The sequence below is a fragment of the Acipenser ruthenus genome, chromosome 1 (genome assembly GCF_902713425.1).
Source record: "Acipenser ruthenus chromosome 1, fAciRut3.2 maternal haplotype, whole genome shotgun sequence".
Lineage (NCBI taxonomy): Eukaryota > Metazoa > Chordata > Actinopteri > Acipenseriformes > Acipenseridae > Acipenser > Acipenser ruthenus.
The window spans coordinates 9,116,136-9,238,031 of NC_081189.1; the positions used below are offsets into that span (position 1 = coordinate 9,116,136).

The 121,896-nt window shown below is 39.9% G+C and overlaps 3 protein-coding genes across 9 annotated transcripts in view; 1 reads left to right on the forward strand and 2 right to left on the reverse strand.

Moving 5' to 3' along the window:
* LOC117404058 (AP-3 complex subunit beta-1-like) overlaps positions 1-14,656 on the reverse strand; it is a 106,202-nt gene extending 91,546 nt beyond the window's left edge. The window contains exons 1-4 of one of the 3 annotated variants that reach the window (XM_058994403.1): positions 14,338-14,656; positions 6,970-7,045; positions 6,493-6,567; positions 1,924-2,019 (exon numbers count right to left, since the gene is read on the reverse strand). In XM_058994403.1, coding sequence (XP_058850386.1) covers positions 1,924-2,019; positions 6,493-6,567; positions 6,970-7,045; positions 14,338-14,480 — 390 coding nt within the window. In that variant the 5' untranslated portion in view covers positions 14,481-14,656. Of the gene's footprint in view, positions 1-1,791; positions 1,822-1,923; positions 2,020-6,492; positions 6,568-6,969; positions 7,046-8,111; positions 8,294-14,337 lie in introns of those variants that run through there. The other 2 variants (XM_058994345.1, XM_058994469.1) reach the window with 2 other exon arrangements.
* Positions 14,657-19,341: 4,685 nt separating this feature from the next.
* LOC117404034 (secretory carrier-associated membrane protein 1-like) lies at positions 19,342-46,696 on the forward strand. Of its 2 annotated transcripts, none has more exons than XM_058994651.1 (9): positions 19,342-19,362; positions 30,289-30,366; positions 34,376-34,483; positions 35,538-35,649; positions 38,193-38,321; positions 41,107-41,266; positions 41,687-41,788; positions 42,100-42,217; positions 43,037-46,696. In XM_058994651.1, the coding sequence occupies exons 1-9, from the start codon at positions 19,357-19,359 to the stop codon at positions 43,187-43,189; spliced, it is 966 nt and encodes a 321-aa protein (XP_058850634.1). In that variant the 5' UTR covers positions 19,342-19,356; the 3' UTR covers positions 43,190-46,696. The 2 variants fall into 2 exon arrangements, with proteins under 2 accessions (XP_058850634.1, XP_058850563.1); XM_058994580.1 differs by lacking the exon at positions 19,342-19,362 and adding an exon at positions 19,827-20,080.
* A 3,222-nt stretch (positions 46,697-49,918) lies between these two features.
* Positions 49,919-121,437, reverse strand: LOC117403497 (LHFPL tetraspan subfamily member 2 protein-like). 4 transcript variants are annotated; one of them, XR_009308028.1, is made up of 5 exons: positions 121,122-121,437; positions 98,386-98,448; positions 67,969-68,761; positions 51,547-54,303; positions 49,919-51,511 (listed from the first exon to the last, which is right to left on the reverse strand). XR_009308028.1 is itself a non-coding variant. In XM_058994850.1 (4 exons), the coding sequence occupies exons 3-4, from the start codon at positions 68,372-68,374 to the stop codon at positions 54,047-54,049; spliced, it is 663 nt and encodes a 220-aa protein (XP_058850833.1). In that variant the 5' UTR covers positions 68,375-68,761; positions 71,223-71,354; positions 121,122-121,437; the 3' UTR covers positions 49,919-54,046. The 4 variants fall into 4 exon arrangements, 3 of the variants coding, with proteins under 3 accessions (XP_058850833.1, XP_058850720.1, XP_058850781.1); XM_058994850.1 differs by lacking the exon at positions 98,386-98,448 and adding an exon at positions 71,223-71,354 and having other exon boundaries at positions 49,919-54,303; XM_058994737.1 differs by having other exon boundaries at positions 49,919-54,303.
* Between the last annotated feature and the right edge of the window lie 459 nt (positions 121,438-121,896).

The window sequence follows — 121,896 nt, forward strand, 5'->3', positions numbered from 1 at the left end:
AAATGGCATCAGGTAAGCCAGAACACAATGTTATGTATTTAAAATGTTCATCATAGCTGTTTTAAAATACAGTGACAATGAAAAATACATCAGATACACTGGAAAACAGAGAACTGCAATCATACCTATTTGACGTAAGAAATGCCATTTTAAAGATGTTTAAACTGTAAATTGAAATCAACATATTCTTATATGGTTTTTTTATGGTTCAAATCAACCTAAAGGCAGTATCAGAAGTCATGTTTTCTTTCCCAAGTAGTGTATAGGTGTTGTATGTGAAGCATTCCACGCTTTGTTGTTTTTACGGGCAGCATACCACATTCTTCTCTAAGTTTGCACTATGACTACACTATGTTGAAAAACAAAAGCAAAACACAAAAAAAAAAACTGTGCATCTCAATGCTGTAGCTTTAAAGTCCAATCTGGGATACATGGTTTTCTAAACTCGCTCATAGCACAGCGGACTATCTAGCTGTATTAAGTGCTGTGCTAGCAGTCTGTTTCAGACTGAAAGTAGCTTTTTCCCCCCCAAGCCTGACGGCAAGATAAATTGAAGCGTGATTGAGAACTAGCAGGGGTTGAAATAGGTTTTCTGTACAGGGGGCTGTGCCACAGCAGCAGCTATTGGAACGTCAATGTCTCAGTCAGGATGTCTGCTACAAGTTTTGTGGTTGTGTTGTAGTAACAGCTCAGTATGCACTGAATTACCACAAAATCTGCTACCAAAGCATGCCTTTATAATATAAACATACAAGAGCCAACTTCCCAACATTGCTGTATGTTTAACACATCTTTGTCAAAGGAAAGTGTGTTTGAATAAAAAAAAGAAAAAACAGTGGAGGTACTTCTAGGCTTTTGTTGCCATGGTAACTACACTCAACTTATTTCTATTTAAATCTATTAAATGTGTTTGTGGCGTCATTTACTACATAGTTCATGATGTAACGATGTAATGATCATTATATAATTTTATATCTTCTAAAACTACAAATTGTACGTCATTCATGTTTTTATGTTCATGTTTTCTAAAGTGTCGAACCATTGGTTCATTTACTTTTTTATTTCTTATGTTTGATAGGTGATTCTGTATTATTTTATATAATGATGTACCTGTCCTACATATTTTATTGTTACATTTTTGGCAAAAAATACCACAAACAAGGTTGCTAGTTTTGCATGAAGGGTTTCTTAAGACTAAATATTTATTTTCTCTGTTTGCTATGTCACTTTTATCTTTACAAATATATATGCATACTTTACATGTGCTCTTACAGGTTTTAATGTCCTTTAATGTGTCAATGATCTATTTATTTACTGTGGCCCAAAATGTCAGCTAAATTTTCACCCCTTCTAAAAGCCACTACTGGCATTTTGGAAATATTTTTCATTTTTTCTGAATTATGAAGTATTCGTAAATGCTTCCAAACTATTTTTGAAACGTTGGAGATTATATATAGAGATACACACACACAATAAAAGCTTCGTTATCCTGTTTCAAAACACCTTCTGACCTTAAAGACCATTTCCACTAAATACATTTTTTTTTTATAAATAAGGGCTGTTATTGATGCAGATCTCCGTTTAAACATTGTTTTTTGTAGTCCTGTACTATATAAATGTAAAAATATATACATATATATATTTAAAGTTGTTGTTTTCTTTGTTGTTTATTTTGGTTAGTCATGTGTATTGTTTGTCCAAATAAAGCTGTTCTTGCTCCCGTCTCTGCAAACGACTTTTTGTCATACCTGTATGTACCTGCAGGAATACTTTACACTGACTAACACTGACCTTCAGTGCACGCTGGAATGTGCTGATGGAGAGAAGCAGGAATACTTTACACTGACTAACACTGACCTTCAGTGCACGCTGGAATGTGCTGATGGAGAGAAGCAGGAATACTTTACACTGACTAACACTGACCTTCAGTGCACGCTGGAATGTGCTGATGGAGAGAAGAGCCACATCTTGCTGCTCTTCTGCATAGCGAACCAGGTACACGTACACCAGCTTCTTCAGCTGAAACCAAACGGCAGCAAATAAAGAAACATTGAGAAAAAGCAACAAAAAAATACAATGGTACATAAAACTTAACAAGCCTGTGTAGAAAAATATTATCTTCATCAATATACAAAAGCAACAAAAACGTAAACAAGGCAATAGGACATCTCCTTCTGGGCGCTTCGGTTCACAGAAGACTTCGAGGGGAGAGCCTGTACTTACCATTGTTACTTGCTGTGATGTCTGTATTCCCACATTATAGTTTTGAACATATTGTAATGTTTGGGTCCTTGTCACTAAAATGTCTTGATGCATCACAACATCTCTCGTCCTTGCAGACATTTTCACACAGAACACTATCACATACCGACCGAGGAGGGGGCATCAAAAAAACTGCACAATGTTGGCAAAGATATTTCCAAAACGGTAAGTTACAGCAGGGTTCCCCAATCCTGGTCCTGGGGACCCACTGTGTCTGCTGGTTTTCATTCCTTTTTATTTGTTTTCAGCTCTTAAACAGTTGCACAGTTCAAGTTACTTACAAAATGTTATAGCTAACTTGAAATCTGCAACTGTTTAAGAGCTGAAAACAATTAAAAAGGTCTAATTAATTACATTTTCAGTTCAATCAAGGGTCTAGTTAAGTAATTGAGAGCTCAGTTGGAATGAAAACCAGTCTTCACAGTGGGTCCCCAGGGCCAGGATTGGAACACCCCGAGTTTCAGGATGCGTTGTGAACCCTACAGCCAGTTCAGTAACACTGCTTTCATTTATTCTTCAGACATGCAAACTGGCTGCGACTCTTGTTTGGTTTGGTTTTGTTAATTCCAATAGAATCATGCATTCCGTGTGGGCAGCCATTGTGTTCATCATCATAGGTCTTCTCTGTGCCCTTTGGAGGGCATGAGCTACTTCTGTGGTGGAGTGCAATGCACACAGGTTGTTTTTTTGACATTTTAGCAAGGGGACAATTTATTTGTTTACAGTGTGTGTCCCCCTCCCCCTCCATCAGCGGTATTGCTTGGCAATTTGGTGCATTTAGTGTTATTCATGTTGTGTAATGAACAACATGTTCAGGGAGGCACAATTTTGGCTAAGCCTGCATTTGACAAAAACATAAAAGGAAAAGATGGGAGAAATTATATATATACACTATATATATATATATATATATATATATATATATATATATATATATATATATATATATATATATATATAGTTATATTTCAATTGATATTTCTATACATAATAATATATATTTCCAATTGTCTTGGTATTGCTTTGTTTTTAAAGTTATTAAAAGGTATGGTTCCTGATTATCTTAGTACTTTGGTCAGAACGGTCAGTACTGGCTAAAGTTTGCGATCTCATGATTCTGGTAGTTTGGTAGTCCCAAGGATACGATCAGGAGACGATCAGGAGACCTGGCTTTTTCTTATCGACTCCCAAAAACCTGGAACACTTTTTCACATGGTTTAAGAATGGAATTTGATAACCTCTCATTTTTTGGTTATAAAGAGCGTATTGGGGATTTGCTTAAAACTCTTTGCCACTGCTGTTCTTTTAGTCCACATTGAAAAGAAAAAAAAAAGGCGCTGTATTACTGCTCCTTTGTTTATTTGTTGTTACTGTCTAAGACTGGACCACACAAATATTAATTGTGTTGTTTTATGTATGATTGTGTCTGTGTATGACAGGACCCCCTTGTAAATGAGGCCTTGGCCTCAATGGGTTAATTTCCTGTATAAATAAAAAAATAAAAAAATAAATAAATAAATAAATAAATAAATAAATAAATAAATAAATAAATAATCTTGACTAATTAGGCCAATAATTGGTTAAATTAAGTAACAGAGATTGGTTGAAATGAAAACCAGCAGCCACAGTAGCTCTCCAGGACCAGGGTTGGAGATCCCTGTATTACATTAATTTAATTTGCATTGTTTTGGTATATTACTATGCCACACTTTGCATGGCTACAGATAATGCATGGCAGCATTGTCTTTATCAGCTCCCAACAGCACTGTTCTGTATTGTTTTGAAAAGGAAAGGGTGTTCAGACAAGTCTTGATGAGCTGATGTGTTTCTTCTCTGAAGTTCACAGTGCAGGCATTTATAATTAATTTTGATTTCTGTGTTTAAGCAACTTGAACTTAGTGGGCAGCATGATTTCAATCATAACTGTTTGGAAAACAAAGGATATTCAATAAATACTCAGAATGTATGCACTAGACTTTGAATTGAGTAGCTACAGAAATGAATGCCACGGACAGACTTTCAAAGTGACAGAACGCAATAGGATAATATGTGTGTATCCGTTACATAATCAAGCCCCATACAATAGCATATAAAAGTCTGTGAACTACAACAGATGTTTATTCAAGCGTGTCAATGCTAACAAGAGGACAGCAGAAGCACATCCTTGTAAGAACATCATCATTGCTGTTGTATTGTATCACCTACAATGAAACGGGCAATCAGCAAACTGATTGATACATGGCTGGGTTTTTCCATTTTTCTTCTGCACTACATATTCAGCAGTCAAACAAAACATTCCCCCGGTTCAGCATTTAAAGAAATGTTTGGTAACATCGACAATTTGATCAAAGTCCTTTAAGCTTGCACGTCATCACCAAATTCCCCAATCTTGTGATTCTAAAGGGTAGTACGAGGGGTCACAAACCCATGGCTGCTTTGCGCCGCAATCCAGTGAAGCAAGCCAAACACTATTTATCACTTACTTTGCATCATTTTGATTGTATAAAGTATAATATTGCTCAATATACATGCAATGTTTATTTGTAGACAGTATACGGTACACAATGTAAAATAACAGACAGAAAAACATTTTCTTCTTCCATTGTTCTTTGAAGACAGTGTAAAAAAAAAAACAAAAAAAAAAAAACAAAAAAAAAACCCTTTATTCTTTCCAAAATTGAATTAAAGATTCAATATTGAAGGGGAAAATCAGCTCACAAAGAATGGCTTGTCTGGCAATCCCTGAATCCTGTACAGTAAACACATTGCTTTCTAAAACATTGTAGGGGCCTTTAGTGGATCCTGGGGTGAATCACAATTAAATCAGAGACTAAAATCACAACCTCAGGTGCCTCTGGGCAGCAATGCTTTTCACCCAGAGGACCCCATGGAGTCCTGATAGCGTAGAAAATGTTCAACGCTACCGTAACCTTGCAATCTAACCCAATAAATGACTTGATGGGTTCTGTAATACTTTCTCTTGGAGAAAATCATCTTGAGGTCGCTGTTCCAAAACCATTTTTGTACTAGTTTAGGAACACAGCATCCCAGTATTAAATCACAGAAGGCAGCAAAACAGTCGATCTGTTCCTGTGCTGGTTTTGATTAAATCCGATCAATGCCGGCCACAAGAGGCCTGCAAACTGTCTGACTGCAGGTGTGCAGTGAAATCTTCTTTTCCACCAAGCCTCTGTGTGAGCAGTAACGGGAGCGCTTGGAACAACGTGACTGCAGCTCTTTGCCACCAGTTACCTCTATTCTGTGTTACAATGGTCCCTGCAGAGAAGCTAATTACAACAGTACCATATTAGGCTTCAAGAACACAGGCAGATCTCCTGTTGCCAGCTGTTTAACTCATTAATCAATACTCACGAATGAGACTTCATGACTTATTGGCTAAACCTTTGATTATTTGTATTCCACACTGCTGACACATTACTGGGTCACAGAAGACACCAGTTTCCACCCCATGACAAACAACGCATCCCGAGACCCCAATTTAACCAGGACAGGAACATAAATTAAAATTGCAATTTCATAACACCTGAACAGCCTGTACTTCTTAGCCAAAGCACCACTTCAGAAAATGTATTTCTAATACAACATGCAGAGAACCGTTCGTAAAAGTATGGATAGCTAGGTTTTAGTCAAAAACAATCTGTCAATAACAGCAACAGACCTGTTTTAGGTGAAGATATATTTTCCCACCATCTCTTGTAAACCAAAAAACATTGAGAACAATTCAGTAAAAAGCGCAAGGTCATAAAAAGCATCCTTTACTTGCTGTTCTACATAAAGGCAAACGAGATCATCAAGATGAAAATAAGAACAAGATTTTCCCCTTTTAATGACTACCACTTACTCCAGTTAAGCTCACTTTACAAATTATTAATGTTTATGATCTTGTTATTTTACTTTTCTAGAACATCTGAGAAATCCAGCATGTATGAATGCATCTCACGTTATAGTAATGAAATTCAATGTACAGCAACCAGTCGACAGACCGGTCGACTGCAAACCCCCCCCCCCCCCCCCTCAATAAATCATTTAGAAACTATACCAAAGAATATCAGTTCAGGACTTCCCAAAGGATATGGTTCAGATTTAGTAAGTGCCTTTCACTGTAACTTTACAGCTCTTGCCTTTTACATTATAAGATTCATTACTTTTGCAGCACAACATTTGCCTAGGTCTGCATCAATGTTCATGGACCAGGTTTTTATACAGTACCTCGATGTTTTTACTTGCCACATTCTTCACCACTGCGGGGAATAATTCAGATGCATTCTTTCCTTTAGCAATCAGCTGCAAACACATAAATAGATACATATGAGTTCATAACTTTTAAATGTACACTTGACAAAATATAACAGCATCAAGTAATCCACTTCATGTTTAGTGCATGCTGTAAATAGTAATTGTACACACAGTCAATTTGGAGTTATGGCCACAGTGGAGTGAATTAAAATCACTGATTAGTTGTTTGACAAAAGACAGCTTGATAACCAAAACTGTGGAACAATTTCAATGTATTTATCAAAAGGATCTTGAAAAATGCAGTTAAGACATACATTAGTGTGACATGAAGGGTCAATATAATTTAGAAATATGGGTTCTCATGCCAAATATACAGTAGCCATATATTAGATTACACACTAAATGCAAAATGTAGTTAAACAAAACTTTATACGACATAGCCATACTTACCCCGACAATTCTTTTCATTGCCTCCAGCTTTGAGGAATCCTTGCTGCTCTCCAACATTGCTTTAAGGTCATCATTTCTTTAAAAACAATGTAAACACACACACAGAAAATAGGCATGAATACAGGCTTCATCAGGTACAGTATAACAGACATGAATAGAGGCTTCATCAGGAACAGTATAACAGACATGAATAGAGGTTTCATCAGGTACAGTATAACAGACATGAATTGAGGTTTCATCAGGTACATCAGGGTAATGGTATTCATGCATCCAGAGTTACAGTATACAGTAGCCTACGAAAGCGGTTCTCTACAAGTCTCTACTGCAGTACTGTTTTTTCATTGTAAGCTTGGGTTATAAAGTTAATTCATTGTTATATTATTACGGGACAGTCTTGTTATCTCTACTCCACCTACATAACACATTTTCCTATGAGTCAGAACTGCTTCATTGTCTTAACCTATTTAAAGTCACTGACTGGTTCAGAGTCTATCCTGCTGGGCAAGTGCTTGTAGATGAGGTTAGGCTCAAGGAAACCATGGATTTACTGGAGCAAACTGCAAGTCCAGTAGTAGCCAAGATTATACTACTGTACAGCTGGTCACAAGGATCTGACAGTACAAGACTTGAAAATTTTGTTTTTCGTGGCGTTTGTAACATTTTCTGTAGCTCTATAAATTGCTGTTCGTTTTCAGTTCATTAACAAGATAATCCATCAAGTAGATTCTGAGGACAAAGGCAGTGCACAATGTAAAAACATTCGCACACAATACTATAGCAGGTAAAAAAAAAAAAAGACATACACATACAAAGCTAATGAACAGTTTGTTGCAATACAATCATTAGGCCTTATGTAAATCACAGAGAATAAAACTTGAGAGAATACATTACAGACTATACTCTATCACAATTACAGCAGCTTTTTCAATGGTAAGGGTCCATACAGTATTACACAACTTACTTTCAAGAGTTACATTATTGTGTAATTAATTAAAAGTGCCTTAATCAACAAACATATAGCCATACAGCATGGTGGACTTTAAGCAGAATGTGTTCACCGACAATTAAAAGATACTCAATAACGCGGGAGGGGTGTGGAACCCCAGCCCATTAGCCATTAGCTGAATGTGTCCTGTACATACCCAGCAAAGCTCTCTAGCTCCACATTGTTCTCTGAACGAGTCAGTCCTCGCTCCTCCACAGATGGCTCTGGTTTGAATGTTAGCTGCAGGCTTTCAGCTGTCACTAGTACGGTTTTAACAGCACACATTGCATCCACTCTGCGCAGCAACGAAAAATCACATTCCATTGTTCCTTTGCAATAAACCTGATTTGTGAGATCCTAAGAAAGTACAGCAGCAGGATTTAATTTACAGTCCCGTCAGTCTAAAAATTAATGAACTGCGAGTCCTGAGAAAGTACAGCAACAGGATACTAACACCCTGGCTCTGTTTTGTAGCCACAGAAAAAAAATCATTCACACCAAACCTATAAAAAGCCACTTCCACCCAAAAGAAAAAAAAAACCCTTATCAGCTTTCCTTTGTAAACACTATTCAAATTATTTCATCAGCTTTCTCTATCAGAAACACACTTTTTGACCTCACCCAAACCGATTTGTATTTTAGACAAATACAAGAATAGGGTACATCAAGTTCAACAGCTAGAAACAGAATGTTACTTCTAACTCCATTGTTAACTCTCTAACATTCAGGGTGTCTCTATTCAGTGTCAGTGTCTTCAGCTAAGCAAAGAAAAGCCACCCTTCTTATGCTTTAAGGCAGGCTTTTGAGGCCTAGCCAAACTAGTTTTGCCCGAATGTTTCAGCTTATTTTTTTAAATAAAGCCTTATTTTGTATTTTGTATTATTTATTTGTTTTCCTGTAAAAGATGTTCAGGAGCTGCTCTTCAATTCTACAGACGTTGCCACAGATATAGTACTATGTATTGCCCGACAAACAAAAATGAAGCTCCCTATATGGCACTAGTTCTTACTCCTATAAAGCCACTTCTAGCCTAAGTTACATACATGTACTGTATCTATAGCAGACAACTAGAACTGAAGAGCAGGTCCTGAACTCAGGAGAAAACACCTGAGCACAGACTGACCGAAAAAGGAAAATCGCCAGAAAAGTACTCTGTAAGAATACATGAAACAACAAGTGAGCTCAGTTCTAACGGTACAACATTGTATAGCCTACACTGTATAGAAGCGCTGACAGTTCAATAAGCCATTGTAAGATAACTTACCACCGCTGTCATTTGAGGTATTCATTTGACATCTGTCGGTGAGATTTCATTTTTATTCTTTTCCATTCACTTCAAGGCTATCATCCTCAGCTGCACGGTTGTTAAGCTGCTGAGATATCCAAGCTGTAACCCTGACTAAAGGATCATCTACCATTTTCAACAGCTGTCACAAAAATACATTCCTCGCTCTCTTTCCTGATCTCTCACCACTTTCACTTTCAAATCAACAACAGGGTACTATGTCAAGTTTACCTTTACATACAGTATTAGATCCTACTCACTCATATTACAGTCTATTGAACTGGTATCCCTTAGTAATTGCCTACAGAAGTACATTACTTTATTTGTATATTACAGTATTCTCTTTCCCAACCAACCCATATCTGAACTTAAGGTTGAGTGAAAAGAGGATTCTCAAGTAGTTCCTGCACTCTTTTTTAAAGGTGGAAAACATTAAGAAATTGTCCAGTAGACAAACGTTTCATAGCGCCTTAATCAGTTTTGAAAAGGCCTTAAAATAGCAACACGAGACTCATACTGGATATTGTTTTGGCTACCACAGTATACTACAGTAGTTCTCCATTGTCTGGAGGACTGTCTAATGTGGAATACGTGAATAGTTAGACTGCTAATTACATTTCTTCATGCCTGGCAACATTGAAGTGTATTAATAATAATAATAATAATAATAATAATAATAATAATAATAATAATAATAATAATAATAATAATAATAATAAGGGCTATTGAGAACAAGAATGTGTTTTAGTGTTGGGCTTGTCATAGAATTTCTAATTTCAGATGGCATGGTAGAGTGAGCATCTAGCATTTGGGAAAATGTTAGCTAGTAAACAGATTGAAATTATAAATCAGGTATGGAAAACCATGTTATATTGTTTCTTGCGGTTGCAGTTATAAAATGAACTGACTGTCACCCCCCTCAATTGTCACATTATCAAAAAAAAAAAAAAGTGCTTGTCAAACTACTGCAGCTTGTACAGCAATTGCTGTCATTGGGGGAAGACACAAAGTTCACAAAGATGCTAATATAAAAGTGAAGATTCCATGTGTTTTCTGATGGGGCACACATCACTCAAAATTGCAACTGCTGAGTTTTCCAGCACAGACAGCATTGCAAAAAGACTATGCTGTGAAAACCCAGGACACTTGTCTTACATATGCAATTTTATTTTTATTTTTTATTGGTGCAATCAAGTTTATTAAACATGTTGTCTCCTAACATGGTAAGCTACTTTTTGCTATAACCAGCAGCACTTCAATACAAACAATATAGGGTTATGGGACTGCAAACGTCTGTGTATGGAGGAATACTGGCACGAGTGAACGGACTGAAGCTGAAAGCAGAGGTCTGTTTAAGCGCTAAGAGTATTGATATAACTACACACAAACGTGCACCATCCTATAACTTATTGCTTTATTATTGCTTTATTATTATTAGTATATTGCTTTATTAATACACAAATAAAAAATCCCGATATACGTTATTTGTTTTCTAATCATTACCAGCTTCAAGTAGTCCATTGTCAATTTGATTGAAGACAGAAAAGGTTAATAAAGAGAACACCATTAAGTGGCTGAGGTATGCTGCCAATTGTGATGTCACCGTTTTGACTGGACTTTGCAGTTGAATGGAATTGAGAGGTGCCTCAGGTCAGACTTTTTCAAAGCATGCGACATCAACCACGCTGTTATGGAGAATAAAGCCCAGTAAAAAATGAAAGCGGCATGGTCGATGTCATGAATAGGGTTTCTCCGTGATGTGTCGTGTAATAGAGTAGGCAAAACATGCGATTGGCTGAAAGATCCTGAGCAGTCTACAGTATCCCATACAGTACTGTTGTTTTATACTGGCAATACTGCCTCTAAAATGTTGTGTCTACTGCCATCTTGTGGATAACAACACATTCTTGGGTGCTGTGTGCTGTTTCTGTTCCACTAAAGCAGGGCTTTTCAAACTCAGTCCTGGGTCTGCTGGTTTTCATTCCAGCTGAGCTCTCAATTATTTAACTAAACCCTTAATTGAGCTGATCATTTGCTTAATTAGCCCTTTTTACTGTTTTCAGCTCTTAAACAGTTGCAGATTTCAAGTTAGCTGTAACATTTTACAAGTAACTTGATCTCTGCAACTGTCCGAGAAACTAAAGAATCACTGTATGACAGGGATTTCATTTTCAGCACGTGCACCCTGGCCCTTCAGATTCATTCCAGTCTGGCTTTTATTCCAATTACCTCTTAAATTAGCTAAGTGACCCTTTGTTGGTTAATTAACTAATGTAGGACCTACTTGGAATAATAAAGACCGGCACTGGAATGGATCTCAAGGACCAGAGTTGTGCACCATTGTAATATGTACCGTACCCCTAACAACAGTCTCAATATTTTTTGTTAACATTTAGTGTTGTTGGACAGTTAATGACATTTTATACTCTTTCAGAACAGCAATATTGATTTCCAACTCTGTGGTAGTCTGCTCAACCATTTACTGTCGTGGAAACGTGTTAAAAATTTTTACCAGAGCAGAGAGAAAAAGAAAAGAATGTTTACACAGCAAAATACCTAAATTGGATTTCCTAAATGGGTTTCTTCAACCGTGACAGCAAAGACTTTTACAGCCATGAGATACCTGTGGAAGTGTCTATTCTGGAAAGCAATTTGGTTTGATGCAGCTGACTTCTGGGGAAAAGGTGTTTACCGTGTCTGGACTCTCAGACATTTGGCTTTTGTCAAAAATAGGTCTCTAGTTTCAAATAAAATTAGAGAAATGCTACATTTCAACAAGAAATGCATTTTCAATGCCTTTCCTGTTACTCTATATACATTGATTTAAAAAAAAAACAAACAAACACAGAGCTAGTTTCAAACTGAGTTTCATAGTAGTTTGGGCTGAATAGAAAAAGAGTACATAAGGTACTTTATGATAATAATAGATCACTAACAAAGGGGCAGCAGTGTGGAGTAGTGGTTAGGGCTCTGGACTCTTGACCGGAGGGTCGTGGGTTCAATCCCAGGTGGGGGTCACTGCTGCTGTACCCTTGAGCAAGGTACTTTACCTAGATTACTCCAGTAAAAACCCAACTGTATAAATGGGTAATTGTATGTAATGTGATATCTTGTAACAATTGTAAGTCGCCCTGGATAAGGGTGTCTGCTAAGAAATAAATAATAATAATAATAATAATAATAAAGAACATAACCTTGTCCTCCAAACAGTAATGCAAACAGCCGGGATTGTAACACAGTACATCTGCATCAAACATCGAGCCCTATTCACAAAGCTTTAACTTTGATATCAGTGAAATTGTTCTAGACGACTGATGGTTTCTTTATTCGGGTCATTCCATCTCAAACTGGGTTCTGAATGTCTGACATGTCAAAGATTTCATTTGGTTAATTCATGAGAAATAAACAAACCCACAGTTTCAGCTTGTTCGTTGTTGCCCTTTCCCTCCCTCCTTGGTAATGCTGTGAACCGCCTGCTGTTAAACTGTTTAACTACAGCGTTGATCATGAGTTTCAATAAAAGCTATCACAGAATAGACAGAATCTCCTTGAACTTTACATCAATGTCATCGTGTTTTTTCAAAAACACCTGAAATGTCAACTTGATCATAACAGTGTATCATGATTCCTACAAGGAGAAAAGCAAGTTCAAAGGTGGGACACAAGAGACACCATATAAACTCCAAATACTAGAGTACTACTGTTCCTAGCTTTTCAGTGGGTGAAATAGGGGCAACAAACAAGATCACTAACAAAGAAAAAAAAACACAAAGAAATATGAAGTTTGTGTATATTTATGAAATTTCCTCTCATTACTACAGCAATCTGATGTACGTATCTAGCGCATGTGGCTCAGGAGACACAGCACTAACCATGAGGGAGGGAAAGGGCTAATCCCCAAAGCCCCTAAACACTAGGGACGTGTATTTCACAACAAGACATGTACTGTATGTCGGATATACATTTCTTCAATGAAAACCAGCAACCTCATTATCTCACTATAAAAAATCCAATCAAACATTGACTTAAAAATTAATTATAATTAGAAACTTCTCTTGTTTTTAATTTGTGAAAAAACACACCAAACTTTGTAGACATCTTTGGTAGGAAGCTGCCTACCAGCATTTGGCTGTTACCAAGACAACCAGGTGGTAACTTTTTTCTGTACATTTTGTACATTAAGGTGACTTTTTAAGCAATTCTACTGAAAAACAACAAATGGAAGTACAGCTAGCCCTGTATTTTGGTATATTTCAGGAAATGTTCGTAGAGAAGAATGCGTGTGTCAATTCATACTGTGCATAATTGTATAATAACTACACGGTACATGTTTATAGAACTGCCTATCCAACTGAGATGAAATTAGGTGAAGACATTCATTAGCGCATGCCTTTGAGGATCAGAATCTGGGACTATGCTGGGGTGCCTGTCGTTAGTATGGCATGCATATGTATATCACAGATACTGTGGATGTACAGTGGACATCATGGTGCTCCACTTTTTCATTAATAGTCACAGCCTCAGTTTTGTATAGTGGAGACGAAGAATACGATGGTACAGGCATATATGTTATTGCTGTATGACTATTAGCAGCACCATCCATACCTGGGCGCTGTGTACTGTATGCACAGCCTGAGGGAAACGTAATTTTTTTAATCGTGCCTGAATCAGACGTGTCACACAAGACTCCAATCAGAGTGGAAGTCATTTTTTCTTACATTCTGAAATGCTTCTGCTTTTGGTACGTTCAACAAAAAGTATGTCATACACACCTAATTACTCGCTCGCTGAATTCACGTTGAAATGATTAGTTCACGACTCACGGTCTCTGACAACACAGCAACAGGTGCTCACTATCAACCGCTATACCTAAACAACTGGCCATTGTGAATAAGTTACAACAAAATATATACAAAAATGGTACAACGCAATGTGTTACGCTTATAAAAAAAGATTTACTGATCTGAACTACTGAACTGCAACTACACTACCATACGACGATAGTTTCTCCTCTCTTAGGTAAGACCATGTTCAATACATTTACTATGTATTTACCAGAACCACGCAGCTAACGAATTGCAGATTTCGAATGTCTTACTTTTTGTAATCTGTGCTGAAGAGGCCGAACCCCGCTCCAGCTGAAGTGGTCGGAGTTGTCTCCAGCCCCGCTTCGGTAGCAGGCTCTGCTGCTCCTCCTTGGTCATTATAGGACATGCTGTTGTTATTCGACATACTCAGCATTCTGGCTTTCGTTTCTTAGATGTTTTGGGTGCTTGTTTATTTCCTTAAAAAAAATAAACATAAAACAAACAATTACTTTTTTCTCCTGAAACTTTTCCTACTGTTAGTACAATTTTTTCGTCCACGCAGTACCGGAAGTGAGAGTTGGAGATGGGTGAGTCACATGACAGAGGAATGCTAGCGCCAGATGGGTTGGACTTCGCTAGCACCTGACTGGCCGTTGCTGTGGAAACCGAGTACCAATCAAAAGCTGCCATTTATACTTAAGAATGTTAGGGCATAGTCAGTGAAAGACGCTGCGAACGGCTGCTCCATGGCAGGAACTAACTTATCTCGGGGAAATATCAAAATGTATGCTGTCAGTACTGCCACCAGGCAGTAGCATCATGTGGTTTTATTACTCTGTGCATGAGTATTTAACAGCCAAAAAGCTTATAGAAAAAGGAATGTAATTATACAGTCATCTAAATCAGGGTTTGCCAATACTGGTCCTGGGGGCCCACTTTGTGTTCTGGTATTCATTCCAACTGAGTTCTCAGTTACTTAATGAAACCCTCAACTGTTTAAAAGCTGAAAACAATTAAAAGGGTCTAAGTAAGCTAGTGAATAGTTCAATTTAAGGTTTAAATTATGTAATTGAGAACTCGGTTGGAATGAAAACCATTAGACACCGTGGGTCCCCAGCACCAGGATTGGGAAACTCTGATCTAAATTACTGTACATTGGCATTGAAACCTAACTAGAAGTTTTTGCTGTGTATTTTGCAGTCTCACAATTACGTCCAGTGTTACTTATAATTATTAAGTGCATTTTTTCATAGTTTGCTAAGTACATGTAGAAGCCTGCTAAGTGCTAGCAGTGCTTTGTGAAACTGTCCTTGGTCATTTTCTCATGCTGGAAGCACTGAACAGCTTTCCGCATTCCACTCAAATCATGTGACAATGTGCCCTTTCAACCAGCCCCACACACTCACTCTCTAGACAAGAAAGCAGCTCAAAGCCTGGTCAGGAGACTTGAGGAAATGATCATGACTCAATATTGTAGAAAAATAACCCAGAACCCAGGGAAGGAAACACTTAAAATACATTGCACATGTGAAGCAAGTTATTTTTTAACACTACCTTTACCGTTCTCTAGGACAAATATATATATATATATATATATATATATATATATATATATATATATATATATATATATATATATATATATACAGCTCTGGAAAAATTAAGAGACCACTGCAAAATTATCAGTTTCTCTGGTTTTACTATTTATTGGTATGTGTTTGGGTAAAATGAACATTTTTGTTTTATTCTATAAACTACTGACAACATTTCTCCCAAATTCCAAATAAAAATATTGTCATTTAGAGCATTTATTTGCAGAAAATGACAACTGGTCAAAATAACAAAAAAGATGCAGTGTTGTCAGACCTCGAATAATGCAAAGAAAATAAGTTCATATTCATTTTTAAACAACACAATACTAATGTTTTAATTTAGGAAGAGTTCAGAAATCAATATTTGGTGGAATAACCCTGATTTTCAAGCACAGCTTTCATGCGTCTTGGCATGCTCTCCACCAGTCTTTCACATTGATGTTGGGTGACTTTATGCCACTCCTGGCACAAAAATTCAAGCAGCTCGGCTTTGTTTGATGGCTTGTGACCATCTGTTCAGGTCTGGAGATTGGGCTGGCCATGACAGGCCATGACAGGGTCTTGATCTGGTGGTCCTCCATCCACACCTTGATTGACCTGGCTGTGTGGCATGGAGCATTGTCCTGCTGGAAAAACCAATCCTCAGAGTTGGGGAACATTGTCAGAGCAGAAGGAAGCAAGTTTTCTTCCAGGACAACCTTGTACTATGGCCCCCACAGAGCTCAACATCGAGTCTGTCTGGGATTACATGAAGAGAGAGAAGCAACTGAGGCTGCCTAAATCCACAGAAGAACTGTGGTTAGTTCTCCAAGATGTTTGGGCCAACCTACCTGCCGAGTTCCTTCAAAAACTGTGTGCAAGTGTACCTAGAAGAATTGATGCTGTTTTGAAGGCAAAGGGTGGTCACACCAAATATGGATTTGATTTAGATTTTTCTTCTGTTCACTCACTTTGCATTTAGTTAATTGATAAATATAATCTTTTAACATGTCTATTTTTGAAAGCATTCTTACTTTACAGCATTTTTTCACACCTGCCTAAAACTTTTGCACAGTACTGTATATATATATATATATATATATATATATATATATATATATATATATATATATATATATAAAACTGTAACCAAACTAGAAAAAAAAAATCTAATTTGTTTGGATCAAGCATGCCTATAACCCCACTTTCATGACGTTCTGTTTTTACAATACAAATAGTAAAAACAAGGACAATACTAACCCAAATCCCTTTATTAATCTAAACACTGATTTAGTGGGGCCAGATTATATGCAGTACAATGCTGTACACAGCGCACCCCCACAATGCATCTGAGGGGATGCAGTGGAATGGAATTAACACTCTGCATGGAGTGTGTGTTGCTTAGCAACCCCTGATGAGTCAAAAAACTAAAATGCTTTACCTTTAGATGTTTTCCTTAACTTTGATGGCTAGTTCCAAAACAGAGAACCTTGGTATGTCATGAGCTTAGACTAGAGAACCCTCATGAGCGTTCAATTGCTCCCAAACTGCTGCAAGCTCCTGGATGGTGCTGGGGGGTTAAGATTGAACATGTTTTGCAGTAGTCCCTGCACTGAGTCCTTGCTCAGAGCTGTATGTCCTGCAGTGCTGATGGTGCACCTGTCACACATGAAAAGCTGCCCATGTGACTTTCTCCCTCAACCTTCACAAGCTTTTAAATGCACTCTCTGTACAATTTTCATATCATTATTATTTTGTGGATGGAGTAAAAGCAGTCATTTGAACGAGACAGTTGGAACATGTGAGCACAGCAGGGACTGTGCTGTAAGAGATACAGACTGTCATAAATGTCCTGTCAACTTTACAGGCATTAAAGGGATGCTGCATCCTGGGACCGAGGTGCTTAGGACAGTGATGTCTGGCAACCCAGATGGAGCAAAGTGGAACTTGAATCCGCTGCTTCCTACCAACTGGAGCCCCCGGTGCAGAGAATGGGATCCCAAGGAACGACTATGGATCCCAAAATCAGCTGAGAACCTCCAAGCAGAATCTAGGATCCTGGCCCAGTAGCGTCAGTGGCAATCCTTCAGATGGTGACAGTGGAGGGGGGTCACAGAACCCATGCTCCATAGTCAGCACTATGACAGCTGGGCTGACGGTCTTCCAGGTTCCTCATCCATCTCCAGCTCCATGGTCCTTAATTTGTCAATTGGCGGTTAGTTAAACAATCATCTACAACCGTCGAATGCACAAAGATTTCTTTCCAACATTCTCATTGTTCGCCTCATACTCACAGCACCAGACACTTCTAACTCTCTCACACACACACACACACACACACGCAGCTTTAAACAACAATTACAACAATAATAAACACACACTATCTACATTTCAGCCCATGCTGCAACCAGTGGTGGCGCAGGCTCTCCCTGAGGGGGGCTGGGCAAAAATTTGAGTGTGCTACACTCTACTTTGTGTCAGCACGCATATAGTGTAAATGTTTCGATATGTCTCACAAAACTTAAGTGTTAGTGGTGGATGGTGGAATCTGATGCAGATTAAGTACCTGTTAATAATAATAATAATAATAATAATAATAATAATAATAATAATAATAATAATAATAATAATAATAATTAACAGGCACCTTTATCCATCACAGTTTACAAGGGTTACACAGAAAGCACCCAGCCTGTGAGTTCATGTTGAATGTCTGTACTGTATTGTTAGTCCCTGATTAAAGTCGCCTTGTTGAAGACGATACCTGGAATGGTTTTCGATTGTTGAAACCCACATGAAGTCTCCAAATAAATCTTACACAACTTTAAATCTCGTCGATAATTCAGAAATTTGACATATCCCCTTGTAATTTTTCAGTGGCAGGCCTACCGCTGCCCCTGGCTACAACTAATGCTGCACACAACAAAGGCTTGCCACAGCCATCACAAGCCTGTGCTGCCATAATATGCCACGACCATATACCCTGTTCACTATGTCAAGCACTCACATTGCTATGTGCTCTGGAGTGTATGTGAGTGACTGGTTAGCTGTATATTTGTGTTTACAGGTTTGGAAACACATCTGTGGCTCCTCTGCCCAAGAGATTGGATAAAAGCCGGGGGGATTCCTCATGCTTGTGTTTCATGCTGGTATTTGCTCAAATTAAACTGTCACGGTGGAACCCTGATGGGATTAGGTATGCTTAAAAGAGATTGTTACATAAGATCACATTCATTAACTTCATCTCAGCATGCATGAATTTAAGATGGTGTTCAATCACCGGACATTTTAAATACAGTAGTACTACCTATACAAGCAAATTAGAACAGTTAAGCAGACAAGTGTTACTAGCAAATTAGCATGCCTGTAGTTCAGTAGACAGTAGTGACATTAATGGAGTTTTAAGGGATACAACTGTATAGTGTTGATTATCCAGATGTATATTAACCTGACAACTATCTGGTGCCAATAGAATGTGTATTTTCAATGTGTTACTGTATAAGTTAATTGGGGTTTTGTAGGCTACAAAACTGGTAGCATTTTGCTTTTAAAGCAGATACAGCTGGGTGCTTGCAGTAGTTTTGAAATGTACATGGCATCCTTTTACTTTCAGGGTGTGGTCAATTATCCAGAATGTCAGCTAACCTGCCTGCTTACATACCTTAGGGTTATCATATGACTCCATCTTCACTAGGATAGTTTGGGACAGTTCAGGCTTTTCAGCTCACATCACAATGCATGATGGTATGTTTTACCAGTGTGGACTGTGTGGGGGCATGATAGTTTAAATAGAGCAGGGATTTTTTTTCCCTGTGTTATTATTGACAAAATAAGTTATTCTGACGACCACATCAACAGACAACCACATTCGAAGATGAGTAAACTTTTTTAAAAAACATGTTTATTTATGTTATTCAGTTTTACAATTAAATGTAATATATATGGAAGGGGGGCAACATGCGGCATGTACACAATATCCTTGAGTGTCAACGACATAAAAACAGAAAATAAAACAAAGGTAAAATAAAAGCTTTAAAAATTGCTAATAATATAAGCATTCTGGGTGACTAGAATCTATGTCTGTGAGGGTAGCCATGAGCGCGGTCTTTACACATTTTATATATATATATATATATATATATATATATATATATATATATATATATATATATATATATATAATTTAGATGAGTAAACATTCCCTTTGGTGTTGAACAGAGAGGTGACGTTCCCAGCTCTGCGTGACAACATCCCGACACCACTTCCGCTTCTGCCATTTTGTATGTGTGCGAGAGCGCTACCGCTGTCTCTGCAGCAGGGAAAGGGGATAGCGTACAATTTATAAAATACTGAAAACACAACAACAGCAGAACAAACAGCGACTCTACGACAGCATCGGCACAGGATGTCAGATTTTGACAGCAACCCGTTTGCAGATCCAGACATGAGTAATCCTTTTCAGGTAAAACGGCAGTGGGGGAATTCGTTACTTCAGTTGTGTCTCATCCTCACAGCTTGCACGGCCTCTGAATATATAGCCAGTGAGCAATATCATAAATCATATATGATAAATATAAACGGATAGCGCTCCTCAGATTAGGTGGCGATGCCTGGTGGCCTCAGGAACACAGTGGAGGAAATGGAGCTGTAGTCCTATATCATTTGTTATTGGACGCGCTGTAATGGTCTGTGTTGGTTCACAAGACAGTGGAACTACAGTCAGCAGGACTCCGGTTTTTTTTTTGTTTGTTTCGATTACTGTAGCTAAACCAACATCACACAGGCCCCGAGTGTAGAATGCAGTGTATCCTGTCAAAGCTTTGCAGTGTTGATCAAACTGACACAGGATAATGCAGTGAGTTGCTTCCTGTCAGTGCACATCGTATACATTTCATTACGAAAAGCCCTTTGTGTTTGTTTGTTTGTTTTAAAGCGATATATATATATTGTTTGAAAATTACTATAGTTTTAAATTTGGTTTATTTTTACAAATTTCCAGAGTTTAGCTGTCGCTAAAATAAAACGAAATTACAACACTTGAACAAGATCTGCCGTTCCGAAAAAAAAAACAAACAAAAAAAACACTTAAGATGTTATTGGATTATTGGATGCGCGTATAATTTGATAGGCTCCAGAACGGTTTCAGTCCTTAATGTTTTTGTATAAATCATTGCTGAGCTGTGCTAGCTACTGTGGGTGTTTGACCGGCGCTGGTCTCAGCTATTCTGCAGAAGAAAAGCACCAAGATCCGTTACACGTATTTTGAAACACAGAAGCAGCAACATCTTTTGTTTAATATATTAAATATGTGTGCTTCTGCATGTATGTGTTTCACTCAGAAGTAATAGTATGTTCTCCCTCTGTAATGGAGTATTTTTTATTCAAGATTGCCGTTTTGGTTTTTGTTTTAGACGGATGTGAAACGCCTTCTGCTTTGTTTCTGTCAGCTTTGGTCTTGTGCATTGTTGAAGGAAGAAATTAGAAAGTCGAAATGAGAAACGCATTATTGGTTGCCGTGGTCGTGTTTTCTTGTAAAGCATTACTCCAAAATTTGCAGTGGGAAGTTTTGTTTTTTTTGTGGAAAGATCCAAATTATAGGTTATGCTTTGAACATTCGTGTTTTAAGAGCTTCCCAAACTGTTTCCCAACTTAAGAAACAAAAAATGATAATGTCAGCTCTTACTCATGGGGCTGTGGAATGTGTTACCAATAAAACAAAATAATTACTGTTTAACATTTAGCTAGACAATGAAAAAAAGAAAGAAGAAACAACATGTATGGGTCATTTAAGTGAGCAGTCATGCTTTTTAGGTAAACTCTTTTGGCATGACAGTTTAATTTCATCCGTTGTATCTAAAAGGTAGTTGACGTGAGTTATTTCTAGTAAAATCAGCAAGCTACTGGAGATGGCAGCATACAGGTGTCGAGAGATCTAGAAAATGTGCCACATTTTATAGCTGTTACAATGAACCGTTATGGCATGGGGGAATTTTATGTTGAAATAGCCTCAGCTTTGGGGGCTCCCGAGTGGCGCATCCAGTAAAGGCGCTCTGCGTGGAGTGCAGGATGCGCTCTATAGCCTGGACGTCGCCGGTGCGAGTCCAGACTATTCCACTGCCGACCGTGGATGGGAGTTCCCAGGGGGAGGCGCACAGTTGGTCGAGCACTGTCCAGGGGGAGAGGGCTTAGGTCGGCCAGGGTGTCCTCAGCTGACCGCGCACCAGCGACCCCTGTAGTCGGGCCGGGTGCCTGCGGGCTTGCCTGTAAGCTGCATGAGAGCTGCGTTGTCCTCCCAACGTTTTTGGGTGGCTGCATGGTGAGACCGCAGTGTGAAAAAAAACGGTCGGCTGATGACACACACTTCGGAGGATAGACTTTTTGCTCGGAACCCGAAGCTGAATTACAAGGTAAACTGGTTTTTGTTTGCTAAGTAACTCAAAACAAAAACCTACAGCCTAAAGAGGTTCACTAATTTCAACTTAATTTCTCCCCCAGTGACTACAGAATTAAACACGTCACCCAGGCTGATTTACTTGGTAAATTCGGTTGGGTCCTCCCACAATGGGATGAGGACCACAGTACAGTTTGTAGGGAGGCTTCAGTGGGAGATATTGGGAAGGGCATCTGGTTCATACGTGAGATTTTGCAATGAATGTCAAAAGAGCCAGATAGGATGTTTTAACAGTGTGTGCCTCAAGATGTCGACCCTGTTACTGCAGAATAAAAATGCGGCCTCCAATGCGAGTATGCAATTGAAGTGCTTGTCCTGCAGCAGTTAAAAATCTTACAAACTGAAATGCTTCATTACCACGAACTTAAATTGTAAAACACTGTACAGTACATACTGTGTTAAACTGTGTTTGTTCTGTTTATAGGGAGTGACCAGGGGTAAGTGGTAATCAATCATTCAGTTACCACCTGGCCACATTCCACACTTTCCAATCAACCATCATTCACTCAATTAGTCACTTAACACAATTTCCATCACTACACCCCCTCCCCCTACTCTCGCACAATACCTGCCCTCACAGTTCATTCAAGGGGGAGGAGCCTGCTTAAAAGTAATTTAGGCTCAGGGTCAGAATTGGTTTTCACAGCAGTAGATTGTTGTTCTTGAACAACACAACTGTCCCCTGCTGATCACATGTTGCCCAGAATCACACAGATTGAATGGCTTGAATTGTAATCTACAGTGTAGCCTACAGTACCTGTGTGGTTTGACACGAGATTTCATTGTTGTGCAAACATTTCTAGTAAGCGAGTGGATGATGTGTGAGTGTTTTTAGTTTTTTTAAAGTGTATGCACCTTTGCAGTACAAGTCACCTGGCGCTCCTCCCAACTCCCCATAGAAATGTGTGTATGGTCTTGAAAATTGTACATGAAATGTAGACTTTGTTTATGGCGTTTGTTTTCCTTTAAAAGAGTTGTTTTCATCTCAAGGCAGATATTCTCTTTAGATAGGGTGACGCCTTGTTTTGATCCTTCAGCCCTGACAGCAGACAGGATGTCCTCCTTCCTTCATGTGGATTTGTTTGCTTATTTCTCAGTGCTGTTTTGTATTGTATTTCTTGCAGGAACCACTGTACAGTATGGGAATGATTTTAGACCATTGGTTCCACTTGACTTCTGCAGTCGCATTAGTTTACATCACAAACACAGACACTGGACTCAGTCAAGGGGTTATTCAGGCGAGGTTTGAGCTACAGGGAAGCTCTCTTGGTTCTTTGCCCAACTGTAGCTAAGGAATGCAAGGATTGAGATTAGAATCCTCATGTCCATGGTCATTTATTTTTCAAATTCAGTTTACCCAGAGACTGTTGTAACCCTGAATGGTGATTTTAATTGTGTATTAATGTGCATGTTTATTGTTGTGCCTAATTTCCAAGCTCTATTGAGCCTCTTTAGGCATAAATGTTGTCCTCTTTTTAAAAGTGTTCTGAAGGTGTCTGGACATTTTGTCACTCTAATTAATTCAACAACTAATGATGCAGGTAGTGTTTATCTGCTTCAATTACGAATATTCTAATGTTTTATTCCTTTTATATGCATTTTCCATCATACAGTATACTGTAAAGCAGCTTGCCGCCAGTTGCCAAAGCTTGGAAGGTCTGTTAGAAAGTGTGTTCCAGATCATTGATGGTCAATATTTACCCTCCGTTTCTTCACTGCAATAGATAGATCATTAGTACTTTATAGCAATTTCTAAAAGGATTGCCTTCGTCTTTGTCGAAATGCCTACAATGCTGCTTCTAATTTCCGGTGTGCTTTATATGAATTCTATATCTGCAACTACTACTGTACTGTTGCCATTATTACTGACTGTGGAGTTCATTGTTTTGCAAATGAAACACTGTTAATTTAGTGGTAATGTTGGGGAGTGTGTATGTATATGGTGAGGGTTGTGAGTGCCGCTTTCACAGAATATGCACACAGCGTTTACTGTACTGCTAATTCTGAGGCTCCTTCTGCAAATTCAAATCTTGTGACTTGTAGCCTAGTTGTCACCATCTTGCTTGTCAGTTTTGCCACCTGAATGTATGTTTTGGAGCGCACAGTTACCTTTCAATATATAAGAATAGCAAGTTGTATGTCTAATATTTATAAGAAGCTGTGTCCCATTAGAATCAGAATACTTGAATGTAGTTTTTTTTAAGACCCTAATGCTTAAAAACAAGGGACATATGTGTCCCACAAATCATATGATGCTAACTTTCTTATTTTTGCAATGAGGTGCAAAATGTACTGTCAGGTTGGATCTGGTCATCCAAATTGTCGGTTTCCGTGTGATACTTGAGTCACTCTCAAATGTGTTGTAAGAAGAAATGATCAGAGCAACCGCTCAATTCCTTGTGACCTTAAGGGGTTAATACATCTGAACAACTCATTTTAAAACGAGCAACTTTGGAAATCCTCATTCCATTGATTAAGATATAGACTCCTCCTGCCACAACACTGAGTGGGAGTGCAGGGTCACCATGGACAGTCAGGACTGTGCTCACTCAATCTGATGGCTCTCCAGCATTGTTCTGGAGAGATGCAGTACGGGATCTTTCCTAAATGAGTCATCTTTCCTGAAAAATCTATCCAGTATTGTATGGAAGCATATAATGAAGTTGTGCACTAGTAGTAATAATAACTTGCGTTGTTTATTTAGTGTGGTACCCCATTGTAATGTGTGCAGTCCACCTCCTCACAAACATGCACACGATAACCCTTACATATTATTGTACTGCACTTGTCATAATGCCCTGCTAATGACTTCCTGCCATTGTCAGGGTTTGCTTGCTTATTTCTTGTATTTTTATTTTTGCAAAACCTGACGATTGTATTTTTCATAGGTGTCTTAGCTGTTTGCTGTGCAAAGGAGACTGAATTCTGCAACTGTAGCAACAGAGCTAAAACTCCAGCAGAAACAACGTCAGTCTAATCTCAGAGAAAATGCAGTAGACTGTGTTTTTCTGCTTTCTCAAGAGTGCTGAGCAAAACATTCATTGAACAACTGAAAAATAACAAAAAAACAATTCTCTTCATTCTCACTGTGTTGGTGGTGTTGATGATAGTAATATAATAATAATAATAATCTTTATTTTGAATATAGCGCCTTTCACAATAAAAATTGACATAAAGCACTTCACATGAATAAAAAAACATTGACAAATATTAATAAAATAAAGCAAGAAAAACAAAAGAAAAAACACATAGAACAGTAAAACAAGGCAGAGAATAAAAGGAACACCATTTTAGCATAAAAACGCTACATTATAAAAGTGTGTTTTGAATTTTGTTTTAGAAGCAGTGACACTTGGTGCTTCCGTTACAGAGCTAGGCAGATCATTCCAGTATTGGGGCCCTATAACTGAATGCTCTACCACCTGTGTGTGTGTGTGTGTTTTTATTTTTTTTTAATTTGTGGGACAGTAAGCAACCTGGTGTCCTGTGATCTGAGTGGTGTCTAGGAATACATAGTATTAAAAGATCATTTAAAAATCTTTAATTCATGAAAAGCATCCTGGAAAAAAAACTATTGTGATACAGTACAGAAAGTACAGCTATAGAAATAGGAAAGAGCCCTTTTCTTGTGATTACTGAACAGCGTAAGTCTTCCCAGGATAGACAGATAGCTATAGTGACTATAAAGAAGAGTAAACCCTGAAGTCTCCTGAAGTTTGTTTTGTAACATCTTCCATTCATTACAGTTATGCCAATTTAAACTCTGACATAAACAGCTTTGCTGGCATACTGTATTACAAAAGTACACATAAACCGTACAGTTCCTTCACTGTAATTGCCCTAGATACCCTTAAGGAGGCTGTGTGGTCCAGTGGTTAAAGAAAAGGGCTTATAACCAGGAGGTCCCCGGTTCAAATCCCACCTCAGCCACTGACTCATTGTGTGACCCTGAGCAAGTCACTTAACCTCCTTGTGCTCCGTCTTTCGGGTGAGACGTAGTTGTAAGTGACTTTGCAGCTGATGCATAGTTCACACACCCGAGTCTCTGTAAGTCGCCTTGGATAAAGGCGTCTGCTAAATAAACTAATAATAATAATAATAACCCTAGCTGACATAAAGGCAGAAAGTGTTCTCCAGGATACAACCCCCTGCCCTCCTTGCACACACGCACATGCACGCGCCCACACACACACACACACACACACAAACAGGAGTTGGGGAGTGTGTCTTACTTGGAGTGTGCATACAGTGATACTCCAGTATAAGATATTTTGTTTACAGAATACCAGGGTTGGGTTAATTAATGTTTTTTAATTCCATTTCCAGTTCCTTTGAAAGCAAATGTAATTGACTAACAGTGACTTTAATTTGAAATAATTTGTTGCCAGCGTGAGTGTTGGATAAGCATATACTTTAGAGAAACTGGATAGTTTAAAATGAGCTAGGTTTCATAGACTGAGCTAGTATGAAGATCATTTGGGTTCAGTATTAGTGAAGCAACCAGATGGCAGGGCAGCTTTAAGAGCACCATATATTGTATGACAGCTTGAAAGGTGATTGCACTCTATTCTGTGTTTTAGGGAAGTGACACCTTGGCTAAACTTTCCTTTCCCTCAGGTAAAACTTCAAAGAACAATAGGCAAAAGGCTCACTCCTTCCTTCTGCTCTCTTCCTCCTTTTCAACTATAGTTTTATTGCCTTGTGAGTGAAACACCTAAGGATGTTTTGAGGTTGAGTTCACTTAGAGATAGAGAAGTGGGCCCCACATGATCAATAATATTATTGGTTGATAGGCTTGTAAAACTTAAATCGGTATGTGTCTTTTCTGATAGGTTAAGAAAAAAAGGGTAATTTCATAGGGGATGCCTATATTAATTCAAACATTGTATTGCCTTGTGAATTCTTAGTGTCGTGTGCTTGAGGGTAAAGGATTCCCAGAGACTCCACTATATTAAAAAAATATATATTTGTTGAACTGTGCAACTAAGACTTGGGCTACAATTCATTTTACTCAATGCTGAATGCTGCTAATTGCAGTTTTCATCAGTGGTGTGTTGGAATTGATTGAATGGGAATTGATTCTAAAATGGAATTGGAAATGGAATTAGAACTGAAGAACAGGAATTGACCCTGACCCTGCACTATACTGTATACTCACCTCTTAAAGAAGTGCAGAAATGCAAGCACACCTGAGCAACAGGTATACTTGAGAATAAAACCTGGGTATACTGTGCTTGACATCCATTACTGAACTGGCATTACTGGGGTCAGTTGTTTTCAGTAGCTGAAATAATAAAGAATATCTTTATGTGAATTTTGACTCTTATACAGTAAGCAATTAACTGTGTACTTCCTTCCAGTGCTGTTTATTAACAGAATAATAATAAACTAGTGAAAGGTTGACTGTTTAAATAGTAATGGTAGGTTAATGTGAAAGTCAGCCAAATGGTGAAAAGGTAAACCAGTTTTAATTAAATAATAAGTGCCTCTGGTATTGTACTGTGCCTAGCTGCTACTCAGCAGTGGGTTTTATAGGCTGAACAAATGATCCCTTTGCATGAGACCCTAGAAAACCTGAGGACTCTCTAACGGGTGGGTGATGCCTGTTTCACCATCGATGCATCGTTTCCCAAAAAAGAAGGTGCATCGATTCATCGACGTTAGGAAAAAATAATAAGTACCGCAGTAACACATGTGGAGCTGTGGATTACTGTGCAACATTGCTAGTAAAGGTTTAAAAACTATTATACTGATTTAAATGTGATCAGTTTGTACATAGTAATAATACATAAAAAGATGTAATAATGTTCTTACCTTATCCATGTTGATTTGTGCCGGTTGAGGGTCAAAGCAATATATATATATATATATATATATATATATATATATATATATATATATATATATATGTAAGTTGTTCAAATCCAGAACAAGCAGTTTAACAACCAATCCAGAGAACACCAGAACTAATTTATAAAAAAAACCACACTGTCCACAGCAGTTCAGTAACAGTATTGGCTATGGCTTGGATTTTATTTTTGTTAAGGAACACGATCTTAATTGTTTTTCTATCAAAGAAGCAGATCTTTGTTTATAGTTGAGGGTAGTTCAGATGAATAAATGGTGATCTCCCGTGTAATGTCACATTCCTTCGTGCAGACTGTGAGTTGTGTTTGCGTCCACGTCTCAACAACTCAAAAGCCATTTCTGTTTTTGACTTCTTTTTAAGTGGCAGGTAGCATGTGCTACCTACACTATTTTCACCAGAAAGGTGGTATGTGTTTATTTTTTATCACTGACAGATTTTGTTTGGCGTTTTGTAGGGTTCCATCTCATTAAACGGTCACACAAATTAATTGTGTTGCCGGAGTATCCCAGACATTTGTCACATAGGCTGCACTTTCTTGCCATCTTCTATTTTAGAAAATAATTGGCAAACGTCATGAGGCATTGCATGACGGGGGGTGAGCTCAATCGCACGCAGATTGTGAGTCAGCCCTGAGGGGAGAGGGGGAAGCTTTGTGCTAAAATCCAATAATTGAGTCCCGATTTACAAAAAAAAAAAAAAAAACTTACCTTTTGCTTAAAACCTTTACACAGAAACGATGCACAGGATTAACTATTGATAGTGTTCAGACGATATGAAGGATCGATGCATCGCCTCAGCCTCAGCCTCTCTTCTGCAGCAGCAGACACGCTTCACTAGCTGCTGCTGCTATCTTGCGTAATTGCATTCTAACAAACAGAGGAACACATGCAATATATTTTAACATCATTTGCATGAAAGGGTTATATAATTGTGTAGCCTATAATGCTGCAAAAAACAAATAGGAAGCCATATGCCTGATGACAGAATTCTCATCAAATCGATCATATTCTGAGACATTTCCACCTTACAACTACCAACTACCTCCTAGTAGGAAACACAAGTTGTTTTCTAAGCTGCTGTGCAGAGCCAGTGACTTAAACCGCCCCAAGCTGTGATATTTTTTGTGGTCCTGTGTGATGTGGGTGATGCATAAGAAGGAATGAAAATAAATGGTAAAAGCCTACAGTAACTATTCCTAGCTTTCCCACTGGGAGGAATGGAACATTTCAGGTGCTTTTAAAAAGCTGTATGTAAAAGCTTTGATTCGAGCAATGGAATAACTCCCATGTCTTAAATGATCCAAGAGATATAGTACAACATGGAAGCAGAAAACGGACTAGCTCTAGACATCAGGAGCGTGGATTTCTGCATCACTTTTTTTCAGTTAAGATTGGTTTTTATGATGGAGTGACCCGTATCCTTGTTAACAAACCATCTGCCGTGCCATTCTCTTTGCATGGTGCCGCACGGGGAGACACACTTTTCTAGTTTGTTGATGTAACCGATTTAAAGTCTGCCTAGTTGCTACAGTATCCTGTAAGCTATATGGTAGCTGATGGATTATGAATATTTGTCAATATGCTTCCAGTTTCCGTTACAGTGCTGTTACAGTGCAGTAGGTAAATCATTGCCTCTCAATCAGGCAGATAGATTTATTTATTTTTATATTTCTAATAACGTTGTAGCCAAGCCACTAAACAGTGTGCTGAATTGTGTTAAAATGTACAATACATCACAAACCATATATTAATGTCTTCATTTGGCACAGGAAGTATACGAGTCATACGAACTGGTTTCAATCCGTGCAGTTAGCCAGGCATTTATTTTCTTCCCTTTGATGACATTGAAGAGGCTATTATTAGGCTGCGTGCAGTGCAATCGGTGGCATCAGCCCAATGAGCATGTTCCAGATCACAGCCTTATCCATAGAATGAAGAAGAGGTGGGTGCAGCATGTCACAGCTGCAGCAGGGAGGCATTCACACTGATGTTTCATTTTATAAAGGAGAGTGGGGGGTCTCCGGTTGATCAGTGGCTGATATAAATAGTGCTGCTGGTTACATTATTAAGATAATGGATCAAGGTTCTGAAAAGCGAAAATCTAGCAGTGGACAGCTATGGCCAAAAGCTTTGCATCACCTAGAATGTAAGGACTGAGACATCATTAAAATAATAATTATATATATATACATATATATATATATATATGAAACATAATTTATCTGACATGATGTCATCAAAGAAGCTACAAAATGATATTGCAAAAGCCATAATAGTTAGATTTTGAAATGTCACATTTTTAAATTTTTGTAAAATAATTCCAATGAATCTTTTTTTTTTTTTCTTTCCAGGATCCCTCAGTGACACAGGTAACACGCAGTGCTCCCCCCGGACTGGAAGAATATAACCCTTTCACAGATGGAAGAACAGTGAGTAGAAAGATTGCCATTGATTTTACTTCAGCAGTTTGTACTTCAATGTATTTTCAGCATTCTTTCATTTACATCAGCTGTCCGGTAGGATATTGGACTCATGGATCAACCATCTTTTAAAACGCTTTGTACCAAAACACTGAGTTATACTGAGGATCTAGTCTGACCTGTAATATCTGCATCCTGTACAGTAATTTATCTGATGGTTATAATGAGGATCTAGTCCGACCTGTAATATCTGCATCCTGTACAGTAATTTATCTGATGGTTAAAAGAGCAGCTTGTAATGGATCTGCACTTTCTTAACTAACGTATTCTTCATTGTCAGTCAGCACTTTGTGGTGACTTTTTAAAATGTTTATATTACCCAGGGCTGCGACTCTAGAGAAGACATGTTTGAGAGGACCAAGTACAGCAAGCACCCTATGTAACCATGAACCTGTCCCCTGCGACACTCTGCCTCTAGTGGATGTAAGAAGCATCACAGTTATGTGATTTCTTGCCGATGTATTTCTTCCGGTACATCCAGTAGGGGGCAGTGTTGGTTACACCATGCTGTTCTGAATGTATGTTTGAAAGCTCTATTGATGCCACTGGGGTTCTTTAACCCTTTGCGGTCCATTTATTCAGCGCGTCTCAGGCGTGTCAGGTCCAATTTATTTTCACACGCGCAGTTTGTTTAAAAGTATTTTTTTTCACAATAAAACAGGTTTAAAAGGCACTGCTATCAACAGGACACTCGGCACTCCATCTCCAGCCCCGCCCCAGCCCTTGTTCGCTGTATTTTTCACATACCTCTTCATAGTCGTGCATACTGATAAATCATCTCCTGATCACTCGTTTTATCACCAAACTCCTCAATAATGCGATCCAAGTCGTTATTTTATTACTATAACATCTCAAAAAGCTCTGCAAATATCTGTGATATTCTTTGAGTGCTGGATGCAGAAGCAGCTATCTTGTTTGTTTATGGCCGTGTTATCTCTGTGGTGCTGGGGCCATGTGTATTGCTCAGATCCGCCCCTTTTTTTTTTTCAGCTTCTCTCGGCTCCTATCACTCTCACTCGGCTATTGAATAGTTTTCCCGGCTTTTTCCGGAGAAAAAACGATTAGAGACCTGTGCTTTACGTCTTGATGATGTTGGACAGGGTTGGACAGGGTCCGACATAGGACCGCAAAGGGTTACACTTCTGAGCTTTAAAATGTCACCACCATGTAATGATTAAAACAGAAAATCATATACAAAGTGATTCTAAAAAACAATAATACATCAGTTAAAATAACTGTGATATTTTAAACCTTCCCCAAGTTAATCTTTGAGATTACCATCAACAAGTAATGTTTTACCCTTTTTTTAATTTATTTTTTTATTGTAGACCCAAGCTGGATTAACCATTACCATTAATCTGGTAATGACACTTTAAGGTGTGCTGTCAAAATCTTCTGATTAAAGATGGTAGGCACAAGTCTGCCATAAAGCACAGTTCAAACAACTTGCCATTGTCAGAAGCATCAACTCTAACTATTGGTAAACAGTCAGAGAGGAGATTTAGTAGGAGCAATGTTGTTTTCTTTTTATTCTCAATGATGTACTGTACCCTGTGTGGTTTTTATCAAAGCCAATCAACTGATGGCTTAAGTATCCATAAAGTGCCTTTCCCCAGTAAACCCCCAGTTTGAACTGTGATACCTGTGGTCCTTTCCTCAACATACCCAGTATGTGCTTCAAAGTGCTGTCCAGTATATGCTATTATCTGCAGTAGAAATGTCTTATTGGATTCATAGGCAAGTGAGTGCTGTGGCATGCTAAGAATTCCCCTCTACCACAACAACCTGGAAACAAATTATTATTTAGAAAAAGTGCTCAGCTGCGCTGTGAACATCTTGATAAAGTCTGTGGCTTGGCTGTATTTCAATCCCCTGGGCGAATAATGTTGAGTACAGTATTTTCTTTGATGTAGCAAACCCATTAGAGCCCCTACTTTTTAAAAGAAGATGCAGTATATACATTCCATTGCTCTTTGTTAATGCTGGGTTAATATAAGGCATACAAAAAAACCCCGAACCACTTCAAGGACAATCGAAACATCCTTCGTTGTCTCTTGTTCAAATGTTTTAAGAGACATTACAGTGTAGCTGGTGCACAGGTAACAGGAAACCGGAGCTAGTTGGCTGCGTTATTCTTGTGGCCATGCAGCCCTTGTTCTTTTATTCAAGCCCTATTGTATTTCCTTCCTTGGCATCCTTCAGCTTTTCCATGTAGACATGCAGTTGAAAGGTGAAGCTATTTCTTTACACAGCCAGATAGATGCACAATAGAAAACACTCAAATTGGGGCACATGGTGGATAGACAAAATCAAGCAGTAAAAACTTTTTAAAAAGAAATGTAAAAGATTAATAAGCAAAAAAAAAAAACACATTAATTCTGCTACATGCGGTTTATGAATTTATACTGTCATGTAAATAGATTGAGCTTAGCTTTGTCTGCGCTCAGTTATTCACCCACAAGTACAGTGCTAAGATCTCTAGTTTAAAAGCAACGCACAGCAGTATATTAAACTGGCATGTCAAATCAGACGACTAGCTTCTTCTCCTCTTTATACTTGACTGTGAAGTGTTCACTTATGCGTTTAGCTAGCTGTTTGCTCACAAATAATATAAACTGTTTGTTTAGAACAGTGCTAATTACAGGTGCATCATTTTGAGCCGCTGTACATGAGATCATTTTAGAAAAAAATATGTATCCTTTATAATTTTACTGTAACTCCCTGATGATCTCTTCAGAAGTGATAACTTTGTTAAATGAAATCCCAGGTCTTTTTTTCAGTTTGGCTGTCGCAATATTCTAATGATCTGCATTGTGCACAGCGTGTGGAATTGGCACTGTGTGAACATCACAATATTCTAATGATCTGCATTGTGTCTGAACATCTCGTGCTGCAGTATGTACACACAATTTAAATTGAGATTCCACACGTTGTTCAATCATGGACTCCCATTTACACAAGCAGATCTGCATTGTTGGCGTTGAGATTAATTCATGGTTTACAATGATTACTTGCTGTTGGGATGAAGAGTTTGAGCTGAACAAAGACACTCAATACTGTTCCAGGGCAGCGCTACAGTAAATTATGCATGTCCAGGGTGTCGCTTAGAGGAGCGAGCAAGGGCAGATATACTGTGCTAGTAACCTGATTTGTTCAACTGACACATGACAAGTTTATGTATATAATGCACTAAATTGCTATAAACCGGGTTTGGGGATTTTAGTATATACTGTGGATGAATCATTGAGATTGCACGTATAAGTGCATCTCGTGTAAAATAGTGTTTAATATGCAGCTGTGTGGAAACAGCTGCCAGTTAACAGCTTGTGGAATATAAAATCATTCAGCAGAAGCACCCAGTTACACTGTCAGTCCCTGAGCAGCTTGTGGAATATAAAATCATTCAGCAGAAGCACCGAGTTACACTGTCAGTCCCTGAGCAGTTTGGCCTCTCCCTGTAATGTAATTGAAGTTTTAAATGTTTTTCCAGACATTACAGTAGATTTGCTTAACTGCCAAAACTGTCAAACAAAAGTGTTGCATTTCATCTTTACTCCGTTGATCCATTCTTTTTTAAATGTAGGCCTATTTGTTTTCGCAAACCATTTTAGTTCTCCAAGGGTGCCTATCACTTTACTTGCTGTACAGATTGACTGTGATATTAATTTCCTGCAAAATGAAATAGCACTGCACTATAAGGAGGTCTAAAGAACATATTTTTACATATAATTAATGAGCTGTACAAATAATGAAAATCAGGATTAAAGCAGCTAGTGGACCTAGAGTAGAGTCAGAGTTTATTCAATGTATTGTGAGCACTGACAGCTGCGTCAAGAGGATCTAGTGTGGTCACTAGCTGACACTTCTGAAATAGCAGTAGATACCATGCACATCCTAATGGTAATGTTTGAAGATGTTCTGCTTCTTCCCTGAGTGCTTTCTCTTGTTTTTCTCATAGGCGGCCCCAGTCCCCCCGGCTGCCTCAAAAGTGCCTCCAGCCACTAACACACAGCCGGCCATCATGAAGCCCACAGAAGAGCCTCCAGCCTACACACAGCATGCACAGGTACTGATCCAGCCTACACACAGCATGCACAGGTACTGACCCAGCCTACACACAGCATGCACAGGTACCGATCCAGCCTACACACAGCATGCACTGGTACCGATCCAGCCTATACACAGCATGCACAGGTACCGATCCAGCCTACACACAGCATGCACAGGTACTGATCCAGCCTACACACAGCATGCACAGGTACTGATCCAGCCTACACACAGCATGCACAGGTACTGATCCAGCCTACACACAGCATGCACAGGTACTGATCCAGCCTACACACAGCATGCACAGGTACTCATCCAGCATACACACAGCATGCACAGGTACTGATCCAGCCTACACACAGCATGCACAGGTACTGACCCAGCCTACACACAGCATGCACAGGTACTGATCCAGCATACAAACAGCATGCACAGGTACTGACCCAGCCTACACACAGCATGCACAGGTACTGATAGCGCTCTTCATTCTCCTGACTGGAGGAGGGGCTGCATTCCCAAGGATGCAACAGTGAACATCTTTAAGCCATGGACATTCATCCATAACTTCAAACAGGCATTCATAAGCCCTGTAATTTCTCTTTTGGTATCTCTGAAAACAATATGCAACTTTCCCTTAGGATAGAGCGTAAAAAGCTTATTAAAGTGCAAGAAGAAATTTCTCATCAGATAAAGTATTTTAGTACTGCTGTGTATTGAAGTAATGCGAAGGGTTTAGCGTGATTTGGTGAATGATGTTATACAAGCCAGTCAAGGAAAGTCTCCATTTAGGTCCGTCACGAGACCCTGTGAATTTACATTTCTGCTGTTCAGTTGGATATAAAGTCCACTACCTTTGGTGGTCATTATAACATGTTTGTTTTTATTAGCGATATTATATGCAGTGTATAGAAGTGATACCTGTAAACCTACATTTCAAATGATGTAGAAGCTCTCTTTTTTGCATGGTTATTCAGCAAGGTAATTTGCAGTGCTTTAATTAGCAGTGCTTCTGAGCTTCCTCTCCTGGCTGTGTTTGTTGCTTTGTTAATGAAGACAATGCTCCATGTTTCCAGGATCAAGCTCTGGCTCAGGCTGAGCTCCTGAAGCGCCAGGAGGAGCTGGAGAAGAAGGCAGCAGAGCTGGACCGGCGGGAGCGAGAGATGCAGAGCCTCAACCAGCAGGGTGGTGAGTCCTGCTTCTGTCCACCGGCACTGCACACGTGTGGGGTTGATTTTCCATGAGGAGCAAATTGCTCATGTAATAATTTACTATGGAGTAGGCAGTGTGCCTCAAATGGAAAATATAGTCCACGGTGTTCACATAATAATAATAATAATAATAATAATAATAATAATAATAATAATAATAATAATAATAATAATAATAATTTAGTCATTTAGCAGCCCCTTTTATCCGAAGCGACTTAGAGACTAGGGGGTCTCATCCAAAGGACGGCGGTTCAATGACTTGCTCAGGGTCACCCACAGTGTCAGTGGCTGAGCTGGGATTGAACCAGGAACCTCCTGGTAACAAGCCCCTTTCTTTAACCACTGGACCACCAAGCCACCTAGTTGGCTGTGTATGCCTTTATCCCTGTTGCTTTAAGCTGAGGGAACGTGAAGCCACTTTGTTGCTTGGAACTTGGTTTCAGGCCAGTGCATGGCACACCAGGGGAGATTTGGGGTTTGATCCAGCAAAGTTGTCTCAAACTAGGTCTCCTGGAACCAGGTTTCAAGCCACTGGCACTGCACTTGTGCCCAGTTATTGTATATCCTGTTATAGTCCAAACCCTGCAAACAGGACCATGAGGAATGATTTGTCATAGGTTTATACCCAGATGATTTCCCCCGGGGCAGAAGTAGAAAAGGGTGATTCTTCAGAGTGGTCCTAAACATGGTCTTAGAGAACTGTGGATAACACCACCTGCTTTCTCTCCAGCTGGAACTGTAGCCTGGTTTTGTGATAGAAGCGTAGGTGTATTATACCAGTGTATGGCACTGCGACAAGACCTTCCTCCGCAAGTCTATATTTGGAATCCTTCTTGGGTCTCATGTCCGGTGATGTAAGGTCTTGTGATTTGGGCCATTAGGAGCTCGATTTTATATTGGCCCTGAAGCCTGGTTTGATCTTGAGAACAGGACAAGAAACACAGCAGTGCCTTTTCTTTTAGTCCATCGACTTTGCTTTTTAAAGGCTTTAAAACGAAATGTCAATATCAGTTTGTTCTTTCATACTCCTACCAGACTAGATTTCTCTAGTGATCCTGTGCTGCATGCAGCAGCAAGCCAGAACTCCTTCAGAATCCCAAGACACTTTCACACTAATCCCAAGCATTGGAAAGCCAACTATCGTACCCAGCAAGTTATTCCCTTTGTCAAAAACCAACAAAATTGATAAAGTAATATCAAACATTGTGATTAGGGAATAGTGTTTGTTACCTTTGTGAATCAAGTCAAATCTATATTGTTTTTACCATATACAGTAGATGCCAGTTATTAGGAACCAATCCCATCCCATAGACTTTAATGTTAATGTTATTAGGAACCAATCCCATCCCATAGACTTTAATGTTAATGGAATTCTCATATTAGCAACTGCATGCTAGTTTATTACTAGGTGCCAGTGCTACAGAGTGCACTTGCATGATTTATGCACATACTTCATGCAGCTTTTATAATGCACTGACTTTGCAACTGTGTATTTCTGCCGGACTGAGGCAGAATCGTGGCTTTGAAACTGGCTATGATGGATTTACAGCGGGAGATGAAAGCAGACAACATTGGACAATTTCTTATTTTAAAAGTGTGTTCTTTAGAATTGATTGTAAGTACAACACATATTTGTTATGTTTTCTTTACTCATTGTAAGGACAATTGTAGTACATCGTTGTGTAGTACTATTTAAGCAAACACATGTGTGAAGTAAAACAGTTCTATGTTTGGATATTTCATGTTTCTCATGTTAATTTTTTAACACTGAAACATTTAAAATACATGTATTTCAGTGACATATTTGTACAACTACAGTATATTGTTGTTCCATATAAATACACTTGAAAACGGGGGCTTTTCGCTTATTGTCAACTTTCAGTTAATGACAACTTTTTGCTGGGAATCGAGAGGTTGTTAATAAGCAGCATCTACTGTATTCTATTTCTTTTTCTAATTTAAAGTGCCACCTCCATTAACCAGAGATTAGACATTTCTTTTAGTTTTTTCTTGTATCTCTATAGAGATTCCATTACCCTTATATTATTCCCCTGGGAGAGAGAAAATGAATTTTGTTCACAACAAAAAAGCAGCTGACTAGTTGACTTATCCAGTAGTATGTCATCCATTGGAGATGCAAAGGGGTGGGTTGGCTCTGGAGGCCTACTTTTACATCAATTATATGAACAGGGAGGCATGGTTGTTTGGGACAATGACTTTTTGTGTATATAAAGATAACTTTGATTTTTAATGCTGTTAAATGAATTAAAAGAAAATATGCATACATATTTAGAGAGCTGCCTTTTGATTTTGTTTATGATATATAGACACAAGATAGACTTGTACAGAGGGGTTGAAGCCCCGTTTCTGATCAGGTCTCACAAGATAGACTCGTACAGAAGGGTTGAAGCCCCGTTTCTAATCAGGTTTAGTACAGGAGTCAAGAATTCTACAACAACCGGAAGGGCCTGTACAGTGCAGGAATAACATCCTTTCTCTTGCTATTCTTTTTTCTTTCAGGCAGGAAAAACAACTGGCCACCTCTTCCAGAGAAGCTCCCTGTGGGCCCGTGCTTTTACCATGACATAGCGATAGATATACCTGTAGAGTTTCAGAAGACCGTGAAGATTATGTACTATCTATGGATGTGTGAGTATGAAAGCTTTTGAAAACAAGCCCTTTCTTTGAACCTTTGCCATTTTTCCTTTTAAATCCGGCCGTTCACAAACCTGGCTCAACATGACACGGTTCAGTTGCATGAAGGTAAAAATTGGCATCAGGTAAAGTTGAGCTGGGAACAATGTCGTGTGTGTGTGTGTCTGTGTCTGTGTCTGTGTCTGTGTGTGTGGCTTAGCTACACGCAAGTTGTTTGTGCGTGTAGCTAAGCCGTATTTTATATCACATCTTAAAAGTCCTCCTGACTTTATTTATTTTTTTTTTTTTTTGTTGACTGGGCCCCTATACTGGAGTATCAAATAACAACCTAATGCTTACAGTAGCTGTTAGTCATACTGCAGTCATATGATTGATTGTGCTATGCCTTTGGTTCATCACTGCACAATGCTATAACTTCCTGAGTATTGGAGATATTACAGCTCCATCTCAGCTCAATAAAACCCTGTGAACTTTCTCCTCACATCTACACGCTCGTTATTGGAAGCATTGGTCTGTGACTCTTGTGTTGGCTGATCTCGGGGGGAGTTTGCACACTTATCCTAGGAGAGCCCAGACTATTGCGCTTAGCTGTAAAAACATGAGAATAAACCAATGAAGGTTTCTTCCAACTTAAATTTCACTGAGCTGTAAACAGGAATGTTTCAGATTTGTGGGAACCTCAGAAGCAAGCTAATTCTGCACCTCAGGGATCTGAATGCAAAGGTACTGTCTAGGATTACTGTACTAGATTACTGTACTAGAACATCGTGGTGAGTCATTTCAGTAGCATTTTGTGCCGCACTTAATAATTGGCCTAACTTGGCAGTGGATTTTGTTGTTTCATCAAAAGATTTGGAAAGCTGTTGAAGCATTATTCCACTCCATGAAACAATGCATTTCTAAGGAGGTGGGCGAGAGTGTTTTAAATGTAGCATGTGTGTGCTTGGTAAATAAGGCTCAGAACAATAGCTTGTTAAATGTAAACCACTGTACAAAAGGAATGGCTCCTGCAGGAAAAACAAACAGCTGCTTGCTTCTCAATGAACGCTGGAAAATGTATCCCGATGGGTTTGCTACCTGGCAATATCAAAAGCCTTCAGTAAGGCTTTAGTAATGTGTGTGTCATCCACAAATACAGATTGTTTGTTGTGCCTTTAATCACACAGTTGTATATTTATTTAATAACATAAGAACAAAAATTATTTTGTCAGTAGTGTACAAACAGTGTGATACATTAACATTATTCAAACTGCATACATTTCGTTCTGCTCAAATATTACACAGGACCGGAGCAATACTGTAGTGTGTTTCATTTTTATTTTAATAAACTCATTATTTACTGGTACTTTGTCTATTTCATAGTTGAGGTGTGATGTAAAGCAAGATTAATGTGGCTGTAAGATTAATTTGTTTTATTTTTATGTATTAATATTTAAAAAATGTCAGTGCCAGAGTGTTACGGTTCTGTAGCAAATACTTCATGTGGCTTCTCAAGGACTGGAAAATATTTTTAAAGACAGAAATGTAGATATTTGATTTCCATAACCTTGATATATTATTATAACTGCCTAAACAGTGTTGACAACAACGGCCACTATTTAAATCAATTGAATAGATTGAAGTACCTGTGTGCCTCCCTGATATATTACTACAAGACATGTGTCTGCCTTCTGCTACTCCGTTTGAAGGGCTGAAGAATAACTGAGTCCATAACAATAACTGGTATATTCACTTCTGTAGCTGAAAGTTGTGAATTACCACAGATGTTGGCATCATGTTTTCCAAACTATTTCTGGTATCCGATGGGAAATTGCTCTTTAGCCAGCTCAGCTATTCCTGTGTGGGATTTGGGAGCAGAGATGTTCTGGTGTATCATTGTGAAACACAATCCACATCTAAATGATGACACCACAGTATAACTGATGGTGTGTTGCATGTGATTCTCACCATCTGCATGTATATAATCCAAGCCGTATCTAGAAACTACATGACACAAATACAGTCGGCGCTGCCTAATCGGTGTACTGATAATTGGGATTTCTACTTCAGTGGGATACAACTCTGGGAGACGGTTCTTCCCAATACTATTTTTGTTGTTTAATTGGGATGTCACTTTGTTTCAAATAATGAACAGAGATCGCTTTTCAGAGCAAGACAGGTTTGCGTAGCACAGTGCAGCGAGTATGTGATTACACTGTGACTTTCGTAAACCACGTGCCTCACCTTGTGATAAGATATGATTTCATTCTTTTTTTTATTTCATGTTGATTCAGTTTTGTTTAGGAATAAAGTGTGACTAAGGTTGTCTCAAATGCCTCTCGTTTAATTGGGACAGCCGCTTATTCAAGATATTTTGACTTGAGGCATCCTGATAAAGAAGCTCTGACTGTACAAGCCTCTCTAATGCAATACAGCTTCTTAGAAAAACCATGAGAAGCATGCTTTCTGTTCATGGCAGCTGTTTTGCTCACACGACCTGTCTGACTCTATCAAACAAGCTCTCCTTTATTCACCACATGCAATATATGCACACAGGAACAGTAACTGTATGGGCATTAAAATACAGTTTAATGATATTTTGCATGTGTTTTGTTAGTTTCTTCATTCATACATGAATCGATATTCCAGATACCACTTTTAGATGGAGAGGAAACAAAAGAAGGAAAATCGAGGGAGCTTGAGCTGGTTGGAGTGTGTTGAAAAGACTATTTATTATTTTTTTATTCACTGTTGCCCTGTTTTATTATAATATTTGTATTCTGTTTTTGTTTCCCTACAGTCCACACGGGGACGCTGTTTGTGAATGTTTTCGGGTGTCTGGCCTGGTTTTGTGTCGATGCTGCAAGAGGAGTTGACTTTGGATTGGCGATACTCTGGTTCATGCTCTTTACTCCATGCTCCTTCGTCTGCTGGTACAGACCCCTGTATGCGGCATTCAGGTAGGGACAAAGCTCTTCAATCTTAAAGGACAGGGTTACCGTGGTGGCCAGCAATATTACATAATTTTAATTCACACATATTATTACTTAATAACAGTTATCAATAAGGTTTTGTAGTGGTTGATATTTGATTACAGCACGTGTAGTTTTGAAAACCCATTTTCCAATTTAGCTTGGTTAGAATTACTATCCAGGCCAATATTCTACCAAGCAAATAATTAGGGTACCAGCAATTCATTTATAATCCCAGACACCCAGACACAGGCAAGCTTCAAAATAGCTGGCTAATTACTGTCGCCTCTCTGGCTGGATGGAGGCACACTCTTCCTGAATGTAAGAGCTCTTGTTAATGTTTCTCAAAGCTAGATGAAGGCGCACTCTCTCCCTGAATCTAAGAGCTCTTGTTATGTTTTCTTGCAGGAGTGACAGCTCTTTCAGGTTCTTTGTCTTCTTCTTTGTATATATCTGTCAGTTCGGTGTACATGTGCTACAGACTATTGGCATAACAGGATGGGGTAACTGGTAAGTGAGTCTCTGCTTCGATTTTAATAAAAAATCAGACTGGTAAAATAGGGATTTTAAACCAAAGACTGCCTCACATGGTGGGCAGTTTTACCTGTTGGCTTGTGAACTAAGTTAGACCTCAATATAGAGACACTTAAGTTGGCATATTACAGTCAGAATAATCAAAGTGTTTGGCTAGTGGCTATTCCTGTAGATCAGTGTCTAGTTTGTTGAAGTAATGCTGTTGTAATTCTAGTACTTGTATATGAATTTCAGTATTGGCAGCATAAATAGTTGCTCATATTGTTTCTGTTTTTGTTTTTCAACAGTGGCTGGATTTCTGCGCTCACAGGTCTTAACACCAGTGTTCCAGTTGGTATAATCATGCTCCTGATAGCAGCCCTGTTCACAGCCTCTGCGGTTATTTCATTAATCATGTTTAAAAAGGTAGGAAGCACAGGGAGCTGCTATTTCATCTCTATTCATAAATATCATTGTACCGCTTTTATCTTTTTACTGCTGAGGAAAAAGTGAGATATCTATTGCACTGATTTACGTTTTTGTCTTGATTCAGGAGTTCTGATAGGACAGTAGGGCTTTCTAAGTTATTCCAGCAATACACCATTCAAAAACAAATCTAGGATTTATTGAGAATGACTTTGCTGGAAGTAGGTTGCGATCCCACTGGATGACTGTTCGCACTTTATATTCACAAATGAGGGACCTATCTAGTAGTGAGCTGCTTCCCACATTGTTCTGTTTTAAATAAACAGCTGGATTTCTAGACTACTCTAGATCATTATTTCAGGTCTTTGATAAATATTAGGCACTCAAACAATCCTTAATTCAGTGTTTAGCAGCCATTTCTTCACTTAGTTTGTAAAGTAACTGGCAGAATGCAAGGCTAAGACCAGAAAGCATTGACAGCTAACTAGAACCAGTGAGAGATGGATTTAGCTGAAGAAGATACAGTTCAAGGCATGGCACTATTGTGTGAAAATAAAATAAAATAAAAACAATGCATGTTTGTACTGTAAAAGCAATGTCCGACAAGGTTGTTTTTCTATATTGTGTCACTTTCTGCTCATAATTTATTTGTACAAGCTTGTACTTGGATTTTAACAATACTTTCTTTTCATATTACAATTTTTTTTTTTTTTTTGTTCAGTTAGTTTTTCTGCTGGGGCCTATCTTGGGCTAATAAGGTACATGCGCAGCCTATTGTACGACGGTGCAGAAGTAAAATGAGCCCCTCCATTTTCACAGGTACACGGACTTTACCGAACCACAGGAGCCAGCTTTGAGAAAGCGCAGCAGGAGTTTGCTACTGGAGTCATGGCAAACAAAACTGTACAGACTGCAGCGGCAAATGCAGCCTCTGGAGCAGCACGCACCGCTTTCAAGGGAGAGCAGATCTGAGCAGACTGAATGCATTGCCCCACTAACCCCAGCCACCAGCCTGGTCCTCTGTGTAGCGAGACTTCACTCCCATTTATTTAATGCACTCCGGTAACTGACTGAACCCCTCCACCTCACACAGCATGCATGTGAACAGCCTCCCTGTTGCCCTGTCTAACTGATGAACTGACAGATTTTCTTAATTATTGTGGGGTGGGGGGGGGTCCTCTCCAATTTGGTCTCATAGGGAAAGAGCAAGAAAAGTTTACACAATATTGCTGAAACCAATAGCCACCCTGTGCTCCCTTACCTTTCTGAATAGCATTACTGTAGGAACATATAGCTTCCACACAGCTGCACAGTAACACTCCGAATGTCCAGTGCCAGCCTCTGTAGGTTTCCCTCGTGATGGTTCCTGCTCTTGTAGACCACAAGAGAGTGCTGTTCCACACAATGGAACGGGTTGCTCTTTGCTGAAAATGTTACATTAATACAACCTCCAATGAGTGATAGGATTCTGCTGCCCTTTCTTTTCTTATCATGTGCAACACATGCAGTCTTTCATTTTTAATTATATATACAGTCTCTCTCTCTCTCTCTCTCTCTCTCTCTCTCTCTCTCTCTCTCTCTCTCTCTCTCTCTCTCTCTCTCTCTCTCTCTCTCTCTAGGTAAATGTCCCACTTTTTTTATCTTTTAAACCCTAATGCCCTTAGGCAGTAGTGTAACCCAGTTACAGCTGTACAATATTATTGCTTGCAACATTTTAAAAACTTCCATTTTACTTTAAAGCTGCAAAAAACAAGCATCGACCTTTTACAGCAGCTTTAACAGGGAGGATTATATTGTGCCTAATAAATAAATAAATAAATAAATGCACCGTCAAGAAAAGAAAGAAATAAATCAGTTAAAAGGTGTGTCAGTTTATCCACATTGCATGCCTCTGATGAGAAGAGTCGACAATGCCGTACCAGTGAAAGCAGTGTTGTGTGTGCATCTAATAAAACTCCCATTGTATAGCAGTTTGGACCAAAACAGGTTTTTATTGTGTTAGGCAATTGGTGTTTTTCAATGTAATAGGAAGGAAAATAGGATCATGTAACTAACATGTGTTGCCTGTGCACATTTATTAGGCACAATAAGCAGATTTGTGACATGTTGCTTCTTGGTTGAAGACCGGTTTTGTTTTTAAAGCACATTCATTTTGACATAACGTTAGCCAATGCATACAGCAGAAGGATGTATTTGAAAGGTATCAATTGCATTCTAATATCTTGTGTCCTCGTGGCTTGGTCCGGACTTGCATATGTACAGTACATGCAAATTAAAGCTGACCTGTAGCAAATGATGCAGGATTTGAAAAGTAGACTCCTGTCTGTATCTCCTTTCTGTATTCTCTTACATTTCATTCTAGTGTAATGTTGCAGGGAAGAGATCTGAATATACATCAGGCTGGAGAGGCGAGGAGGTCACTTTAATGAGGTTCCCTTCCACAGTGTTTGTGCTGGTCTGTTTGTTTGCTTGCTCGTTTTGTTTGCTGGTGTTCACTGTTGTGTTCAGGGAAAATGCGTCTCTGTGTTGGTTGCCTCTTACCTTCCTTTTAAAAGTGCATTGCAACTTTATTCCTTCATGTGAAATAAATAAAAAAATTAAGAATGACTTTTCTAAAAAACAAAAAAAAGTCATACTGGAATCAACTTAACCCTTAATACACTTGTGTTTAAAAAGAATACATAAATGCTCAAGTGATTTTGAAGAATATTCCAGCCTTTCCACAATGAAAGCTCCCTCAAGAGGTACTTTAACCAGTAATACTCAGGATATATATATATATATATATATATATATATTCAGATGCATGAACAGGTACCTAATCTGCTTCAGGGGGCTTTGTGTTTTTATTTATTTGGGAGTACATGTGAGATTGACCCTTGAAGAACAAGCCCAGTGTACAAAAGGAAATACTACACTTGATCTAATATGCTCCTGTACTATTCAGCTTTTGTCTTACAATATCCCCTGTTCTACCAGGTAACCAATACAGCAGCTTTGCAATGGTGTGGAATCCAAGTCCTGTTTTATTTAGCTGGTTCTGTATTTCACCCCCCAGTGGCAGATTGGTGATATACTGAGATAAACTAAATGATGGAAACATCTCCAGTACTTTATTGGGAAGAAATCTGGCTATGTTGGAGTATTTACACATGTCTTAATCTTTTACAGATTATTATTATTATTTTTCTTTTAATAAATTCTACTAAACCATAATGTTTCGACTCTGGCCCCTGATTTTAGCACTAACCTTGGGCTGCCTTGCGTTACCATAAGAAAGGCAAAAATGAAACCAGCTGATATTCTTTAAATATTTATTAATGTACAGTCTGAATCCAGTCCAAAGTGAGTGCAAAGGCAAACTGTGAGAGTAATAGAATAATTAACAGTATAAAACGAGCAAGGAAATAACTTGAGAGCTGAGAGCAGGGGCATTTCCATTACTCTTCCGAGCAGTGCTTGCTGCTTTTATATTGTTATTTTACCCTTCTCTCAAAATGTAGTTATTTGTTTTCTAGTCCATTTATTAACTTTTTCATTCAATTTCTCTTTTTACATATGGTGGGTTTTTTCTTCAGTAAATGTACATGGTATGTGACTTCTGTCCTCCCAGGTTTTTTTAATCAGTCTTTGTTGGTTTTTTGCAATTCTAGTTCAGTATTCTGTTTATCTGGAGAGTTCTGTTATATTGAAATTCCACTAATCAAAGGGAGATCAATGTGGTCAGAAATGAACCTTTGTGAAGTGTGTGGTGGCACACTTACAGCTTGACATTTAAAGTGTGATTCATCAGAATAACTGATTAATACACATGTTTTTTGTTTTAAGCACAAACAGTGCAGCTAGGCTAAGGTAGCAGTTTCATCCATCCTTGCAACGGGGTTCACCAACACATGTTCATTATAAAAGGCTGCAAAATGTTTCAAGAATGTGGAGTGATTTTTGTTTTATTTCATGAAAGTGATTTCTAGTGGGTCATGATACCTTTTCTTCACTTGCTCTCAGTAGGTTTGTTTGTGTTTCTTTCCACTGCAAGAGATGTTATGGTCTTTTTTAATGAATGGCAACAAATTGTTTCTGTTCCAGCAGTATTTTTAAGTTTTATTGAAGTAATTTGGTTTAAATCAGTGATACAGATTTGAGAATCGAAATGTTGACGCAATGTGAATTAATTCTCTGTGTGTGCTGTGCATATAAACCTTTAATAAAAAAAGAAAGACGTGTGTAGTAATACTAATGAAAACAAAAATGGGTAGAGGTCGGTATGTGATAAAGGATTCAAATGTATTTAAAGATTTTAAGGGATATTTGTATATTTTGTAAAAATGACTAATGGTTTGTCATTGTTCTGCGTTTCATTGTACTGTACAAATGCATTCACTTTCTCTATCCCTCTAATGTCGCATGTGAAGTAGTTTGACTTTTGTATATTTATTGTATTAACACAAAGTCTCAAATAAAAATGAAAACCGCAAACTACTGGACTTGTACTCGGTGGCAGCTGTTTGTATTGCATGCCTCTAGCTTCCTTCTTATGTAACAGATAGTGAGTTCATGGTTTTCATTGGGTTGTCTGTCTGCTATGTTTTCAGGGATCCTTGCCGAGTCGTCCTGTGGATTATCTAAACTACATAATTTCCCCAAACCCCTATCTGCACACCTTTCTCAATGAGCACTGCTGTTCCCCTCCCTCATTCATTCAGGTCTCCACAAGAATGGTTACTCAAACATTCTCAGGGCAGGTTGAATGAGAAAAAATATATATACACTGTTATACTGCACACTTCATTTCTGATTGTGCACATTTCAAATTAATTTACAAGTCTGTGCTTTACTGTTCATTATAGTTACCTGCACTTTACTTGAATGCTGGTGCTAATCTTCTATGCCTTGGGTTAATCTACATCAAAAACCATGTCATGCTGAATAGCACTTTTTTTTGTCTGAAATGCAGCGACATCTCCAATAATCCTGTAGTGCTTGATAATTATGAGGATTTACATCATTAGTGCTGCACAGGCAAAGGTGTAAAATATTAGCATTTTGGAACAACACTTTTTTTAGGGATTGCATAAAATGAACTGTATTTGCTGTTAACCGTGGTTGAAGCTGACACACTGGAAGTGTGAGTGAACGGGCAGCTGCTATTCCTCTGTGACTCCAGCAGGTGTCGCTGTAAGACTGCTGGGGGGCTGGGAGTGAATCACAGGGAGCTCTGGTAACTTTCCCTTTGCTTCACACTGTCATTTACTCATTAGCACCAGACAGATCTGTTTTGTTTTTGTTGCGTGTTTTGAGTCACTGTCTAAATAAACAAAGTTGTATTCCTACAATGAAGTGTTTTCAGGGGCTAATCTGCTGGTCTCGGAGTGAACTTGGAATAAAGGTGAGCCCTGAAGAACATAGAAAGCTGCCTTTGGTTAGCACTGTGATGCATGAACTCTGTCGAGTAAACCCATGTGCTTCATGTATCTCTAGTATGTAGCAAGACATGGTGGTGATGGGCTTTGGTATGTAACGGTGGAGGGTTTTCATCAGCTTGTCCTGTACTTGGAGGCTCTACTCTTCAGCAGCCACTGATTGGGGCTGAGTGGCCCCCCACAAGGTAATAAGCACTGTGACCCTTGTAAGTGTATAGCTTCTGATTGCTAGTCTGTAGTAAGTAGTGGAGACATGCAGTACATATGAGTTTGTTGCACATTTTTAATAATACTGCTCTACTACCTCTAATTTCTCAAGCCATTACTGTGCATGTGCAGGGCATTAATGAGCCATGCAATAAGTGTACCAGGTGCACACAGCACTGACTGGATAAACTGACATGTTGACATGTGCCAATGGAAGCACTACATCCTCTGGTGTTTTAAGTAGTACTGGTACTGCAGATGTATATGTTTTAATTACAGGTTGATCAGTGCTTCAGACCTAAATGGAATTGGGGATGCACCAGTGAGATGTGGTGTATGAGAGAGCTGCACACTCCTAAATTAGGACTGACTTCCTCTTTGAACCTCTAGATTGGGGCTTCCCAACCCTGGTCCTGGGGACCCCATGTGTCTTCTGGTTTTCATTCAAACTGTGCTCCCATTAACTAAACTCTTAATTGAACTAATACTTTGCTTAATTAGACCTTTTTACTTGTTTTCAGCTCAAAACAGTTGCAGATTTCAAGTTGCTATTATATTTTAGAAGTAACGTGAACTTTTTAGGAGCTGAGAACAATTAAAAAGGTCTAATTAAGCAAATGATTAGTTCAACGAAGGGTCTAGTTAAGTAATTAAAGTTTTCATGAACTGAAGTATTTCATCTCTGCATCATTGCAGGCATTGCTTATTAAGGTTAGCACTAACATCTCTTGGGGTAATTGGGTTCATCTTCATAGCCTCCCTTATAATCAAGGGCTTGAATAAAATATCTCGTTTAGAGTCTTACAGAATTATACTCATTTTAAATGTCAGGGCACTTCATAACAGGATGTCAACCCCCATCACTTTAATCGAAAAACCTTAAGTTGTAATTTCCAAATGTTTGTGAAACAGTGCCTGAACCCTCACTTAGGATGTTATCTTCTTTTTCTTGAAGAGCAGGGTGGCACTAACACAGGAAAGTGAATGGGCTGTTCCTAAAGCAAACCCTTTAACAACCACCATGTCTACAGAGATCGTACACTGCACTCCAGGCAGCTGGAGGGGCAGAGGACTTTTGAAAACCTGCTGGATTATACGTTCTCAACTCCCCTTTGAAGCCAACTTTGCAGGCCAGTAGAAGTGCTTGGCTTTATTTAGTCCACTAGGTTTCCGATTTGTGTCCCATTGTCTGGCCAAAAATGTATTTAATAGTATGTATGTATTTATTTAATTCTATTTGTGTTTCAATTGTACATTGCTTGTCTGATATTGTGCAGCTGTGGAGTTGATCGTTGTATATCTTATTATATTTGGAGAGTTGAAGATATAGTCCATTCCACAATCTGCAACCATAACCAAGTCATGCTTTTGTATTCTGTGCATAATGTCACTATGAGGCACTGATTACAGTGTGGTTGAGGGGCAAGGCAACGCAGAAACACAATGTTCTATATTGCATTGCATTGCTACTCTCAAGACATGGTCCTGAAACTCTCATATCAAAGCAATAAGCAGACTTATGTAGTCTCAAATTTCATACCATAACAGATGCGGATTTGACCTTGAAGGTATGTTTCTTTTACACCACCCTTCATTTCCACTGCCTAGCATCACTGTGCTCTGATTAAATCTACTTCCAGCCTCGCTCTTCATTCCAAACATGTGTTACATGTAATATACTGAACCAGGCAAGCCTCTGAACTGGACTTAGTGCTGAATCTTTTAATTGTACACCTGCTGTGGAATGGCACACATGGCTGTAAATGCCTACCTCTGATATGTAACAAAACCACTCTGGACATCATAGTGCAAAAGCATCTAGTGTACAGAATACAGGAAACGACAACCATTCAGGGCTTTACTACATCAATAACTATAGTAATGCCATTTGAATGTCTGCGTAGAATAAACCTCAGAACATTATTGGCCAGCAAAGCCATTTAGTTTCCCCATTCTGACACACATTTCCATTTACTGCCACCATTTTTGAATGAGCTGTTTGCCATTTGTTTTGCCAACAGTGTAAAGAATAGCTCCCAAATGTACATTCAGTAAAGAAATGAAGACGAAGACATTTAAACAAGACCAGGTTTATTATTTCAAAGTAGCGTCGCTCATTTCAGTATCATGAGAGCACGGCATGCCTCGGTGCATTGCTGCTGAATTCCCTTGTTACAGAAGCCTACAAACAAATGGTCAACAGGAAGGAAACCCAGAGGCGTCTTCCTCTACAATACAACTCCAGCATTCCCCCAATAAGGCTCTCCGGTCACCTGATAAGCGGAACAGCAGAAATTCAATGATTTGACAAACAAAGGGAGGCTGACAATGGAAACGACATATTGCCCTACGAAATCATTGCTGCTTACAAGTTGACATCACCCTCAGCAATGCTTTTACTACAAGTGTCTTAAATCTCAGGAGGCTGTTTGCTGTCACAGTATTATGATATTCTTGCCCTTTTCATTTTTGATACAGTGATGAGCATGTGGGTTTGAAAAAGGGGTGGGATTTTTTTGTATTTTTTTTAAGACATCACTGGCTGAATAATAATTTCTATAAAAGGCACATGGAATGGAATGGGAGAGCTGGGAACAGGAAAAGGAAGTGTGAAGAGATAGCACTACAGCTGTCATGCAGAATGACCTGGTTATGGATGAAGAGGGAGACTTCAGAAAGCATAGGACTCCTGCTGTAATACAGTAGGTAGCCCCATTGCTGCAATCACACGCACACCGTGCTTGTATACGCAGAGCTGAATGAGGGGTGATAAGAGACAGCACTGCCAGCATCTTTCTTACCAGGGCATCCATCCAAACATCACATTTATCACAGAGCTCCCGCAGAAGGGAATTCTCCCAGAAAGAAACCACATTGCCAGGGTAATTATTGGCTTTTGGCGGATGTCTGGTGAAGTCAAAAGTTGTCATTAAAGGGTTAAACTAAGGCATTAGCCTCTGACATCAGCAGACACAGATCTCTTCAGTGCATGCTGTGGTGGACTGTATGTATCTGTTCCGTTCGCTGGAGTGAAGATCACACTGCAGGACAAACATTGGATTCCAGCTGCAGTAATGTTGGGTACTCACCTGTTTGGTTCTAAATAGGTAGTGATTTTAAAACTCTTAAGGCATGCTAGGGTAGTGGAAGGAGTACAAGGACACAAGCCTCTTTTCACACTTGTTTTGCCTAGATGCACCATGTTTTGATATTGCACATATCTCACATACTTAGGCGTATACACATATATATTTAAATAGGTTACATTTACAGGAAAGACTATGGCACCTTGCAATACATACATTAAAAAAACACACACACACACACCACAGACATTGAACACATTGGAAAAGCTGGGGGGAAATAACCCTACAACATGTATTTGACATTGGTATACAGGCTCAACAGCAGCCTGCTTACAATCAGACAAACAAAACAATCAACCCATGCAGTCAATATACAAGAACACGTGTCATTTTCCCCACAATTTGAAAATGAAGGATTCATAAAAGTTGTTGGTTAGCAGAAGGGACCTGCTTCATATATATTTTGACTTCTGTAAACATACCAACATTAGATTTCACTGTTCTGCCAAAGTGAAATGAAGTTATTTTATATTTTGCCAATGACATTATTGAAATGGACGCACATGTGCAGGTAAAGCAACCTAAAGAATGACTGTGTCCCGTTTGAGAAGCACACCAGTTTTCTTTTTTAATTAGAAGGTAGGGACATTCCAGTCTGAAGAAATCAACATAAAAGTTCCATTGTTTTTTTTTTTTTTAGTTAAAAAGCGGAAATGAAATATGTTACTGAACATATTGTTCTTCCTCCCCTAGAGATTGAAATGAGTTTGCAGGGTCAATTTCATAAATCTGACATTGCTGAGACACGATACTACTGCAGCTGCCTTTGGCTCTCAACCCGTTTCACTGGCATTCCCGGCAGAACACTTCACAAGACTGCTTACATCAGCAGGATCACTCGGCAAGGTGCTCACCCTTTCATTCTTTACATTGTAAACTTCACTCTAAACCAAAAAGTTGCACCTTCCAGTTTCCTTTTTGGGGGGGGGGGGTACACAGTAGGCCTTTGTTTAGATGGTTATAATGTTCGTGTGAGCCGTCCTGCTTTCAGTTTTCACTATCCTGATGTCAAGGCACTTCGGAGACCTTGTAAATGAAGCGTGTCCGATTGTTGGCTGAAAGCCAGTAATCGAGGCTGAATAGCTGGTTGATGATTGGACGCTCATATCTTAATTTCCTCTGAAGGCGGGGGCATCTTTTTTATTATTATTATAACTCAAACTTGTTAACAAGAAAAAGAAAAAGTAACCCACTTAGAACTGAGCCATCTTTCTGGAAATAATAAAAAGTGTATTGAACTGGATCCATCACAGATGATACAGCCAGGTCCATTAACGTTCAGTACAGCACTGACCTGCCAGTGTTGGAGTCACACGTTGCCATTGCACTTCAGTGAATTATGAGGAGGGAGGTTTCTGCAGTTTACCAGCTGGTGTAAAAATGGGTGTGAGGTGAACACATCTGTTGATTACGAGTGTAGAAACCTGCTTGTATCTCTACACAACACAGACCCAGAAAGCAATTGCTTTCTCACAGAATGAAAACCAAGGGAGTAAAAACTACACTGGAATAAAAGACTGCAATGCTACTCTAGATTATAGTCAGGATTTCCATAACAGACATTGTTACAGTACCTTTTAGATTTCTTTTTTTTTTTCTCAGATATACACCACTTCAGCTTAAACTCATCCATCGGTGCACTTATTATTTGAAATAAACAGAAAACGTCTACTTATTCAGTCATTGATAACAGCACACCCTTGCTTGAAGGACTCAGAACAATGACTGCTTGAGCCAGCCCCAGGCGTTTGCGCTGGGAGAGCACTATTGAGAACACTATTGTTTCTGGCATTAGCTGCCCCAAGCTGCAGACTGCCCAGGAAACTACAATCCCAGCCTGTAGTTAATGATGGAAACTACATCCCTGTGTAAGAGAAGGCAGCCTTGGCCAGGTTCCCTGGCTGGTGTGGGGGGAGACAGCAGCCGGCACCAAGGCGTCCCAGAGGGTGGGGAGGGGGCTGAAATATAGTTTTAGTTTTTGTTTTTAAGTTTGGAAGCTCTGGCATGTGGGGAAAAGATATTCGATCCTGCAAGAATTTGAAGACAGAGGGTACTGGAAGGAGCTGTTGGCACCGCTATCTGGTATTGTCCTTTATGCTCTGGACGCGTGGTCCTCTCTGAAGAACCACGCTTCACAGAATGGTTTGGAACCTGTACAGAGCATCTTTTATATTCGGATCCCAAGGAGTGGATTTCAGGCCAAGGGAGGGCTGTAGAGGGATAACGAATACATTTCAGTCATGTGCTTTTGCTCCAGCACAGCACCTTGTACTGGTAACCCGACAGCCAACCACACTAGCTGCCCCGATATATTGACTGATCTCAGTTGGTAGTATCGTGCATCATAATGGAAAAGAATAAAAAAAACTGTGAAAAAGTATTTTTGAGCACAATGCTGGGCACTGAAGTTGTTACCAAAGTTTTGTTTTTATAGAACATAGTGGTTTGAGTACAAAACTGCTGGTTTTTTAGATTAAAATTCAACAAATTCAATCAGTCTGTTATGCAACACATTCTGTACATTATTTACAAGGTATATACAAATCATGTTGTGTCGTTGTAGCTTATGTTGGCACCATACTGACACACCCGTTTGTGTTCAGACACAAAAAAACAAACAATTAAGAAACGGATTGCCACAGGGCGAGCCTTTTTTCCTGATGCTGCATACAACGACGATTAGAAAAGTCAAAAACAACAAGACCATGGCAGCCTAAGGACCACAGGCTGTCAGTCTTAGTGGTAAACAATGTTGTGCTCCCTTTCTACACTGAGCAGAGATGATGGAAAGAGTCTGTATTCCCAGGTGAGGAGGAGGAGTGCTCCTTGTGAAAGATCCTGTAATCCCAGGCATGGAGAAGGAGAATGGATGGAGGAGGAGCAGTGCTTTGGAAAGATCCTGTATTCCTAAGCGAGGAGGAGGAGGAGGAGGGGTGCTCCTTGGGAAAGATCCTGTATTCCCAGGTGAGGAAGAGGAGGAGGAGGAGGAGGAGGAGGGCTCCTTGGGAAAGATCCCAGATTCCCAGGCATGGAGGAAGAGGAGGACTCCCTGGCACTCACAGCAGGCAGATGAGGCTCTTTCCCTCCTCGATCTCCTCCTGCACCCTGTCACTGGACGTGGCGATCTCAGCCTGTGCAGAGAGCACGGCACAGATGAAGGTGAGCACGGTGCCCCCGATGGCTGTGTAGAAGGCCCAGCCCAGCGAGCACTCCCCCACCTTGTATGGAGACGCATCATGGCCGCAGTAATCCTGCACCTTCTGAGAGCCCCAGCCAGCCGGGTACAACATCAGGCCCAGGATCAAGAAAAGACCTGAACAAAAACAAAGACATTACACATGTTAAAAATCAGGAAAGATCAATTATTTCTGTATATTTTTTACCTGGACCCTGTAATATTATTCCCAAAAATGATAACACAGAAACATGCATTTTGTAAACATGCCTCTTTACTTTGCATTCACAGGTAGGAACAGAATGGTGGAGAGCTCAGACTGTGTAACAAAGAATGCAGTCCCATGTCACACGCAGCCTCAAAAGTAAAGTGCCATTGATAAACTGGACTATTGCACCCTATGGGCTGGTGCGGCAAAGACCAATATAACACAAGCACTGAATGCAGAACATTACAGACCCAACAACAGCAGCCACCAAAGCCGTATAAAACTATGGTAATGTCCAAAAAAAAAAAAAAAGACAAGTATGAAAGTGTATTGTGGGACAAAAGGGTCAGATCTTTCACAAAAAAAACAGCTTGCCTCAATACTTTAGAGTTTAAACAAACAGACACTGCCTCTCTAAAGAGCCTGCTAGTTAAAAACAGGAAGGGCAAAGCTTCTAAGGGTAAGCTGTCTGCTCCTGCTCTGGACTGCACTGCTGCTTTCCTTCTCTCGGTAAACAAGCTAGAGGCGCACTTCACTAAACCACAGTCTCAGTCTCCATGTCCCAACCTGCCTTTTTAAACCAGGAAACCGTGCTCTTAAAATCTCGTCAAAACAATAAGATTACAAGAACAATCAAGCAATAAATACATACTGGATATAAATATATGATCATAACAAAAAGAAAAAGCAGTGATTGTGTTGTCAGAGATCCGCTTCTGAGGACCTCTCCTGAGGATACATGTCTACAGTGCTGATGCAGAGGGCACTGCATTCCCAGAGTGCAGGTCTACAGTGCTGATGCAGAGAGCACTGCATCTCCACAGAGTGCAGGTCTACAGTGCTGATGCAGAGAGCACTGCATCTCCACAGAGTGCAGGTCTATAGTGTTGATGCAGAGAGCACTGCATCTCCACAGAGTGCAGGTCTACAGTGCAGATGTAGAGAGCACTGCATCTCCACAGAGTGCAGGTCTACAGTGCAGATGCAGAGAGCACTGCATCTCCACAGACTGCAGGTCTGCAGTGCTGATGCAGAGAGCACTGCATCTCCAGAGTGCAGGTCTACAGTGCTGATGCATTCTCACACAAGATAAAGTGGGGAAACTGCAGGGAGTAAAACTTTCATAAAGACCTGACAGGTAGAGTGAAACCCCCCTGGTGGCCTGTGATTGCCCACTCCCTGGGGACTCTGACGTTTCTCAGACAAAGATCACAATAAACCTCATTAGCACAGTTTAGACTTGCAACCCAGCTTTAATCATAACTTGTAAATTGTAAAATGACAGCCAGACCCCAGAAGTATGACACCACAAAGGCTTACCGCCCTTGTCAGAACAGATATGAACTGGGCTTCAGAGTGGCGCATCCAGCAAAGGCACTCCACGTGGAGTGCAGGATGTGCCCTATAGCCTGGAGGTCGCAGGTTCGAGTCTAGGCTATTCCACTGCCGACCGTGGACAGGAGTTCCCAGGGAGCGGCGCACAAGTGGCTGCCCGGGTGGGGGAAGGGCTTAGGTCGGCCAGGGTGTCCTCGGCTCACCGTGCACCAGCGACCCCTGTAGTCTGGCCAGGCGCCTGCAGGCTTGCCTGTAAGTTGCCCAGAGCTGCGTTGTCCTCCGACGCTGTATCTCTGAGGTGGCTGCATGGCGGGCCTGCAGAGTGAAAAGAAACGGACGGCTGACGGCGCACATTTCGGAGGACGCGTGTGTCCGTCTTCATCTCTCCCTAGTCAGCACAGGGATGGCAGCGGTGGGCCGGGTTGAAATAAAAATAATTAGCGATTCAAAATAAAAAAAAAATTTAGATATGAACTGGCAGGTTCCAAGCCAGAGGCCTGAGCAGGCTGCCAAGTTTCAGACACACTTAAAATTAACATTTTATTGGGATTGTAAACTAATTTCAGAAAGACCAAATACATTGTTGTCTGCTAATTAGTTATTATTAAGCACCTTTTTAGTAAACATAAAACCTCAAGGAAACCAGGTATTCTCAGGCTTATGAAATGACTGTGAAAGGACTTGATTACAGCAGGTACTACAACAATACAATGGAATGCCTCTGTAACGACAATGTATCAAATTACATAAATAGGCAACAGCTTGTGTTCGGTTTTTTTTCCAAATAAAATTGTGTTTGGTACTTAATGGGTTAAATAGTTTTGATAAGTACAGGTCTGTCTGAAGTAAAAGAAACCCATTTAAAATGATTGGAGGGCTGAATCCCCCATGACTCAGGAATATGACAGAGCATCTGTACAAAATAAATGAATCACAAAACTAATTTCAAGCCGTATAATGTTTGCCCTACATTTCAGCTGCAATGTGTTTTCGGCTGCAATAAAGCAGGATTGAAAAGCAGGGCCTGAATGTTTTCCACATGTGAAACAGCCTGGCAGTGAGGAGACTGTTGGCATCAGATGGATGATGATGTGGTTCAACTTTTCTTCACCAGAAAACACAAATCGCCTGATATTTCTCATTCAACGTGGAGCTGAGGAAGGCTTGGGACGCTAAGTGACTGGGCCAAGCAGTAAGAGCTCTGGTTAAAAAGACCTGTGGGCAGGACTGATGGTCGTTGATGTCACTGTCACCACTCTGAGACTACGGTTTACGGTCTGGACTTCCCTTTGCCCTTGTGTGTAAATATTTGTCTATTGTGAGAAAACCCTTTACTGCTTGGGAGGACAGGTGTGTCACATACTGGGCCCTGTTTGAGACTTTCGTTCTATATTACAATGCATTAGAGGGCTAATATAAGACATGGGGGGTCTGTTTCAATGCACATGCAAACATCTTTTTCTAAAAAATAATTTTAACATAATAATATTAAAAGGGAGAAATTCTATCATCAAATCGTACAGTAGATCGATACTATAAAAAAACGCTGACATCTTTCGCCACAATACACTTGGATGAATTGGGGATTTTCTTGTTAACATGCGTTTTGCTTATTTTTTAAATGGGTATATCCTGACTTTCTTACTTACCAGACAAGCATGACATGATTACACTGATGGGATTACTGTTATTTTAGACATTATGGAGTTACCGGAGACTCAGTGACAGAGTTAGGTTTCCCTGGAATGAGCGGCAGCTCCTCGGATTGGCAGTGGGACATGACCCCTTTGACCTTTAGGTCACCCATTCAGTTCCAGTCTGGGTCACAGGTGATCAACACAATTCTGAGATCACTTCCATCTGCTGGTAGTGCAGGGGGTACAGACCCGCAACAAACATTTGACTTGAACTAAACTCAAACTATGAAAAACAAACTAAAACATCTTTGCTGTGAACTGTAGTACAACCAATGCCTGGCTATTGGATTACTGACTTTCACAGATCCATCTCCAAATCAGCTATCACCATGTATTCCTGGCTGAACGATTTTGCTTATTGTAGTGCGGCAAACAGACATTCTACAAATCAGCAGGTCAAAGTTCAAACAATAGAGTTTTAAAAAGGGCTGGTTCTGACCGATGTTGCTCACTGTAACAATCTTGTCAATTCATATCAAACTGAAAACTGTGCTACTGCTTCTCTGCATCTTAATGAAGGAGAAACAGCACCACACACCGTAGAGCTGGGATTCATATTACTGGGACATGGGATGCTTGGTGAGGAAACCTGTCAAGACTGTCTTGATCAAAATGAATTGCCGGTCTCGTGGCTGCAACAATCTGGAGACTGAACTGCCCTCTCAGTCACTCAGTATATACATTTTAATGTTTGTTGGAGTATTTGTCCCAGCATAGAAACTGTGCACAATACAGAAAGCTGGTTTGCTATCTTCTTAGCTGTGCTAAGATCATCAAGAGACACTGATTAAGTACACAAAGTATTCTTTTATTCTTCACTGAAGGACCCACTCCTTGATTTCTGGTTGGTGTTGTTTTTTTTTTTCCCAACCAACTCATCTTTATTTCAAAGAGAAGAAACATTGCCAGGAGTGATTTGCTTCAGCACACATAGAAAGTCTGACAGGTTGTAAATCAGATTTCTCAATAATATGCTTCAGTGTTTATTGCTAGAGTTGAGTCAACAAGAACATAGACCTGGACGGGCAAGTCAAATCCTGTACAAGTTTATCTGGAGATGAAAAGTTCCCACACTAACTGCTTGAGGGAAATGTTGTGGCGATTGCAAAATAACTCACTTTACAATGTCAATTCTCCTGAAGATACTGTATGGGAAAACAACAATAAAATAAAACAAACAGGAAAGGTCTTGTCAGTGGAAAATACCTACATTTATAAAACACCCAGACCTTGCATTACATTTCAAAATTAAAAAAAGAAAATTATTACTAACCAAAATTATATTTAAATTTCAAACAAATCAAAAACTCAGGATCATTTCAGAGAAAATGCACACGGCTTAAAACATATTTATAGCGCCGGCAGAGCAAGACATTTAGCCCTGATAGCAAGCTGCTCTTACTGAACCTCATTCAGTGTGGATCAATACTTCTGTTTCCATCTGGGTTGATCAGTATTCTATAAGCAAGCCAGAGGTCAGTCAGCCTCTCAGGATATGTGACTCTCAGATCACTGGTGAGGATTAACCTGCTAGGTACAGTACAGTACAGTGCATGTAGAGATTAGGTGGCTCATCCGTATTCCCCATCTGGTGTAAGTGTGGCAACCTAGCCTCAAGCAAAGTGAGGTGTAATAGGTGAAGAATGTGGGGAGTCTGCAATGGAACAGAACCCATTCAATCTTGATCCAGGGTGATCTGCCTGACCTAATCCACCACTTAAACCATGCAGAAAGTAGTACCACCAATATCCGTCTCCATCGTATCTTCAGTTATCCTCGGATCACGCCTCAGTGTGACCACATTGCCAAAGCCAGCACAGCTGTCTCCTTGTGCAGGACTGCAATGTGAGAAGGCTGTTCAAACTCCCAGCAGAAAGGAGAAGAAGGGTTCACAGGTATAGTACATGAGCTGAAGCTTAGCTGGAATATATTTTAGTAATTTGTTGAGGAAGCCACTTCTCCAGGAGAACTGCAGCAACTTTCCATTTCCTATGGATTATTATTAATAGTTTTGTTTGAGCAGACTAGATTGTATGAAACATTCAGTTTATGATCCAACAAACTCAATAGCAATTTCCTCTAGAACCAGCACAAACCCTGCATTCCATTCCAGACAGGCTTTGTGTACTCTGACTGGCCTAGCTTCTAATAACAAGGACATTTTTAACTTGTTGGGAAATGACATTTATGGAAAAAACACACACTTGTAAACAGCAGCACCTCAGTCATAATCGACAGGAAGAAAAACAAGTGATAAAAGGAAAAGGAAGAAAAACAGATCTGGTAATGGTGATAATTGAGTCAGGTTTCCTCATTGATTAACACACAGTCACCTGCCTGTTTCTGCTGAACTGTACTTGGACAAGCCACATCTCTACAGGACTGCTGAACTGTACTTGGACGAGCCACATCTCTACAAGACTCTGCTGAACTGTACTTGGACGAGTCACATCTCTACAGGACTCTGCTGAACTGTACTTGGACGAGCCACATCTCTACAGGACTCTGCTGAACTGTACTTGGACAAGCCACATCTCTACAGGACTCTGCTGAACTGTACTTGGACGAATCACATCTCCTTACAGGACTCTGCTGAACTGTACTTGGACGAGCCACATCTTACAGGACTCTGCTGAACTGTACTTGGACGAGCCACATCTTACAGGACTCTGCTAAACTGTACTCGGACGAGCCACATCCCCTTACAGGACTAAGTTTCACAATTGCTGAGACAGAGTCACAAAACAATTGTAACATAATTTGTTACCAGGATCATATTGTGCCTGAAGTTTAATACAGGATCTCTTTAATTCACTTCAGTTCTTGAATGTTTTTTTTTATTTTTTTTTTACCTTTCACTAGCTAGCTCGCCTTCATACTTCAACAGTTTGCTTCTCTCAAATGCTTGAGCAATAGTGCGAGTCAAACCAGGTAGAATGAAAGACTGTATGCATTTCAGATCTTAACATGCTCAGACACTACTATTATTCACTGTTACTTGCTGCCTCAGGCACAGAACTTCCCATTAGAAAATGTGGTACCTTCACTGACGGGCACAAAGCCAACAGTTTTTAAAATATGATAAAAAATCTTATTACAAGATACAAGATAAAAAAAAAACTGCCTTCAAGATATGGGTAGAACAGGAAACCTCTTGAGCAGTCATTCCCCAAGCGCCCCTACACAGGTTAGGAAGAAGAAGAAATGCATGCCCAGGAGACAGACACAAATGTGCTGCAGGGTAAACGGCAGTGCATCATGAATGGCTGCCTCTCATCCGGGGAATGGCTGCTCCAGGAATACACAAACCCTGCAGAGATGTTTCTATCAACCATGGACTGGCTGTACTCCTTATACTGTACCAGCATCCATCATTCATTATTACACCTTTAGCAACAAATAGGAGTTTAACCACTTAGAGCTACCGTGGCTTCCATTAGAAAAGGTGCATGCTGCTTCCTTTCAGCAGTCCATCATCCAATACTCTATAAAATCCCTGCTTCTGACAGTCAGACTGGCAAAAACATGTTGCCATCCCGTCTGAGTTTACCATAACATGATGAATGACTGATTACTACACAGCAAGATTCTGTTTACCCAAATTCTGTACCTTTAATCTTAAATCAGTGCTGCTTTTAGAAATGTACCCACAAACCCACATATGTGTAACAGCTGACAGTGAAAGGTTTATCATCATTGGCTGGGGAATCCTCAGTAAGCAGCAGATTAATGGAAGGCATCGTTCCTGGCTGTGGAAGCTGGCTGTTTTGCTCCACTCCTCTAATTGTTTGCAGTTTTATAATTCATTTGATATTTTTTACAGCTTTTAATTTCTTTCATCGGAAAACAAAAAGCAGCCATTTGATCCAACAAAAAATGAAAAAACATTTCTTCCAACCAAACTCCAACAAAACCATGAAGACTCTGTGGTTCCGTTTGAAATAGATGCAGCAACAGAATCTTGCTTGGTCTGCAAATACTTGTTTATCGAGACGGCAAGATGTACTGTAGTGTGTGTGAAAGAGCTGCTGGGCAAAAAAATGCAAATACAGATCTTCAAGAATCTTCACTTAAAAGACTCAGACACGGCGATGCTGTTGCTGTCGCTGTCCGTGTTATTGGAATGCAGAAAAGATGAAAACACACGTAGATGAAGGCAACAAACAATGCTTAGAATCCCATCTCGATGTCATGGGAACTGTTTACTGTTAGTATATACTAGCATGAAGAAAAAAGTGTGTCTGTGTTCATATGTATATCTATACACAGACAGAGATTGTTTAAAACTATGATATAGCATAGTTTAAAAGTTCATAAAAATGTACAAAATGCACATCCCTGGAGTTTAGTAGCCTTTGTGTTAACAACTGATCGTTTATATCTGATGGATGGAATGCAACATTTTGGGCATGTGGTTTTCAGGAACGCATGAACAGAAAAGCTAGCGTGACTTCTGCTGTTGTCACTACATAGCTACACAGCAGTAAGCATCCCATTAAAATGTAATCTTTACAGCTAAGAATAATAATGCTTTAAGATTACGATTGCCCTCTATCTGATTCTAATCTCATGAGGACTAGCACCCAGTAATTATAAACATGCAGTCCCCTGAACTGGATCTGTATGCGTGTGTCATGATTGGACTGTCAAGATCCACAGGCCTGATAACACTGATGAATTTAGACCAGGACTTTTGAAACAGGGAGGTTTGAGTGACATGTTAGTGAATGAGAATCCAGAGTCTAGGAAGGCATCTCATCTTCTCCATCTGTTCCCAATCCACTGCTCTGAATCAGGTCTGCAGCTGTATAGTGTTTATGTTCTGCTCCACTAAATGGAACGGTGGTGTCCAAGAGCAACGTCCAATCAGAGCATTCAATCCAAAAAAAAAAAAAAAAAAACCAAGGAGCTTTCAGTTCCAAAGCATTACCTCAGCTTGTACTGGTCATCTCTTAACTCTCTTTCTTAGCAGCTTTAGTGATTTGGAGACCAGCCAAAACAATCTTTTAAGTGTATATCTATAGATGGCAGGGACTGTCCAGTGAGGCATTCTGGTTATAGTATATAGTACATGGTGGCACAGCATAATGCACTCAGTGAGTTTTACTATTCCAGATAGTTTGATCTGCAACCAAAAGCTAAGTTTACTCCACAACATCTTTCTCATGCTTTACACTAGTTAAAATATCACACAATAATACCTTGGTAGCCTTTTCTCTCGCCTCACTAACCCTTTCTCACACATCCCTATCTTTTTGCGGTAGATTGTTTTGAACAGGGGCGGCCAATCACAGCCCTGGAGGGCCATTCCACAACCCTGTTCTAAAAATTGTTTAATTGAACCAATTAAGTTGAAGTGATTAATGATCTCATTTTACCTGTTAACCCTGGAGTGGAATGCCCTCCAGAACAGTAATTGGACACCCCTGGCTTAGACCATGTTCACTTTGACTTGGGTTAAGAAGCCATTTCATCCAGCCTCCCATTATACAGATCCAAAAATGCCCAAGGTCATTCGGTTCTTCTTTTTATTCATTTTTAGTTAAAACACAACCACCCAGAACCTCTGATAAGAGAACCCCCACACCCACCCCCCCAAAAAAAAAAAAAATCACTAAAAATAAAATCTACTTGCTGGCAAAACCTTGCTAAAAAGGTATTAAGCTTTGCTGGCAAGATCAACCTTTTAATTGGCCCCGTGCCATCCTGCCGCAGGGATTTCCAGCCCTGATAAGTGGCTTGTTTCAGCTGTTCAGAGTGTGCCCTTCACAGAGCAGACATGCCCACATATTTCAAGCTCACTTATTCAGCCTAGGTTTAGTTCAATTTACTTTTCAGGGAGCTCGTTTATTTTAATGTCATTATGGCAAATGTTCACTGACCAATCGGCTTGCCTAATCAAAGAACTTAACAAATGGTCACTGATCAATCAGCTTGGCTAATCAAAGAGCTTATCAGGTGGTCACTGACCAATCGGCTTGCCTAATCAAAGAGCTTATCAGGTGGTCACTGATCAATCGGCTTGCCTGATCAAAGAGCTCATCAGGTGGTCACTGACCAATCGGCTTGCCTAATCAAAGAGCTTATCAGGTGGTCACTGACCAATCGGCTTGCCTAATCAAAGAGCTTATCAGGTGGTCACTGACCAATCGGCTTGCCTAATCAAAGAGCTTATCAGGTGGTCACTGTCCAATCGGCTTGCCTAATCAAAGAGCTTATCAGGTGGTCACTGACCAATCGGCTTGCCTAATCAAAGAGCTTATCAAATGGTCACTGATCAATCAGCTTGCCTAATCAAAGAGCTTATCAGGTGGTCACTGACCAATCGGCTTGCCTAATCAAAGAGCTTATCAGGTGGTCACTGACCAATCGGCTTGCCTAATCAAAGAGCTTATCAGGTGGTCACTGACCAATCAGCTTGCCTAATCAAAGAGCTTATGAAGAAGCACAGCTGCAGACAGTGTGTGGCGCTGGTTCAGTTGCCTATACTAGCTTCACGCAAAAGCTCCCATCGAGACATCTGATGTAATCTCACTGTCCTCCATTTAACCTTTCTTGAGAAGGACTTTTTATTTACAAAGAAGCTTTCCTGTATAAAAAAAATAAAAACTATTTTACATAATTAGCCAAATCAGAATATGAATGTGCCTTCACCACAGTACGAGTAGGTCTCTCCAAGCCTTCAATTTTAATTTAAATGCATTGCTGCCATATATTTAGTACAATCAAAACACTCTTTTTAGAGGATATAAGACTTAACATTGACTTGTAATTTGGAATAATGTAATCAAAATTGGAGGCTCAAGTAAAATGAACTTCCATATTTGTGCTCAGTAGCCTGAAATCATAGAATTCAAAATGATAGAATTCATCCTTTTTATGGCATGGCATGGCAATTGTGCTCATTATGAAAGCTTTTTTCTCTCTTTTATTGTGGGGTGTTTGTACAATGAGCTTTTTGGGGTTTTCTAAAGGAAATTCACTTAAGCATGTTGCTGCTTTGGCCTGCACACTCACTACTCAACATTAAATTAATGGCTTGACGGATTTGTGCTTCGCAAAACAATTTGAGCAAAGCATGTCGAGTTCCATTTATTCGTTGGCTAACAGCACGAGCCTCGAGGCGTTTTACACTTTGATACCTGCACCAATCCAGAGCTCACAGTGCATCATCGCGTGGGCAAAAACCTTAAGACAGCCATCAGCAACAGCATGGACCAGCCCTGTGTGGAACAGCAACACCTACAGGGCTCAACTCAGGTCCCATGTGCTTTACTCACAGCTGCTAGTTTTCCCTCTTTGATGACATCATAAGGCAGACCCCTCCTATCATCATTGCTTCCTTAACTAGCTCAGGACAGCAGAATCATTTGCATCGCTGCACAAAGGGCTCCACTCACTCAGCTGAGAACGACAGCCTCCCTGCCTCCCTGCCAGTCGTGCCACAGCCTGGCGCTATGCCACTTACAAACTGGAACTGCTTCTATGGCCTTTTAAAACATTCATTACTGACCAACCACCAGCCTTTCATTAAGATCAAACATTGGGATTGACTAACCTAACCGTAGATCAGACTCAACCCTAAACTCCTGTATGCCAGCTTCCCACCATTTAGAAAGATTCTAGGTTTCATATACAGTTGTAGTCAAAAGTTTACATTATTATTATTTATTTCTGAGCAGACACCCTTACCCAGGGCGACTTACAGTGGTATACAAAAAATACATTTCAAGAATTACAGTGCAATTAAGAGCAAGATACAAAATACAGTGACTTCAGTCCTAATAAGAGAAAATACAAAACACAGTATGATTTGACATCGGGGCAGTTCAAGAGCAGATAACAGTGTTGAAAGTTACATCAGGGTTAGATATGAGTGCAAGTGAAATACAAAATACTACAGATTGGGTTAAATGCCAGATTAAATACAGTAACATAGGGAGCAGATAAGTGTGTTAAAGTGCATTAAAGGCAGAGTGCTATATTGTCCAGAAGGGAAGAGTTGAGTTTTACAGGTGTTGTCTAAAGAGGTGTGTTTGAATTAGCACTTTTGGAGTTTTGCAAAAAAAATTGCTTTTGCTTCAAAAGATGTTTCCTAAAATTCTTTGTTTGAGAAATTTCTAGAAATTCTAAATTTCCACTGGAGTATGTAAATTTTTGACTACAACTGTATATGGTGATTTGTTTAATCAATGTCTTTATATAATATACTGTAATGTATTTTATTACATTTGAACTAAGCTTAAATATTTAAAACTAAGTGTTTACCTCTACTGTATATTTACAATACATTATCATCTATATATTTGCTTATTTTATTATGTTGTTGTCGTGTAATCCCTGTATGTTACAGTACACACTCTTTTGTACGTCATTATTATGAATATACTGTACCACTGTATTTGCTATTTACCACAGATCTGCTTGACTTCACCAAATATGGTCAAGTCTCATAGAAACAACTCTTTAGCTGAACGAGACCTGTATAAATGGTTATATAGCTTCATGTATCCATCGCAACCGGTCTTTTAGTTTCATAAACACCACAACTCAAACAATCCCTAAGAGATACGAAGCAGCACACAGCACAGGACGTGATAAGAGACAAAGCATGGCCTTGCTGTTATTACGCGGATGAAACTTATCTCATCCTGCCCGCCAACATGTTTGCAGGCTGTTTTCCTGTAAATTGCTCCTGTCATCATTTCAATATCCAATTTGTGTTTTGGTATCACACATTATCTGAACTCAACTACACAGCACCTCATGGGTGTGAGCGGGCAAAGCACAAGGGACTGGCCAATTGAAGGACAAAGTGGTTAGTATCCAAGGTGTCTGTAACCCTGACCTATATGCACAGCATGGACAGTGTACTTCAGAACTAATGAGCCATGCAGTTTCAGGAAAACTGTACTTTCTGAAGCTAATCAGGTTGCAGTATCGTGTTACAATATGGAACATAGTTATCCTCATGCTCTGCTGCCACAATATAAATGCTGGGGTTGTCTCTCAGTAACTGTGTCACATGCCATTTAAAAATCAAAGTATTGGTGTTTCAAAGCCTTAAAACTTAGTGAAAAACAAAGGGTGGTGATAACTGGACTGTCTTATCTTTAACCACATTCACACACTTTATTTGTGTCAGTGAAAATGTGAGGATGATTCAAAAGATCCACATTCACGAATCATGCTGCTATGAAACTAGCTCTTAAGTGGTGACGTCCTGGCAATGACCTTGGTCTCAGCCCTCCTTAACTCATCCCATTCCCAGAGCAGATGACATAAACAGCACCCACACACTTGCAGGTCACTAATGCTGACTAACTGGAATCTCTGACTTACTCAGAGCAAGTTCCCTAACAGCTGTTGGAACGGACTCCACTCAAACCCTCTCCCAAAATAAAAGAGTCGCGTCTGTCAACCATTCAGAGAGGCAGCACTTCAATATTGCATTAGCCAACAATACAACTACAGAGCTGCGGTGACCCGAGACAGGACTCTGAGGAGATACAAGAGCATGCTGCCGTGGCTTTGTTTCACCCCTCAGTTCAATACACTGAAGCCATCTGATTCTTGAGCACACATGAGACTATCCCCAACAGCAACCCTTTCAATAGGAAGTGACCTCATGGCAGGGGTCCTCACTAATTAACCAAGCAGCCAGCTCCTGACATCTCTAGTTCTTTTGGTTAAAATAATAATAATAATAATAATAATAATAATAATAATAATAATAATAATGGAAAAAGAATCTAACTGGCTTCAGTAATAGGTGGTAGAAAATGTCCATAAATTTGCCTGTTAAACAGTTTAACACAGCAATGGAGACTGCAATACCCTGTTCAAGTACTGATGCCAGCATTACTTTTGAAATTTCTAGGTCTGTGCTATTAGCAGTGTCAAACAGAATGAGGAGCTGCACAGTGAGTGCTGCGGTGAGGCAATCGCACACTGCACGTTACAGCAACACTAAGGACTCTGGAAATCACTCCTTACCAGTTTGAATCAAGAACAACGTTCCAGTGCAAGAGGGTGTGTGTGCCCCAAACTGGAACTAACACACATAATGTGGAATTGGCCCAATTCTGTTCAGGAAACCAAGGAAACACATTCTCAAAAATGACAATGTGATCTGCTGCACATGATTTAATTTAGCATGGCAAATACATCAAGGTACCTTAAACATACTAGTTTTAATAAAAAAGTCACAACTCCTAAAAGAAAATATGTACAGCTCACCCTGTCTACTTTAGTAACAGTGTTATCAACAACAAAAGGTGCGAGTGAGAGCCCCAAATAATTCAGGGTCAACTATACAAACTGAATGAACATATTTAAATTGTAAAATACGTATTTCTTTCAGATTTTTATTTTCATTAAAATTGTTTGTCCCCTGAAACCACCTTCCCTTTTGGTTCCCTGAAACAGACATACAATGTATTGCCAATGTCTCCGTTCAGTTTGACATTAACAGCACCAGTATTCAGCTGAGCCGGATTGTTTACTAAAAAAAAAACCAAAAAAAAACTAAAAAACAAGAGTGAATAAAAACGTGCCACTCACCTGCAATTCCCTGTAGTAATCCACAGACATTAAAAATACTTTTCTTCATGATGCTCTGAAAGCACATTGTAAAGATAGAAATAAAAGCCACAGTGCAGAGCAGTAAGAGTCCGGCTGCCAAGAAAATGGAAGTGGCTTGCCAGAACCCGCTGGCAATCTCCCCGAAGTTCTGGGCGTATGGGCCGCAGAGGGTTACGCGCCTCAGGTTGGCTACTTTGATGCAGCGCCCGTAGATGCCCAAGGTGGGCCGGTAGGGCTCAGCGCTGGTCTTGACGTCATTCACAAGGGGCTTGGCTCGCCCGATTAGCCAGTCTGCGCTCATGAAGGCAATCAGTTCAGCAAAGGCCACCACGATGCTCATCAGGGTCCACAGCATTGAACGGCAAGTTACAATCACATGACACATGGTGCTATTCCAGGCTGGTGACAGTTCCACAGGTCCAGAGCAGAAGCAGTTTTTTTTTTAGTTTTGTTTTAAATCCACTTTTAAAAATAGGTTTGTTCTTCCTTTTTCACTTCAGAGGGAAGCAAACTGTAAACCGAATTCACTTACTTACAGACTTGCCCGATGAATCCCTCAATGCTCTGGTCACCGACTAACTCCTTCAGCTACTTCAGCTTCTTCAGCTTCTTGTCCTTTCCCTTGCTCCCTCTCTCTCTCTCTGCTGGCTTTCCTGAGCAGTGGAGCGTGTACTTCTGTGTTAAGGTTCACACCGGTACATGATACTACATTTTACTGAAGCACGTCAACAGAGGTACGCCCAACGCCTTCTTACATCACTCCTGAACACACCTACAAAAAAAACAGAGAGAGAGAGATATGAACAAGGAGACTGATATGAAGTGGAGTAAAAAAACTCCCATACCAGCGCAATATAGTCCCAGGGTTTGTCTAGAGGCTCTGCATCAGCACTCACACTTCCGATAAGGACTTGTTAGGTTCAGCTGGAACAGGCCCAGATTTTCCTCTCCAACTGCTATTTATCTGTCATAGCTCAGGAACACCCACTAGTATTCTATACCATTACACAGCTCCACTGCACTTAACTACTTCTGTACTTCTGTATCATTGTATTTGGTGAGCCCTTTAACATCTGAAGTTAAGTACTTAGCTAAGCAGTCTTTTTCAGTGATTAAATGCAAACAAAACAAATATCTCCAGTATAATCCATTGGCCAGGGATATATGGCCAGGGCAGCAGTGTGGAGTAGTGGTTAGGGCTCTGGACTCTTGACCGGAGGGTCGTGGGTTCAATCCCCAGTAGGGGACACTGCTGTTGTACCCTTGAGCAAGGTACTTTACCTAGATTGCTCCAGTAAAAACCCAACTGTATAAATGGGTAATTGTATGTAAAAATAATGTGATATCTTTATAATGTGAAATAATGTATAATGTAATATCTTGTAACAACTGTAAGTCACCCTGGATAAGGGCGTCTGCTAAGAAAGAAATAAATAAATAAATAAAAATAATCCCCAACAGAAAAATAAAAAGTTCTGTATGAACTTCTGTGGATCTACAGTACCAGTAATCATGCCAATTAACATGTCACTTTTCACAAGTAGGGAATAGAGGCTGAAAAAAAAAAAATTAGGATGCAGCTGAGCTTAAATTTTCATTAGTGGATCCAACTAACTTTATTTTTAAATAATCCAACCACACCCTTATTTTATTGGAATTGAGTTTTTAAATTTTATTTATTATCCTTGTAATTCCCCAAACTACTGTCATTGTTTTTTTTTTTATATTTCCTTTGGAGGAAATGGTTAATGAACAGAGCCAGACTGACTTGAGTCACAGGCAGAATATCTATTTAAACAACAATGTTGTTAATGCCAAAGTAACCATGGCAACATTCAAATTCAGTTTTGGTTCATCTCATGAAGTGTGAATCCTTTAACAGGGCAAACTAGGAACCTTTTTTAAACCTTTCACAACATTTTTTTTAAACCTTTCACAACAAATAGCTTGTTAAACTAGCCCAATGCTTGGGACGAGTACATGAATAAAAACACTGATGATACTTTACACTTTCGTATTCTGGTGTGGATCGTGGCGTGAACACATCATTAGCACTTTGAGCAGATTAGCAGACACGCCTTCCTCAGCCTGCCTTCCTACTGCGTGCTCATTACCCTGGTAAGAGCTTTTGGAATGTCCGTTTTGCAAGCACAGCTCATCAGAGACACAGCTTAAAGAAACCAATGGGAAATGAAAGCGGAAAGCGCCAACACTGCTGAAAATCTATAGGTAGTTCATCCGTACCCATAATTACAAAAACACTCGGTGGTAGACCATGTAATATGACTAAAAGAGACGTATAAAATGCTTTTGACAAAGGCTTCGACTAGAAGTCTTTCTTCAACTGAAGACATGCAAATCCAACTGCACATAGTTCTTGTGAGTGGAAAACAAAACCAACATGCTGTGCTATACATGTGAGAAATGGGGTGTTTTTTTCATTCTACAATAAACTTTAAATGAGAATAAAAAGAAAAAAGAAAAGAAAAAGAAAAGCAGTTTGTCTTAAAATGACAGGCCTGAACTGTAATGTTGAACAGGGCCTGCAATTAAACTTGGTTTTAATTTGTGAAATCATGATTAAGATCTATATCCTAAAATCTGGTTGGCACTGCACCTGATATAACAAAAAACACCCTGCCTCCCTTTGGGACACCAGCACACCACAGAGCAGCATGAAAATCAGAGCCCCTTAACAAAGACTTGGGGAGTTCACTTGAAATCAGCAGATCTCTACATTACAGATGCTGTGCACAGCTTTTATCTGCTGATGTTTCTTATAGGCAGCGAGTGATTAAGCTTTTGTTAATGTAATTTCAAGCAGAGATTAAAAGATAAAGCCCACGGAGCAGGAGTGCCTGGCTCAGGTCAATGTGTTGTAACTGCTGCTGCCGTGCCACCCCCTCCCCCCCTCCACCCTCCACGACATGCTTCCAGAAGAGTGCACCAACCTGTTAACTTTCCCACCTAGCTGCTAGATAAGGTCAGGTGCCTCACATCTGTATACAGCGTGCAGTACAGTCCAGATAAACCCGCTTCATAAAGAGGTACTGCGTCATTCCAGCTCAAGCACACCACATTCTGGGGAGGTGTTTCCTCTATTTGTGGTGATGACACACAGATCACATGTGAGGGACAAAATGGTGCCAGGTCAAGTGTCATGCACATGCAAAAAAAAGAGCTGCGTGAGAGAGCCTGAAGGAGGTAAAGCACCTATCTGGATGACCTTATACCTCGTTGATTTCCATGTGGGGGATAACCAAGACAAATCACGTTATCCTTTTAGAAGTGTTTCAAAGGCTTTCCAAATGAATTGTCAGACTGCAAGGAGGGTTGGGAACTCCCGGATGGTCCACTTGAGCGACCTTAAGGTAACAAAGGGAAAATAACCAGTACTGTACTTCTTTAAAAAACACTCGATTATACATTGAAAACTATAAAGACAATTTCAGCCAATGCCTTCACCCGTTCACACTGAATGCATGTACTGTACACAAATAACTGTGCATTTATTCACAGCCCAACAAAAATCACTGAACTTCTCATATTAGGACTGTAAAGGCTCCCACCCTTTTCCCAGGGGATGAAACGTGCATCAGTGTAGTTTGCATTGCGGATGTACTGTACTCACAAGCCTCTGCACGCTCAAGCCTTTCGCAACACAAGTCCAATAACCCTGCTTTTCCTCAAAAGCAAACAAGACCATTCATTCACCACACATGTACCATACAGCACATACAGAGTGGGCTTGTAACAGTCCTGAGCCGAGGTGCGATTGTAATCCTGCATGTAATTGTTACTGTGGATTTCTCTGAATCAGTTTTCAATCGGACCTTACATTGCAGGTTTGAGTGGTGTGACCCATACACTTTTTTTTTCTTCAAGTGTTTGTTATTTTTATGCATACCACAGGGATATCCATAAGTGGCCAGGACTTCAAAACCACAGGCTCCATGGACAAACCCCCAAACCCCGGAGGGAACACACATGTTGAGCTGCCTCACAGACATTTCTATCAAACACACCACCTCCTGTCCTTTTAGCTCACATTTACAGTACATTAAAGAGTAAGTTGCGGGGTTCCGAAAAATATAGCGTTCCACGTCCCCACGTGTTGCTACAACTGTTTAAATAATGTACTTGTCATTTTTCTTTTCATGGTTAACATCCTGGTAACTTTTTACACTTAAAACTTTAAAGTCTGTTTCAAAGCTCTTTTCAAAATGTCTGCTCTAGTGCACTGATAGTGTGAGGATTATTGCCCACATTGTCAAACAGGTAATATAACGATCCATGATGTGGTATGGAACAGCAAAGCCAGAGCACTTTTTTTTCCATGCAGTGATTTATTGTGAGGAGAGAGCTCAAACCCCAGTGCACTACAGCAGACATTTTGAAAAGAGCTTTGATACAGACTTTAAATGGTTATAAGTGTAAAAAGTTGTCAGGATGTTTCCAATGAAAAGAAACATCACAGGTACGTTATTTAAAGAGTTGCAGCAGCACGTTGGGACGTGGAACGCTATATTTTTCGGAACCCCGCTACTTACTCTTTAATGTCTATAGGGTGGGATACGAATTTAACATCTACATCATCTAATACTGGTTACTGATTCCCCAGGAACGTGCTGGATCAGCCTGAAACATGGGAGTTCTGGTTGGTGCAAAGTATCTTTGGATCATTAAAAAACAACACAAAATGGTGTCTTGCAAGGTATTGTGATCTGGTCTCTGAAGCCAATTCATTTGGTGTGCAAAAACAGAGGTCATGGTCAACAAACAACCAAACAAACTGTGCAGTTTAATGAACTTGGTGACTTAATGGAAAAATGACTCACTGATGAATTCTGTTTAGCCAATTGATCCACATGACTGTACTGTAATATGCCTTAGAGCATTCACACACAGCATCCTTTCTGGCATGCCAGTCCCTTGTGTCAGACAGTACTGTGTATGTTAACATCTGTCAAAATAATTCACATTTACAAAGAACAGGACCACTTTTGTGTTTGTGGTTTTACTTTCAGCACCTTAACAGAAATTACATTTTATTACAGAACCAAAAGGGGGGAAAAAAACTGCTTTTACGTTGCAGGGAATTCAGTTGGCCACGACTCCTCCATAGTGTAACGGTTCAGGAATGCTCCGACTGGGGATGAAGTCACAAGGTTCAATTCTCTTTCTTAATGAAAATCCCAAACAAAGTCAACATTGTGTGATTCCGCTGAGGCTTCGGCGGTCTGCATGATGTAGACTTTCTGACCCCACATGAAGCACAGGGATTACCAGCCTTAATGAGCTCTGACACAACTTTGTTCCTTCTGATGAGTAATCAGCAATGCTTTGTTCTTCATCTTCTGTAATGCCCCGTGAGGGTCTATGAAGGAATGAATAAACTGTCCAACCGCAGTCTCCCCGCAATGATAATGCTATTCCGGGTGAGTAAGTGACACAATTCCCATACGCTAGGCTGGAATGAGATCATCTTCACAGAGACTAAACCAGGATTTCACAGCACAGCAATATCCAAAGCTGATCATTTACCACACGCATGCCTCATTGCTGAGCACACTTATCACAAGTGTTCTTTCACAGCTTTGAACAAAGTACACTTTAATACTTACGAATGATCATTGACTGTGTATCTGAAGAAGAAGAAGAAGAAGAAGAAGAAGAAGAAGAAGAAGAAGAAGAAGAAGAAGAAGAAGAAGAAGAAGAAGAAGAAGAAGAAGAAGAAGAAGAAGAAGAAGAAGGAGGATACAGAAAAAAAACATTTGAAGAGTCATTGTTTGAGTGCTAGTATAGTGTATAGTGTAGTTGCTTTATCTTTTTTTTTTTGGTGTGTGCATGTGCGTGTGCGTGTGTGATGAGGTCCCACATACTATCTCCACTGGGCTTGTTAAATTGCATATGACTAAGTCTATAAAAGCAAAGTCCTTCAATAAAACCAAAGTCCTTCAATAAAACTGAGCAAAACAAACACATCTCAGTGCCACTTGGGAACAGAGGTGAATGTGCCAGCAGACGAGGAGTGATGGATGAGGCACACATCGAGGCCTTGATCCTTGAACTTCTCCTGCAGCGATTCACTATAATTGGATAATTACCGAGTCAGTCCCGGGCTCACAGGGGCCGGAGCCAGGCACAAAAGGGGGCCCTTGAAAGCAAGCAGCCTCCCCTGACAGCACAGAGGGCCTCCACACTGATCTCAATCCCCCTGTGAAGGATGAACTGTTCGAACATATTATTCAGGAATGACCCTCCTTCTAAGCACACTAGGGCTGGCACATGGGGCTCTGTTTTAACTGCTTTGTGAAACAGTAATGCTGCTGCTTTTCTTGTTTTGACAGGCCTGACCTCAATGAGTTCTAGAAGCGCTGGCGGTCTAATAAAATCAAAACCCCTTTCCAGGGCCAGAGTGCTCAGGGTCAACACTTCCACAAGGCAGCCAGTAGGTGGCACCGCAACAGATCAATTGGACTATAAATAATAGTAAAGGAGCTCTCTGCTGCCAGGGTCCCTTCACTACACAAAATGGATTACTCATATCAAAAATAATTTGGATTTAAAGTAAAGTGGTACCGATGGTGAACTATGCCAGCACTGAGTAACCCCCACACTAATTGTCTTGTGCTCTTGTGGTATCGGGTGACGCTGTTTTTTAAGGTGTGTCCAAAATACATGTCAAATATAATAACAATTAAAATGTCAGAAAGTATGTTTACTATACTTGAATAATTTAGAAACAAATTCATCTGATAGATAAAAAAAAAAAAATACAAAATCAATGAGATTTCACTCAACTGCAGTGGTGCACTTTTCAAACAGAGGGAAAGTCTCTGTCATAAAAACAGAGCCAGTATTACCATGGAGTTTTGGAAAACACTGCAGTTTGAAAATCGTGTTATACATGTAGTTTGCACTTTCACCCTACTCCCGTACTGCCATGCAATCTTCATTGGAACTCCAGTATCCACTGTTGCCACTAGCATGGTTTCTCTCGTAACCTGTGCTTTGGTTCTGTTCAGTGAATAACACCGATATATTCTTCTGTATTCTGACCCCATTCCAGTGTGCTTTGGCTCAGGCTAACAATAAGAAAGGCTGTAAAGTTTACTATCCTAGCCTGCAAATGTTTAGCTGCCCTCATAGTTAATGTCTGTTCCAAATGACTAACCATTTGCTGCTGGTACCATGAACTCTGCAGCCCTGCTACCAAAAAAGACACACGGAACCTGGACATTTCTTATCAGAAGATAAGATTTTGTTTTCAGTGGCTTGACATGAACAATAAAGCCTTTCTACTTCCTCCTAGAAGTTTGTTTAAACTGTTGTGCATTGCTATGGCAATCAATGACAGGCTATAAAAATAACACACCATGTGTAAATTCAGAAGATTGGAATATATTATGGCACAGGCATAAAAAAAGGCCTTTATTCACTCAACAGCTGCTTCGACCTAAAAAGTAAATACATAAATAAATAAAAGAACACCTGTTTGCATGTCAAAACAATTAGCATATTATGAGCAACTTCCTCAGCAATAATTATCCAAGTATTTCAAGTGGGGGAGAAAAGGTTTAAATCAGGATAATTCTGAGAGTGGAAATACCCTGACTGGTCAAGTTAATCTAACGTCTCCCCAGGGATCTACCAACACAGGTGGCAGGAAGCGCAGGAGGGACGGACATGGCTACAATGAAACGCTGGCTGTGTTATCACTATGCACTCTAGAATCTAAAGGGAGGGACAGACATGGCTACAATGAAACGCTGGCTGTGTTATCACTATGCACTCTAGAATCTAAAGGGAGGGACGGACATGGCTACAATGAAACGCTGGCTGTGTTATCACTATGCACTCTAGAATCTAAAGGGAGGGACGGACATGGCTACAATGAAACGCTGGCTGTGTTATCACTATGCACTCTAGAATCTAAAGGGAGGGACGGACATGGCTACAATGAAACGCTGGCTGTGTTATCACTATGCACTCTAGAATCTAAAGGGAGGGACGGACATGGCTAAAATGAAACGCTGGCTGTGTTATCACTATGCACTCTAGAATCTAAAGGGAGGGACGGACATGGCTACAATGAAACGCTGGCTGTGTTATCACTATGCACTCTAGAATCTAAAGGGAGGGACAGACATGGCTACAATGAAACGCTGGCTGTGTTATCACTATGCACTCTAGAATCTAAAGGGAGGGACAGACATGGCTACAATGAAACGCTGGCTGTGTTATCACTATGCACTCTAATCTAAAGGGAGGGACGGACATGGCTAAAATGAAAAGCTGGCTGTGTTATCACTATGCACTCTAGAATCTAAAGGGAGGGACAGACATGGCTACAATGAAACGCTGGCTGTGTTATCACTATGCACTCTAGAATCTAAAGGGAGGGACAGACATGGCTACAATGAAACGCTGGCTGTGTTATCACTATGCACTCTAGAATCTAAAGGGAGGGACAGACATGGCTACAATGAAATGCTGGCTGTGTTATCACTATGCACTCTAGAATCTAAAGGGAGGGACAGACATGGCTACAATGAAACGCTGGCTGTGTTATCACTATGCATTCTAATATAAAGGATATCTTGTGCCCCTCACACTACATGCATCGCTGCAGTGCGTTGCAGGCACAGCACGGGAGCAGCTGTGTGTTTCTGCACCACCTGTCAGAGCCCTGCCTGTGCTTGTTTTCATACAGAAACACTTCCCACATGACACTTAGCAAGCTCTATGCATTGCAACAACAACAACAACAACAACAACAACAACAACGACGACGCATGTGTTTCCAGCCGCTGGTGAAAACAACAATGAAATAGGTAAGTGAATTACAGTTCATTTAATAGTTTAAATCGTTGATTGCTAAGGTAACCTGACTGCACTTAAAAATAGTAATTTCAGTTTCTTTTGTGTGCTGGGCTGTGTTGAATTGGGAGGCTGATTAGAAAGGTGTGTTAAGCATACGGCTCCAGGCCTACAGGATAGTATAAATTGGCAATCAGTGTCTCAGAACGCCAGCCGTTCTGAGCGCCAGCCGTCTAAGGGCCACACGTCCAAGGGCAGTCTGAGCTGTGGTAGTCTAAGGGCCACACGTCCAAGGGCAGTCTGAGCTGTGGCAGTCCGAGCGAGGACAGGTGGAGTGAGGACCTTTTTCAAATCCCTCCCAGTGGCTACTAGAGGCCTTACTCCTACTTTGACACCTAACGTCTGGATCCCTTGGACAAAGCGGGCTCACTCATTCTCCACTCCTAGAATGAACACTGGTAAGTGCCTGCTGCACATACCCTTACTAACTCTTACTCCCCCTACGCTGCCTGCTACAAACTTGACAATCTCCTTATTCAATTGTCACAATTAAACCATTACATTAAAAATACAACATTTGATAACACAGTATTTGTTAAAAAAGAGATGCATTTGGTTTTAATTGGAAAATTAGAAAAACTAAGATAAAAAGCTAGTTTGTAGAAAATAGAACAATTAAGAGTTCAAAACAAATGTAATACAATTGGAACCGTATTTGTTTTTAAATCACTTTTTTTTTTTCAAAGAAAAAGCCAGTATGTAAAAATAGAGCAATTAAAAAGACTATTTAAAAAAAAATAATAATTAAGAAAACTGAAAAAAATTATGGGGGAAAAAAATGTAGAATATTTTGTAACTGGCTGCCATTTGATGATGGTCTCTGGGTTTTAATTATAATTGAATATTTGAGGTTCAGAGGAATAAAAACCAAGACACAACCATGACAAGTCATAACCCAACCCCCCAAAATGCACATTTCATCAGTCTGGGTTTAATGTGTGTCCCCCTCTGAAGAAAACTCTTATGAGATGCTATGAAATAAGAACCCTCCTCCACTCCACAACCTACCCCATAGTTAACCCTTCAAGGTACAAGGGACACGTGTGTGCCACAAATACAAATGACGCTAACTTTCTATTCTTGCAATGAGGTGCACGAAACAGGGTTTAAAAATGACTGACACGTTGTCAGATTGTCAGATTGCTCATGTAAACAGTATTTTGGGGACTAAACAGCATGAGAATCAAACTGGGCCTAATTTAAATGTGACCCCCCCCCCCCCCCCCGCTTTTCCTTCATTTGCATAGTGTTTGGGGAAAAGTAGGCGTTCTCAGGAAAATGCAAAAAGGTACCATATCCACATTTATTTCATGAGACAGAAATGTCTCGAGAAAAAGCAAACTCTTATGTAAATTAACCCAATGACATGCCTACCTAATACTGAGCTTATGGTTACCTTGAACTGCCCTTTCAAAGCCATCCTCCCAGCATTAATCATGAGTCAATTCCTCTCTGAAACACATATCCACCATTTACAGAAATCAACCAAGTGTGTCTCCCCATTAACATTTAAATCTGATTTTACTGCACAAACCAATTACTTTTTTATCTCCAGTTATTACCTTAGGTAATGCAATTGTTCATATTGGCCAAGTTCGCTGGACACCTGGAATGTGTACGTACACTTGTGAGGAAGACTTTTCAATCAGGTTAATTATTGACTTCAATGAGATATTAGAAATGAAACAATGTGTTAACAGCTAACAGGTGTAGAGACAAAGCAGACAATAAACAAGTCTTTCTCAAAAACAACATTGAAGGCAACTGTAAAATATTATGGCCAAATTCTACCCCTTTCTTGCTTTAGACTTGACAAAGGAGTCAACGTGTCCGCAATCCGTAAACAAAAGATTTTTAAATCATGTCAACGTGTTCATTAGGAAAGCGTCCATTTCTTACATGATGATTACCATGAAGTGTGTCATTTATTCTTCTGTAGTATACTGAACCTGCTACTTGAATACATCACTAAGAAGTCATATCAGGAGACCAATTAATAGTATTTGTTCAGATGGTGGATGACCAGTCTTCTTGACGTAATTACACCACATGGCTGTTATTACTAATAAAGTGAACTGTTTATAGCAATCTCAAAGGAATGAGATCATGTCTAAAGAGAAAAGCACAAAGGCTACACTGCGAAACGACAGTATATTGTTAAACATATCCAGACATTTGTAATCACTGCTTGTAAAGACCAAGGTCTGGCAGGCTTTAGGTAAACATTCATTCTGGATTTCTGATACGGTTGATTTTCTACCGTGGTAACATTTAACATAACATCATATACATACTCGACAAGTACTTGAACATGAATCACCCCAATAAAATAATATTTAACTGCTACTGAAAGTCACAATAATACCTCTTAAAACGGTTTAATTGTATGTGCTTATTTAATTCTGCTCAATGTTTTCTTCTTAACATGAAAAACAAGCTAGACTTATTTTAGGCCTCAATTTGCTCCATTCCTATGACAACAGTCACCAGCAATGTCTCACCAATGCAGGCCCTAATGGTGAGTGTAACAAGTCAGTAACACAGCCCCAGAGTTTCTGGTGCCAGAACCACAACAACAGAAAAACAGCATTGTCATAAACTCCCAAATTGTATTCCGGACTTGTAAGCCTACTGAGTGAGGTTTTGAGGTTTACTATGGAGATTATAAAGTCAGAAGTAAAACTATCAGAAAATCAATTATTTCAACTAGCACTTTAACAGCAAAAACTAAAACTGTTACAGAGAAATAAGTTGCTTAAAAAGTCCTCCTGTTGTGTGGTGTGGTTCTGCTGTAATATCCTAGCAATTTGATTGTCTACATCTATCCTGCAATTTGATTGTCCACATTCTCAATCCCCTCCTGGCGCGGTTTTGCACTTGCCCTGCAAAGACTTGCAGTGGTCAGGCCAGTTGCCAGACACGACTTGCTTCCAAGTTTTTATTTATTTATTTTTACAAACAAAATCAAAAGTGCAATCGAGTTGACTCGTTACAAGCTGCTTTTTGTCTCCAAAGGGCTGCCAAGTTTTACCTAACATGGGAGATCTGCCAGCGAGTAGAAGGGATGGATCCTGGGGACAAGCTGGCTTTTCACCAGCAACAACTGACTGAGCAGTCTTACCTAACAGACATTTCTCTTTGAGGACCACAATGTATCAGCTTTTTATTTTCAACTTGCTAATGCATTGGGGCCCAACAAAGAACATGGCATTTCACAGAGACATTATATTTAACAAGGACAGAAAACAAGTCACATTATTATATTGTTTTCAATTTACTGAAAGGGTAATGGGCACCAATAGCCTTTCCTTGGAGTTTGCATCAAGTAGACCATACACTCTCCAGAAAGTATACTAAAAAAAATAGAGGACCTTTATTACTAAGGTGTTCCAATGGGGTCTTTTTGAATATCTTAATAAAAAACACCTTCTCTACAAAACACATGCAGATAGTACCGTCACAACTAATAGCCCTTCCCAATTCTATAACATTTCCCAAATCGCTGTTTCCACTTTTACTAATACATGCTTTACTGGCTACAAGACCATAAAAGGGTTAAAAAGAATCAGATCAATGCAAAGTGCCGCTTCAATGCTACATTTCATTGTGAGGTTATCCTATTGCATTCCCTTGCTACCTTCACCATGTCAACTCTAATCAAGCTTATTTGAAAAGGGCAGGAATACAATGCATCTCTGACAGCGATCATGACAGGCCCATGCTGTATGTGTTGGCATGATGTTGTATTGGGGTTGGTCCTTCAGGCAGGGATGCAGTCCATTGAAGCTTCCTATGGAATTACATGAGCTGCATTCCAGCACAGGGCTACATTGGGAGCAGATGATAATAGCAAACTTCTACAGTCAGTCATTGATCAAAAGTTAATAGCAAACTGAGGCAGTAAGAATTAACTACAGTATGCGCCAAAGCAGACAGAATGCCATGATGGAATTATCCAGGTCCATAAACCATGGTCTAACGTTAATGTTATTACACGGTGCAATGCAGTTCAACAGGAAACCGATTAGTTAAAAACAGGAGGTTAATTATTATTCAGATTGCGTTATACTCCATCAGCTACATAGTTTAGGTCTCTTTATCACATTCCCCTGAACAAAACGATTTGCAACACTGCGCGTAGGGAATGACTAAATGCCTTGTTTAAACTGTTTACAAAATAGTATTGTCTTGCAAGCTAATATTACAAAACCTGCTGACCTAATAGCACCCAAGGAGTAAATCATATAGAAAGCAAACTAAGTCTAATTTATAAAACCTGTCAACTGATGACAAAGATTTCATTAAAAATAAGACATGGTATACAAACAGTATACAATATAAAATAATAAATACAGTAAAACTGTGTTTATCCGAACTCCGATTATCCAAACAGCCCCTTGTTAACCTGTCCTGTTGAGTGTTGTGCTCTATTCAGCCTTCAGTTTCTGGTATTTACAGAACAGTGCAGTGCTGTAGGTTACAAAGTTACAGGTAAAGGGGCAAATTTTTCTTGGCTTCAAGGTTTCTTGACTATGGACAGTCATGTAAAAAAATGTCATAATTCAATTATCAAAACAATTCGATTACCCAGTTAGTTTGGATAATATAAGATGTACTGTAAAAAAAAAAAATAGTAAAAACCTTCACATTATTTGATGCGTTTAACAGGGAGGCTGATTTCATGTCTCAGTAAAAAAAAAAAAAAATTGGCATCAATTGGAGGTTCTAAAAAGAACATCTTAAACCTTCATTAACACCGGCAGGAAAGAGACTCCCCCACATTCCCACACTGCTCCTCTGCGAGCTCCACTGGCTCCTGCCATTTCCCATTCTCTTGCAAATCCATTTCCTGTGAAGCTTACTTTATAAACAGTTTGCATTAGAAACCTGTGGCTTTATAAAGTGTACATCCCGTTTGTTATCAGGGATTACTTTATTACAGCTACTGGTAAATCCGCAAAGCGAAGTTGCTCAGAACCACAATGTCATTGTAAAGAACTCACTCTCTAAATGATTTTCTAAACTCCAGTGGTAAAAAGCACCTCATTGATTAGATTGCTGATTAGATATTACAATATAGGTGAACAGTTTGCTTTATGAGCGAATAATGATTTTAATTCAGCGCTTAAACTTATGGATTTTGCTCATCTTTTACAAAAGTATGGTTCTCCATACTTTGTTAACCCCTTAATGTACAAAAGGATTTGAGCGCTTGTTCAAACGATTTCTTCTTAAAATACATTTGGAGTGACTCAAGTAACACGAGGAGGAAACTGACAATTTGGATGTCCAGATCCAACCTTTCAGTACATTTTAAACTCTATTTCATGCACTTCATTGCAAAAATAAGAAAGTTAGCATAATTTTATTTGTGGGACACATATGTCCCCTTGTACCTTAAAGGGTTAAATTGTGTCTCTTAATCCATTGCAAATGACACATGGTCACAGCATCAGTTTCCTGGCACAATGCATTAAGAGACCCTACTGTATCTTGTTCTTAAGAAAGCAAAGCAATCACTGAAAGCAAGCATAGCAGCTCCGACCTGGGGTTTAACCAGCAAGAGATCAATTCTCATAGCAGCTCCGACCTCGGGTTTAACCAGCAAGAGATCAATTCTCATAGCAGCAGCTCTGAACTGGGGTTTAACCAACAAGAGCAATTCTCATAGCAGCTCTGACCTGGGGTTTAACCATCAAGAGATCAATTCTCATAGCAGCAGCTCTAAACTGGGGCTTAACCAGCAAGAGATCAATTCTCATAGCAGCTCTGACCTGGTGTTTAACCAGCTCTCCACAACACATATGCAGGACTAGTCTGCGAAAGCAAAACACATGGAATCCATACCCACCAATGGAACGGATCAAGTTACACCTAATGGGTTTGACTGCTAGTTATTCTATTGCACATTTTAACGTACAAATTGCTACATTTGCATGTACATGCCTCTGTGTAAAACAGCCTCCTTACTGGAACTTAAACATACATTACATTGGAATGGCAGTTGGTGGAAATAAATTCGAAGCTTTTTGGTGTTGGGACAAATGCCACACATGTGAAACTCATCTCACCTCATTCTTTTTTGGATTTGAAAGACACTGTATAATATTTTCCAGCTCCACATAACCCATGTACTAAAGGGAAACAGGGTTTCAGCCAGTTCCACTGTGCAGAAACTCTACACCGATGAGTAGTTACTTAAGGAAAGTGTATTTTACGTGGAGAGGAAAGTAAACATATCAAGGATGTTATAAACGAGAGGTTTACAGCAGTTTTTAGTACTCGAGTGCAATAGCATAGGCTCTGGTGTTTTAAAAGTGCTGAATGATGCTCTTATGCACGGAGGTTTATGCATGACAAGCACTTAACCCTTTGTTGCTGCACTTATTGCACAGGGTCTGGTTAAGGGGCCCTGAAAGAAAGGCTTGTTTTTGTGCACGCTGGTGATTCCTGGTGGACGTCCCTTGGAGGACACATGACTGTTAATCATTCAGTCATCTGTTTCAGATATATGCCCTACTTGTTGACTATTCACTACTTTGTTATACTAGTGTGGCATCTATTCACAACTGATCAAAGTCCAAGGTTGTACCATTAGTCTAAATTAGACAAATCCTTGCCGGTTATCGACATAGTGATTAATTAACACAATATATTAAAACCTTTGGGAAAACTAACGACCCAAGGAGAGTGAGAGACTATAGACTTTAGAGACTAGGGCTGGGGATCCATTACAGCCACCAGATGCCACTCCCAACAAAAAATAAATAAATACAGAACACGAATGTTAGACAAGGGTTATTGTAACCCATTTAAGTCTGAAGACATCCGGTTCTTTTTTTTTTCCTTTTAATCTCCTCTTCCTGAATGAATCAAGCAAGCCCCTGCAAATTCATCGTTATCTGTAAAATAATACCCCTAAGGCCTGTAACTTGAGGTGCACAACTCTGGAACCCAATCCACTGCCTCCACTATTAGTCCTCCAAGTCCAAAGCCACCCACTGAGAAAAACAAAACCGCTCCTCACAGTCCCCCAGCTGAAGCAAGACAGGACCACCAAGAACCAAAGCATGCGGAGGTCTGTTTCCACACACAGGCCTGAGTTTCTCTCCCAGTCCCCTGAGACATGCATGCGGAACAGCGCTCAGCTGAGGGATGCTTACTGTGTTATGGACAGATGATAGCAAAGTCCTTCTTCAACACTTTGTTTATTAAAAGTGTGGTGAAATTCATAAAGCCTTTTTTTTTAATTGAATTTATTCACAAAGTTTAAAATGTCGAAGCACATTTCTGCAGAGTGATACTGCAACACGCAGTCCATCTGCTTTCTATCCCCTTTCCTTGCACTGGCTTCTCCTCAAAGGAAAGCATCTCTGTCTCATTGTGTTCCACTCTCTTCCAGCTGTGAAGCCGAACACAGGAAGAAGCTCAAGGTGTGCCACCTCCACTAGGCTATCCTGGGAGACGACTATATCAATAAAGACCCTTTCATTAGAAACATTCCAGAACAAAAATACTAACAGCTATTGTTTAAATACAGCTGCTTCCAATAAAACAGTCAACCCAACGAACGAAATCGCTGTCAATTTTAAAAAACAAAAAATGTGTTCCAAAATCAATTCAAAATGTTGGTTTAAGATTTTCTTGTCATTATTAAAATCTAACAAATGAACACATTATTTTTTTTAATCTTACTGGTTCTGAATGAACCTTTCCATACCTTGCTGTTTAAACAGAGTAGTGTAAGTTCTGTAAACCTGAAACTGAAGGCTGAATAGCGTAATAACTGACTTCAGCACTTTGTAGCTGATGGATGAGCCTGACAAGACAAACAAACATAGATACATCTAAACTTACATTTGTACAGGGTTTAACCCATTAATTGCCACTGTCCTCACTTGAGGGCAGGCTACTTTCCAATTGCTTGGGTAATGTTTTAACTGGCATCAACCTGTTATGTTATTTACATTTTCTCTAACTATATTGTTATGATTACTTATTTTTGACAACTGCAAAAGCCAAGTCCAAATGTAAAGTATTAAATTACATAAATACAGCTTGTGTTCTGATTTTCTTCGAAGTAAAATGTATGTGGTACTTAATGGGTTAAGGATAATTAAACTTACACAGGAGAGCAAATACCACACAAGATGTAATGACTGCAGCAGGAAAACACACATCTATATATTCACTCAGCACAGTCTCAGCATAGTCCTGACTGAATATATGGATCTGGCCTTGCTGAAAATGTAGGGCAGGCTGCAAAAACAGATCCTGGCAACAGCATGCTGCAGTAAGTTGCAATTAGTGTTCTAGGGTTTTTTTTGTTATTTAAATTGCAGTGCCTTCTATTTTAAAACAGGGCCTGCTATTTTAAAACTATACAAGGCATCCGTATTCTTTGCAGTGCACAGACCAACAGCAAGTCTCCCATACACACACACACAACAACAAAAAAATATACAGAAAGGTTGTTATGGAAATAGGCATAACTCTTGAGCAATATAAAAAAGACACACACATCCTGGAATTAAAACTACTACTACACCACTTAAGTTTCAGGAAGTGTATACAGTCCATCTGTTTTTACAAATGTTCAAGTACTATATTATATCTAAATAAATAATTTTGGTATGCTGTGCCAGTTTTAGGTTTTCTGATGCTCAATGAAAGCACAAGCACTGTTCACATAACAAATAACTATTTCACGCTACAAAATACACTGCACGGAGAGACAGAATTCGAATCTCATCCAACTAGACATGGAAACGCTGAATACATGTAGCTCTTTCAGACAAATGGCACAGTAAAAGGATTTGTGTTAAATGTCTAACTCTGCTTGTAATGTAATGGTGATTGCAGATGGGCGAGGGGAGTGTATTCATGGGAGGAGCATCCCACCCTGCAAGATGCACAACCCCTCTGACACAGCGTGTCTCATCAGTCTAAACCTCATACAATCACACTGCTCCAGTCTAAACCTCATCTAATCACACTGCTCCAGTCTAAACCTCATCTAATCACACTGCTCCAGTCTGAACCTCATCTAATCACACTGCTCCAGTCTAAACCTCATCTAATCACACTGCTCCAGTCTAAACCTCATCTAATCACACTGCTCCAGTCTAAATCTCATCTAATCACACTGCTCCAGTCTGAACCTCATCTAATCACACTGCTCCAGTCTAAACCTCATCTAATCACACTGCTCCAGTCCAAACCTCATCTAATCACACTGCTCCAGTCTAAACCTCATCTAATCACACTGCTCCAGTCTAAACCTCATCTAATCACACTGCTCCAGTCTAAATCTCATCTAATCACACTGCTCCAGTCTAAACCTCATCTAATCACACTGCTCCAGTCTAAACCTCATCTAATCACACTGCTCCAGTCTAAACCTCATCTAATCACACTGCTCCAGTCTAAACCTCATCTAATCACACTGCTCCAGTCTAAACCTCATCTAATCACACTGCTCCAGTCTAAATCTCATCTAATCACACTGCTCCAGTCTAAATCTCATCTAATCACACTGCTCCAGTCTAAACCTCATCTAATCACACTGCTCCAGTCTAAATCTCATCTAATCACACTGCTCCAGTCTGAACCTCATCTAATCACACTGCTCCAGTCTAAACCTCATCTAATCACACTGCTCCAGTCTAAACCTCATCTAATCACACTGCTCCAGTCTAAACCTCATCTAATCACACTGCTCCAGTCTAAACCTCATCTAATCACACTGCTCCAGTCTAAATCCATGCAATCCTTATTTGCCGGTTGTGCTCCAAATAAGAAAAAAAGCAGACACATGCAATTTTAAAAAATAAAAAACTGACAGCTCCAGTCCTTATGTTTACAAAGTCTGAACATATACACGCTCATGTCTTTATAAAACGGTTTTATTTAGATTAGAATAGCTTTACAAGCCAAAACAAACCAAGGTGGAGCAGTTCAGTAAGTAACCAAAAGCCACAATAAAAACAACTTTCCAATGACTAAATATAATACTGCTACATGAATAAAATCCAATATTGTGTTTAAAGTAAGAATCTGAACTTGTACAATGTGCTTGCTTCTTGTGTAAGTGTCCGTGCTGCGCTGGTGAATTCATTTCTTTTCAATGCGGCAGTAAGTACGCATTCCCTGCAGGGGGATAAGAAACTCAACCCTGATCAGCAATGGGGTCCTCCAGGCTGTGTTGCTACTTGCTGTACTTTGGACTGAAAACAAACCTGCTGTTGCTTCTTCGTGCTACATGCAGTACTGCCTGGTACAAAAGCGGCCTCACACTAGCGAGCACCTAGAAAAAGTACCTCTGCTGCAAAAAGGCATTGGAGAGCTGGAATCCTTCACTGATCCTGCTGCTGTGAAACTGCTTACTGTGTATATGTGTGTGTGCATGATTCTTTCATTCAATACTCCCCCCGCTGCACACTGACAAAAACAGTTTAACCCAGAAATGTCCAATTACTTTTACTCACTTGTACTTGAATAAACCAGAAAATAAAATAAAAATAAAAATCTCTGTAGAACAGGGCGGAGGCTGGCCGGTGACCACGCACACCGCAAGCAAACGTCTTAACCGCTTTGCAAGAGAGCCAGGCTTGTGTGCATGTGTGGGTATAGAGCTTTTAGCCTGACTTCACTAACAGGGTTTAAAATCAGTGACGGCAGTGGATCACACAACATGTTACATAAGCACCAAAGCATCACAGGATTTCTAATGCTGGCTTGCAATATACAATATACAGTGCTAGAGGGTTATAAAGAGTTACAAAGGGCTTTCGCATTGCTGAAAACGTACAGAGGTTGATTATAAAAAATATCTAGACTTGTTTCACACTAATTCTAAGTGAGTCTCTGGAACTGTGAAGAGAGAGCAGTGGTGCCCCCAGTCTCTCTACTGTATGCAGAGTCATGCTCTCCTCTCCAGCGGTGACTGTATAACTACTTCCACATGCACTCGCCCACCACCGAGCAGAATATCCCAGCTCTCCCTCTCCCTCTCCCTCTCCCTCTATCAATCAGGCTCCTTTCCTCTCGCATTACCACTCCATGTGCTGGGGAGGTGTAGCTGGGCATCTCCCTCCCCCTCTGCACATCTGTTAATCAGATCTCAAACAAGGCACAGTCTGTCAATTAACCTCGCTGAGCAATGGGGAGAGCCAAAAGAGATTCACTTACCCACGGCCGGCCACTCATCCGAGCAGATGAGCTGTATCAGAGTCAGTGACCCGCCTTGAAATCCAATTAGCAGCTGTGTGAATGAGTGCTAAATCAAAACCGATTCCCTCAGCTACGGGAATGATCACAACCATCCCCAACTCCCACAATGGATGCTGTGGAGCGGGTGTCAGAGCCGGGACTCGGCCCAGTGCCCTACAGCCCGTCATGCACGCCTACTGTCAATGCAGGACTTGAAGCAGCGTGGAAGAGATGCTATGGTGAGAATGGATGTGGGAATGCTGTACACCACAGATAAATCGCTGTGAAATGTGGTTAATTACCACATTCACTCTCTGTTTGTAAGAGGGCTGCAAAGTGTTTTGTTAGTATTTTGTGGCACAAGGACACCAGGGTTTTATCTGTGTATTTAAACTGTTTACTACCTTCTTACTTCCATGGAATACTGAAGGGCTGTTCCGGAGCTTCACTTCAGAAAACCTGCTTTCCTATTCTTTCCTTCTTACACTGCGGGATACAACCCAACCTTGTTCATTTTAAATTGGACACAGTGATGCTGCCCCCAACACTGTCACTTTAACACAGCAGTGCCACTATCCTAATTTGAAGACGGGCTACTGCGCAATCTTTTGAAGCATTTTTAACTGGCATCTACCAGTTATGTTAATTTTCTCTTTAACTACGTTGTTATGATAAACTTGCTTTTGTTAACCACAATTGTCAAGTCTAAATGTAATGGATCAAATTACATAAATACAGTTTGTGTTGAGATTTTTTTCAAAGAAAAATGTATTTGGTACTTAATGGGTTAACAATGGTCTATCATATTAGAAAGTGAAGCTATGGGAACCAAAGACACCTCATTCAACTCAGGGTGACAAACAGGATTACAGACACCTTCCTCAAGGGCTGGGAGGAGGAGGCACCTAGAAGAGAAAGGGTCGCAGCTGGGATCAGTCTGGGTGTCACAAGATTTCTAGTGGATGTTTTAAAAGGAGAGGCATTCCTTAAATTAGCGCACAATGCAAGGGGAACATATTCACACGTTAACTGTTCTAGCAAATACATTTTCATATACAGCAGTGTGCACATGTATTAGAACACCCCATTGCTTCTGTTCTGTTGACTTGTGCATATGAAATCAAACCACTGTAACTGAAAAGCTTGGAGAATTGTCAAAATAGGCAAATTAGTGATTGTCTAATTGAATCGATTACTTTAATAGGCCACACACGCAATTAATTTAAAATAGTGGACCGATAAAAACAAAAAACATACGAGGATGCCATTTTTCCCCCCATATACACTGAAAAAATAAAATATTGAAAAAACAATAAATGAAATATATTTATTATGTGTCTAAAACTACTTTTTATCAGCGATTGTCAATATTCCATGCATGGAGGGGTTAAAGCTTGTCTATTAGAATAGTTATTTTTTCTGAATTGGAGTGTTTGAGGTTATGGGTGATGCTTTTACTGTTTACCAACAACAGGCTCAATGTGTCATTGTAGCCTTCTGTTTACACCTCGGTTTCCCGTTGACAGGACTTCCTAAAAATGACGGACAGACACAAAATCAGTCAGCCGCTGTCTTCATTCCAGTGGAAGAGCTGTCAATCAGTGTCATGGAACAGAGTCTCAGGGCAGCAGCAAGCAGTCAGAACACCACAGAAATCAATTCAATTCACCTCCAGAGCAAGCACTCATACTGGAGTTATGCAAAATAGTTTTCTTAGCATTTTGTTGTTGTTATTATTTATGCATGCATTTTTATGGTCTTATGAAACTTTGACGGAGTGTTTAATACGGACAGTTAGAAAAACAGATCTAAGAATGCAGAAAGAAATTACAATTACAATTAACCTACAGCTCTGTTTTCAAAAGGACAGCATGCAGGCTTCATGCTCTAGTTCATGGTTTTGTTCTCCTTTTTCAGTCCAAGATTGGACAGGTCCTGTAGGCTTCAATGGGAACTGACAGATCTCAAGCTAATCAGTTCAGTAACGCATCGTTTCAAATAACCTACACCTACAGCTACAGATATCCTGTATCAGCTTGCAGAGGGAAGAGCCAAAACAATTTTTTGGGGGGATTCAATGTTATTAAATGTTTATATTAAAATAAAATGCTTTCTTGGCATGGCTGGCTAGAAGAACCTATTTACATTGCTTGTCTTACATCTCCAGAAAGTGACTTGAACAGATTCCAAACTCCAGGAGGAAAAATATTCAGCCTGAACTGGAAAAATGCAGTCAGATACGGAATAAGTATTTAACCCCGAGAGTACCGGATTTCCTTTGTTTCTCAACTGAACATATTTTTCCAGAAGAAATCATTTGATTTCGAGAGCGATAGCCCTTAATCTTAATGAAATCAGTTAACATGGTCCCCACTGTATTTATCGTTTTATACACTTTATTAATGAATAATAATAAAAATATAGTTTTGCAGCTGCATTGCTTTTAATTTTGGCAGAGAAAGAGAGACACACACACACACACAAACACTAGTATTAAAGCTAGCATAAACCAAAGGCTTTTGGAACGGAATGGTCATTATAGACTGCTCACGATCTTTCAGCCAATCGGAGCGCACGTTTCACTTCTGTACTCCACGACACATCACGGAGAATCCCTACTCATGACATCAGTCATGCCACTTACATTTTTAACTGGCCTGTATTCTCTAGAACAGCATTGTCAACGCTTTGAAAAATCATTCCTGAGGCACCTCTCGGGAATTCCATTCAACTGCAAAGTCCAGTCAAAACAGTGACATCACAATCAGCCGCATATTTCAGCCAAAGGTTAATTAGAAAACAAATATAGCTGGATTTGTAACTGGTGTATTAATAATAACTCTATATAGAACAGAGTTATAGGACAGTGAATGTCTGTGTGTGGGTTATATCAACACTCAGCTTTCAGCCACACAGATTTTCACTGTCCTATAATCCTATATTATCCAAGTCAAAGGTCTCCCATACTTTCATTTTACTTTGATTTAACTAAAACTTTTCTTTATTTACTGTTTTAATATTTGTGATTATGAATTAAGTGGAGCTGACCGATCGGTGCTGCTGACAAACAGAAGCCTTCTGTCAATTTAACCCCAGTGTCCGGTTTCACTGTTGAGAAAAGGTGAAAAACACTCAGGCTACCATCAGTAAAATTGTAATAAATGGTTAAATGCATTATTTTGGTTTTGTGGTATCCATTACTGTACCTCCAAACCAATTGAGCATAGGAAAAAGGGCCTATGTATGGTCAATAACAAAACCTGCTTATAAATAGGCCAAGGAATCATGAATTCACTGAAATGGAGACAAAACACAAGGCAGAAACCGTGGACCTTTAATAGGTGAACATCAGTGGGGCATGTATGAGCACATTATTGTGCATCTCTAGTTAGTAATTTTAATTGAAATGTTCTTTTCTTTTTACTTGTAGATTGCTAATGAAGAAATCAATAAAATGAATCTGATTAAATCAAACTGTCTCGAACTGTGAGAACTAATGACTCGAATTGACTCGATTCAACCCAAGCAAACTCTGTGACTCGACTCAAACTTTATATGTCAAAGACTCGAGTCCCAATTTTTGTGACTCTATTACAACTCTGCCTCAATTTCAATGTACAAATAAAAACATGAATTCATAGAATTAGTTTTAAGAAAAATCTATATTTTTAATTGGTGTTTAAGATTTAGGACTACACCACTACCCTTAACTCTAAGCAATGAAGAAACCACAACTAAAAAGAAAGCTTCTGATGGATGTTTGCCAGCACAAGTTTCCCCAAATGCTTCCCCACTGCAGGCTTTTAGTGTGGAATATTGAAGCCTTCGGACACAGCTTTAGAATAAGCAACTGGAACAAGCTAGAGAGGAGGGACACAAACTGCAGCATTCTTTGCCTTCCAGCACTGGAAAGCGTGCAGTGGCATTGGTTCCCACGTAATGATTTGACATGTTGAAAGCATCTTTCTTGTGGCTTTCCAGGCTGTTTTGAATTTGGTTAAAATTTGGATATTAGGAACAGGATCTCAAAATAAAATATCATGCAGATTGAATCTGTAAGCAATGGATGGGCTTCAATTAGGTACCTATTATACTTAATAATGAGCAGCCATTCAGTAATGCCTTTGAAAAGTGCCTACAGGCTTTACATTATTAAACACTACAGTCATTTGTGTTGGCATTTGAGTACATTCCCAATTTCAAATGCATTTTAATTGAATCAATAAGACAGCTTTTTCCACCCCCAGGACCTAGACATAAATGGGTTAGATTTACAAAGCTTCTACTCCAATGCAGTGTCAGCAACAAACTAAAAAACAATAAGGGGTGTGCACAGGGGCCCTCGAAATCAACACGAGAATAATGAAAATGTCAATTCATGCTATTTCAAATCTAGATATTTCAATGTTACACCTCCACTTTGTCCTAACATGCTGCTTAAATGGGTCACAGGCAGGAACTGTGTGTATATGTGAAACACGCGAGGCAATGCAAAGGCACTGATTGGGTGCTGAGGAGCTGAGTTCCTTCTCTCACAGAAACTCTCCTCCAATCACTGCTTTTCTAAAGCCTTGTGTGTTTCCAGTCTCTCTGTGTTCACATACTGTACGCAGCGGATATGCAATGTATCCGTACAGGGTAAAGTAAAAACACTGGGTGCATGCATATTAGGTAAGATTTCTAGAGGACACAGAACGATCGTTCGTGGTATGTGGTTTTTATTCGCCGCAGGAGGACGTCCCGGTAAATCACGAGCCCCAATACGTCTCAACCGCCCCTGAAATAACTTTGAAATGTTTCAGAAGTAACTTCACTCTTACTAATTTAAAGCAAGCTTAAAAGGCAATACCACAAAAAGGAGCTACCAAAACCTGCTACAAAGGCCATTTACTTATACTGCTAATCCATCATCAACATTGGCTTCTTCTTAGATCTCCATAAAGCAGAAAGCGGACAATGCCTCGCCTACAGCTGAATAAATATTGACAACACTTAGCTTGATGTGTTTGCCTCTTAATCTGTAAAGGTCACTTCAATTGTAAAACAGACACTATAGGTAACCACCAATTCATTAATTTAAAGAAAGATTCACTGGAATCAATCCACACTCCCATTCATCAAAGACACAAAATATTATTAAATAAACAAGCAGCTCACATACGGCACCGCAGCTGGTGGAGGGGAATGGAAATCAAACTGAAGCCCGTTTTGAAGTGGTATGCCAACTCTGACAAATAAGTGATTCCAGCTTTATGGTGGGGAGGGGGAGGGGGGGGGGGGGGGGGGGGACAACAAAGAATAATTTTACAGAAAACTATTCTAGAACTTTTATTATTTAACATAGACCTCATCTAGAAGTTCTTTACAAACCGCTAACCAAGATCATGCAATAGTCACTTGAGATAGGGGTTGTACCAACAGACTGGAGAATTGCAAACGTAATACCGATCCACAAAAAGGGAGACAAAACCGAACCAGGTAACTACAGACCAATAAGCCTGACTTCTATTATATGTAAACTTATGAAAACTATAATAAGATTACATATATGGTAAACAGTATCCTGGGAGACAGTCAGCATGGTTTTAGTAAAGGGAGATCGTGTCTAACTAACCTGCTTGAATTTTTTGAGGATACAACATCGATAATGGATAATTGCAAAGCATATGACGTACTTTATTTAGATTTCCAGAAAGTCCTGCATAAAAGATTAATTCTCAAAATTAACACAGTAGGGATTCAAGGAAATGCATGCACATGGATTAGGGAGTGGTTAACATGTAGAAAACAGAAAGTACTGATTAGAGGAGAAACCTCAAAATGGAGTGAGGTAACCACATGGATCAGTATTAGGTCCTCTGCTCTTCCTAATCTACATTAATGACTTAGATTCTGGTATAGTAAGCAATCTTGTTAAATTCGCAGATGACACAAAAATAGGAGGAGTGGCAAACACAGTTGCAGCAGCAAAGGTCATTCAAAATGATCTAGACAGCATTCAGAACTGGGCAGACACATGGCAAATTACATGTCATAGAGAAAAGTGTAAGGTACTGCACGTAGGCAATAAAAATGTCCATTACAAATACCTTATGGGAGATACTGAAATTGAAGAAGAAATCTATCAAAAAGATCTAGGAGTTTATGTTGACTCAGAAATGTCTTCATCTAGACAACGTGGGGAAGAACAAAACAAAAAAAAAAGTGAACAAAATGCTTGGATATATAGTGAAAGTGTTGAATTTAAATAAAGGGAAGTAATGTTAAAACTTTACAATGCATTGGTAAGACCTCATCTAGAATATTGTGTTCAGTTCTGGTCAAGTCGCTGCAAAAAGGATATTGCTGCTCTAGAAAGAGTGCGAAGAAGAGCAACCAGAATTATCCCGGGTTTAAAAGGCATGGCATACGCACACAGACTTAAAGAATTTAATGTATTCAGTCTTGAACAAAGAAGACTACGCGACGATCTGATTCAAGCATCCAAAATTCGAAAAGGTATTGACAATGTCCACCCAGGGGACTTTTTTGACCTGAAAAAAGAAACAAGATCCAAGGGTCATAAATGGAGATTAGATAACGGGGCATTCAGAACAGAAAATAGGAGGCATTTTTTTACACAGAGAATTGTGGGAGTCTGGAACCAACTCCCCAGTAATGGTGTTGAAGCTGACACCCTGGGATCCTTCAAGAAGCTGCTTGATGAGATTCTGGGATCAATAAGCTACTAACAACCAAACGAGCAAGATGGGCCGAATGGCCTCCTCTCGTTTGTAACCTTTCTTCTGTTCTTCTTATATAGTATCTACTGTACACCCAATGGGCTATAGCCTCTTACTGGCTCCTCCACATGCCAGAAATTCTGATTCAATACCTAATTAAACTAATCCTTTGTGACTTCAACACAGTATAAAAACAAGGGAACCAGAAAGCACACACACACACACACACACACACACACACACAGGATACCAGTAGCTGATCTCAATAGAATCCTGAAGCAACTGATCCCATTTAGTATACAGTATTCCACATCGTACAGAAAACCACTGGGATTCATAGAGTCCAGGCCTGCAGCAGAGAATCCAGTAAGAAAACTAAATAGCAAATCAACAAAGCACCAGCACAGGGATTCATTTAGAGATGCATTGTTTGAAATGGATTTTATTAAAGCCAGAAGGTATTACTCATCATGTAGAATGAAATTGAACCAGCAGAATGATGCTAATTAATGATTAGATCTGCTATCCAGCCCTGCCCGTCATCCGTCTTGTTTTGGACAATGCAAGGACCCAGTATTGGCAGTGTTGTTAAAAGGCAAAGTCCAGACGCATCATCTCCAGCAATGTGCAGCGCCGCTATTCCAGACCTGCCTGCCTCCGAGCCATTACCTCAGAGCCCCTCCGGGACGCGCTGAAACCCGAGCTGCTAGCATTGCTCCAAAACTTCCTTTCTTTAACAAAACAGGGTGGACAAGCACACATTTAATCAGAACACATTGAAGAAATGGAATACATTTTTCATAGAATCAATTTCCCTTAGATAGCCTCCAATCTGAGCTTCCCCATGCTGTTTCTATCCCCTCCTCCTTACAGACCACAAAAATGAAAATGCACCACTGCCATCTTTATACAATTACTACTTAATAAAAACAATCTCTTATAAAGACAGCATTACTGCAATAGTAACTCGGTATTAGATTCCGTCTGCAATACTTCTGCAATGTACTGTGTCTAAAATACTGATTCATATTTGTGTAAAGGATAAGATGGAACACATGCACAGTATAAGAAGGTCACAGAGTCATATTACTGGCATAACAGGCTCTGTTGTACTTGTACATCTTACAAGACCAGAAGAGAGAGGGAACAGTCAAGCCCTGTGCTTACAGTGCGCTATAAAGCTTTGATGCTACTGTGTTACTTGCTGATGCGCATACAGAGGTCAGTCTGACAACATGACAGTGTTTATGTACACTTATGTGGGTAATTTACTAGATCTCCGTGTAGATCCTTTTTGGCTGCATTCACTGCAACAGGAAACATGAGCATTTTCATACATTGTTAATGTTGTGTCTGGTTTAAGGACTGTAAAGTAGGCTATTTGTAATGTGATTGGAAATGTCTGACACGTAGCACTGCGAAGACTATTTGGATGGAATATACTGAATGAATCAGGGGAAAACGAGACAATGATGTCATAAAACAATCCTATTAACCAAACAGATTTACCAGGTCAAACTGAGCAGGAACTGGGTATAGTAGACAGATACCTCAAATTTTCTGATTGAGTGTTTTGAAGCTAAGGAAGTATCAAATGCATATACACGTAATCGGTTTGTATTGTCTCAGTTTAAATATCTTTTCAAATGGAAGAATTATATTACTTATAAATAATGCTATGCCCTTCATGAAAGAATTACACTGGTCAATCAAATGCACTAGGTTTTAGAATTCTTTTTGTTTTAAACAAGAATTGCCTTTTAAAATTTTACTTTGTATTTCAAACAAAACTATAAAAACAACACTCAAGGGTGGAGATATGTAGGAATACTAAATGAAAGAAATATTTTGACTACAAGTCTTTCTCAATGTCAGAGAATTTTCTTTTAATATTCCTACATTACAGAGTTATGGATGGAATCCATTATAATAATAATAATAATAACAGTATAAGGGCATGTGAGCCCTTGAATGAAGGCCTTTTTGATTAAGAAGGAAACATTTGTGAATGCACTGGGAAATTCCTTTTATTATTGCTACACATGATTTATAATAGCCTGCTGGAACTATTTTTCATAATTATGCTAAGGAAGCTGATGTCATCCTTATGCTATTGCTCTGCATTAATGAACAGGTAGTTTGCCAGATCAAGCAACACTGTTGATTTGTGTGTTTCAAAATGACCTATTGATTTATTTGCTGTCATTTTCAGCTGAATGTTACTGGTCCAGTTGTTATCATGCGATATTGCCTAAAACACACTCTGGGGAGCACAGTCTACCACCTGTCACACTTAATAACCATCAACAGGGAAATATTAGATTGCCTGCAGCGCTGAGATCATCCATGCTTCTTACATCATCCTCATTAGCAAATCAAAACATGTTGCTGAAAGCGGTGAAAATGTCTTTTTAGAAACGTCCCTGTCCAAGGTAACAAGGGGGTGAGGATCGGAGGCAGTGAAGATTTGTTTTGCTCCCAGTTTAAAAAAAAAAAAAAAGTTTTTACATGAGTTCTAGTATTGGGACGACTGAAGGTCTTACTCCACTCATTTTTAAGCTTTACCCTTTTTGCACCAGTATTAGCCTACATTTATTTACTACTGTTAATAATTGTGCTCTGTACTGTAAGCTGTTATACAGAATAGCTCTTTGATAAATACTCTGATTCTTGTACAGTTTATCGTGCATTGTAAATGTCTTTAAGAGATCTTTCTTGTTTATACAATAAATTTAAACACATGACTTCATGACTCCAACATGGTCGATAACTCTTAGTTTTCATCTTTTGTTTGTTATTTTAAGACTTCGGTTCGTCAGCTGCACAAAAACAGCAACACAGGGGGCTGCTGTAGCAAAGCCCCCCCCCCCTTCTATTATTGCATATCATCACCCTTGAGCAGCAGGGCTCCCCACTGTGTGCAACAAAAACAGCAGGACTCCTTGCACTGCTTTCATGTGCCGCATCTTTCAAGCAATTCAAACTTCAAAAACTAATTCAGTTTTACTCTGATTAGTTATTTTATTATTTTTAAAAAATGAAAGAAATCTCTTTTTTTTTTTTTACTTTTGATTGGTATTTGAAATGTTTTGTTAAGCAGAGAACAAATGTCCTGCATTTCATTGTCGGTCCCAAGATAACACAAACTGAAGAGTGAAGCAGTGTCCTGCAGCCCCAGTCAAGTTCCCTGCTCAGTTACAGGTATTACTGTTCTAACAGGACACAGATTACAAGCCAGGATTCCTGCAGTGCCTTTGAAGATGCAGCATCCCTGCCATTAGCAAGGTGCCTCAAACACTGACCCATCCCTGCCATTAGAAAGCTGCCTCAAACACTGACCCATCCCTGCCATACACTTTCTTTGTAACGGTTTTTTTTTTTTTTACAGTAATATATTATACATTAAGAAACCCTTCTCTTTTCTTACCATATCCTCTTATTTTTCCATTCACAATTAAGCCAATTAAACTATTGGGTTGCCATGCAACTAACTTTTGTTTTTAGCTGTTCATTCTTTGGAGAACCCCAATAAGTTCTAGCCGTTTAAGTGGCAATGATTAATGAGTGGAAATGTAGTTACCGGTTATATAATTCTTCACACTGGCCAACCGGACAGGCTATCCACACACCAGCTCTCTGTCACCTGCAAAGGCAATGATAACACATTAATGCAGACCCCCAGTTACATTGTTAAACCACACCGTCATTTCACTGTATACTTTTCTCTAAGTAGTGGCTGGAGTTTATGATTTTTGGCAGTTGCACGAAAGGGGAAATACATTCCCCACCTTACGCACGGCAACAGATGTTTCTGTCAAACTCAAGTGCTGTCGGATGAAAAGCATGGCATGAAATTGGAGGCTGATCATTGCAGCAGTTGTTGAACCACTAACTCGCTCTCGGTTCATGTCAACTTGCCCATTCAGACTGGCGATACTCCAGTTATTACTGAACGACTATTCCTGAAAACACCAAACCGGTGTTCCTACAATGCTTAACGTTTATGAAACAAATATTCCCAGAGACGTATGCAATTCGTTGTGCGATGGCCATGAATACAAACACAGAATTCCACATAAGCTGTTCTTCACTGGGATGTGTAATTAGCTTGGAGCAAAATCTTTAAGACAAAGAGAGGCCTTCAGGTCAAAAGGGAAACTCTGAGCTCTGGAAGCACCTTTTTATAGGGCAGGGACAATCTGGCTACAAATGAAAAGAAACCAGCGGTAAATCAGATCGGTTTAGATTACAATTAGCTCTGTGGGGATCTTGGCTGAAGCTTGACGACCTGCTACAGGAAGGCCAAAGTAAAGATTTAAAAAGAGAACCACACAGAAGGGTCATCGCATTCAGCAGCTGAATAAGCCGGAGACTTGAGGATACACAACATCCCGACCATGGCTCGCTATCGGGGGGGAGGCAGAAGGAAGAGTCGAGAACAATGGGGATTTGTGAATTTGGGGTCTGCCATTATAATAAAAGGTCAACATGAACTAGAGCAGTGTCAAAATAACAGGAAAGGTAATGCTCAGGGAATTCCAGTTTTATTATTATAAAAAGGGTTCATACTGTATAGGTCTGGAAGAGTATTTAGGTGGCTAGATGCCAAAATATGAAATGTGGCTCCCCCCTCAAAGAAAAACCAGGCCCCATCTGGAAAATAATAACCAGCATCATGAGAATATATTTATCTTATGAGATCAATAGCTGTGCAGCCTCCTGAGTGTTTTAGAATAATGCTTTGTAGAGCCCCCGTCCACAGCAAACACTTAATTCACAAACAAACCATAATCCCCCTCTCTCCTGTCCTCTCAGACCCCAGTGCTGCTGAAAGGGTTTCAATTGGGCTGTTCGATCAATGCACCGTTAGAGTGAGAGAGGGCAACCAAGTGCACTGAAAAATAAAACAGCAGTACATAGGAGCTGCAGGCTTCCCTAGCTCAGGACTCAACAAATTCCTGTGTCTTAGCCCTTTAAGACACAAAGGACATACAGTGTGTGTCCCACAAACAAAATGATGCCTATTATTGCAATGAGGTGCATGAAAAAGGGTTTGAAATGTACTGACAGGTTGGATCTGGTCATCCAAATCGTCAGTTTCTTCCGCATGATACTTGAGTCATTCTCAAATGCATTTAAGAAGAAACCGTTTGAACAACCGCTCAGTTCCTGTCGTACCTTAAGGGGTTAAAGCATGCGATTTTACATACCAGGGGACAGTTTCTGTAAAATGGCAAATTATTTGAAATAATAATTCAACAGGCAGTTACTGTACAAGGAGATTCATACAGTGCACATCCCAATCCCTTTCATATGCTGTGCAATTCACAAGCACTGACATATAAATATTACTAATTGAAACAACTCTTGGACTTTTGGTGGTGTAAAAAAAATATGTTACCCATTTAAGATTTGCAGCAATAAATGTGCCATTGTGAAAAATTCCGGAGACCAATTATTCACAGGTCATGTGAAAATATCATTATACTGCTGTTTCATGATCATATCCATATGTCTTATGAAATTATTATAATATGATTTTTTGTTCGATCACATTCCTACACATGTCCTTCGAACAGGTTTTAAAAGAAGTCTCCAGATCTTGATTTAGTGGATTTTGTTCTGAAGTTTTCTTCTTTCATTTGCACATTTAAGTAACTGAAATCGCAGGCCCTTTATCTGCTCAGACAGTCCAGGCTTCATTTCTACATGTAAATCAAAATGTAATAAATTCCATACATTTAAACACACAACAGGCTTTGAAGATGTCAACAAACCACCGAGTTCTGTACAGGATCAAACGCATAAATGAAGAAAAGCAAAAATAAATCTATCAAACAAATATCATAACACCAGTTCAAGCTCAAGTGCATTTCACAAATGAACTGGAAATCTTAAAACTAAACAGAAACTGCAAGAGCGGTCTGCTACTGGTGCAGGAAAGGGGCTGCAAGAACACTTTTTCCAAAGGCTTTCAGGGATTCCCTTTAGTAGGCTAACCCTTCAATATAGTGTGATGTAAAAATCTCATATGCACTAAAGAGTAAAGCACTGTAGCTACAGTACAGAACTCAGCTTCTGCACTGGAATTGAATCACCTAAAAATGTTATCACCTACCGAAAGTATGGTATATTTTCACTAGATTTAAAGAGTGTCATGCATATTTCTAACATAAAACGTTGTGTACACTAGAACATCCAATATCTACTCCTCCCTCTTCATCCCTGGGACTCCACAGAGAGGTCTGTCTGGGTTCAATATCCACTCCTCCTCCCTGGGACTGCACAGAGAGGTCTGTCTGGGTTCAATATCCACTCCTCCCTCCTCGTCCCTGGGACTGCACAGAGAGGTCTGTCTGGGTTCAATGTACACTCCTCCTTCCTCATCCCTGGGACTCGAGGGAGAGGTCTGTCTAGGTTCAAACCCTGCGATCACCCCCTTGCTTGAGGGATTGTAATCAGGGCCGCTCAGAACGAGCTGCAGGCTGGAGGATCCCAGAAGGAGGCGGAGGAAGCTGGGGTGGGCCAGCATGTGGTAAAGGTTGCAGCAGCTTCACAGCTGCGAAACAAGCCAGCGTGGGGAACTCTGGGAATTCTGCTGCAGGCATGTCCACTGTGGTTTCCCTCACCACAAAGAAAGCTATTCTTCAGCATTTTCCTTTTTCTTTTTTTTTTTTTTGTAAAGATCACATTAAGGGTCAATTTGTTTAAATACTTTTCAATCTGCTGTTGCTTGAAAAAGACAAGACTGTTCTTGTCCACTTAGGGAAGTGTATGGTTCACGACACTGCTGTCCATATGTATTATTTATGTATTACACGGACTGAGATTGTGTGTGCATGCAAGTACTGTGTTCCAGGCTAATGGATACAAGTTCATTGCACAAAAGGGATTCCCATTGCTGTGCCATTTCCTATTTAAGCAGCAGTTACAGAATAAATGTAATTTTCTGGTGTTCAGAAATTTGGTTAAGTTGCCATCTGCCAATATAACAGCTCTGTTGGTAGCCTGGTTTCCCTGTACAAGAAGTCCAGCATAAGGACTACAAATCTATATGCCAAAGGTCATTTCAGCCATTCAGTTCAGAAACACAGAACATCTCGGATTGGTTATTAAAGTTCCATACACATTGCAGCCACCGCAGGAATGATTACATATGACCAGGGCAAACATTCGCCTTCAAACATTCCCTGTCACCAGCCACTGCAACTGCAGTATTCCACATCAACACACCCTCTGCACATCTTGTGAGCCCAGTAAACAGCTGGATTACCATATACAGGAAAGCAATGTATAACTGCACGGTATTTTAAAACACATGTGCAAGACTGGTTTTGTATGGATGGCAGTTTTTTTGTACAGCACTTGTGTCTGTGGTATCTATCATCAACAGAGACAGTAATCACAAGCATCTGCATTGCTGCCTTTACACGGAAGGGAGAAATTGAAATAGTGCATGAAGCATTTCTGCATGAAGGGGTTGTGAAGAATGAAATAAAATTACAAAAATAAATAAAATTACAAAAATTGCACACTTTAATTCTGTATTCAGAGTTCTCATTTTTAAGAGCATACTTACATACAGTAACTAGCTTGCTTGTCCTGCATGTAGAATTAAAAGGCATTTAATCTTTTAACTGCTACGTTACCCTTCAGGAACATGTCCTGTTACAGAACCTCTCTACTCCAGACTGGCATGTCCTGTTACAGAACCTCTCTACTCCAGACTGGCATGTCCTGTTACAGAACCTCTCTACACCAGACTGGCATGTCCTGTTACAGAACCTCTCTACTCCAGACTGGCATGTCCTGTTACAGAACCGCTCTACTCCAGACTGGCATGTCCTGTTAGAGAACCTCTCTACTCCAGACTGGCATGTCCTGTTACAGAGCCTCTCTACTCCAGACTGGCATGTCCTGTTAGAGAACCTCTCTACTACAGACTGGCATGTCCTGTTACAGAACCTCTCTACTCCAGACTGGCATGTCCTGTTACAGAGCCTCTCAACTCCAGTCTGGCTTGCTGCTGTGTTCATTTTGCACAGTTTATGTGAGAACAGAGCAATCTCAGAGAAATAGTCTATTATGAAAACATGCCAGAAAATACTCCCCCTGAAACCCAAACAAAGTCAACCAAAACAAGATCAATTATTTTTACAAAATAAAAAAGAATAATGTTGGCATTATTCAATAGACAGTGGCTGGCTTAAATGTATGGCTCTGTTACAGGAACAATTGATTGGAGACTGCTGTGCTTTGAAGGGCTTGCCAGAAGTGCTTCAAAGGCTCAGAATGTGCCTTCATTATCCCTGGCTCTGTTACTTATAGTATTAGGATCCCACTGACCAACTGACCAGCAGACTATCCATCTCAAAACATTGAAATAACATTCGTGAGTGAGCAGCCACAGGGAAAAATTAAAAGCACACAGTTTTTTTTTATTATTATTATTATTATTATTTATTGTACATGCCACATGGATCCAATCCCAATGAATTATGAGAAGAACATAACTAAGCAATATTATCCAACACAGCGGACGCAGCCCACAACACCAGCTCTGTACACAGAATTGGATTCTAGCATGACTCCAGGGGTTAGCATATCAAGTTTGTGACCTCAAAAAAGCATTAAGAATAAAACACTTTAGTGAGTGAGTTTAAATGGGAGAGTGAATTTGGCTAACAGGCTGATTTTAAAGGAGTGGAAAAATGAGTCTCACTGAATAGGAGTATTAGCCTGAGTTTTACATGGCCTAGGACTGCCTCAGACCTGCCTGAGAGTAATTAGACTAACGATAGCGGTCACAAGCTCAGGTTACAAGGTATGTTTACAACCCAGGTTCACGTCACAGAACGCACTACTGACCTCGCGAGCGCCAGGTTACAATGAATGGGGACATCCCTGGAGTCAAGACGCCCTGGATACAAACCGATAAATAACCTCGACTCACTAGCAATCTTCTCTGCCTCTCTCAGCAGCATTCCTCACATTGCCCAGATTCCTTCGATTTAATTTCCTTATACTGGGCTGGGCAGTCTAACCTACAGACCACAAAAAACACAAAATAAAAAACAAACTAAAGAACGTAAGGCATGCAAAATTGAAAAGAAAAATCCTTTGAATGTTAGGGAATCATCTTACATAACGAATAAAATATCAGAGGCTTGTTTTGAGTGCTGTGAATTAACATGTATGTAAATTGTACCAGTTCTTTCTCACATGCATAGACGTTTCTAAATGTTAGTAGCATGTAGTCCAACCCTACCATAGCTGTAATCACACAACCCAAACGACTGATGTACATGTACACATGTTAGTGGATGAACAGAAGCAAGAATACTCCCGTTAACTTGTGCAGAAGAATGTCCAAATCAACTTTCCTCATTTCAATATTGCAGTTCCCTCGATACATGTGAAAATCTAAGCATGACGAACGTTCCTCAGACACGTGTCATTTCTAGCTCCAGATTGTGATAAAGATGGCCCAAATCAAGTCTTACTACAATTGGCATAAGCAGTTATGCAAGTGCAGCCTGTACACTGTACATGCACCTCCACTATATTCCTGTTGCCCAGCATATGCTCCCTCAGGTGGGCGGGGGGTAGGCAATAAGAGAATTCCTCAGTTTTGATATGTAGACCATATGAAGTCTGAGGTTTTTCCCCCTAGTATGAGGTCACTCTTTCTGTCACTCTCCATCAATTATCATATTTCATTGTGCCAGTCCAGCTAAAATCAATAAAAGCACCTTTTTATTCTTGCCAGCTCTTCATAAATCAGGTAGTACATGACAGACAGCTATGCTCACAGAGGGCTCTATAATATTAGTCATGCGTCCTGTTTCTTCCAGCAGTGAAACAATCCAGCCCAGTTGCATCTTAAGTATATGTTTTAACACACGAACCACAAGATTTGACTGCCAGTTCCCTGATAAATGTTAGCTCCACTGCAGAAGTTTCCAAGTCAGTACAGCGCATGCGTTATTCCAAAGCGTTCATCCTCCCCTTTTTAATCACAACTCGCAAGCAAAAAGCAAAACCTTGTCAATGCTCAAAAAAAAAAAGAAATGCAGAAATGTATAGTGACTACAGCTGGATCGTCAGAGCAGTTGCCAGTGTATACCGGTAATCAATCTTAGCTACCATGCCATTGCTGGGGTGGATCAAAGAAAGACCTGCAATGTATCCTGTTCATCAAGTTCTTCCCTCGCCAAGTAATGTTCCCCCAATTTGGTGTTTCTAATGACAGGGGTGGGATATACAATTCACACTCTTGGGGTGAGGCACTCCCCAGTCTAAAGTATATACAGAGGCCACAAATCTTCAAAGGCCTTGGTTACCACTTCAGTTTATTTATTCAAAAGCCTTAGTTTAGGCATTCATTTTCCATCGACGCTTACGAGATTTCTCATTGGGTGATCGACCAGCCCTAGATTTACATTATGACAGAGACAGTATTTCTGTCAGTGAAATTATACAGCTGGGAAAAAAAGAAAGGACAAATAAAACATATAAAAATGGTAGCACAGAACACAGCATCGGAAGTGTGTTTGTATAATGCTCCTGTGTTCTTACGGTCCCTCACAAAGGACTATAAAAACCATCCCATTTGTTTGCACTCTCCCTCTCCTCATAATATGTATTTCAGAATAGATCAATTCTAAAGAGAATGCAGTCCGTTTGTAACAGCTTGTAGCGTAAAGCAGATGCCTTTGCTTGGGGAAAAAAAAAACCTCAAACAAACCTCTTTTCTGCCAAGTTGATGAAAAAATGTCATTGTCCATAGTGAATTTCATTTGAATCTTCGTGAAATTTGCTGCAGATGCTAAAGCTCCCTTTTCTTTTGCATAAAGTAACTAAAACTGCAGCCCATGTTAGCTCCTCTGCTTGGTTACTACAGTATGACACGGCCTGTCCAGTATTTCTGTTCCACAACAGCAGCCCTTGAAGTAAACACAAGGAAACATGTCAGGGTTTCTTGTATGATCCCTAGACAACTTAAAACTCTCTTTTCATCAGGATTCCGACAGGATTTCCTGAACCAAGAAGAGCGGGGGGAGACAGTAATCCTGCAATGTTCTTTTTTAAAAAAAATGTATTTATTTATTAAATAACTAACCAACTATAGTAAACTAAACTGTGTGGTTTAAACTTCAATATTCACGGTTGTGCCAAATTTACAAAGTAGTATGATCTTAAGACCAACTCTTGAGACCAATTGTGTTAATTGCCTGCATTGCTGAAACGGTGCACTCTGAATATTATGCAAACACAAATGGTCCACAGCGGTCCACATCACAAAACCACCATAAAGCCATCAAAATGAGGGTCCAGGGGTTTGACGTGCATGGAGAATGAACTGTAATGGTCACCTCCAAGGCAGCAGTCCCGAGGCAGACTGCAAGCATTCTCAATGAGTGTGCTGTAAGAAAGACCGCACCCACAAAATGAGACATTTCAGATGCGCTGCTCCAATTATTAATTTTACCACATGAGCAAACTCCACCCTGTGGCTGAGGGCTGCCCCTGTAAAATAATACATTTGTGTTGGGTTTATAAATGAAATACAGTTTGGTTGGACTTGTAAATAAAATGCATAACCTTTGTAAAAACAAAGTGTGTGCTGGATGGCAGGGCTGGGAGGTTAGACCTCCCTGCTTGCCTACATGAAACTGAATGCGCAGGTGGCCAGGTGTCAATTACATAACTGATAATCAACTAACACTGGTCACCTGCCTATAAAAAGGGTCTGAAAAGTCAGTCCTTTGTTCTTACTTGTGGTTTGTTCGTGTCTATGTCTGCGTCTGTGTCCCAGGGTGAAGATTCAGGCCTGTGTACATAGCCAGGGAGTGAACCAGATGGGCCAACCATGATTATCACTGTGTGTGTGACCGGGATAACTGTTACAACTAGGGTAGGGATAAATGCAGAGGGAATTTAATCCTCCTCCCCCCCAGTTTATTTAGTCTGTGACAGGGAGAAGGTTCCTGAAGCAGGACCTCCCTTTTAGTGGGAGCAGCGCTGAGTCACTGAATGGCAAACTTTTGATTTTAGCTGCTTTACCCACTGTGTTTGGTTTTGTGTTTTTGTAATTATGTATACATGTGTGTATTTCCTACTGCACTAGGGCTACTATTGCTGGTACCCTAGTGGCAGCCACCACCACTGCAACGGCCTTCCCCTTTGTATTAATAAAACCTGGACGCCTGAGCTGCGCATCAACTACAAACCCAATGTGTCTCTCTCATTCTCTCAGCAGAGACCCACATGTAACAGAACACCCCTGTTACACACCTTCACCCCACAGTTGAACCCTTTTCCATCCGGGATAACCCACACAGTTGCAGCTGGATTTAGATCTTTGAAACAGCTCAGATATAACACCTCACCTCACCTTCTTGCTAGAGAGGAGCCAACAAAGAAGGGATTCACAACTCACACTTCAAGAAGGGAGGTGAGAACTCCAAACAGACACAAAGTGGAGAATACTGTGCCAACTACTGTGCAGTGGTATCCAGGGGTAGTCAAAATGATATTCTTTACACATTGTATGTGCGCATTACGTATCACCACTGTGTAGAAGCAATGACACACACACAGAGCACTGCTGTATGGAAAGTATTACTACTACAGGAAGCACTTAGCAGGCATTTCCAGCACGAGGAACTCCACTCCACTGATATACATCTCTTGTTATAGAAAAAGGATCGGTTACATTTTCCACAAACACACCATCATGAGTGAAGCGCTCCCATTTTCAGATGTTTAAAACAGCATTCTGGGATTTCTAGTGCCGCTGCAGTGGCTCTAAAACTGAAATCGCATTTAACCTAAAACCACAGGAGGGAAACGCTATGACTTTTCCATCTGCAGCTCCTGGCAAGCTCCAATTGGTCTTGTGCAGATGACAGCAGTCTTCCAAGAATCAGGCCTGGGTAATTACTACTTTAAGAAAGAAAAGTTTTAAAATAAACTCTTTGTCATTTACTCTGTTCCTTAGCAGCACGTAGAAAACAGTGAAATGACTATCATAACAGGACGAAAGCAGCGGTCTGTGAATGATACTTGGAAATGCGATGCAGGTAATGTTTCACAGCAATGGAAACAAACATCACCATAAAGAACACACTGGGGAAGCCCATGCAAACAGCCATTTAAAAGCATTGTTAGCATTCAGTCTGAGTAAGCAGCCAATATGAAAATGGAATACAGATGCTGCAGCTGGTCTGGATGAGAAGGTCAATGTACCATGGTATGAATACCTGCATTTTCTAACAATGAGATACCCTCATGGTAATGCAACCAAGCAATAGAACCCAAAGAAGAAGAACTGCAGCTCCATTGTTCTCTGTGACCAAGGCCCTTAAAAGATTATGACTCAACGCATCTGTTTGGAAGTTCATTTCTGGGCACTTGTGGTACACCTTACAATTAAATAGTGTTCTTACAAATTAAAGCTTTGGGTGTTGCCATGTTAACATATAGCAAAAAAGTGAATAGATTGGCATTTTGGCACAATTAAGAAAGCAAGCACCCAATCATGAGTTGTCGTAACCCCTCCCTTGCTTTTCAAAGGGACAGGTTCAGGAGTAGTTAATATCTCTGACCACAGAAACAACTGCTGCAGCTGCTGCTGCTGATTGTGCTGCTGACCGCTGTGTGTAACCCAAGGGGTTTACCCAGACACCTCACTCCAATACCAGCCTAGTCTTCAATACAAAGGACACACTTCCCGAGTCCCGAGTGTTTTGGTTTGTGCAGCGTGTGTTTGCATTACATCACTGCGTAGTTATTATTTTAATGACTAATTTTTGCAGACAGTCTTAATTTGTAACATGTATACATCCTTTAAAGTTCTTATTTTCCTGTTTTCTTATCAGCTGCTGGTTAATGGGAATTCCATCCCTAAGGCTGTGCGGTGGAAGATGAAAAAGCAAAAGTGACTCCTGCCTATTACTTCAAATGAAACTCTGCGTCTTGTTTTAGAGAAACCACGTCTACGTTGCTAAGGCTTGGCAGACCACTGTGAAATGAAGTTACTGTACATCAGAAACAGATTTTATTTTTAGGGGAAAATCCCATTAAAAGGATGTTCAAGTTTAATGAACTTGCTCGTTCTAATTTCCATCCCCTGGTTATTTATTTTTGTTACATGTTTTTAATGTTTTGGGAAAAGCAAGGAATGGCCCCTGATCTGGAGAAAATTTTGAATTCCTGAAATGAGAGAAGCCTGCCCTGTAATGATGCAATGTGAAACACACTTGCAACAAGCTTGCAAGGAATCCTTTCAATGTAACCACCATTTAATTTTGCAGCTGGGGGACTTACCTTGTTTTACTGCATGCTGCTTTGCTCTGCAGACTTTTCCACGTTTCAAAAAGATTCATCTTGAACCTCATTCCTGTCTCTCTGCTGACTGGGCGTGAACACAAGATACAAGTCGTAAAAGTCATCAAAGCATGTGGACTCTTTAAATACTCAGACAGCGAAGACAACAGCATCAATTATGCCACTGGCATCATTCAGTAAACTTAGTATTTCAAGTAGTTCTTGGCATAGACCATAGTAAACAAAGCACTGGTGATACACTCATCACACAGGTCCAGAGTATTCTCCAACCTGCTCACCCGCTATGTCCCTGCATGCAAGCTGAGGTCCTCTGACTCTGGCTTGCTTGTTATACCCAAGCAAAAGTGCACCACACTTGAAGAGCGCTCTTTTAACTTCATAGCCCCAACTCTCTGGAACTCTCTCCCAGCTGTAGTGCATGTAGCTCCCACAGTCGCTTGCTTCAAATCAACTCTCAAGACCCACTTGTTCTCTCTTGCTTCCAGTGCTCTTCAAGCCTGATATCTTATTAGCTGTTGTCTAAATTGCTATTTCAGGTTTTTCACTCCATCTTATTCGTATGATTCTGCATGACACACGCATCCACAATGTTTAGAATTCACATCCTTGCCTTGTATTTAATGTATTTGCTTTGTTTTTTACTGGTTGTATTTAATGTACTATGCCCTGTATTTCACTTTATTTAATGTATTATGCATTGTTCCTCACTATCTTGTTAAGCGCTTTGTAATGGTGGTCCACTATGAAAGGCTCTATATAAAATAAACATTGATTGATTGATTGATATAAACAGATCCATATGATATGCAAACAGCTTTCAAAATGAAACAGTAGCCTTAGAAGATGCAGTCATTTATTTTCAATATGCAAGTACCATTATCTGACTTACAATTTAAAATAGCAGGAGAAGAATGTATTGCAAAAGAGTTTGGTAAGCAAAGTGTTTGGCTACAACAGGATCAAAAGCAATAAGGGTGTCATGCCAGACATGAGCTAGAACAAGACTATTCCTCGTCTAGGACAGCTTTTTGTAAGCTCTGAAAGTTCTCCTGCAACTGTACAGTATGTTTTATGAATCGATACAGAATCAGCTATTTAAAAGATGCAACTAAATCTGGATGAGCATAGTCTGAAGACAGTTTACAGTGAACATTTAGCTTGGTGTTCGACAAGGGAATGCAATGCTTTACCCTTCATGCAAAGTCTGTCAGCTCTCTGCGTGCTTCTAAAAGTGAAGGTCGGGAACATCCTCTATAAACATCAATTAACAAAGAAGGAATATTCAATGTCACTCCAGACTAAAAAAAAACAGTCCCAAAGAAAACGTTCAGCTGAAGATTAATTACAGATGTCTGACCCGATATATTCCTGTAAAGTTATTTACCAAAACACACACACACACACACACACACACACACACCATTGACGTTATGTTTTATCTGAATGCGACTGTAAAGTTTACTGCTTCTAAACCACAGTATTAATCTAGACTTAAAATTTGACATTGTTTTTCTTTCCTATTGCTTTAAACAGGAAGACTTTTAACTCTGAGCAAGGTGCCAAGTGCTGAAGAGCAGTTTACAGACACACAATCTGTAATTTGCAATGTAATGTGCACTTCAGACACCACGTATACAGAATCGGACCCCTAAAAGCTAAGGATCATACAATGAAAAAGCTTGTAAAAATGTTTTCTATAAACTCACCCGAGGTTTACCAGTCTGTTGCAGTAGCAGAATTACATTTCTTAGGCTGCTATAGCAGCCAGCCATGTTGAGAGTTAGGATGGGTATTGCTTTTTATGATTTTATTGCCAAGATGTTTGTTATATTTTCATAACCACTGGATTTCAGCACACAGTTTCAGAGGGACATGCTTTGCTGTCGGAGTCACTGTAGCAATACTAGACTAGCCAGTGTTGCAAGAAGCGATGTTAGTGGTTCAGTCTGGGGCAGTCTACCGTCTGAGGCAAAAATCCCTAATACCCCAACATGGGGGTGAGCAGTTGCTGTCTTTGGGGTGAAAGGTTAAACCAAGATTCCATTGCATTCATTAGCAAAGCAGCAAGGGGTATTCCTGGTGTCCTGATTAAATTAACTTACAAGTCAAACAATGTGACCTGGCTTCATTTAACAACTAAATTCCTCACCCCCTATAGACGTTGCATCTTGGTGGATATTTGATTTATAAGAATCACTATACTTACTGGTGCTGTTGAGCAGTAAGTGTGCTGGTGGTGCTAAATTAAGATATATACATACCTTTTATTACCGGATGGGGTGCTTGTTAGAGAACATTTACTTGAGGTAATAATACATTACAATTGGCAATCTACCTAAATCTTGGCAGGTATGGATTTCTGAGAACAGGTTTTAGATTTGAGGTACCCATTGCAAAATGATTATGTGATATACTGTAGTTGTTTATCTTCTCTTTAATAAAGCAAACTGCATTGCTAAGGGTAATTAGGCGATAAACTGTCACACTGATAGTGCAGTGTATCTTCAGAGAAGGTTTCACAAATTGTGTGGCATATTCCACCCACACACATTAACACACTGATCCACAGAGAGGAAAAGGTCATTCAGTCTCTGTTCCCATCTTATCTTAGTCTTATCTAGTAGAGGGATTGCCAACAAAAGTGCAGATAATTGCCAACTGTGTTTGTGTTTAGACACCTGCCCAATAGGGAATGGGATTAGATTAACCAACATATTGTACATGTAATTTAGGAGGAGTAAGATCTGTAACCCCATACCCAGTGGTCAAAAATGAAACTGTAATACATGCTTTGTGTACAACATCAATAACCACACATCACTCAGCAGCATGAAAAAAGACCAGAGCACCTACACCATGAATACTGTTAACACTCTAGAACACCAAGAGCTCCACAAAGGAGAATGCTACTAACAGGGCTGTAACAGCTGACTATTCATTTGCTAAACAGGCCATCAGACAGAATTGTGTATTTTAATATAAGGAATCTACAATGCTATTGAACTTACTACAAAATGTTTAGTCAAAACGTTTTACTATTGGGTCAACACACTGACACAAAAGCCATTCACGGACTTGAAAAGCAATCCCTTACTTGTTCACAGAACAGCAATGGGTTTGCACTAAAACATCCGATTGCAAATTCCTTCTTATTGCTTACTCCTCTCGGCAACTACAGGCCAACAAATAATGGGTTCAATTAACTGCTGTCATGCTTGAAACCTGCTCCTCCAATAAGGGTCTTCAAGTTAAATGTGGTTGCCATGGAACCAAGCAAACTATGCTGAAAACAACAAGTCTAACAAACAACCTCTTTTTCTGTAAAACAAAGGGAATCGTGTTTATAGTGGTTCTCTCAACTGTTCTTTGACTGAACCGCCTTTTCAACAGACAGCACTCCTGAGGCCTTGGGACGCCAATTATCTGAACTCCAGAAGAAATGAAGAAATGCACTTGTTAGCATTATTCCTACAGTCTTTCTTTTCAGTGCATAATTAATTCATTTTAAAATGATGTTAATATATGGAGTTCCATCACAGAATGGTGTGCCAAGTGCATGTAGTAAATACTGGTAACGTGTATTTAATATATCTGTACTTCTGAAGCATAACCATAATCTCGGAGATCTTTAAGGCTACAGCACCTGCATTTCTCTGTGACTAAGGCAGCAGCTTGAGAAACATTTACCAATTGCTCATTGCATCATAAAGCAGTAAATAGAATGGAAGGCCAAGGTCACTGATACCTCGTTTCCAAGCACCACTCAGCCCAGGTTGAGAAGCCTGTTGCCCCTGATACTGCGTTTCTATGTTCATTCAGCCGACTCACATTAGCTGCCAAGCTGAGCTGCCCTTGATTTTTCTGGCAGGCAAAAGTGGGATGGGTGGAAGTACGTCACAACACCGACCAATCAAGTGATGAGTAGCAGTAAACCATCCATGGTAAGCAGGTTTCTCTGTTCGGAAGCAAAGAAATAGTGTCCATCCTTTCAGTTTTGTTAACAAATTAATGCGATCTTAGCCAAAGAACCATCAACATCTGTCGAAAACTCACATTGCATGGAGACTGAGTCTTTTCACTCAACTCAGGCAGACAATCATTGGCGGTCAATCTGTGCTCATGGAAACAAGGTATAATACAGGAGCAAGTACAATATATCACAGTACAAAGATCCATAAATAGTTCATTGTGGGCAACTGGTTTATAACTGTGGCCTTGTTGGCGTTACCATTTACATACAGCTGGAGAACTGGTGAGCCGTATTAGATGAATGATAAGGATATGCTTGGTTTCAAAGATATCAATGATGGGCACAGAACGCTTGTCATCAGTACAGCTATTTATTCTGCTGAAGACCATACAGTAGGAAGAAACCTTTCAGTTAAGTTGAAGCATGTGGACACTTCCCAGGAAAGGCCTGTGGGATTTTTCTTTGAATCGTCTTTCACTTCCTGCTTCCAACACCTCCTGCACACTACACCCCTTTGTTTCAGGTTTCTGACCCCAGTGCTAAGGATTCCAATACAGAGCCATACATCACCTAGTTATCTGGGCCCCCTTTCCTCCTGAGACTTGGCCGGCCACTGAAGCAAACCGAAAAAGTCTAAAACCAAATCAAATAAAATTAGAAAAGAAGGGGGAATGGTGTATCAGATTGAGTGGTTTGTAAACATGATGTGAAAAAGATTATGCATCACAGATATGTCCAGAGGTTAAAACAATGTGGCAGTGAAACATTTTCACTTGACACCTGGAACGAGAGTTTACTGAAAGAATCATAGAACACAGCTATTTACAAACAGTAAATGCACAATCTGAAAGCGTGCGGTATTGTGTACCAAATGTTACGACAATAACTTATATTAGGTAAGAGGCCAACATCAAGGTCACCAACACATTGTTCACACAGGGTTTATACAACATTGCAGACATGAAGTCATTACCGCAAATAGTCTCTGAGATAAGAAGCTTTGTAAAACTGACAGGAAAGGGTAATTCTTTCTTGTATAAAACCCACAATCAAGCCAACAAGAGTATGGCTGTACTGAGTATCTCAAAGCGTTATCATCTGTAAACCAAAAAGACCACAATATGGAGGCCATCTTATTTAAAGGTACATTTAGTTGTTTTTTTTCCTGAAAAGTTTCCACGACACTGAAAATATGAAGTCGGAAATCTCAAATAGTTAAAGAGTTACTGGCAGTTAAAGCTGTGGTGCTGGCAGGTTTACAAAAACATACAAGGATCCCACTAAGTGTACATCTGCAATAGCCATAGTCTACTTCAACAATGGCTTGTATTACTTACAACACATATTATATTTAACTAGCTCCAAAACAGTGGTCAAACACTACAGTTCTTTATCCAGATGGAAAAATAACCATCATCTACAAGATAAGGTTCAGCAGACCATTCCTGATTAATTACTTTAAACAAACAATGGAATCAACAAATAAACAAACTGCCATATCTGCAAAACATTTACCAGGAGTTTGTGCTGAACTGTCAGCTCAGATATCTGTCTGCGGTTTCTCTCTATCCAGAGTGAGCACTGCACAGCCAGCATGTGGCTAATGTACACTGAGAGGGGGGACAGACACAGAGTTTACTCGAGCAGACCCTAATCCGATCAGCACGCGTGACAGCCCCCCGAACAAAAGAATGAGGCAAGGGCTCCAGATTCATCACAGATCTCTGCAGAGTGACCATCTCCATCTGTCGCTACACTGCGTGAGAACAATAGCAGCCCTGGCGTGGGCATCACGCTTTCACACAAGCGCAGCAGGCCTGCACTCCCCCGCCCCCCACACAGCTGGCTGGCTCTCAGTAACACACACACGGACATGTGTTCCGGCAGGGTGGCTTTGGCTTGCATAACATGGGGAGAAGAAGTGGGAGGTAGGAGCACACAGGGCCAGCACTGCCGGTCAGCTGCAGCCATGGCATTGCCCCATCTATGCAGGGCTTTTCTTTTCCTTTTCTTGTTTTAGAAAGGCTGTATTCAGGTTTCCATCCCATCTCCTACAATAAAACATGCTTTTTTTAAAAGCTACCAGCTGCAGAGTCATCTTGTATTAAAGAGGGAAGCTACCAGTGTTAATTTAATCAAATACACTCTCTAGTCAGTAAACCAGTACGATTCAGTAACTCAGTTCTCATGACAGCCATATCACGCAGTCCAAAGGAAGGCTGCAACTTCACGCGAGTCTACATAGAAACGTGTCAGTGAGGCTCAGGGGATTGCAGTATGTTGGATAGAAAGAAAGTCATTTCATCCAACCCATATAGTCTTTTTAAAACTTTAGTCAAGTGCTTCCTGTCAAATGACTTTTCAAACAGCAACTAGTAAACAAATGCCAGAGGTTGTGGGCTAATACATAAAACACTATCAATATTTCCTTGTGCAAATCAGAATTAAAACTTCAATTGCCCTCAATGTTCAGATGCCAAGACAGTAATCTCTTTATTTAGAGGTTCTGAAACCCAAGGCCCACTATATCACTCAATGTAAAAACAACACTTCTTTGTTATAAAATGTAGGTTCATTCAGAAATGACTGTGTTAACTATTTAACAGGGCCCAGCCCACAGTCTATCAAGCACCGTCTTCATGTATTTAATGTTTGGCTTGGCCAAAGTAGTACCCTGCTGCATGTAGGCATGCACTGCCAGGTTACGCATTTTAATAAGCTTCAGTGAAGCATCACTCCACCCATGCAAATTGGATAGTTTACACTGCATGGGCTGGAAACTTCTCCAAGCCCACCATTCTGTAAAACTACATCCAGCATAATTACACATGATCTTGCCAAGCGGGAATCAACAGGCTTACATTTGGTATTTATCCCCTTTTGGCTACATAGAGTTAACCAGTTGATGGTTTTTGCAAGTACATAATTAATGAGAGCGCTGTTTTATTTTAGTTTTTATGGACCAAAAGAAAAAGAAAACTGGAGTATTAAAGGGTTTGTTTTTCAGTTGTCAGTGGGTGACGATTTGTGCAACAGCTAGCATCTTGCCCTCCTTGCTATCTTGTACGATGCCATAGCAATGTGTGTGGCTACTATTTACGATTTTCTTTTTTTTTTTTTTTACTTCATACCAGACGTGAAACAGGTTTCCTTTACATAAGTGACAGCTACAAGTGAATTCAGTGTGAGGTAATATATATATATATATATATATATATATATATATATATATATCTGTATATGTACTCCACGTTTCCTTTCCACATCACCAACAGGAAAAAGACAGCTTTCTCCACACAACCAGCAAACACAAGGAAAGCTCTGGTCAGACTTCCCAATGTCATGCGTGACAGCTAGAGAACCAGAAACATGAGTCTTCAAAGACCACGCGAAGCTGAACCAGAAACAAATGTGTGTTTTTTATTTTGTATTTAACTTTGGCAGGGAGGGGGTCCCTCCCTGCCAAAATACATTTGAGAATGTAGCTGGAGTCTTAATTGAATAAGTGATGATTAATTAGGCTCCAGCCTCGTGGCATACAAGGGAAGGAGAGATCTTTTTTTGGGGGAGGGAGAGAGTAGGTGAGTTACACTGTGTTGTTGGTATCTGTGTTTTGGTCTGTGAAGGCGAACGCCCAGCCAGCCTGATATTAGTGTTTTGTTTAACTGTTTATTTTGGCCCTTGTGCCTGTTCCTTTATTACTGTTTTTCTGCCGGTAATAGCCTGGGCTGTGGCGCTAACCTGTTCACATATGGTGTCAGAGGGATAGCACCCCTGAATTACAGGTTAAAAAAAAAAAAGTCCTCCAGGACATGTGCCCTTATGAAGACGCCCTCTTCACGGAGGCCTTCTGGCAGGATGAGGTGGAGTCAGTGGAGGAATTGCTCCGCCTGAAGGCCTCACAACCCCCAAAGACAGACCTGGACACCTTCCTCCCTGCCTCGAGGACCAAGGCTGGTGCCTCACCTGTGCAAAGCCCGGGCACTATACAATGTGCTGCCCCTTTCAGGGTGAAGGGGAGTTGCCACCTGCCCGACAGAGGAAGAAGGGGAGGAGCGGCCATGCCCTGAGGCGAGCAAAGGAGCCGGAGAAGCAGAAGCTGCCTGCCTAAAGGCCAGGGAAGGAGGAAGATCCACTGCCATCTCCAGAGCCAAATTTTGCACACGGCTACTGGTTATAGGCTATACCTGAAATATGTAATTAGCATTTCTGATTTGATTTACACCTTTTATAGTCTACAATACACCTTTGGTCCTATAAACAAAAGCATTTGTTTTGTGTGTGAATTAAATAAGGAGTACTAATACAAGTTTGGTTTCTCCTGTAATGCAGCTTCATCAATTTTGGTGGTGTTTTAGGAAAATTGAATGTGAAAATATTTTTATGCAATTTAGCCTTAGTATTTATTTTCGTGCGGAAATCCAGTTCTGTACATAATTTTCTTAAGTTCAAAAAATGTAAATTAAAAAACAAGATGCTAGGTTTCTTAAAAAAAAAAAATTTAAATGTCAGTCTTGTAAAATATAAGAGCTGGCCCCAAGCCCCCCCTTCAGTTCCTGTTTGGTAGCACACTACAATAAAGAGCTTAACCCTGAGCTCTGTACTAAAGCTTGGGATCAGTTAGTCCCCAACGTTGCTCCCCATCTTTTTTCATTGCAATTGGTGCTAAGTTAGTACGCAGCTGGGGATGATCCCGAGATAGTACGGCATTAGCCAGTCCGCAACTTCGTATGCAGCTCCGTGCTGAATGTACAAGTTCATTACAATTGACCCTCGGTGTCCGAGTCTTCCTCCTGCCGGTAACAGTCAGGGCCGTGACGCTATCCTGTTCACACTAAGGTAGACCAATCTGACATAGATTTTATTTTCTCTTTACAGATATGAATGTGCATTCCTTACTCTGATTTGACCTCAGGCTGCTCCTGATACATCTCTCTTATGAATGTGTTCAGCGAGTGGGGTGATTAACAGGGGACAGCAGGTGTGTGCATCTCCTTGTAGAGAGACAGGGGTTCTGGAGGTCAGGACTCCTTTAAGAAACCATTTAGCAGACAGCCGCTTAATCACTAGAACATGAAGGCTAGTGTTAACGTTTTCATTCTGCTTCACACAACTGGGGAGACAAGGACAGCAGCCAATACCATGAAGTCCCAAGCTTACAAGTACAGGCTGCAGCTTTGTGGTTATTTCCATATACTTGGTTTAAGTTCTGATTAAAGCTACAAAACCAGAGTGATATACTGCATTATACTTGTAGTGGCGTGTTCCCTTTTCAGAGTAAAACTTTAACCACCATGCCGGCAAGTCAACAATCAATGAAAGAGCAAACCAATCTGAGCACATGCAGAACCAATGCCAAATATTGACAGTAAGCATGCCTATGACCTTCTTCACTTCCTCCAGTCCATTTCAAGAAGAAAGATAAATGTGGGCTACAGCTGAAGTATGCAAAAAAAGAACCACCCTCTGGCTGGTAACAGATATGTCTAGTAGTTCTTTACAAAAGAAAGGAGCACATTATGAGACAAGGAATACGAAACTGTAAAACTACTCAAGTAGTAGACAGGCCAGTACCTTCAAAAGAACAAAGTCATATTCAGAAGTGTTTCCACAAGCTTCTGTGACCCAATGGGCTCCCTTTTCAAGCATTATAAAAAGAAGACAAAGCTAGACCCAACAGGTCTTATCTATACATGTGCTTTAATTTCCAAGTCACAAAGGGAATTCAGAGAGATGTTATCCTCTGGAGAAAACCCACAGATCAGATCTGCTTTCAAGTACAGGACTTTCAAAAATAAAAAACGAACAATCCCAGCTTAACATTCATCTGCATTCCAGACATAAGTATTTCTCAAGAATGCAGAAAAATTATCTTTATATGTCGCAATATACTTTATGATTCAGCCCTGAAGGACACTTTCACTCAAAGTTTCTACAGTACATGGAATCCCTCAGTTTAAAATGATGCATTGCTGTCTAGTCACACCAATACACATTTAAAACAGCATTCCCAATTAGACCTATTGTCGCCTTTCTAAGATAATAAAATTTTTGGACAAACAATAAAAATACATTGTGCCTTTTAATCTACTTTTCAGAAACCAGCATACTTGCTAGTCCTTTAAATTTTCCCTTCATACATTCACACAAAGCCGTTGAGTGCCTTCTTTCATGAAATTGTATCATCGGTGCCAATAGCATGCCACTTTCCAGTAAGTGCCTATGGATAATCATATAACATTTCTATTAGTAACCACATAGGAACCCTCCCATGTCTTCCCAAGCAGCAATCACAGTGTGTGATAAATATCACTTTAGCCTTGCTTCAAAACAGGGCTCAGAGGGAATGCAGATATCTGCATTGCTGATTCAAAGACAAATACGTTTTGGGGCTGCAGGGTAATACATATGTGTAAAATCTGCAAGTTACATATATGCACAGGACAGCTATGGAAACAGGGCTGAGACAGTATATGTCAGAGGTTACTCATTTGAAGTATCAAAAATCAAACAATGTAGTCTTGCTTAAAATGTTATTTTAACTTTGTGGCAATTAAAGGACAGTCAAAAATCAATCTTAGAACTGCCCACAGATCCTAAAAAACCATATCCTTATCAATAATGAATGTTCTGGATAGCATATATTGGTTGATTGATTGGCATGCCTTTGGTTTTCAAGATTAAGTGTCCCAGTGGAAAAAGACAATATACACACTTAAAAAAAAAGGGTCAAACTCAGCGATTTGTGCACAGCATGCTAAATAACTAGCTTCTTATGCCTTTCACCTCTGGAGGCTGGAAGTGGGTTTGAATCTGACTCAGTTCACAAGTGAAGTCAGCTTGGTGGTCCAATACCAGTATCAGACTAGGAGTCTATAGAGAACATGTTTCAAGCAAATCCAGACTCTAATCCATTCTAGAATGCTTCAGGAATACCCGACCCATTCCATAACTGTGCAGAGGCTAGAACCATTTCAGAAATCTGATCTGGTTCAGGGCAGAGGTTCGTTTTTTGTAGAAGAACCTAAATTATTTCCAGAGATGAATGCTCTCATTTACTCAGACAGCTTGTGTTTTCACCAGATACATTATAAGACAATGCCAACACAGTTACAGAACAGAAATGCTCCATGCTTCACTGCACTAATACACAAGGCACATTACAACTGTCGAGAATCAGCCTTCCTTGCTCAAAGGTAATTGCCACTTTCATTCTCTTAACTTTCATACCAACAATTAAAAAGCAAACTATGCTGTGACAGTACTACTGCACGATCTGTTGCTTTCTTGAGATGTGTGATACAGCATTGCCGAAGCGCACCAGTATAATCATTCTCCCCACAGCTCACCGGGTGTTCCGCTGACAAAAGAGTGCTGGTCTCTCCATCCACTACCACATCATCGCACGGGACTGTTTCACCTATTAACGGTCTCCTCTGAATAAAGCACCGTGTAGCTCACCCCGGGGGTCCCTCGTGTACTGCACAGGGAGTAAAAAGAACTGACGGTTCCGATTCCATTAACCTGAACCACAAATGCTGTTTTTATATCCATGTCACGTTGGTAACTATGTACTGTTAGTTGGAATTAACAACTTGTTTCAATATTGACTTGCTATGCATTCATAAATCAAGTAATTGTGTATCATCTAAATATAATGTTTTAGTACCGATTTTGCATGGGGGACAAATGCAATAAATCACCATTATGTTATCTAGGCACATCACTGTTTCATTTAGCAGTAAAATGCCCAATGGGTTTCAGATGCATTCACAATGTTTTCGATTTTGGAAGGGCTCGCCTACAACCGATCATTCCCGCATCTTGCTACAAAGTCACAATACGGTGCTGCTAGTACTAGATTGTCAATGGTCATTTCAGGCTGCATTAAACGAGATCCTACGGTATAAACTACGGTATAAATCTAATACGTGGACTGAGGTTCGTGCAAGAGAGAAAGAAGTAATACATCGAATCTTTTCTTTCATACTCACAATGTTTCGCGTTCACAGAACTCCAGTAATGCATGCATGCGAGCCTTCCACATTCACGATGCGCACGCTCCTTTACTGTTAATTCCTTAGGGTTTGTGTGGTGACTGTTTTTTCTGTGTTGTTTTAGCCCCCTTTCAATCTCTTTTCTTCGCTTTTCTCCCTCCCCCACGCTCTCTCTGTGACCATTGAACAAGGAAAGAAGCTCGCTCTTTCTGACTCACACACAAACTCAACCTCCAGTCCCTGCCCACAGACAGTCTGACGTGGAGTCTTCACTCTCCCCGCGTTCCTTCCCCCAGCCCGTTTGTGTCAGGGAGAGAAAGTAAAGGTTGACCCAAGTCTGTCGAAGGGAGTCTGTTTGTAAGAGGATGGAGAATGAAATCACCATGTAAGATTCTTCTTCTCAATATTAACATTCCAAATATATATATATATATATATATATATATATATATATATATATATATATATATATATATATATATATATATATATATGTATATATGTATGTGCAGGTTATTATTTATATTATTATTATTGAAAACTTGCTGCTTAGCTAGGAAATGTATAATGCATGTTAAACAAACAAACAAACAAACAAATAAATACATAAATACGCGTTTAGATTCTGTGGCCTCGCAGCAGCTTCCAGTGTCCATCTATAACAATGTCGAAGTCTCATTTTGATGTGCTTCTCCATATGAGAGCACGTGCGCTTAATCAATAAGAACATAAGAAAGTTTAAAAACGAGAGGAGGCCATTTGGCCCATCTTG

Excerpts from the sequence above, each read along its gene's own strand:
- LOC117403497 (XM_058994850.1), bottom strand. The coding sequence starts at position 68,374 with ATGTGTCATGTGATTGTAACTTGCCGTTCAATGCTGTGGACCCTGATG. Across the intron at positions 54,304-67,968 it reads ATTACTACAGGGAATTGCAG|GTCTTTTCTTGATCCTGGGC; the intron begins GTGAGTGGCACG and ends GTTTTTGTTCAG.
- LOC117404034 (XM_058994580.1), top strand. The coding sequence starts at position 20,024 with ATGTCAGATTTTGACAGCAACCCGTTTGCAGATCCAGACATGAGTAAT. Across the intron at positions 20,081-30,288 it reads ACATGAGTAATCCTTTTCAG|GATCCCTCAGTGACACAGGT; the intron begins GTAAAACGGCAG and ends TTTTCTTTCCAG. Across the intron at positions 41,789-42,099 it reads ATAACAGGATGGGGTAACTG|TGGCTGGATTTCTGCGCTCA; the intron begins GTAAGTGAGTCT and ends GTTTTTCAACAG.